Source organism: Amblyomma mixtum, chromosome 1, assembly GCF_055824585.1.
Source record: "Amblyomma mixtum isolate Tamu chromosome 1, ASM5582458v1, whole genome shotgun sequence".
Lineage (NCBI taxonomy): Eukaryota > Metazoa > Arthropoda > Arachnida > Ixodida > Ixodidae > Amblyomma > Amblyomma mixtum.
Genome location: NC_143012.1, coordinates 274397964 through 274526181, shown reverse-complemented (window position 1 = coordinate 274526181; position 128218 = coordinate 274397964). Strand labels below are relative to the sequence as shown.

The 128218-nt window shown below is 47.1% G+C and overlaps 3 protein-coding genes across 4 annotated transcripts; 2 read left to right on the top strand and 1 right to left on the bottom strand.

Moving 5' to 3' along the window:
* The first annotated feature begins 8069 nt into the window (after positions 1–8069).
* asrij (OCIA domain-containing protein asrij) lies at positions 8070–32675 on the top strand. Of its 2 annotated transcripts, none has more exons than XM_089566034.1 (8): positions 8070–8154; positions 8722–8791; positions 9996–10049; positions 13441–13488; positions 16507–16653; positions 25466–25620; positions 27945–28214; positions 32522–32675. In XM_089566034.1, exons 2-8 carry the CDS (start codon positions 8763–8765, stop codon positions 32557–32559), a joined length of 741 nt encoding a protein of 246 aa, XP_089422160.1. In that variant the 5' UTR covers positions 8070–8154; positions 8722–8762; the 3' UTR covers positions 32560–32675. The 2 variants fall into 2 exon arrangements, with proteins under 2 accessions (XP_089422160.1, XP_089422159.1); XM_089566033.1 differs by having other exon boundaries at positions 8074–8154; positions 16521–16653.
* A 746-nt stretch (positions 32676–33421) lies between these two features.
* LOC149371748 (uncharacterized) lies at positions 33422–118705 on the bottom strand. Its single transcript, XM_089581022.1, has 8 exons — positions 118700–118705; positions 117514–117700; positions 84627–84911; positions 84436–84461; positions 62292–62383; positions 50963–51238; positions 50775–50833; positions 33422–33507 (listed from the first exon to the last, which is right to left on the bottom strand). The coding sequence occupies exons 1-8, from the start codon at positions 118703–118705 to the stop codon at positions 33422–33424; spliced, it is 1017 nt and encodes a 338-aa protein (XP_089437148.1).
* A 4455-nt stretch (positions 118706–123160) lies between these two features.
* On the top strand, positions 123161–124069 carry LOC149371747 (uncharacterized). The gene has a single exon (XM_089585232.1). The coding sequence runs from the start codon at positions 123161–123163 to the stop codon at positions 124067–124069; it is 909 nt and encodes a 302-aa protein (XP_089441358.1).
* Positions 124070–128218: the final 4149 nt, after the last annotated feature.

Sequence of the window (128218 nt, the reverse complement as noted above, 5' to 3'; positions counted from 1 at the left end):
CCACCCTCACCCACAAGCGGCGGACGTGGTACGCCCTTTATTACCGCTGGTGTGACGTGGAACGTCATCGAATGGCGAGGGCGGAAGCTCTGTGAGAACCCTCTTATGTTTCCTATGGCATCAACGCTGCCAGAACCGAGGCCCACGTTATGCCGTTAAGAAGACAACGGTACGGAAATGAGGGACTCGTGTTACATTTGAGAGAAGCCAGCAGCCACAGAAACCAAGAAGCATAGGGGATTTTTTTTAATGCGAAAGCATTAGGTGGCTATGTTGCATCATCAAAACTTATCCGCACGATTGTGAAGGTCCAATACAGATAAATGTGCAAACATTTGATTGTGTTAGATAGCGCGTGATGAGATCTTGCTGTGGGGAAAATTTGGTTCATGAGTTGAAATTAGTTAATTAGACGCGAAAATTACACTTGGACGTCAAAATAGCCGTTGACGTCGAAATAGTGTGTGGATGTTTGCTTTCGCATTGCTACAATGCGGTTCGCCGCAGTGATCTGTTTTTTTTTTTTTTATGTGTGCTTTTGATCAATGGAGATGATTAGCGGATATTTTATCGCTTAAATATAATGGATTAGAAAAGCAGAAGAAGAAATAACCACATGTCGCCTCTGGGAACTGAACCCATGACCTCAAAAATATATATATATATATATTGTGACGAAGACGAAGCTGGCAGTGGCGCGGGACGGAGCGCTCGCGCTAGGCCAGCGGCCATTAAATCATCTCATAGCCATCGTTCACCACGTCTCATTCTTCGGCTGGCCGCCACGTAACATTTGGTGTGAGGTGCGGGGTCCCTTCATCGCCATCCTGGTCACGGAGCTTCGGCGTCCTGGGCCTGCCGTGGACGTCGGCCGTGAGTACCTGGTCAGCGCCGCACAGCCGTGCCCCAGCCCGCCCGACCTGAACCGACCTCGACGCTCACCCCAGCCCCGTCCCCTGCCCGGACCACACGACGCGACGACCCAAGACCCCACCGACCCAAGACCCCACCGACCCAAGACCGCACCGACCCAAGAACCCACCGACCCAAGACCCAAACATGACGACACCGCCCCCCTGCCCCCGCCGTTCGGTGCGTCCAGAGACCTCGGCCGTCAGCTCCTGGCACCCTACGGCGCGGATGCTTCGTGGACCGGGACTCATTCTCTCTTTCTCACCGTGGCGGCCAGCACTGCACCATCTTCTACATATTGTTCGATCCTCCACTCAAGACCATCGCCATTTCGCCGTCTGTTCGTCACCGATCGGGACGATCGCTCGGAGGCCCCGGGTAGTGTGACGAAGACGAAGCTGGCAGTGGCGCGGGACGGAGCGCTCGCGCTAGGCCAGCGGCCATTAAATCATCTCATAGCCATCGTTCACCACGTCTCATTCTTCGGCTGGCCGCCACGTAACAATATACACGCACACGGGGTGTTCTAAACTACTGGTAAAGTTTGCCGGGCACTTGTCCCGGTACTTAACATTCTAAGTGCTCAGCGTTTCCTGTACATGCCATGGCAACAGAGCAATTCCTTTCGGTGGTCAGTTTCCACCCACTGTACATTTTGCTGCCAAAAAGATGGTAACTCATGCCGGTAACATTTATAACACATATGCAGCTGCATAATTTGCCGTACCCTAGAACGCTCGGTGGACAATTTCGTGGCCTAACGTTACTGAGGTCAATAAATCGCTTTACCATGCCAACTGCAATTATTCTCAACTGACATCCGCCAATCCCAGTTTAGAGTCGCATCAGTATATTACCTCTGCGCATGAACGGCAGTCTTTCCTTGAGGGAGACAACCGCTCAGCATCGTCGGTGTCGGCTTAAAAGAAGAGCTTGACAGGCGGAATGCCAGGGGAACTTCCACTAACCATTTTCGCGTCGCGTAGCGAAAAGTGCACTGCACCAGCCATTAAAACGTCGTAAATACCCACTTGGTTTCCTTTCGGTCCCTGTGCTCGTTCGTATAGTGGTACAGGCGCGGCCATAAGTAAACGGAGCACGCTATTGCGTTCGAAGTGCAATCACGATTTCTCCATTGGTAATCAAGAAGCGTTGTTTCCCTACAAGACAGCCCACCAACCTCCTCTACCAGCATGCGCGTACCACTGCTTGAAATTTCAATTAGGTGACGCGACAAAAATATTCGAAGACAGTTGCATGCTCCGTTTACTTTTGTGCGCGCCTGTACAGGTGTGCCGCAACGCAGCACAAGAGCGCGGGTTCTATTTTTCGCTGCGGAGGCAATACTTATGATGCAGGCGAAATGATGAAACGCCCTTGAGGTTTCTCTGCACACTAAAGGACCCCAGTTGGCCGAACTTAACCATGTTCTCTACATGACGGGCATCATCTCACAGAGTCGGCGCATTACACTTCTCAAGCAATGTCTGAATGTACGCGTAGGCTCTTTGGCTCAAATGTGGGAGCATGAGCGTTGCGGCCGACCTTTCATATACAAGAGTCGGCATAGTTAACCAGCTGTCAGCGTTCGTGCGGATGAATAAAAAAATTTGCAGTGTACGCATTTCAAAAACGAGCTCGGAAGGATCGCAGGGAAGGATACGTATACTGGGATCCTTCCCTGCGATCCTTCCGAGCTCGTTATTGAAATGCGTTCGCAGCAAATTTGTGTACCCCCACCATGGGGAATGCCACCGCTTCTACCGTGGGGCTCTCCCCATCACGTACAGTTGGGGGAAATGATACGCCAACGCATGCTCTGGGCAATCGGAGCCCTCAGTAGTTCGGATTCACGCTGGCACCGACTGCGCTGCGAACGCACTGCCCTCAACGTCAGCGTGAAATTTCTATAATCTCCACGGGGCGTGAAAGGCGTCTAACTGAGCGGAAGTTTATACAGTGATCAACAGCGAAGACATCACTCTATACGCAGCGGCAGAGTTGCATCTACGCAACTAAGCAGAAACCCCGATTCACTCCGGATGGCACTGGGCTGGCTGCAACCGCACCGGCCGCTGAGGAGGTGGAGTAGGTGTTCTTTGGCGCAACAGCGCCACATGGATACCAATGGCTCTTGAGACGAGCATCTATGAGCATCCAGAAATATAGACGGAGGCCCTGTGTTTGTAGACGTCATGTACCTCGCGGTTGCACGCGGTAAACATGACAACGACGACAAATTGCTACACTGCGTCATCAAAGATGTAAAGCGATGGGCTCTACAGCATGAAGTACTGTTGACGGGGGACTTCAGCGGACATATATCCAGCCCACCGACGGGTACCAGGACCGGAAAGGGGAGCTGCTGAACCGGTGGTCACATAAACTTACCCTTGAAGTAGTCAACCTCCGGGCCGACTGCAAGGGCGAGTACACTTGGTGCGGCCGCAACTGCGTCAGTGTCCCCAAAGTTGGCGGCTCACGTCAGACCGGTACACTTAGACGATGACGGACGCTTCAGCCTGCGGAGCGAGGCTTCCACCTTCCACTTCCACCTGGCGTCAACGTGGAGTGGAGCGACGAGGCCCAGTCCGTCGGTACCTGCCCACCTATGAAGCTGTAGCCGTGCAATTCGAGCAGCTCCGGGTGCCAGAGCAGGCAACGACGTATGACGCATACGTCGATGAACTGAGCCTCACCATGCGCCAACACGAAGTACGCCCCAGCTCGCGGGGCGCCACGCAGCAAAAGCCGTGGTGGAACCAGGGAGTGAAATAAGCGGGGAGAGAAACATAGGGAGTGAAACAAAGGGAGTGAAACATAAGAACATATACATATATACTAAGATAAAAGCTTGGGCGAGTAAGTGGTTGTTCATTCTAAAACAGCGCAATTAAGACACGGACAAAAGGAAGAGACGTACAAACGGGCGCTGACTCACAACTGAAGATTTTATTGCAAAGACACCAACTTATATATGCGGGCGCGCAATAAAACTTAAAGAAGTGCAAAAAGATACAAAAGGAGGGGGAGTGAAATAATCAAAGCACATTTGTCGTCAAAGGTTTCACAGATTAGCAGAAAGATACATCACTTCGTTGTCGGTTCTTTGTGCACTGATGGCACACTGACATGCGTGTCTTTATTGGATGCTATGTTAAATGCCTCAATGAGTTTATCTACCTGCCGGGCTAAGACGTCGCATTGATCGAATTCAGCATCACATTTCTCAGACTCAAGGTGGCATGCGCGACATGTTTTGCAATGGGCGGAGAGGTTTTCTTTTAATCCCATTTTCTTATCATTCTTGTGCTCGCGCAGCCGGTCATTCAGACATTTGCCCGATGTACTTTTTTTTACTGCATTTCAAAGGAATCGAATAGATGACTTCTTTCAAAGAAGGAAAGAAGTCATCTATTCCATTCCGTTTAAATGCAGTAAAAAGTACATCGCGCAGACTGGCAGATGTCTAAATGACCGGCTGCGCGAGCCCATGCCACCCTGAGTCTGGGAAATGTGATGCTGAATTCGATCAGTGCCTAATCTGTGAAACCTTTGACGACAAGTGTGCTTTGATTATTTCACTCCCCCTCCTTTTGTATCTTTTCGCACTTTTTTGAGTTTTATTGCGCGCCCACATATATAAGTTGGTCTTTGCAATAAAATCTTCAGTTGTGAGTCAGCGACCCTTTGTACGTCTCTTCCTTTTGTCCGTGTCTTTTTTGCGCTGTTTTAGAATGAATATACATATATATCTTCATTGAAAGCGCTGCGTGCAATTGTGCAAAGAAAAACCACGCAGTGCAACCAACGGCAGCCACAAGCGATCACGCTTGCGGGTCGCAAGGTAGCGGCGGTTTTTGTCGTACGTGTGGACGCCCGACCGCAAACCACCCCGACATAAACTCAGAGACGAGGTCACGGGTTTGGTTGGGTGCGGGCTTCCTCTCGAATTTTTTTTATTTTATTTCATTTCTTGAGAGTTTTACAATGAAAAGGGGTTAGCTGTCAGCGACCGCCCCAACATTAAACACGACACCTGCATGTAGTGTACAGCCGACCGATGTGCGAATCGCGTGGAAACCACACGGAGAGTCGCCCCGCACCAAGCAGCCCCAGCGGCTGTGTCATGACAAGTGGCACCACGAGCACTGGACACGGCTATTGCCCGTATCGTGGTGCACACAGCACAATACCACGATAACATTCGAGCAGGCCTGGTCAAATGCGTGGGCAAGCAGGCATGAGACCAACTCGCAGAGCTCTTAACCTACATCATATCGGGCGACACTCTGCGATTGGCTCCAAGGCCTCACGTGTCTTGTGCCAAAGAGGGGAGGTGACTGCGGCCTTCGGGGCTACAGGCAGTGTGCTGTACCGCCTCTTCACCCACATTGTGAAGAGATGGTTAGGCGGTTGGGCCAAAGCTAAAAAACTCCTCACGGAATTACAGTCCGGATTCCAACAGGGCTCGAAGACAACCTCTTCACCTTGACCCATTGCGATCGATACACGAGGACTCCTCGGATGTTTCCCAAACGTGGCCAATGCCTAAGATAGCGTCCCGCATGAGTCACTGAGGTCGATAGACATGCCACAGGAGTGGGCAGACTTACTGGGCCGCATATACAACGGCAACACCGTGGTGGCCAGCCTCAACGGCAATAGCTCAGAACCAGTAGCTGTTCGACAAGAACTGAAACAAGACGTCCCCTGTCTCCACTCCTGTACGTGCTGTACGCCTCGAAAATGTAGCAGCTGCTCATAGACTAAAGTATAAGCATCATGCTCATCTTCTCATGGACAGGTCTTCCGGGGTCATGGATGCTCACAGGGCTAGCATAAGCGGATGATGCTGTTGTGCTGTTGGCCGAGAGCGAGGCACAGCTGCAAAGACTACATGTGCAGAACATGTGGCTACACTGGGGCTGACCTTTAACCCTGTCAAATCACCTGTGTTTCGTTTCTCGGGCTTTTCAGGCGATACTCCTGGTGTGCTGCTTCCCAGTAGAGACCCCGTACCTCGAGCCGCAGAATACCTATACCTTGGAGTGCTCCTAAACGTGTAAGGTGTCCTACACGCGGCTCACGAAAAACACCTGAAGATGGCATCGATCCGTGCAGGCAACATGCTTCAACAACAATGCCTTTGGGGTTACAGCCGTTATGTGCTGGTGCGCAAGCTGTGAAAATCAGTTCATGTGCCGGACGTGACTTTCGCAAACGCCACCCTGTGCCTTTCGGCCCCCACAAGAGAGGTCCTCGAACGTGGGCAGCGCTAGGTGGGCCGACTGGTGCTTGGATGCCGCGGTCGAGTTGCTGTGGAGGCGATTCAGGGAGACATGGGGTGGTCGACGTTTGAAGCTCGCGAAGCCCAAAGCCAAATCGCATATGAAGCGCGCCTCCGCTGCGATGGACGACACCAGGTGGCCTCGGAGGCTGTTCCGTATGCATGTATGACTGACACTCAGACACAGTGGTGTGCCCACGGGCAATTCCTGCACCGGAAATATGGCTTCTCGACGCACACCGGAGATAATCCCGCCGAGCGCAAGACTGATGTACGGAATCAAGAACGTCAGCACCTAATGGAGCGCGCCAAATGGCGGGGTGATCTCCACTGAGTCGCTGAAAGACAACAGCGTCGGCAGCACGCTGCCGTTCAAGGCGCGGGCGGGGGCGCTCCGCACCGCCGCCGCTTCGACCGCACTTCCAAGGTAACGTTGGTACAGACGGCAATGTGCAGGGTGTTGCGGGGCCTGTGGGATCGAAGAAGAAACTGCGCAGCACATTCTGCTCCAGTGCACACAACTATCATCCCATCCGAGAGGCGGCACCAGGCTGCCGCAGGCACTGGGACTTGTGCCGGCAGAAGGCGATCAACGCAACGGCGTCATCTCCGCTACGAAAACCCAGCTTCGCATGCGATGGACACTCGTCCGACGCTAGCCCGCCTCCCCTTATCTCAATTATCCTTTTTTTTTACTCCCTTTATTTTCTTAATGTTTCCCTGTGCAAGCGCAGTTGCACCCACCTGATACAAAGGAAACAGCCACACATAATCATCATCATGAGAGAACTTGCGAACCGGTCCCGGTGCGAGAGGATCGTCGGTATCGTAAACACTATAGCATCGTATTACGGTGAACTAGAAGTATATCGATGCCTGTTAGCACAAGCACAGCCAGCATATATGGCCAGCATGTGCGCGGAGGTAGTAGCGCTGCTGGCGCTACGCGAATAATATTTCAGAGAAAGAAGATTATTGTCACGCTGTGGGCATAACAGCAACATTACCCAAAGCGAAACTATTCGCTTGTCTCCAGTTTATCCTCTTGTTTTGGCTCTCCTCTCTGAACCCTGGCCTATCCCCCGTCGTAGGTATGTGCCATGTCACTAAGGCAACAACAGCAGCAGCAATGCGATGCGAGGTGCCCATGACCCTCTTAATACCACGATTAAATATTTATTTGTGTCGATCAGGGTTCTCTCTGTCGAACCTTTGTGAATCATGTGGCAAAACTGAATCACCTGATCACTTTCTCCTCCTGTCGGTGATTTGCTTCTCTGCGAAGAGCTTATCTGGAGATTTCCCTCTCTGGATTAGGGCTTCCTCTTTCTATTCCGGTTCTTCTCTATTTTGGGGAAAGCGCCAGGGGCTATGGCCTAAAACCAGTGTGTGAGTATCTTCATGATTATATCATCAGGGCGATTTTTTCGTTAATTATCTCCTTTCAGTCAAAATTTCACACACGTCGCCCCGATTGCGTCTATATATCACTACTGTTCGAATGTGCAATGCACCCTGGCCAGTCCTCCACTGTGGGTATGTGCAACTCCACGTGAGGCAAACAGCAACAGCAGCAGCATCTGTGGTGATGGTTAACACGAAATTAATGAGGACAAAATGTGTTCTCGAATGAATGACCGTCAAGATAATCCGCCCCGCCTCAAACTACACTTTCAAATTGCCCGCCTTTTAAAACCGTTGTGCTCAGCAATAAGCAACCTTCACACTAGAACCACTAAAACAAATTTAACGAAGCTACTTAATAACCATGGTACGTTATTTTGCATATTCATTTGGAAATTCGTGTTTTGTTACGGGTGAAATTACCAAAACTCACTTCAGAGCGCGTCGATACTTGCTGCTAAAGAAAAATGGCGACTTCCAGTGATATGCTGCCTCCGTCCGAAGTTGCAGCCGGTGGTTACGACCAAGATCGGAGACCTCGGCTGCAAGTGAGGTTTTGAGGGACATTATTGAGATTAAAATGAGAGCCCGCAGTTTAGCTGTCTTTTGTGCTTAACCCATAAGCCCTGCGCAGTTCTGACAAGTCTGGCAAGGAACTTCGATTTGTTTTTCTCTGTGGTCTGTGCAATGTCGGCATTTCTGAAACCTAATCTCTTGACTGTCTTTCTGTTTTAGTAAGCCGCCAAGGTTATAGCCGTTTGCACTTTGGCAAGAAATAAAAAAAAAAAGTTGAGAGTAGTCGCTCAGAATCCTTGCTAACAGCGAGAAAACATTTATTCGCACCCCAACTTAAATTTTCATTGAAACCTGTTTCAAGTGCAGTGTGCTTACACGAACTTCATCGGAGTGCACAGTGTTGCAAATGACGCGCATTTTTCATCAGAAATTGATCACACGAGCCCCGTACCCGCATGATCAGCTGATCTTCCCTGTTCATCGATGCCTGCGTTTCATACAATGCCCTCTTGTTGACACACTGCAACTCAAATTACACCATCCTGTTCGCATTCCGTCAATCGCCGGTAGCTTTACTGCTCCCCTATCTCTATTTTAAGGGCCATGTTTTAACGCCGGAAGAGATCAGAGTCTTCCAAGAATGCAGCCGGGAAAGCTTTATATACCGTGGTGAGTGCCCTGTTCGTATCTCATAAGTTATTGCTTGAACAAATAACTTCGTAGTCATTCACAGTCGACAGTGTGGTAACGGCTTCGCATGTTGTGTGCCAATAGGGGTTTGCAGCTTAAGTGCAGTTATTGCTTATTTTGAAGATTGCATGAGAGACGGGAGAAGTACAGCCTTTTTCAAAAATTTGAGCCCACGGGATTCGCTTCTTCACCACGCCGTGTGGCTCGTCGTGCATCCCCAACGTTCCAAATCTGTCGAACGTAAGAAGAACACTGCTCATCACGCTCCGAAGTTTAGAGAGATATATATAAGTTTTATTTTTCAGCTCAAGGATTCTGCAGGAACCTCTTTACACTCCTTAAATGTAAAAAAATTGGCTCTAAAATTTTGACAAAGGCTGCACAGGTTACGTGCAATGCAGTTCACAAATATGGGAAACGGAAAGAAGCATGCAAACTAAAGTCATTAAGGCACGGTGACTGAATTATGGAAATTTCAGACACACACAAAAAAGTGTACGCAAAGCTGGCTGAGGTGGCACGACAAATTAAGCAAGAGGTGACTAGTAAGGTGAAAGCGTGAATCCTGCTTTTTTTTTTTTTTCAAATTTAACCAGCATTGTATGGTGTACAAGCTTCATTCACTAATGAGCAAGGCTGTGAACTAACATTGACATACAGAAGGTTTTCGAAGCCACTTGAATTCAAAGAAATGCAAATTTTGTCCACGCACATTATAAGTGGTGGATATAAGTTATCCTGTGGGCAGGTTGTGATGATACCACAAGGCCACGCGGCCCACCTACCTCCTAGCCTCCTAGGCTCGGTTGCTTCTGTGCAGGTTTTTCGTCGATTTTTCGCTAATGGTCAACGACGCCGACACCAATGACAACGCCGGATTTTCTGCAACACGAATTCCTTAATGCTGTCACATTTACAGATGCTCTTCAATTGAGATTTCACTGCTCGTTAGAGTTGTAGGTAGTCAAAATTATTTGGAGCACTGTGCTACTGTGTGCCTTGCAGCCACTGCCTTAGCTTTTGCTCATAAAGATCTATTAATTATATCAGATTTTGACATTGCTACGTGTGCATGGTAATTGCCCAGCAGTGGACATAGATAAGCTGATGATGTTGATGACATGTGGACATGCTGTGATGCCAATGGCCACTGACATTACCTCTTTGCATTCTATGCCCTCAGCTCTACCTCTCGGGCTTGCTGCTTCCATCGGAGTCCAGTATGCAGTCAAAGCTGGTACGATGACATTCTCAAAGTGTACCTAATTTTCCTAGTCCAATTGCAAACAAGACTTGTTGCCTTATGCATAGGGACTGGCTGTCAAATTATTGTTTCTCCATTGGCCATCTGCATTGTTGTTCAAGTGATGCCATGAGCAACGCAATTTTTTTTCGCTATCTGGACGTCCAACCACCTTTAATTTAGCGAGCACTTTAGTAATGATTAGATTTGCAGTCTTTTTTTCTTTTTTATGTAGAAATGCATTCATTAGGAATAAAAAGAATGTTGAGAATTCCATTGTGGTTAAGCGTTAATAGAAGACGGTTTTGAATTAGATCGTGTGGAATATAGTCCCCTTATAGAGTTTATATACAAGCCAGTTTGTAAGGGAGCATTAGATTTTAAACTTTGAAAGGAAAAGTAACATGGTGAATCTGCTTCCTCCAGTTTAGTAGAAAGATCAGTTCAGATCTTGGGTTGTGGGCTTAATAGAGGATTTTGGTGGCTTGTAAAATGGTCACAGCACAAAAACGACATCACGAAAGGAAGAACAGGACACACACAACGCTGAATATCAACTCATGAGTTTATTCAAGAAAATGGTCGGTATATACAGAAAACAAAGTATGACACCGCAGGGAAAAGGAGACCGTGTGACTGAGAAGGGGTAGATTTACAATCTGTGGAATAGGTACTCAATTTCTTTCGTGGTTAATGAAACAGATGGGTTTGCGCATGTCGGCCTTAGTTGTCTATGTTCCATAAAACACAACACAATACAAGATGGGTCACCCACATATGGAGCATGGTGCTTCGTGATGTGATAAGCTTCTATAATTTTCCTTATTAGCCAAGATCTACCCTTGTCCAAAATTTGGGAGGTTTGGTACCTCGGCCGACATTCTCCTCCGCTGCAAGTTCGATAGTGGGCCGCCAAGTTCCCAGATACGGCTATACTATCTACATTGTATTGTGTTCTAGTAGACATACATTTAAACACCTGCCTGTCTGGCCGACATAAAAGCCGCCACACATCCAGGGCAAAGAATAGATTACTTCTTTTGAACATGGGACAAAAGGGTTTCGATGATTGGTGTGGCAAGCATTTTTATGAGCCTCCGGTGATCTTGCTGAATTTACAAGCTCGACCATTTTGATGAGTTTGCTAGGAGCAGGAAATAAGACCCTCACTTGTTGCTGATTGTCTATTTTGTTTAGTTGATGGAAAAGGCTGTGAAGATATGGAACCACCGTTGTCTGTTTTTTTTGTCCAGAGCGTCCAGTGAAAGGTTGTAATCGCCTAAGCTTTTAGGTGTCATTTTTCGTTTCAGTTTTTTCTCTGCAGCAATCAAGATTTGAAACCAGCTGTGAGAGAAGCCAGCTGTCGTCAGCCTTGCTATTTGATCTTGAAAGCTAGCGTCTACGCAGTGCCCGTGAGATTTCTGCAAGGCGTTGTACATACGCATGTCTGCTATTGCCCTTTTCACCAGTTTTTACTGTGCAGACTGGTATGCTAAAAGAGGGTTAGTAGCTCTAGGTTCGTACTTCCAGCAGATGTGAGAGGCCTTGAAGAAAAGCTTAAGGTCAAGGAACCTGATGGATGCATTAATTGGTTTCTCTTGAGTCAAAGTTAAAGGAATACAGGTGCAAACAGAAAGTATCCTAGGTGTCTGGAACAGTTTTTAAGGCGGAAGCCTTTAATGTCTCATCGTTGTAAGCAGTAGTTGTCGACAGAAAATGTCACGCTTTTCAATTGGTGGAAACGGTCGTGACGTCACAGTGTGCAAATTTCAAACGGGGCCAATTGTACTTTGGCTAGTAACCATGCGACCAATTGAAGGGATCGTATAGTGATGCTCCAAGTAAGTGGGACTGAGCTTAGTTAATTGCTTAATTACCAATTAGCCTAATTAGCTTTACTAGTCAGGGCATATAAATAAATAAAACCGATTAAGAAATTGGTCGAGCTCAGGAATCGAACCCCGGTCTTCGGCGTGAGAGATGAGCATGCTATCCACTCCGCCATGCCAGCTCGATGGTTTGGAATGAACAAAGGCGCGTCTAGTGAATAGGGTGTCTTCACTCACTCTCATCCTCCTCCATTCCCTTCTGGCGAGGTTTAGGTGTCCACAAATACATTTCCTTTCCTCAAAAACCAATTTACCGACGAGCGAGGCGTAGAACCGAATGGGCGATGGCGTTCTGTGGACTCCTTGGCAGCGTTGCAAGACGCTGTCGCGTTCCACTCTTAGGGGCGAAGCTTAACATCTTAACCACACATCAGTGACCACACTTTAGGTCAAAAAAGTGCCCCCCTGAATTTTGTGAGACAGTTACTGCGTAATTTCCTTTCTTCAAATACAATTTTCATTGTCTTCATTACGGCTCCTCTTTATCTATCTTATTTAACTCCCACTTCCTCCCTTCGTCTACGGTGCGGTTCAGGTGTCCACCGAGATGACAGAGAATTACTGCGCCATTTCCTTTCCTCAAAAAGCGTTGCGTTCAAAGGGCAAGGCATCGCGCCGAACGGGTGGTGGCTGGCGTTCCGTGGACTCCCTGGCAGCGCTACTGTCGCGTTCCACTCCTAAAGGCGAAGCTTAAGCGGCATTAATTAGCAGTTAATTAGTATTCAGACATTAATCAGTAATTAACCATTAATTAGTGATTTGTCATCACTTAGTAATTAGTACTCAATTGTATGTGACGCCACCAGTGCCACAGAAACAGCGAAGGTGGTGCGGAAAACGCTTCCGCCTCTACCCACTTTAGACAGTGGAAGTGCCCCCTGAATTTTTTTGAAGGTCTCAGTGGAGCATTCCAGGAGCAACTAGGAAGTCGTCGACAAACCTAAACACTTTGACTATGCTTGAGTCGTGAAGACTGTTCGCTAAAATTCTGTCACATGTAGCCAGGAATATATCACTAGGAATGGAGGCAGTCGTTGACTTTATGTATATACCTTGCTTTTGAAGGCATTTACTATTTTCCGGCGTGGAAAATGTGGAACGCAGGTACAACGACAATAAATCCAGGAATGATGTCGTTTTCACACTGTGACCACGTTACAATGACCAACCAACTCGCCCATACCTCCACCCTCATTTTGATGCTTGCTTGCTATTAGACCTCGAACAGTAACTTTTGTCTCGTTTATGTCACCAGCAGCATTGGAAAATACCCCTGAAAAATGCTACATTTAAGAATGCCACTTCCTCGCATTTGATTTACTGCCACCTCTCTAAGTCAGTAGAGGAAATAGAGTTTTTACTAGAAACCTAACGGTGTACGTGTTTACAGTGATGTGTAGAAATTTAAGATAATGTTAGGCTGCTCCAAGAGGGGCTCACAAGAGCATTTCTGCAGTCATGCTTTTCTAATGGTTTCATTCTCATCTTCATTGCAGGTTACATGGCACCACATCCCAGGTTTGGGCCCTATTTGAAGATGTTAGGTATTAATTGTTCTTCATCCTGAATTTTCATGAGCACCAGATGAGGCTTGAAATTGTGTGTACTTCTGTGTTGGCGGGAATCAGGCTAACAGTATAACCAAAATATAAGCTCCTTACTTAAAAACTTGCAGTTCAGGTTTTAATAATGACATATGAGTACTCTTAGAGGGCATAATTTATAATGTGTCGATCACATGTGCACCGGGTGTTTTTTATAATCTGTGCAGGTTTCTAATTAAGAGCCGTGAAAGATATGGCAATGCGGCCTCTACAGTTGGATTGTATGGCATGATAGACATTATTATGTTCGTGCTACTAGGTAGTTGCATGGCGGTTAGTTAACTAGTATTGCAACTTCTTTAGCTTTTGTTTTTAGGATACAGAGTATATTGTGGAATGGGAGGGTTTTGATATCACAAGCAAACCCACTTTTTTTTTTTCATTTTTAAACCGGTATTTAGTTCAAGATATCAGGCATGGAAAGATATCCGACATGGAGGCACGCAAAACTAGCTGGCACCAAAACAGACATTCAACATGCGCCAGAAGTGGTATGGCTAGGATTATTCATGCAATGTTGACATATTGGTAGGATTATTTATTCAATAGTGGTAGGATTATTCATTCAATGTTGACATTGTACTGCCACATGCATCCTCTCTCAGTTGCAGCTTTGCTCACACTTTTTCTCTCTCCTGTTCATTGTCAGCCAACTTTCCTGTTGCCATTGCCATCTATCAACATATTTGGTTGTTGAAAACTTGGTTTGCATTTACAGGTTGTACAAATAGTGTTCTCTATTGAAGTGGCGCTGTGGACCAACTGCATCCAATTTTTTTCCTTTGTAAATATCGATTGCATTGTTCTTCTGGACTATGTTGATCTTTGTCCGGCAGAAAAAGATGCATATAATATTGAGAAATTACATTTTAAAAGTTTGTAGAGCTAGGCCTGCCAACTTAGCGCATGAATCAGCAAAAGCTGTTATAGCTTTGGTTTAGCCACGTAGCCCTGCATTCTGCCATGGGACCATCCTCAGATCGGGCATTCTTCCATCCTCGTCATAACTTCCTCTTTCCACAGCAGTCACCATCTGGCCTCTTCGCATAGCAGCCATCTTCCGGTTGCGCAATCCTCCACTCTCGCCAATACCTCTCTCCCCCCTACCCCCTGAAAGTGGAGACGGGGATTTTTCTCAACTTTTACATCAACCATGGCGGGCTGGTGGCAAATGAGTTGAACATAATTCATGAACCATTTGCATTCACTTGCCACGGTGGGCTTGAGGCAGTTCAACCGCTGCCTGCCTCCTGTGGCAGATGGAAAAAAATTGATTCACTAATTAGTTAGGTTCTTACGGCTGATGCTGTAGCTTCCATGATAGAATGCAGGGTTCTGGTTGGTTGGTGTATGGGGTTTAGCGTCCCAAAGCGACTCAGGCTATGAGAGACGCCGAGTGGAGGGCTCCGGAAATTTCGACCACCTGGGGTTCTTTAACATGCACTGACATCGCACAGTACACGGGCCTCTAGAATTTCTCCTCCAAAGAAATTCAACCGCTGCGGCCGGGATTGAACCCGCGTCTTTCGAGTCAGCAGCCGAGCACCATAACCACTGAGCCACTGCGGTGGCTGAATGCAGGGTTCTGTGGCTAAACCAATCCTATAGCAGCTTTCACCAACAAATTTTCCGGCCACTCGGTTCAAACTAATGCTGTCTACACTGAAAAGAACTCAGTGATCACAGTTGTGAAACAAGTGGTATTGTAGCCTAACCTCCAGAGTCGTGATTGAAAATCGGTGTCAACGCGCTGCAGTTTACTTGTGAAATCAGCCAGCAGTGGCAGCATCTGTATTTAATTTCTATCTTCTTTTCTAGCTTATAAAACCTCCATTTTCAGCGAAAGTACCATGTTTATCGTGAGAGTGTGGTAATTAGTTGATGAAAGCCAACTTCAGTTTTTCCTTAGAATCCCAGTAAGAAGCACTCATCCAGTCTCTGCTTCTTTGGTGGAGGTCACTCACAGAAAACTAATATGCGCAAATGAGTGGCATTAGCAGGCGTGCCCTTTTGTATGTGTGCATGTTAGTGATGGTAAAAAGTGATGACCAGAAAGGCACAGCATCCATATTTCACCATCATCATCATCAGCCAGACTGTGCGACTGCAGGGCAAAGGCCCCTCCCAAGTCCCTCCAATTAACCCTGTCCTCTGCCAGTTGTGGCCACCGTATCCCCGCAAACTTCTTAATCTCATCTGCCCACCTAACTTTCTGCCGCCCCCTGCTACGTTTGCCTTCTCTTGGAATCCACTCCGTTACCCTTAAGGACCAGCGGTTATCTTGCATTCACATTACATGCCCTGCCCAAGCCCATTTCTTCCTCTTGATTTCGACTAGGATGTCATTAATCTGCATTTGTAATCAGGGAGTAATTACTCATTGGCATCCACCCGAGCGCAGTCATACGGCTACAAAGGAAAGCCTTCCTTTGTAGCCGTGTGGCTGCGCTCGGATGGATGCCAATGAGTAATTACTCCCTTATTACAAATCTACTCCACCTTGGGGAATTCCCCTAAACATTTGACCAACACAGTTCCCACTTCGAGTTATTGATCAATTCGCTCTCGCCTTACCATAAGCTTGCCGTCCTGGTTAGCTCAATTGGTAGAGCGACTGCTCCGGTGTAGCGGTGGTCCTGGGTTCGAACCCCGGACCAGGACGAATTTTTCTTTAACTACGAAGTTTCTGAGAAAGCTGTATAGCTTTCCTTTGTAGCCGTATGGCTGCGCTCGGGTGGATGCCAATGAGTAATTACTCCCTTATTACAAATCTACTCCACCTTGGGGGATTCCCCTAAACATTTGACCAATCTGCATTTGTTCTCTCACCCATTCCGCCCACTTCAGATCTCTTAACGTAACTGAGTCACCTAATTTACCAACTTGTTCCGATTGCAAGCTTATATTTTGGAGTATCGTATCATGCGACGTCATTTCTCTTGTATTCATGCCTTACAGTTCTGTTCTTACAGGAGCCGGATTTGTAGGATGGATGATAGGAAAATTCTCCTATCGTCGCCAGTGCGAAGAAAAGCTTATGAAGCTTCCAAACAGTGTCATCGGGGAAGCTCTTCGACGAAAGTATGGCATGGCCTCATCTGATGCGTGAGTCATTTGTCTGGCTTTCAAAAATGCATCAAGTTAACAAATCCTCCGGACTTAACTACTTCTGTCATAACAATCATACGAGAAAAATATTGCGCTGGATGCTCATTGTGCATGCTGCAAAATTCTGATTTCAGGTTTCTCCTCTTAATTTATTATTGTTTTAAGTTATAGGTTTCACTCTGAGAGGCAGTACTTTTTAATCTCAAAAACACATATGAATTTCATGACTGTGAACACTTCAGTGCAAATTGCAGTAGCATAAAGACTAAACTATGACACTTTATGATAGAGAGCTGCTGCACAAGAAAAATTCTTCTGTTGGAAAAGTGAATATTTTGATTATTAGCACCCTTGTCATAAAAATAGCATCAATGGCTGAAGTATGCGTGAACATTAGCAGGATAATAGGAAATCTGGGGAAGTATGGCTTTGCAAGCAATTCTTGTGTTGCCATGAAGGAGTGGTGTATATCCAGCACTATAATTTACCAGCTATCATTAAATTAATTTAAATATACACTTGCACCAGAAGTTGTGCCATTCACAGAAGGCTAGGAAGGTGAGCAGCTGCCATACAAGAACAAAAGCATCCTTGAATCAATGCTTTCACCCTGCTGCATTCAGCTGATTAGGACATTTCATATTTGGTACCATACCCCTGCCCATTCAATTGCACTCATATCATTGAATAAAAACGAGCACATAAAATTGCAGCAGAAACATGAGTTCGACCACTTGCATACGGACTGCATAGGATAGTCCTTAGTCTGTTTCCTCTCTCATGGAAAAGCCACTGTCCTTAAGAAGTGTCCATAGCCATTGATTAAAATTAACCTCACTCCTAAATTGTGGTATGAAGGAAGCTGTGTTTAATGGTACATTTGCAACAGCACAGTTCGGAGATGATTTTACACTTGTTTTCCAGTAATGCATGCATTTTTGCCATGAAATGTTTTTAGCTGCCATTCTCAGCCAATACAAGCAAGCATCATCTGAAATTGCAGAAAGCCTGAGGCTCAAAAGTTCCCAACTTTTCAGTCCAGATGTTAGCCAACAGAACTTGCCACACTATAGCCCCAGGTGAAACTTTTACCAGTGCCAAAACAAACAGAGCAGTTTTTTGTTTTTTTTTGATGCTTTAGTCCGTTCAGCCACTGCCACAGGCTGTCGTGATGAGTGTTCTAACTGGTAACCTGTCGCACCATGCATTCTCATGTCGTCTTCCTCAACTTCCGCCCCACTGTCACCTTGCGGTGACATGATACGGGTTTGTGAAGCAGCAGAGAGTAAGGACAGCGCAGGCTCAAATAGAGCATGTTCATTGCTCAGTAGAACATGGTGCACCTGTGTCTGTTTCTTGGTGCTTAGCCACTGATGGTGACAGCCGAGCCTGTCCACTGCTCGACAATGCTCAGTCTTCACGCCCGTAACTAGTGGCAAGTTCAAGTTCACATTCGTCCTTCCTCCGCCCAATTCTGTGCACATGAGTTCTTCCCTGCTACGTTGATCGCATTAAAGTTTTTTCTATCACAAATAGCATCACAGAGAATTCAGTCTTCTTTAGTTGCTGTAGACAGAAAACGTGCACTCTTTTATGGGATCTCGTTAAGCCGACCCAGCTGCAAGGCAAAACCTTGCAAAAAGTTCATTCTGACAATTACTGCTCCAAGCCATCTGCTGTCTCGCAGCATTTTAGGTTCAGCACATGTGTTCGTGTGAAAGGTGAGCCTGTCAGTAACTTTGTGGCATTGGTCAAAGCCTCTCTGAACATTGCAACTTCGGAACTGAGCTTAGCATTATGTTGACAGACCGCATCGTGTGCGGCATCAACGAGACAGCCATGCAGACGAGGCTGCTCGAGAAAGCAGACCTTATGTAGGAAGATGCTGTAAAACTGCACTTGCCATGGAAGCTGCAAAGAAAGATGCCAGTGAGGCAGTGAGCTCAAGCAGAACTGTGCTTCCCACGTGCCAAGTGGCAGCATCTAAGTGGCATGTCACAAGGTACTGCTACAGAGACGAACACATTGTAATCTGCGTGCAAGCACATCAGCTGTACATGCAATTACTGCAGGAAGCAGGGACAAATTGGTTGATTGCCCAACTGGAAAAAAGATTGCACTTCATTGTGAAAGGGAAAGTTTACAGTCACATGCATCCACATCTCCTGCTTGCAAAACATCATGTGGAAGGTGTCAAGTCAACACTGTGCCACCGCGGTGGCTCACTGGTTATGGCGCTCGGCTGCTGACCCGAAAGACGCGAGCTCGATCTCGGCCATGGCGGTCATATTTGATGGAGGCGGAATGCCAGAGGCCCATGTACTGTGCGATGTCAGTGCACATTAAAGAACCCCAGGCGGTTGAAATTTCCGGAGCCCTTCACTACAGTGTCCCTCATAGCCTGAGTCGCTTTGGGTCATTAAACCCCCATAAACCATAAACCAAATCAGCACTGTTGACAGCACTTCTGCTGACGTGTTTGACATTTGGCCAGTTGACACCATCGTGCCTTCGCTACCATTTACCGTCACCATTTGCAGTAAGCTACTGCATATGAAGCTGGACACCGGTGCGAGCGTTTCTGTCATCGAAAAGAGTCGTCTTCTGGAGCTGCTACCAGCGGTATATATCATGCCGTGTGATGTACTCCTGTGAAGCTACTCGGGCAAACTTACACAAGTTCAAGGTAAAGCAGATGTCACAGTGTAGACAGAAAAGCAGTGCTACCTTTGTTCCTGAGTGGGGAATGTTCACTTATACTTCTGGGCCAAAACTGGATTTTTAGAGCTGAGCATTGGCGGTGCTCACGTGGAAGCAGGCATTCATGCTGTTCTTGATACTATAAAGGACCTTGTTCAAGCATTTCCTGAATTGTTTGAACATAGCTTTGGAAATTTCAGAAGTCCAAAAGCACAGTCCATGTTCTGCAACATGCTCTGCCCAAGTTTTTCAAGTCGCACCCCCTGCCCTTTACCCTCAAGGATGGAGTGTCACAAGGCCTTCAGCATCTACAGAGGGAAGGCTTCCTGGAGCCAGTTGCTTCTTCAGCTTGGGCTGCACCAATTGTTGTTCCAGTGGCTAAGAAGCATGGACGCATCTGGATTTTCGGAGATTTCAAGGTTACCATTACTCCAGTGGCTGTTGTTGAAAAGTATCAGATTCCAAGAAATGTTTCACAGTCTTAATAAGATCATCATCATCGCCAAACATAAAGGCCAGACCTCATAGCTCATCTGCGAGGCACACAACATACATAACTACGGTGACACGTGTTAGTCAGCCGTCGGTGGCTCTGATTCCACAAGAGTTTGCCTATCTTAGTCAGTGACTCCATTTGATGGTACCCGATGGTAAAATTTACCCGATGTGCTTGATGCTTCGTATTTTGCTTGCCATGTTTTCTTTATATTGCTGCCTTTTCTGTTGTAGTAAATCGCTTAATTGCTAGCCAGCGCTTGTGTCTGTGTTGTGTCGTGTTGATGAAGACTCCAGAAAGTATGTCACGATCTCCAACACATGGGATTATTCCAGTATTCACGAGTTCCTTTTGGCGTACCATCGGCACCAGCCTTGTTCCAAAGGAAAATTGAGAACCTTTTCCGAGGGCTGGCTCATATTGCTGTATGTTTCACTCAAATCCTCGTCACTGACTTGAATGATTCAGCACACCTTTGCAACCTCACTGCTTTCCTCTCTCGACTTCGTGATAAGTTGAAGTTTGACAAGTGCCATTTTTTCGTCCGACAAGTTGAATGCCTTGGCCACATCTTTAGCAAACAAGGGCTGTCTCCAAGTTTGAGCAGGGTATCTGCCATCTTTCGGGCACCTACACCCCGTGACATCAAGAAACTAAAAAGTGTTTTAGGACTTGTGAACTTCTGCAGGCGTTTTCTACTTAACCTTTCCAGACACATCTATCGTCTGCATCTGCTTATTGTGTACGAGAAGAAATGGATGTGGGGAAAAGAGCAAGAAAGCATTCAGCGCAGTGAAGCAGTTAGTAACATCTGCCTCAGTCCTAGTGCATTTCATCCCAAGAAAACCACTGTTTCTCTGCTGTGATGCCTCTCCGTACGGGATTAGCGCAGTTTTGACACACTGAGAATCTGACAGCCAAGAACAGCCAAGACAGCCCATTTGTCAAGTTGCAGCCAACTTGACTAAGAGATTAGTCTTCGTATTTGGAGTTGAAAAATTGCACTAGTACGTGTGGGGCATTTTTTTCACTGCTTATAAGGTTCATAAGCCACTGCTAGGATTACTGAGTGGTGTCAAATCCATTTTAGTTCAAGCATTATTACCACGACTAGTCAGATGTGCATTGAAACTTTCTCCATAAGCTTGTGTACAAACCTGGTCTGGACTTGGGTCATGCGGATGCCCTCTGTAGGTTGCCGTTACCAGCAAACAGCGGGGCTGTACCTGCACCTGCTCAAATGTTCATGCTTGAACAAGCATACCCAGGACTTTTGTCACCTGCCATTGTGGCACAGACTACAAAAAATGATCAATTCCTGAGTCATGTAGTTCTTGCTGTCCTGCGAGGGGAAACACTTTCACCAGGACCAGAAGGACATCCATCCACAGCAAGGAGCAGTGAACTGAGCCTGAACGAAGGTTGCTTGTTGTGGGGTTCCCAAGTCGTTATCCCAAAATCTTTGCGAGCCAAAGTCCCCATGCTACTTCATGCCGGACATCCTGACATTGAGAAAAGCAGGACAATTGCCAGAAGCCACGACTGGTGGCCAGGAATTGATGGCGACATCACTAAGAGCGTGAAGAGCTGTGCAACCTGCCAAGCTTACCTGTGTGCACCACAATGCATTCAGCATATGCTGTGGCCATTTCCACTGAGACCTTGGTCAAGGCTTCACGTAGATTCTGGAGGCCTGTTCATGGGTCGCATATTCCTAGTCTCTGTTGACGCCTATTCAGAGTGGGTCAAAGTTTCTCCAGTGACGTCAAAGTCAGCGGATGCTGTTAAAAGTGCACTGCGAACAGTATTTGCATAGCATAAACTGCCAGATCTCATTATGTGCAATAATGGACCTGGCTTTGCTAGTGAGCAATACTTGAAATTCTTGAAACGTAGTGGAATACGTTGCTTGCTTGTACCTCCCTACCATCCAGCTTCGAACGGTACAGCAGAGCGCATTGTACACTGTTAAGATTAAGATCAAGAAAAGTGGATCTGGGTCATTCCATATACAGATTTCACGGTTCTTATTTCATTCTAGTACCACACCACATGAAGTCATAGGCAGAGTATCGTGTGAAACACTCATGGGAAGAAGTTCAATGCACCCTTGAATGTTCTTCGTCCAAGTCTACGCATTTCAGTGCTGCTAAGACAGCTTAGGCAGGAGCTACAGACCGATGGGTACCTGTTCTTGCTAAATGTGGGCTACAGCTTACTCGTAAAGAACTTTCATCAGGGGCCGCCGTGATCACCTGCACTTGTCAAAGAGCACTGCAGGTCAGTCAATAGCTATGTCCTCTATTGAAAGAAGTCTCTGAGACAGCCGCTGGACACCTTCTATGACACAGGATATTTACAGCATCCACCAACTGTGCCTGACACCGACTTCGTTGTTTTTGCAGACTCTGGCTCAGCTGTGAGTGCAACTAGTGGCACAGAAGTGACAATGTGATTATGACCGGTGGCACAGAAGAGACTGCTATGAACTTTCCTAAGTCAGCGTTCAGAATGCCTCAGTTGCGAAGAAGCACTAGAAGCCGCAAGCTAGCGCAGTGCTACTCCCCATAATGCTCTTCTTTAACTGTCTAATGGGGAGGACTGTTACAGTTTCATTCTCAGTCTGGTAGTGGTGCCACCTTGTGGCAATGCGATAGAGTTTGCGAAGCAGCCGAGAATAAACATGGCATGGCTGGAGTAGAGCATGTTCGTTACATAGTGGAGCGCGGCACCTCTCTGTCTGTTTCTTGCATAGGTCAGCACACTCATTCATGAGTACACTCATATCATCTCACTCACACTCGCGTCTGTGTGAGTGGATGTGAATGTGAGTGCGAATGAGAGGATGCGGTCATGGCTTGTCGTGAGTGCGAGTGAGTGGAGGTGAGTGTGGGTGGTCGTGAGTGTGAGTGGAGATGAGTGTGAGCACAAGTGAGTGGATGTGAGTGTGAGCAAGTAGATGTGCGTGTCAGTAGAGATGAGTGGACATGAGTGATGAGTGGCTGTGAGTGGTTGTGAGTGGACGTGATTGGCAAGATGTGAGTAGCGGGTGAACGCGACAGCGAAGTTTGTTGCATATATTTCACGATGACAGTATCCGCGTAGCTATTTTCATGTTTACAGCTGAGGAAAGTTAATATTCTTTGCCGAGGGCGCTCGAGGCAGCATAAGGCATAATGCCGGTGTCTTTAGACGACTGAGTGAGGATTCTGCTTGCATGGGAACTGAAATCTTTCGTTGCTGTTCACCCTACTAATTAGCCATTAGCATTGGTGCAGGCCCTTTGTGGGTGTAATTAGCCGCTACTAGTTGTGTCAGATCCTTGGATAAAATTTTTCAGCGCTACTCCTAGCTAATCATTATCTAAGGGGACGCAGAGTCTGCCCATACCTTTTTTCTGTCGGAACTGTTCTACCACTGTTTACAGTGCAGTTCAATTTTTGGCCATGCAGGTTTTTTTTTTTGATGATACTGGGGTCTGAGGACTTATGATGTTTGCATTCCAAGAACTGTTTACTTGCCGGGTCACTTTGAGGCAGTCTCTTCAGGTTCTTTTTTGCAGTTAACAAAAGACATATGCGTCATATTTTTTGTGGTTTAGAGAGAATGAAAATTCCTTTGGAAGCGCATTGTTACATTGATGCCTCAGTGGCGCAGGGACTGCCTTCCTCTGCCGATGTTACACATGAAAGTGAAAACTATTGCTCAATACTATTTTGTACATTATGAAATTCCATCACACTGAAATGAATGTTTTATAATCACTCCTTATCTCTGTGCTCCGTTTTGACCATAGGGGCCTAGGTGACAGGAGTTTGGGGGTGGTGGGGTTGGCATTCAAAAGTGCAGCAAAAATTTTTCAGCTGCTTTCGCATAACTTTTGTAAATATTGAGGTACAGTCTTTGTCAAAAGTAACCAGGCTGCACGTTTTCCTTCTCAGTCATATATTAAAGCTATTATGCCAGCCCTCAAGGACTAAATCTCTGGTATGGTAAGAAGAACCCCTGTTCTCAACTTCAAAGAACTTTTTGATCTTTAGGGAAGCCGAGAGGGCTCTGTTATACGAATGAGAAGCAAACCATGGAGCCTGGTTACTTTTGACAAAGACTGTACATGTTAACATATTTTATCTGCGGCACTTTTTTTCCATCGCAGCATTCATCATTTGCAGATATCAACAACAGTGTTGGCCATGCAGCAGCATGTAATGAAAATGGCATTACAGTGAACTATTGTCATTCTCTGAAAATGGTATTAAATTTCCCATGTGGCAGGAGGGTCACATACACGTTGTAGCCATACTAGTCGTTGCTTGTACACATATACACCAAAACATATTCACCGTGCCTTGCACTGAGAGGATTGAACTAAACTTACAGTGGGAGGACAAACACAAAAACAGCAGTTGTTTTGTGACTGACATGGTGCTTTAGCCTGCTTGGCTCTCAGGTTTTCGTGGTGTAGCAAGTTGCACTTCCAGGTCCCATATTGGCCGCTATGAGTTCGATTTCTGGCTAACATTTCACTCTTTGATTTCAACATCATGGCTTACCATGAAACAATGTTTAGAAACACTGTAGTCCCTGCACAGTGTACTTCTAAAACATCAGTCAGTACTCTAAATTTAATTTTTTTAGATTGCACTTTAGATATCTAGAGTTTTTCAGCTTCCCTTATCTAAGCACCATTCCACTGTGGCCAAACCTTATTTGCAGAGTTTAATGCAGCTTGTTGGCTTTCACAATACGTTATTCATCAATAAACTGGCTAAAGGGTCTGCATCTCTTTTACTGTGGCTGGATTCACTCGCCAGCACAGCATGGCTGGTTTGATAAAGGAGTTCAGGAGACCAAATGTCATGTTTCCTAACTGTTGTCACCCTCTGGAAAGCCAAGCACTTGACCAGGGGCGCACTTGTGTCCATTAATAAACCAAGGGGTCTTGCGTGTGACCCAGGGCCATCTGAAAGTGCCTTAGCAAGGAATTTTCTATTTTCAGTTGAAGTTACTGAACAGTATGTGCGTGCTACGCATCAGGATGATACTCTTTCTTCCCGGGGAGCGAGTGACACAGTGCATTCCGCATGTTCACCTAGCGCTGACCTGAAGCACGCACCGCCTCAAAAGAGAGAAAGTGAAAGTGACAGTGATCTCGAGCTGTGGTCAAGACGTTCGTCGAAGCCTGCCACTGTTCCTTGTGATCTGTGATGTCCCTCATTTGCGCGTGACAGTATGTTAATATGTTGTTCTTTGTGTCCCATATATAGAGGATGAGGCCCAGTTAAGAAATGGGTGGTTATTAAGACAGCTTTTTTTCAGCATCAGGTACTTAAAGATTCCATAGTGCAAGTTCTAATGAAAAGTGGCACGTGACAAAGCTGAAGAGACCCTTTTGCAAGCTTCAAACGTCGATGCATGTCAAGGGGCATCAAAGTAACTGTGAAGGATGAGGTCAGCAGCCAGTGGAATTGGAATTTAGAAGGGGCTACAACCCTATGGCGGCTTTGATGAGAGTGTAACAGAAGTTTGAGCTGGGCTAATGCTTGTTTTGGAACACCTTTGTTTTAATTATTTTCGCAAGTTCTCATTGCTGCCCTTTTGATCGCTTTGCAGTTTTCGTGGAAGTCCTGTGGACCATCTTGGCGAGTTGTCGTCTACAGTCTCTGGTCAGGACAGGTACTTGGGTGACCTGGGTTCGCAAAGTCTAGACCTGCGTAGCTACAATGCACCCCAAGGACTAGATGACAGTCAGAGGCCGTCTCTGGACAGTAAGTACGCAAGCGCAATTTTTTTTGCCGTTAGCATCCTAGATCAGGAGTGAGCAGATTTTGACTTTCATTAACACATTTTCATCTGCATACCACTGCAGTGTAAAAGGTTGCATGCACAGTTCACTAGCGTCTTGATATTTTACTGCCACTGTGTTTATTTTGTGCACTCACTGCTTGGTCATTTTAGTGCCTAACACCCTGTTTCATGAACTGGTTAAAGAATATGCAGTGACCTTGATTTGATGGTTACTTGAAATCTAAATGCAGATCCATTTTCACCTCTCTTTGTCATGTGTATGGATGGCAAATAGCAGCAACCTACCTCTTTCATGTTAACTCATGTGTGCATGTGCATGCATGCATGTTAACTCAGATGAAAAAACAGCTTGTTCATTAATGTAATCGAGCAGTTTCAAATTCAGCCTGTAATATCTGGCCATTTCCAAATCAAGGTGTACTATTTGACTTCTGCAGTGTTGTGAAGGTTTTAATATTTTATACTGCAGCACCCAGTTTTGTAATTTATAGGTTCCAAATAACTTTGCTGTTATTTCTTGGCCAGTCCGCTTGTCAATGGGCATTAAAGGGCAACAATAAGGGAAGTGAGCGGTTCACTACACTGGCAGATTAGCCATTGAAAACTCTACCACCAATGTCTTTTCTGCACATTAAGATGACTCTGTTGCCAGTTAATTCAGCCGCAGGCACACCTCCAGCAATTACACAAGTTGGTGAGCCAATAGCTTTACTATAGATATCTGATCTGAGCATGCTGTTTATGAACTATAGATTCATTGTCAGAAGCAAAAGCAGAAGTCCTGATTGCTGGTCAAATCAAAGTAAATCATGCCTGCATAATTATTTTCATAACACCTTCACAATTTAAGCTATTGCTGCAATATTTTATTTTATGATTATTTTTACCCTTTCAATATTTCTTTTTATTGACTTTGTGAGCATTGAGTTTGCAAACATTGACTTTGTGAAGCATGAAAAAAACATTGATGAAGCATGAATTTTGGTTTTCAAGCAAGAAATGATTTTAGCTCCCATTCTCACAAATTATGGCCAACATCGTCTAGACACCGCAGCGAACCTGATGCTGAACATAAGGGCGAGCACTTTAAAAATATCCTCAAACTTTCATTCCGAACTGTATCCAACAGACAGAAACTTTGGCCCCATGTTGGATTCCAACAAGTGGCAACACTAACAGAATGGGTTCATTTCCCAATGCCTTACACCTCACACCAACCGTCACCGCAGCCTGTTGTGCTGGGTGTTTAACCGGTAGTAACCCCACCCATTACCTCCTCGTGGGAAGCTGCTCTGTCCAGCTCTAGTCCGGGCAAGCAGTAATGGCTTATCACGTGCGCTGATCGTGCGGGCCTGGAGGAGAGCAGAAGCTATCGGAGTTCTGGACAGAGGACCCCACCCACGAGTACCAGTCTCCTGGTCACCCTTTCTAATAAATATTTTTCACCACTGCCACCTCACGCTGTGTATTGGATGCCATCATCTGTGTCATCTGTCATCCATTTGTTCTGTGCCTCGAATGTTTATGAAGGCCATTGAAGAGCAGGCAAGTGCTGTGGTGCTTCAAACTGTGAAAGGGACCTTATGAATGCAGGAAGAAGCATTGAAAGTGATGCTGAGTACAAAAAAAAATGGCTGAGGCTTAGCTAATGTTAAGCCTAGTCAGATGCGAAGCATATTGATGGCTAGGCTTGGTAATACATGGCTTTCCTTGGTTGAATACTTGGTTAATTTAGTACAACCACTAGAAGCCTTTGTCGTGGGGGAAGACAATGGCATGGCTACAGCGGAACGCCGACTAACCCCGAGACGCGCGTTGGGTGAGCGCCTGGATTGCCATGGAAGCCGCGTCCGCCTGCCCGGTGGAGCGATCGTTTCACCTACACCGAGTGTGAACGCGCGTTCGAAATGCGCGGGAGTGTGACGTCACCATACCACGTGATTCACACGGCGTGCAACCACAGCGACGGCACAAGTTGGAGCCCCGTTTCTCTACTGTCGTGACGTCATCGTGTCACGTGGTGTGACGTCATGTATCACGTGATTTGGAGGCGCATAACCACGGTGAAGGGCTGAAGTGGTAGCTAAAGTAGTATGCTTCGCATAAAAAAAGAAGCAGCTGAACTTGGTGGCATCAGCTTCATCGCATGTCCTCATGCTCCTCTACGTTGCCATCCTGTGGCCATTGCCCCCCTTCTTTTGTTTTGCTTTTGTGCCAGATCTCTTGCTCCTTCCCCTTCACCGGCACCTCCTTTTGGTCTTGTTTTTCCTTCTCTTTTGTCCAGACCCAGTAGTTGCCGAGGTGCCAGAAAATCTGCCGCCAGCCAAGTACTCCACAACGTATGAAGAGCTGCGCAGGAGGAACAGGGAAGAGTACGAGAGACGCCTCTCTGCACCGCCGCCTGCTTCGCACCTGCCGCCTCCGGCACTGTCGCAGCCACCTTTGGCTCCTCAGTCACCCACACAGGCTTCTCAGGAGCTGGACGAAAGGCCACACAGGGGTTACCCTTTGAGGCCACCCTCCACTGAGCATGCACCCACAACTGGCAGGCCTGGTGAGTCTGGCCTGGCTGCTTTTGTGGAGCCTCGGCACTTTCCTAGTCTTGTCTCGTTGCAAAGCTGTGCAGCTAACTTCAAGGCTTGTTTTTTAACCAATGCAGTTACGCTCTTCCTTCTTCAAGGAGGCTGTGCGAATTTTGTGGCCCCAAAACAAGCATGTCATTTTAACTTCACGGTGTTATTCACCTAGTCTTGGTCATTTGGGCGTCCCCAGTGCCTGTTAGGGTGCTGAAATTGCACTGTCTGTTTCAGGGTATTCAAGAAGTCAGTGTTTTACCACTGATGTTGTTTTATCTTTGGCAGCAGGAACATGCACATATTGATTTTTCAATTTGCAGTGTACGCAAAGGGAGTAATTTATTGCTTCAGTACTCTGAAAACATAGGAAATATTTTAAATCAGCTGTCTTGCAACAGCCGATACATACGAGTAGGCATTGTCAGATTAAGCTACCAAATTGTGTACAAAACAAGCGTAATGCTGTTCACTGTTTTTTTTTTTTTAAACGTTATGAGAAAGAGGCTTAAAAGAATAGAACCTTCTTTTGGTCCTACTTGTGGTGGCAGTTCTGTGTCTGTGCACTAGAATGGGATGTGAAACGAATATTATATAACCACAGAATTTTTTTGTATCCATCATAAGGAGTAGATGTGCCTTAATATCAGGAGCAGATTGGTACAGCGGAACACAAGATTGCGGTTGAAAGCCTCATAATGATTCGTCGCTCTGAACAGCCATTGAAAACATAACTGGCGTCAAGGTTGTTGTGACAAATAAAGCAGAACATGGTAGATGGTTACTGTACTTCCATGCCTCCACCTTGTTTTCTCGTAGGCAACTAATACAAATGTTGCAAGCGCAGTTTTTCAGGTGCCAGAAATTTGGGAATGTCTGATTTTCAACACCTCTGTGCCACCACTACCATCTCTGTGGATTGAATGTCCCAAACAGTGACCAGAATATTGGATGCGCTACATGTCGCCTCTTAGCTTTTAGGGAAGATCCGTGCAGCCACTAGTGTTGCGCGACATGGCGGAGCAAAAGGCTTTTGCGGACCAGTCTCACTTGGAAGTTGTTCTCCTTTGCTGTTTCTTCTTTCCATCCCACCAAACTTTGTCCCAAGCATTATCTATCAGACCCACACTGCAAATATGCCTTTCACCATAGACATGCACTTACCACATCGCATCTGTTCACCAGTATATGTGACATGCTCACGTGATGGGCCAAATTTCTTCTTTCATGTTTTGGTTTGTTGCACAGCACTCAATATTTGCAAGCTTTATCCACAGCAGCTCACCAGCCTTTGTCGTTTCATTCTTGTAGTCCATAGACTGTGTCAAGTGCAGACACCATTTTTGCTTAAGGGGGGAGCCCGGTCTTGAAAAGAAAATTTTATTAATGTAGTCATAGTTACGAAATTTTCTGGGCACATGTATTTTTGTGTACTTATTCTAGATATGTCATTTAATTTCATGTAATGCAGTTCCTTGAGCATTTACGAAATTTTTATGCAAGTGTTTTGCGAAGAGTTTTGAAGAAAATTTGCTGTGGGAAACTCGCTAAAATGTATGCCATTGGGTTCTCTTAATGCCAAAGAATGCAATAAGGGTAAAATTGTCATCCTGCCTATCATAGAGCTCGAGTTGCAGGGTACTGAAGCTGCCACTTCAGAAACAGCAATACAGACTTTTCTTCTCATTTCTGAAGCGACAACTTGAAAACCCTTTAACTTGAGTTCTGTGATAGCCAGGAAGACAATTTTACCCTTATTGCATTCCTTGGTGTCAAGAGAACCCAATGGCATATATTTCGGCAAGTTTCCCGCAAGAAATTTTCTTCAAAGCTCTTCACAAAATACATGAATAAAAATGACATAAGTGCTCAAGGAATCGCTTTACATGAAATTAAATGTCATATTTAGAATCGGCACACGAAAATACATATTCCTTGAAGATTTCTTAACTGTGACTTCATTTTTAAATTTTTTTCAAGACCAGGCTCCCCCCTTAAAGGCAAGGTGTAGCAGCTTTCCTTGGCTTAATCACTGTGCCAGAGAAATAAGTGTTGCCTGCTGTGATTCTTGACTGCTGACATAGGCGACAGCAGGAAAGAGGAGAGTGATGCATTACAAGCCTGGCTAAGGAAAGTGAGTCTCGCACTGCAGGTATAAATAGCTACTATGGAATTTGGCAGCTGTGGTGCTTCAGTCTCAATTACAGACAGTGCTGTTCCATCACACGCTGTGCTTAAGGTTGACTGCGCTTGCACCAGGGACAGCCAGTTAATTTTGAGGAGCTGCTGTGTGCAGCTGAGGCAGAAAATGCATATTTGATACAACCTCCAATCACAACTTTCAACTTTCGTTCATGGCAGAAGCCTCAAACTGATCTCGCCACACAGGCCGCACTGACAAACTTTACCTCCCATGGTACAGAAACAAGGAGGGGGGTAGGAGAAAAAAGGCACAGTCTTAAGCAAAAGCATGCAAGGAAGCAAAAGGCAGCAAAAGTAGCTTAGAACACAAAAATCCACCAAATAAGTGAAAAGCTCCATTGAAGCAGCGTGGCCCGTCAGTTACTTTTTTTCTTTTTTTGTGTCCTAGTTTTTTTCCTCCCGTAGTTCGAAGTTTCAAGGCCTTTCTCACAAAAAAAAAATGTGAGGAATGGCTGGATGTCAATGAATTTGCAGCTTTGGTTCAGCACAAGATAAAATAAGGGAAATAAGTTCAGTTAACAAAGAGGGTTCAACTTAAGGACAACACAGCGAGCTGTGGAAAGGAAAATGATAGGTGCAACATTAAGAGAGACGGGAAGATGGTAGAGTGGGTCAGGGAACAAATGGGGGTTAATGACATCCTAGTCGAAATCGAGAGGAAGAAAGGGGCTTGGGGAGGGCATGTAATGCGAAGGCATTCAAGGCAAGATAACCAAAGGCCCTTTTGGGTAACTGACTGATTTCCAAAAGAAGGCAAGCGTAGAAAGAAGTTTGCGGGGAGGGGGTGGCTGCCGCTGGCACAGGACAGGGGGAAGTGGAGGGAAAGTGGGCATAGTCAGGCTGTTGATGATGATGATGAAGAAGTTCAGTTCTTCCAGAAGAAGGGCTGACATGTTTAGGGCCAGCAGGTTGCATGTTTCAGACCCCTGTCTACAGTGACAACCCAGCACCTGCTGATATAAGGGCCGGCTTTGCTGCAAAAGCATAGAGGAGCAAGCAGCAACAAATACGGCAGGCTCCCTTCAAGACAAACTTGAAGAAACCATGAAAATTTGTTCTTCTCATCAGAAGTGCCCCAAAAGTGACATGTAAGCCTGCTAGATATGTAAGAATATATGCTACTACATGAAAACAATGAATGAAATGGCTGTGCCTTGAGAAGATGGAATGAGAACATTATTGCAGTATAGATGAAGCAAAGTCATGTCATCCTGCTTGGAAAACAGCAGTTTTTTTTTCGCTCTCTCTCTTTCACAACCACTGCTGTTTGTATTCTTTTTCCTTTTTTTTCCCCCCCACTGGCTACGAATGTTTCAAAGGTTTCCAGGTGGCTAGCCATGGAGTGCATGCTGACAGTCTTTTTCTCCATCTTGCTGTTCTCAATTCTTCTTCATCCCGGCTGTTGCAAGATGTACGAGCAAGTGCACCACGTGTCTTTTCATCCTCCGCAAGCAACGCGTACGCAGCACGGGTATCCGGCCATCCCAGCAAACCAAAAACCTCTCAGAGACGTCTCTGAGAGGTTTTTGGTTTGCTGGGATGTCAGATCTCTGCACCGTGAACATGCTTTTTGCGATGTCACTTCAGTTGAAAATTCGGCTCACATCTACGAGTAGGTGCACTCCGTCCTCCCCGCATGCACATGAAAGCACTTCTGCCAGGAAGCTTCCTTACACCTTTGCGCGAAGGTGCAGGAAAGCACATTTTTCTTTTCTTTTTTTTTTGTTTGTGTGTGTTTGCCTGCTTTCCTCGAGAGTGCCATGTGAACGTTTTCTGCAAGTACCGTTACGCATTGTCGCCATAGTTTGCGGTCAGTGCGAAAGTTTGTCTTAACCGGAGGACTCACAAAGCTGTTCGTCTTAAGTGGTTTTTTTTTTTTAGATAGAATCTATGGGAACTAACCAAATTTTTTTACGTTGTTCGTCAGATGCGGGATTCGTCCTAACCGAGTTCGTCTTAGCGGGAGTTTACTGCTCATTTTTCTAGTCGCTTCCAGACTAAAGGGAAAATAAATGAATTCATAACAGTGTGGCAAAGTGAAGCTTGCAGATCAGTCACCTAAAGTAATGTGTCTTTTTGTCAACAGGCAAGAAGAACAAGTACGGCGACTCATGGGAGGAATAAGCACTTTTCACCTGCCTGAAGTTGCTCCTTTCTAAGTACAAAGAAAAGGGACTTGGAGAGCATCTGGCAATAGTATGCTTTAACCGGGAGTTTAGTAAACATGGATTGTTCATACACTGTGTCTCATGCACTTTCCTTTGTGGAAAGTACTAAATAGCTGTTGTGAACTTAATAGCATTGAATGTACTTTGTTTTGATAGAAGTTGAGAACGCTGCTCCTGGCATGAGGTGGCAAACCCAACTTCAGCCCACAGAGGAATGGTTCAGCCAGCCAAGTAGACCGGTGTGGAAGTCTATCACGAAGTCCAAATGGAGAGCCCCATCACATGAATTACATTGTTTACCTCATCGAAATATAACTCTGCTAAAGTTTTCAGTTACTATAAACCTTTACAGTGAGGTTTAAGGGTGCTGCAATGTTCAAGGCTAGACTGTGGGAGGCTGGAGAGTTGAAGCATGAAGCTCTCACACCCTCTCCCTGCAGCCCCAAACTACCAAAGAACCGTGAAAAGGCCTATGCGTGTCACAAAAACTATGTTGTCACATTTGGTCTGTACATCCACTATTTGATGTCACTTTGCTGTTGGCAGCTGCATTACTAGGTTGGAAGATTAACAAGACAAAACCACATTTAGAGTTTTGTGACCAACCTTATCACTTGTTAACAGATTCTGTGTGGTGACCAGTGTCTGCAAAATGAGCAGTGAAAAGGAGAAAATGCATTGCAAATTTGACAGGCAGACGGGGCACTGACATCTGTAGATGCAGTATTGGCTGTATTGAAGCATGGCAGGCAACGGTTATGCAAAACACACTTTAATTGGTTTCACTTCATTTCTTCTCGGGACAAGCAGATGTAGGCTTAAGGGAAGGCAGGGAACTGCTCGATGATGAGGATGACAAGCATTACTGCAGCTGGAACCAGTGGCACAGACTTGATTGCTCTCCCTGTGTACAGAAAAACATGTGCACACATAGGAGGTGAGGACCAGGCTTTGGTGTGTGTCACTAATGAACAAAAGTACATGTGGACTGCAGTTTGCTCCGTTATGACTAAAACATTGCACACATAACTCCCAAGCATGTTGCCCTGTTCAGGGCTGAATGAATTTCAAGGATTGAATCGCAAGCAAGCAGGGCTGGGCAAGATTCTTGAAAAAAGTGTCTTCGATACCGATACCTGATGCTGTCAAAAATTGTATTTCCGATACCTATACAAGATACTGAACCAAAATTGATTTCCATTACTGGTTTTGGTTCATGTTGTTTAGCGTCCGAAAGTGACTCAGCTATGAGGGACGTAGTGAAAAGCTCCGGAAATTTCGACCATCTGGGGTTCTTTAACGTGCACTGACATCGCACAACACACGGGCCTCTAGAATTTCGCCTCCATCGAAATTCGACCGCCGCGGCTGGGATCGAACCCACGTCTTTTGGGTCAGTAGCTGAGCACTATAACCACTGAGTCAACACGGCGGATCAATTTCAAATGCATATTCTCGATACTGTATCATCAATACTTCGATACACCACTGAGATCACCATAATAAAGCTGGCAGTTTGCTATGTTACAAAATTTATCTTTGGTTTTTGTAATTTTTTTGTTCATTTGATATAGCTTACAAGGGGGGACCCCAAAAAAAACGGATTTTTTCTATAAAAACTTTGTTTATTAACTCTTGCAAAAAATTCCTTCAGTCACCTTCAAAGGTACTCTCCATGAAATGCGATGCACTTATCAAGTCTTTTTTCCCACTGTTTGAAGCATCTCTGGAACTCTTCAACGTTGATATCGTCCAGTGCCCTTTGCGAAGCTCTTTGTACGGCCTCCACATCACCAAAACGCTTCCCTTTTACACTTTTCTTAATTATCGGAATGAGAAAAAAGTAGAACGGGGTAGGTCTGGTGAATATGGAGGGTGGGGAACGACAGTCCATCCCCGAGAGGCCAATTAGTGGGTTACTCGTAAGGCCGTGTGTGCGGGGGCACTGTCGTGATGAAGGAACCAGTCACCTGATCGCCAAAGTTCCGGGCGTTTCCTCCGCACATCCTCTCGCAGACGTCTTAAAACTTCCAAATAAAAGTGCTGGTTAACAGTCTGGCCAAGGGAACAAATTCTTGGTGCACAATTCCCCAAACATCAAAAAAGACAATGATCATTGTCTTCACATTCGACTTCAACTGTCTTGCTTTTTTTGGTCTCGGAGAGTTGGCAGACTTCCACTGGCTTGACGCTTGCTTAGTTTCTGGGTCATACCCGTAATACCAACTCTCATCACCTGTAATGACTTTGGTCAAGAAGTTTGGATCACTTTCAATCTCTTTTTTTAAATCCCGGCTCAAATTCAATCGAATGTTCTTTTGATCCTGTGTGAGAATGCGAGGAACAAATTTAGCGGAAACACGTCTCATTTGCAACTGCTTTGTCAAAATTCGCTGAGACGAGCTGCAACTCACACCTTTCTGAAATTTGGTCGATCGTGGAACGACAATCTTCGTTCATTTCTGCCGGATTTTTTCAACGTTTTCTTCGTTTCGAGACGTTGAAGGACGCCCAGAACGAGCATGGTCTTCAACATTCATCTCACCACGTTTGAAGCGCCCAAACCACTCAAAAACTTGTGTGCTGCTCATAGCATCCTCTTTAAAAGCCTTTTGCAACATTTGGTAAGCTTCTGTTGCTGATTTTTCAAGCAGGAAACAAAACTTCAAACGCACTCTTTCGCAGGCCGAAAGATTTCACAGGCGGAACAAAATCACTGCAAGCGAAACACAACACTACGCTCAAATGATTACCTACAAACTTATGTCGTCTGCACAGCTGTTTCGTGAAGGTCTCTACTAACCCCATCTAGCAGTAAAACTCTCTACTACGTCTACGAATGGCAGCGCGCTCTCAGTTCGGTTTCTTTTGGGTCCCCCCTCGTATGTATTTGAAAAGATCTGAATGAATGCGGCCACCCAGCTGTTGGCACAGCTGGTTTTGTTAAAACTTTAGCATTGGTATGAAGCCAGGGTGACACTGAAACAATTGGTTCCATAAGCAGCCTAGCAAAATCTTTTTATAAAAGGTATTCTTCTTCGTAGAGAACTTCACTACACACGAATGAACGTGTAACTTTTTAGTGTGAAAGCATTATTGGCCTCATAATCTGGAATGCGCGATGTGTGGTGAAGCCTCTAAAGTTAGTCAGTCACATGATGTGGGAAATGGCGAGAAATTAGAGATTTTCAGTGAGGGTGAACTTGGCCAGCCTGCAGAAATAAAATAAATAGTAGTATTGCTGCGACTGGGTTTCGCACCCATGGCGGCACAAACAGATCAGCCTTGCTGGCCACTGCACGAGAGCAATATGCTATCACCACAACCGATCACGTCTCATATTAAACTGCAACATACTTTTGCGCTTTGCATTACACGTCGTCATCTTCGTCAACTGCTGTCTGTGCGCAAGTTGCGAAGGGAAAGGAATCGTGCTTTCAGTCACGTTTTCGCGTATGTGGCCTTGGTGTCCAGCTGCAAAAACCTACCATCGCACAATGTTTCTAGCAATTCTAAACCACGAGCAATTTTTTCTGATGCTCTTCATTTGTTAACGCAGTATTTGCCCCTTGTCTCTGCCTTTGCCCTGTGCTAAAAGGTGTAAGCTCCGTGCACTTGGGAAAACCAACCAGTGATTTCCCTAGCCCTATGTTTGACAGTCATTTGAAACTGAGCATTCTTCATAAAGGTTAGAAGGAAAGTAATCAATAAAAGGGCTGAAAGTTTTATTAGCGAAAACATATCTTGCGAATCTCTGTTATTTAGATGTGTTTTACCCAGCAGTAGTAAGTAACAGCATTTCCCCAAATCACCAGTCCAAAAGAGCTGCGTGATGCAGCCATGTTTTATGCAAAGCAAATGAGAATAGCTTTCTGCAGAAACAGACGAGCATGTTGCCGTGTTGCATTTTATGAAGGTACCTTTTTTTTTTCAGTGGATAAGAGTGAAGCATAGCCTTGTCGACTCAAGGATCCACAAAGGTATAGCTGAACTCAAGTTTCACTAGTGCCTCTTGAGAAATACGGCTTATTTTAGCATTGCTCCTCCAAACGAAAAGAATGCATCCACCGATGCATTTGACTCTGCCAGCACTGGTGACCCCATTGTCCACATGTGGAATAGTGTGTGACCTTTATCGTGCCTTCAAAGTAAACGGCAGTTGTTTTGTAAGCTCCTGAGCATGAAGGCAAAAGTCTTTCATTTCTATTTGCAACCACTGCAACTTGAAACAGGGATGATGGGGAGTTGTTTATATCGCAACGGTGAGCCTGTCTTCGCGTCCCTTCTGTCAGGGGGTGTGCAAGTGCAACATACATCGAATATGTTCTGGAATGAACATATGCATCCAGAGCATCGAATGCTCTGGATTTCATGGCTGTGAATTGTACGGCCTGCCTACCGACTGGTGGTCGCAACACGACAAAGCCAGCGAGCCGCGGTTCCTTTCGTACTTCGTGTACTAGGCGCTCTCTATCCTTGCGCGTCTCGTCTTGGACGTTGAAGATGAGGTTGCTAAGATTAGCCAATGCATTGCTAACAGCCGCCATGACAGTTGTGAATTCCTGCCGCCCTGTAGTTATCGCCTGATCTTCGTCTGTTTGCGGGTTAGTGTTGTTCTACCTTGTTTTTTTGGACTTTTGTTCGTCTATGAGATCGTTTAGTTTGTCTCAGCTCGGCGTTTTCTGCCCTGAGCGTCTGCGAAGCTTAACATCTTAACCACACGTCAGTGGCACAAGCAGCAACACCGCGCTTTCTCCTCACCGCACTTTAGGTCAACAATGTGCCTTCTTTAATTTTTTTCGGGTGCCATAGCGCAGTCTTGTTATACAGCGGCAGCGCAGCGCGATCGCTGCCGGATGACCCGAGACGGCCGGGAAGCCCAGCTGCCTGCGCTGACCTGAGCGACTCCATCAAGGCACCGTCCTTGGATGTCTTGGGACGCTGGGTCTGCTTACGCATGGAAATCAGCGTGGAGTCCTTTATCTTCGATGAGTGGAAAGTTGTCTTCAGGTTATCGAATGTCTATTTCAGCCCACGCCATTGTTGTGGGGTCGTAGCCGCATTGGGTAGTGGTCGCCGTAACGCGGTGGCTTCGGAAAGTTCCCGCGCCGACGGAATCGAGGCTAACCTTTGTCAGGCTTAGCATTCCGCGGCGTGGCTATGATGAAAAATTGCCATAAAACAGCAAGTTTCGTGCCTAACTGCTCGGGACCAGTACCAGCAGGTTCCTCTCAATGTTGGGAAGGTGACAGTAACGGTTTCGGTGAGGTCGCACAAAAAGTGGGGAAAATAGCAGGAGCCGATACGCCGCACGTCTCGTCGCTCCGCGCACTCGAGCCACCCCGACTATTGGCACAGCGGAGAGTGAATCGTGCCCATAGGAGGCAAGATTAAAGCCGGGGTGCGATACTACGGGCTCTGTGGAGGAATTGAATGTCCACAACCACGCGCTGCATTGTCTGCACAGGGAGATGACAGACAATGAGGGACAATGGCATTCCTCTCCACGCAGGTGGAGTAAAGTGTGGCGAGGTGATGAGATCGGGACGCACACTGAAAACCACAATGGCGCGGCTGTGTCTCGGAACTCACAAAGTACAGTTTCCTCGTCTTACGGACTTTCCAGCAGGCCGGGCACAAGGCTTCGCTCCGAATGAACCGTTCCACTCCGAGTGTCAACCGTATAGCGCCACACATTTTCAAAAAGTGGATCCCAAAAATTGTCATGGGTAGGGCGGGAAAGAATGATGAGTTCCACTTGAAAAACGGCGGCACCCAATGACACTTTTACACCACAGACTCCCACAGGACGCAACGATTCGCCGCTCATTCCACAAAACGTTGGCGCTTGTTCACATTGAAACTTAACTTTGCGTCCCAGCAAGCGCTTAAACCCTAGACTCATCACAGAAACTATTGCACCCGTATCGACAAGCGCCTATGTAAGAACACCATCGACAGACACATTTCTTTCGCATTAAAACGTGCTGAGGTTTATAAGCACACAACTGACGTCCAGCGACCTCAACTCCGTCGGTCGCGCTGGCGTTTTCCGGATGAGGAGACGAGGCGTGGTGACGGCCAGCGCATAAGGTGGGTCGGAGGAGGAGTCACGCTGCGGTCCTGTGCCGGAGAAGGAGTCCGAAAGCTGGAATGCCAAAGGACCGCTGCAACAGCCGATTGGGACCACGAGTAGGTTGGCCGCTCAGTGAAGGTCGTGGATCAGTAGCGGGATGGTCGGCAGCGAAGGCAAACCCGATAGATGTTGCCAGGATTGCCACACCGGCAGCAAACTGCCGGCGTACGGACGAAAGTTCGCGCACTGAAGTCGTCAGCTTTGTCTGGATCCAGAGGCAAGACATCTTGCCGTGTATCAGCTTCGTAAATGGTAGGTAGCCGCCCCCTGTAGCGCACACGTTCTTCCTGGTGCGAGCGTGGGGCGTGGCGCGGTCGGGATTTATTGAAGCGTGCAACGCCTCTATCACAATTGCACTTCCATGCGTGTACACCTGTGGCAGAAGTAACCTTTCGCTTTGCACTGTATGGGGTATTCTCTGAGGCTTTGTATATGTATTTACTACAAAGATTAAAATCCAGGTGCAGCATTAAGCCATTTTTAATGTGGATGCATCCACGATAATTTTCAGAAGTATGCGAATAGTTACACGAAAGGTGTTTCAACATTGAGAACATGAAGTATATAATAACTGTGACCGAAAATTACATGTCTGGATGAGTGGAAAATGCCTACAATGGAAAATGCCTACATATGGCTGAATGGCACGCTTTTCTTAAGGCGGTAATATCAGTTAATACAAAGTAGTTTTGAGCCTGGTGGCCAATGAAATGTACTAGTCAGGATACGCAGCGAACCGTATAGCAACCGCAGAGCAGTTTGTGCATGTCGTGCTGTATAATTTTTTTCATGTATGGTGGGCAGCAGGTTGGGTGTGAATGAATTACTTCGTGCAGCCAACACATTACTGTAGCACGTCGAGCTTCTACTATGCTGGAATGATTTGTTGCCTGTCGCAGTTAAAGGGACACTGAGGAGAGCACTATTAATATATTTTTTATAGCAAAATCCGATAGTTTGGCATGTCATGGCTTTGTTGCCACTTGGCCGGCAGCGAAAAATGCATTTATTTCTAAGAGATTTGGATTCGAAGTTGAAAAGGTTTTTCCCGCCGCTGTGATTCAAACTTGGGATTCGGCTATGACGACAGAGGACTAAGTGACGTGAAACATGACGTGACATGACGTGATGCAGACTCCGTGATTTCTGGCGTCCAGCAGTGCGGCCTAGCAGCAGCTGAAAAGAAAGCTACCGCCGGCCGCACGTTGAAGGCATCTATCGGCTATTGCGGCCGTCGCTACAGTTGCTTCGCTTACGTTTGCACCGGCGTTTTGCGAGCGTTACGATGGATCTCGTTCTCGAAGTCGTCAACGAAGTTCTCGCAAATAGACACCTTTAGCATACCGTGTACCTTGATACCGCTAGCGGAATACCGGGAGCCCGCCTAACGCCGGCGAGCAGGCGCTGATTGGTCCCGATGCTTCAGGCGAGCGCGTAGCTGCCCGGCACGTGGCGCCATCTGGCGACGTCAAGGAGATTTGCGCATGCATTGGCTGCGCCTCAGTGATTTGTGCTTCTCGTGTCCTAGCGTTGCTAGAACCATTGGTTCTAGCAACACTGTTTTGTTATATGACGTCATGACGCTTGTACTTGCGAGTTTGGCCTGTGGCGGCGATACCTGTATTTTGGTTCTTGCTCTTTTCTACGTTACAAGAGCTTTGTTGTCAGTATGAGTGGCGTTTTTGTAATCAGGAGCTGGTATTCTGTCGATACAAGCCAACTTCAATTTCTCCTCAGTGTCCCTTTAAGTTTGCGCGACATTCTAAACACGGTCGGTTTGATATTAAGGAAAACGCGTGCTTTCTTCCAGGCCAGTCTTTCACTGGTTTCAGTCAAAATGCACTTCGGGATACACGTCATTCACCATAGGTCTTGCATGTATGACCTAAATTTTAATCCAATTCGTGTAGCAGAGGGCTCGAAATTACTTTCGACCACTTGAGTTTTTTTTTTTTCACATACATAAACCTGAGCACATAAACATTTTTTTCTTGTGACTCAATCGAAGTTTCCGTATTGGCACCTGGACCATATCCGCTTACTCTTGCTCAGTAGTAGTACAGAGGCTAGAAGGTTTTCCTAGTGTCGTGAACGGCCGCCGTTTCAAGGGGCCCCTGTGAAACCGGTTTGGATGCACAGCGTAGGTGACGCTGCAGCTGCCAGGCGTGCGGCTTTTGGCGCGCTATGCAAGCCGCGCCGTTCGCCCAGCCAGTTGGCAAGTGCGCGCGGGCGATTTGTGACATTGAAGGTGATGCCACACATCACGCAATCACATGTGCATCCAAACGCATTCGAAAAAATGCGAGTAAACCTTGCATTTCAGCTGTTAAGTCAGGAGGTACTAAAGGGTATTTTCTTTTACCGGGACCATTTGCAAAGGGACAACGTCGGAAACATCGAACCGACAGAACGGTTTGTAAACCTAATGGAAAGACTAATTTTTATAATGTCATCTAGAATCCCATCAAAAGGCCTTCGTGCTGTTTCAAGAAGTGCACAGTTTTTGAATGAGTTCATTGTTTTTCTCAAGGAATGGGAGGAACATGCTGCACAGTATGGTGGCGGCTTTTTAAGTGCAGGAACTGCCCTTGGGCTGCGTGTAACGCTGCAAAGCACACTGTCGCTTGTAAAATACCTGATCACGTCGCTGCAATACAAGTACCTGTTGACTACAAACCTAAGCCAAGACAGGATGGAGAATGTATTTGGGATTGTGCGCCAGTGCTTCGGTTGCAATGATCATACTGTGGGGCAGTTTTTGATAATTATCAACAACCTTTCTACAGCCTCGCAAAGCCTCCAAAAGGAGCAAACGTACCTGCAGAAGTCGTGACTGCCCTCTTGCAACCATCTGATGTTCCCAAAGAAAAAAATGAACGAATGACTGAACTTGTCGATAATTTACTGGATGGCGGAAACTTGGCTTCTGCTGCAGAGCTGCTCGAGGAGCACAGCAGCCTGAGCGATCATCAGGGCTGTGTAGACAAAAAAAGTGACAGCAGACTAATTTTTTATGTAGCTGGGTATGTTGTAAGAAAAATCCTTAACAGATTTCCTTGCCCCGAATGTGCAACTTGTTTCAGCACTTCGCCTTTGCAAGCCGAGTCAAACAACAATGCCTCACTTACTCGAAATTTTGACCATGGAGGCTTAGTTTATCCATCAAGGCCAATTGAACAGCTCATAGCTAAGCTTGAGGACGCATTTACGGTGTTTTTCAGCCGCAATGAGCTACACGCAGATAGCATGGTCAGCTTTCTGCATTTTCTTCAGGGACGTGAGCTTCAAGGTGTGGGCTGCGCGGAGCATGGACGTCGAATTACGACAGAAGTGGTCAAGTTTTACGCCTTGACTAGGATGCATTTCCTTGTAAAGTCGGTAAACAAAGAGCGCGGCGCGCAGCGAGAAAAGAAAAAGTTGCTGAAAATGAGCTAGGCGCTGTGAGTAGCCTCGCACAGGGCACTTCGCACAAAAAAAGGCATTAGTACATTGTTGTCATGGAACCTTGTGTAATAAAGACGTTCGACCCTGCAATTTGTGCCGCTTCCTTTTCTCATTTCGGTATCATGTACAAAATGCGTTTTTACGCTTCTTTACGGCGCAGTAGGTGAGGCCCGACGTGACGCTTGCATTCGCTCCTGCCACGGCACACTGTCGGTGTTACAGCTAGTCCGTGTCGAATCTAAATGAGAAGAGAACCTATGCCAGTGTTTGCACCGTCTTTAACACTTTAACGCCTTGTCAAAGCAGTGATAGCAACCCACACACGATCAACCGACTGAACCAGCGAGCACTACCCATAGGGGCTTCTTGCGCCCGCCCGCACGCCAGCGGGCGGCAACGCCATCTGCCTTGAGCATAGCAAGTTATTTCAGCTGCGCCGGCCCGGTCGCGACACTAGGAAAACCTTCTAGCCTCTGTAGTAGTAGAACGCCGCCGCCACGGTGTACAGTACGGTCCATTGTTAAAGGGAACATGCGATCACGTGCCCTCCGCGCTTCACGAAGCCCTACCGCCTAGATGCGGCGAGAATGGGCGGCATCAGGCGCATGCGCGGAATGACCAGTCCTCAATGTTACTGTGCATGCGTCTTGTCCCGACGATTCCCACAAGTTCTCGTCGGCAGCGCTCCGCGAAGCGCGGAGGCCACGCGATCACATGTTCCCTTTAACAGTGGACCGTACTGTACATTGAGGGACACATTGATCACCTAAGAGAACTGTCGAAGACCGGAGCACGTTTCTCATTACTCTTACGCTGCAGCGCTGTTGTCAACTTCGAGTAGTAGTTCTGCGACTCGCCGTGATACGACGACGACCGCTTTATGTTTGATGAGAGCCCGAATGCGGCATTACGTACCGCGCGACAAGCATCTCAACGTTAGCGCAGCCCTTTTTCAAAGTAGACGTCAATAATATTCTCGGTCCAAAACGCGCACGGACCTCTACAAATTAGATCCGCAAAAACGGTCACTCCATGCGTTGCCACACGACACATGTGCTATTAATATTGCAGTTTCTTTCATCGCTGTAGCATTTGCATCAGCAGTGTTACGAAAGTGAGCATATACTACATTTCTCTTCTATTGACTATCGTAGCGCACAAGATGTGCACAGTGTCGCGCACTACTGAAGCGGAATGCAGCGGTAGCGATTGCGCTAAAAATTGTGATCGGCGTTTTTATAGGAACTTGCGGTGAGAAATACGCATTCTGTATGACTATAGAGTTTTCATTTTATTTATGCTCCCACATGCATCGGTGAAATCACCAGTGGAATGTAGTTGACCACTATGGGATGATTTACACGCCAGCCTGGCGAAAAGCAAGCCATCCCCGTCAACTACCACGTTTATACAATCTAGTATATTCCAATGCATGGAGCCTGATGCACGGTATACATCACTGGAGTCACACGATCACACGCGTGCTAGCGCATGAAAGATACGCGCACTTTCCCAATTCACACACTCGTGTCATTGTTTCGCCCCAGCTAGCACATACTTCAAACAAATGACGACCTCCTTTAGTATATCGTTTCGCAGTACAGGGGCAAGTGTGCTGTTTTCTCTCAGCGTGGCCCCGGGTTCGAATCTCACTTGCGTCTATTGACTTTGTTATGTATTTATAAGTGTATATTCGGTTAGATCGCGTTCCCGGCACACTTCACAGACTCCAAGGCCCGTTTACACGAAGCAAACAGTATAGTTCCCAGCGTTGTCTTAATCGCAGTTTAAAGCCTCCGTTGGTTTTGAGGAAAGGAAAGTGAGTGGATACCTCAACCGCGCTGTGCGTGGTGGGGGTGTCCACCCAACGCGGTGCGCGGCCGCCTCGTAACCCTTATTTAGCTTATAATATTAAATGGCTTGTGCAAAGCTATTACAGCTTTCGCTGTAAAAATTCGCTTGTGGGCCGCATAAGCGTGGTGCCGCTAAGCGAGCGGAGGGGTTAGTAAGGCGGAAAATTTAAAACGTTTCGGCCGCAGAAAACTGTCGCGCTTATTTACGTGCACGCTTAGACTCTCGACCGCATAGAAAGTGCGCCGTTTAAAAAAAAAGATTGTTTGCGCTGCGCGCCGGAAGCACGAACTGCTTTGAAGCGCCCTAAATTTGACACCGAATCCCGCGTCGATGGCGCGCGGTATGTGCGGTAGTTGACCGAGAGTGCACTAGAGTTGGTGCTGGGGACGTGGATGGAGACGTTTCGGTAGTCATCGCGACGGTACCAAGGTGACGGCCGCAGCTTGTGGTCGCGTGGCAATTAATGGCGACACCCCTCACTGCCACCAAATGTTACGGGGATGTCTCTACAAAGAACTGTGGAGCGCTGGCGAGAACTCAATGAGTTAAGGCTTGAAGAACACTTATGCACACCAACTCTCAGTGCCATGGTCTTCAAGAGCAGAGACAGTCACTTCGACGCCAGGAACCCGATCCTAATTCGATCTATACCTTCAAAGATATTACAACCTATATCAAGACAGGCATCGCCTTTACCTTCGCCCATGTAAAGGCCTGAAGAAGGCGGATGAGCGGCTCCTTCTCCGCCTTCTCACCAATACATTTCTGTGCCCGGCAGCACTAAAACATTTTGACCCCTCCTTTAACGGCAGCTGCCCGCACTGTAGTGCGATGTCTTCTGACACCTATCACATGGTGTGGGCCTGCCCCTCCAACCCGGCTATTGCCCCCATCCCCAACCCAACCCGGGAGGACTGGGAGGCGACCCTGCTCGGCTGCCACGACTTACAGGCCCAACAAGCCCTAGTCGGGCGCGCCCGGGCGGCGGCCACCGCCACTGGGGTCCCATACTAGGGACCTCCACCTACTGTTTGTAAGGATCAACCCCTGATCCAAACATACCTCCTGTCCCTTTTTAATAAATGTTTTCACCACCACCACCCACTGGTGGCATTATGTACAATTTTTTGGCGTTCCAATTACTATCCATATATGTTCGAAACACGGCCCTTCGGTTGCTGTTTAATTAACGCTCCACAGATACAGGCCAAGCGCGCACCGGCAAATGTCCCTAAAAGGAGGCCCTCCGTCCAATATGGTGTCGACTGATTGTCATGAATTCAATTCAATTCAATTCATTCATCGCAGGTGGCTGCCAGGGGCGAGGGGATTAACCACGACGTGATGGTCATCAGTCGACACCATTGCTCTAGAAGGGGGCTTCTTTGAGGGGCATTTGTGGCTGCGTTCTCGAGTTGCATCCGACTAAAGCAGGGGTTTCAGACTCATATTGCTATGCGGGCCGCATTGAAAATTTTTTTTCCCCGCTGGCCGGAAGCCTGAAAATAACAACAAGAGAGGGCACAATGGCAATTTTAGTGCTCTAGCATTCATAGTGGTCATTCCCCGCACTTAGTCGTTGTGTGTTTGTCCGTCCGAAGCCGGTTGTGTGGCAGGTTGCTCACCTGCGCTCCGCATGGTGGGCAACCTACCAAAATATATATTTATGTACATATATGCTTAAAAAAGTCTTTTTTCAAAAAGTCTGATATTTTAATAAAATACCAGTGACTGGTATTTTTTATCCCATTTGTGACATGCGTTGTACGTGACTAGACAGTGTAGCTGTTTTGCGATTGCATGCCACTCTGAATCGTTGCCCTTTCGTGTGGTTTTATTCATTTATTGAATGTGTACATACGGAGGCTACGCATATCATCCACAATGTAGCTTCGCATCGTGTCCCCATTTTTTTTTCTTGCACGCACCGTTTTCGCACGCGTGCACTCCGTATTATTCTGCATCTTGTAAGTTTGACGTGTATGTTTTCTTAGTGTTTTAGGTGACCCCTGATACATAACTTTAGCGCTTTTCCGAATGCATGATTTCGCCCGATTTCAGCTTTCTTATATGCTTCGTCATTGGTGCAGATAGTGATATCATCATATAAATTTAAGAGGCTGCCCGCAGCTCAGTTTCTTCAGACGAAGACCGGTCGCCGGCCGAAACGTCAACTAACAGGCGGTAGCTCAATTAATCGTGAGAGGCTGCTCGGGAAAAGCAACCTGGGTCGCAACATAACCCATGCAACTCGAGTGCCACCGATAGCCTTTCTATTTAAGCCTTTGGAACCATCTTTCAAAGATGGTTCGAAAGGCTTAAATTCCACCTTTGAACTTTGATGCAACAAAAGTATACAATTTCTTCACATAAAAATTTTTTGCCACCTGAGCTGGATGTTCAATCCCAGATCGATAAAGGCACTTCCCCCGTACAGCACTGCTCACTCGAACATAATCTAAAGAGGGGAATGCAAGGAACTTTCTCAATGCTTCTTTGGAAAAAACGTGTCAACACCAAATGAATGGAAGCGTTAAACTCCAAAGTGAGCGTTTACGCATGCCAGGCTTCCTCGCAGATACTATATCAGTGGTTGCAGAAGACATGCAAAAGAAAAAGACCACTGAAAAAACAAGAACGGCATGATCAGAGGATGTCAATGCAGGCGATTCCGTATGTACACAAGCTATCCCACACCCTAAAGAAAATAGCAAGCAGATACAACCTAAATGTGCTCTTCTCCTCCCCAACAAGCTATCAAAAAGTTGACCGATTATGGTACAAAAGAAAAAGGGGATATGTACTAGCAAGTGCCAACTCTGTTTCACATGGTGCACAACTAATGCGGTTTGCAGTATTCCGCTTACCTGCAAAATTGTGCACATAGAACAAAAAGGGTTTTGTTTCAATGAAAGAGGTAAGTATCAACACAATCTGTTTAAAGATGGGAAGAGAGAGCATCTTGCCGTTCATTGCTGGTATTGCAAATTCAAACCCATGTTTCGAGAAACCAAAATTCTCGGGTAAGGAAAACGTCAGGCAGAAAGAAAAATCATAGAGGCATATTATATCAGACTAGCAGGCAGTCAATGCGTCAGCACACTGTCATTAGTGCTGCATGATAATGAAATGATATTTTTGGAAAACTGAGATTGATGTCCATGAGACGAGTTGTTAGACTGTACTTAAGGTGTTAGTTTTTTCAATAAAGTATTAGGTGGAAGTGCAGGGCTTGTCCTGTCGTGCTTGTTCACTATCTTAGTCCCCGTCTTGCTCGGGCCGCGGAAATTCTATTTTGTAAGGAGAACGTCAGGCAGAAAGAGAAATCATAGAGACATATTATATAAGACTAGCAGGCAGTCAATGTGTCAGCACACCGTCATTAGTGCTGCATGATAATGAAATGACATTTTTGGAAAACTGAGATTGATGTCCATGAGACGAGTTGTTAGACTGTATTTAAGGTGTTAGTTTTTTCAATAAAGTATTAGGTGGAAGTGCAGGGCTTGTCCTGTCGTGCTTGTTCACTATCTTAGACCCCGTCTTGCTCGGGCCGCGGAAATTCTATTTTGTAAGGAGAACGTCAGGCAGAAAGAGAAATCATAAGAGACATATTATATAAGACTAGCAGGCAGTCAATGCGTCAGCACACCGTCATTAGTGCTGCATGATAATGAAATGACATTTTTGGAAAACTGAGATTGATGTCCATGAGACGAGTTGTTAGACTGTACTTAAGGTGTTAGTTTTTTCAATAAAGTATTAGGTGGAAGTGCAGGGCTTGTCCTGTCGTGCTTGTTCACTATCTTAGTCCCCGTCTTGCTCGGGCCGCGGAAATTCTATTTTGTAAGGAGAACGTCAGGCAGAAAGAGGAATCATAGAAACATATTATATAAGACTAGCAGGCAGTCAATGTGTCAGCACACCGTCATTAGTGCTGCATGATAATGAAATGACATTTTTGGAAAACTGAGATTGATGTCCATGAGACGAGTTGTTAGACTGTACTTAAGGTGTTAGTTTTTTCAATAAAGTATTAGGTGGAAGTGCAGGGCTTGTCCTGTCGTGCTTGTTCACTATCTTAGTCCCCGTCTTGCTCGGGCCGCGGAAATTCTATTTTGTAAGGAGAACGTCAGGCAGAAAGAGGAATCATAGAAACATATTATATAAGACTAGCAGGCAGTCAATGTGTCAGCACACCGTCATTAGTGCTGCATGATAATGAAATGACATTTTTGGAAAACTGAGATTGATGTCCATGAGACGAGTTGTTAGACTGTACTTAAGGTGTTAGTTTTTTCAATAAAGTATTAGGTGGAAGTGCAGGGCTTGTCCTGTCGTGCTTGTTCACTATCTTAGTCCCCGTCTTGCTCGGGCCGCGGAAATTCTATTTTGTAAGGAGAACGTCAGGCAGAAAGAGAAATCATAGAGACATATTATATAAGACTAGCAGGCAGTCAATGTGTCAGCACACCGTCATTAGTGCTGCATGATAATGAAATGACATTTTTGGAAAACTGAGATTGATGTCCATGAGACGAGTTGTTAGACTGTACTTAAGGTGTTAGTTTTTTCAATAAAATATTAGGTAGAAGTGCAGGGCTTGTCCTGTCGTGCTTGTTCACTATCTTAGACCCCGTCTTGCTCGGGCCGCAGAATTCTTCTATTTTGTTTTCAATGTGGTGGCTTATCTCTGTAATTCTCTCCGCAACAGATTAGGTGAAAGGCTAATTTATTCGAATTCCTTTCTCATGCTGGGACAAATAGCGTGTGCGGCGTCAAGCGAGCAGTTTTTTACAAATAATCCACCCGTTGAAGGTTTCGCTGATTTACAATTAGATGGGAAATAATCAAGCCTGCTCTCGCCGTTTCTTCCTGTGTTTAGGCAGGCTTCTGAACAAAATCGCTGTTTTCTGAGTAACGCCTTGAGTTAATCAACTCTGTCGTCACGTATCTTTACAGTTATGCACTGTACTTGGCATGATGACAGTACATGAAGTGGCGTCGCACGTTGAACTCCTTCGGCACACTCTGGTGGCAGGTTAAACACATCGCCTTGTCCCGCTCGATGAACACGCTTTATTGAACTGATTCCGTGACTTCGAAGCCATTTCTCTTGCTATTGACGAAACCACTGACATTACAGAAGACGCCATCTTCATTAGGCGCGTAGACAAAAATCTCAACGTGACAGAAGAACACTGTGCTGACGTAAAGCCCCTCTGCTGGAGTGGACACTGTTTCGGTGCTTGAAAGAGTTGTTGATCGCACCGGCTTGCAGTGAGAGCGGATGGCGTGTGTGACAACCGACGGTGCTCTGTCAATGTTCAGAAGCAGGAGTTCTCTTGTAGGACGTTTTCGAACGAAGCCTGGAGGGCTCGGAATCACTGGACAGTTTGTGGCGGTGCACTGCTGCTTACACCAAGAAGCACTCTGCAGAAAGACACTGGTATCAAATCTGTCAGATATTATAATAAACTGTAGCGCATCTCCAGCCAAAGACTTTAATTGGAAACCCTACATTTCGGAGCCGGCTCGGCGCCTCCTTCAAGGGTCCCTGGGGACAGTAGCTATCGTCGTTAAGTATGCATGGAGAGGAGCAGGAGGTTGGGTTTGGTGCAGTGAACTTCATTCGTTCAAGAGCGCTGAATCATGGTCAGTTCACTTCTCCGTTACAAGAAGAATAGTGTAATCACAACAAGATTCTATACCACACGGACGTGCTCTCGTTGAGGCGCGGAAATCTGCTTGAGTGGTTTTTTGACCTCAGAGAGGAAATAAGCCAACTCTTGAGCTGTCAAATGAGAAATGACTTCGTTCCCTGACAACACTCATAGCAATGTGGGACCACCTGAACGTCTTGAGCGTAAGACTTAAAATGATGGAAAACAAAAAAAATTATAACTAAAATGAGCTGTACGTTCGTGCATTTCAGGCCAAATAATTCTGGCAGCGCAGGATAACAGAGTGCAAGCAGCACCACATTCTACCTCTCAGGTAGGACACGTGGCCGAAGAATCTTGAGATCTTTTCGCAGATTTCCTCCGCAAGCTCCAAATTTCGGTTTCAAGACATCCGCAGCCTCTCCAAACAGCTCGAAATTTTCTCCGTACCTCTCGCTATGCGAGTCGAGATGTTGAGCCCCAGTTCGCAATGGAGTAATTGAATTTGAAGCAAATACGATATTACGACAGTAGTTTGAAGACGTAGGTTTCCAAGAGTTTTACACTTTTTTAGATCAGAAAATTTGTGTAAGTAGGCGCCACCAAGCGATAAGGATCACTGCCATGTTCGGGAAGCGCATACTTGTGGGAGCACCTTTTAACTTTATTGAAAGTCAGCAAATCTGCTTTGTATTGAAAGATGACAGACGACCAACTCAGTACCTAACGCCTAATACCGACAAACGCCAGATATTGCACCCTTTGACGATGCTAAGATATTCAAACCTCAAGCCAGCAGCATGCTTAGAATTGAAGGGTAATTCCTGCGATTAAAAATTAAAACCTCTTCATGGCAAGGCCAATTATGTTCATAGTTTCTTTGATTTAACTTGCACACCCAAAAAGAAGTGCCATTTTGATTGACCCATCCCCCTCTTTTTTCAATGCAGCCGCATAGCAATATGAGCTTCATAACCATATCATATCTTTTGGCATGTCGCACTCATTTAAACGCGGACAATTCGCCAAGAGGTCACGTCGTGCTAATCTGCCCTTTTGGCGGAATATACTCACATTGAACTGTTGCTTTCGAGGTGCTTTGTGGATCTCCAGGTGACCCCGGGTCCGGGTTCCCCGGGTTCGGGTTTCCCGGGTCTGGCTTTGGTGGGTCTGGATTTGCCGGGTCTGGCTTTGGCGGGTCTGGCTTTGGCGGGTCTGGCTTTGGCGGGTCTGGATTTGCCGGGTCTGGCTTTGGCGGGTCTGGCTTTGGCGGGTCTGGCATTGGCGGGTCTGGCTTTGGCGGGTCTGGCTTTGGCGGGTCTGGCTTTGGCGGGTCTGGCATTGGCGGGTCCGGCTTTGGCGGGTCTGGCTTTGGCGGGTCTGGCTTTGGCGGGTCTGGCATTGGCGGGTTCGGGTTTCCCGGGTCCGGCTTTGGTGGGTCCGGTTGCGAGGCGTCCCCTTTGATTTCGACAGGAGCCGCTTGTGTTATCGTCTTCGAACAAGCCTTCTTCGCTGCTCCAGCTATGCAGACGATTCCCCTGGAAATGGCCACGGAAAAGCACGGCAAAGCTTAGTTCACACGAATACACATACAACGCATAGCAACCCCTTGTAGCCGCACCGACTTCACGTAAAACATGCAAATTTACTTAAAACCGCGTCCCATCCAAAGCGCTTGTTCAGTGTAGATCGAGATCACAAGCTTTTGCATGTAATCACAAAGTGCACAGCAAGTTAGCTTGGCGTGAGGAATTGCGCGGCGGATACATGTGGAGAATCCGCAAGTGAAAAGGCATTCGTCGCAGTGCAGCTGACAAAATCGGTCAGCCCGACTTATCGCTCAATGTCGCTCGGTCTAGGCGATCGGAATAGAGTGCTTCAATATTTAGCTGTGCTGTAGGGTGGCACCGTTTAGATTATGTAAGCACTGCAACGCAGCATTCGGCCGACATGCAAACGTATATACAGGGTCTGTTCTGGAAGTAGTAGGACTGGTTTTTTCCTGGTCAAACGGGCGGACAAGAGGCGGTCTGCGCGTGCAGGATCGTTGAAGGGGGATATTGGGAATGCTGGGGAAATTTGGCAGTCGGCTCTCGGCCGTTTAAGAGAGCAGGTCGCTTGTACTGTGAAGCCCTGTCGAAACGTCTCGTCACGCAGAATCATAGAGCGTTTACTGGATCAGCGATACGCGATCAAATTTTGTTGTAAATCTTGGTAAAACGGGCAAACAGACTAGCGACATGATTAAGGACGCCTACGGTGACGCTTCCATGTGTAGATCAAGTGTTTTTTGAGTGGCACAAGGGGTTCCGAGGAGGTAAGGAAAGAGTGGAAGACGACGACCGCTCCGGACGTCCTTCGGCCAGCAAGAACAACGAAAATGTGTAGCGAGTGAAACATTTACTCAACAGGGATTGCAGGTTGAGTTTCAGAATGATTGCTGATGACTTTGGCATTCGTCAAACCCAAGTTTTTGAGATCGCGACAGAAAACTTAGCCATGGGGAAAGCGTGCGCGAAGTTGGTGCCGGGAGTGTTGTGAGAGAAACAAAAGACCAGCCGGAAAGCGATCTTCCAGGATCTTCTTCATCATGTGAATGAGGACTCGGATTTTTTGCCCAGCACAAGGCAGCAACGCTGTGTCAGCCCCCGTATAGCTCCGACTTGGCCCCACTAGACTTTTTTATATTCCCGAGAATAAAATCGACGCTCAACGGAAACATCACGGATCGGCAGAGGCGGTTCAACAGGCCGTGACGAGGGAGCTAAACAGCATTCCGGTCCAGGCATTCCTGGAGGCGTTCGAAAACTGGAAAACTCATTGGCAGCAGCGTGTAGGTGCGCGAAGGGTGCTACTTTGAAAAAGTCTAATCGTTTGTTCTATTCTCATGAACGAATTTTATTTAAAAAATCAGTCCTACTACTTTCAGAACAGACCATGTAGTGCAGTTTTTGCGCCCACGCGCATGTCGAAAAGTCGCGAACTAAGTTTACCTACTGTCCCTAAATTCTCTTCTCGAACGTGTTTTTTTCGCACTGCAACTAGCCTTTAGAGGGGCCCGATCTTCTTGCTTTCTGCGAGTGACTGAAACTGTGGGTTAAGTTGAGCAGCTGTTTGATGTTCCAACAACCGCTTCTGTAACGTTTGCTCTTTTCTTAAGCGCGACAGCACTACTTAAAACAATTTATGACTTATTTATGTTGCATAAATGCCACCGAAAGCAGAAAATTAGACACCGTCGCTGTAGCCCAATTGGCAGAGCACCGGACGCGGAATTCGGATATCGTGGGTTCGGAACCCACCCGCGGCATGTGGTTGTTTTCTCTTCTGCTTTGTAATCAATTATATTTAGATTAATAATAAAAATATTTACCATATTAATCTCCCATTGATGAACACCACGAATTAAGGACAAAAAAGATCCTCTGTGCTCGTTGGCTTCGGTGACTGCTGGCTTCCGTCATGTACGTCATAACAAGCCCCCCTTCTCTTGTCTGCTCCTTACCACTTATTGTTATTTCGCATATATGCATTTGCTCTTTGTAGTCCACTCATGAGCGCGCAGGTCTGCTTGGTGTGACGGGTTCTTACAACAGGAATGAGTGGGCCACGGTGCTTAGGTTGCAGAGGGCGGTGGGGGTGTATAGTACGTGAAGTTATAAGCAGCTGTAGGCGAAATTTCTGTTGGGGTTCGAATGAACGTCAGGAAGGCTCCTTACTTTTTCAGACAAATGTTTATTACCGAAGTTCAACTGAGTATCATGCGGAGTCGATCTTGCGTGTGCCATACGTCCGCCTTTCCCGCCACGGTTCACAGACTCCCTCTTCTGGTTGTGCGCCCTCGCTGCGCATCGCGCGATGGAAGCTCGCTCGGCAGTGGGCGCGCGCGGCAGCGTAGCCAAAATGACAAGCACTTATCAGTTTCAGCCCCTCCTTCGTGCAGTTCCTCCAGTCGGCCTGCCTTCAGGCCTCGACCTACGGTATGCTGTGTGCTGCCACGGAGAAGACGGCGCAGTCATTCTGCCTCACACAACGGCGCTACGTGGCCCCTCCAGATGCAGGAATCAGCCTCTCTTCCAGCACACGCGAGCTATCGGCCGCATCATCACATCAGTGCCTCATAGCGCCACCACCCGGCGTACCGTATCTACCGCCATCGCCTCTTGGCACGAGGAACTGAGGCCAATGGGACGTCCCCCACCCGAGGATAAAAGGCCACACACCCCTCAACCGCCTTTCATTGGGCTCAGCAGCATAGGAAAAATGACCCCGCACTTACCAGTTCCGCCCCTTCTTCGTGCAGGTAAAGGATTCCTATTCTTTATACGCTTCTCGCACTCGCTACAAGGCGTTGGTTGTGCTTCTGAGCCCTGACTATTGTAATACCATTGCTTGCGATTGTGTTCATGCTGTTAACACATTTCTGTTACTGCTGGCTGGAGATAATGAAGGAAACCCCAGACCTAACACCCGTGCCTCCTCTCCACAAGCATCTTTCGGTGTCATCTCTATGCTGCAAGAACTGGAAACCGGACAAGCCACCCTCTCAATTCAGTCCAAACTAACCGAAAACGACAGAGTGCTTGATGACATACTAGAAAGACTAACAAGATAGAGAGCGATTGCGCTTCCTTGTGCTCTTTGAAAAGTGGTGTCGAAAACGTTCAGGCACTCGCATCTTAAATAGCACGAAAATTGCTAGCCGGTCAGCCAGAATCGACGATTCTGAGATTCGCGCTCGCAGATCAAACCTTGTTTTCTTCGGCCTCAAAGGCAGCGACAAAGAAACCTGGTCGCAGTCCGAAACAGCAGTGCTTGACCTGTGCCACTCGAAACTGAACATCTCTCTCCAACCAAGGGTCAATGAAACGGCGCACAGACTGAAATGACCCATCCGAAGGCCAACCTTTATTTGATCCCTGGTCCGTACATCCCTCACTGAAGTTCAAATTTTCTTTTGTTCAACTTAGTTCTCAGGAAGCCCTGTTCTTTTCTTGTCAACGTGCGCCGCATATTTACACTCATGGGTCTTTCGTTCATCGATCAGCTGGTGATGCTTTTGTTGTTTTTAGCTCAATATAAAATATTGTATACATTCATCATCTCTCTTTAGAACCACACTCTAGTGACTGTGCCGCTGAGACTGTCCCTCTACGCATGTTTATTTTTACACTGATTCTCTGTCTCTGCTTTTTGCCCCGTCTTCAGTTACGTCTTACAACCCGACAATTATTTTCATTAAGAAAGATATCTATCGTTTGTCTTCTCTGGCCCCATTTCTTTTATTTCATATCCTGGGTCATCCAGGAATTTTCAGTAAAGAGTTAGCCGACCAAGCTGCTGGCAGTGCCGGGCAATATGGCAGTTCACACACTTCTACCCTTTCACGTCGTTGCGTGCGTTCCCGTTTACATAGTTCTTCACTTCTTTTATGGCGCATTTTATGGCGCATTTTTTGGCGCGAGAATACTGGCGGCAGTATTTTTCACTGCCGCCACTATTCTCCTTCTAATGGTTCACCTCATAAAAGTAACACAATTCTTAATTATTCACGCTGATTCCTATCTTTCCTCTCATTTCTCTTCCCCACGCTCTGCACAGAGGGCTCCGTGCTCTATAGGCGCTTTAGTCGTGACCTGTGTACTGTGTTTTGACTGTGCCCTTGACTGTGTTGTGACTTTGTTTTTGTCTTGTTTTGATTATGTTTTTAAGGCGGAAGCCTTTAATGCCTCATCGTTGTAAGCAGCAGTTGTCGACAGAAATGTCACGCTTTTCAGTTGGTCGAAACGATCGTGACGTCACAGTGCGCGAATTTCAAACGGGGCCAATTATACTTTGGCTAGTAACCGTGCAACCAATTAAAGGGATCGTATAGTAATGCTCCAAGTCAGTGGGACTGAGTTTAGTTAATTGCTTAATTACCAAATTAGCCTAATTAACCTTTCCAGTCAGGCCACATAAATAAATAAAACCGAGTAGGAAATTGGTCGAGTTCGGGAATCGAACCCCGGTCTCCGGAGTGCGAAACGAGCACGCTAACCACTCCGCCATGCCAGCTCGATGGTTTCGAATGAAAAAAGGCGCGTCTAGTGAATGCCGTGTCTTCGTTCACTCTCATCTTCCTTCCTTCCTTCCCGTTACGGCGAGGTTTAGGTGTCCACCGAGGTATGCGAGACAGATACATTTCCTTCCCTCAAAAACGGATTTACCATCGTGCAAGGCGTAGAGCCTAATGGGCGATGGCGTTCTGGACGCTGTCGCGTTTCACTCTTAGAGGCGAAGCTTAACATCTTAACCACACATCAGTGACACAAGCAGCAACACCGCACTTAAGGCTTTCGCCTCACCGCACTTTAGGTCAACAAAGTGCCCCCCTGAATTTTTACTTCCCTCATTTTCTTTGTGGCCGGCACTCAGTGCTTTGTTATCATCATCATTTATTGACACTTAAAGACCCCTGGGTGGTGGGGCGTTACATAGGGGGGGCAAGAATACAACAGGCCACAATCAGTGCCATATACATATACTGGCAGAATATAAAGAGAAATTGTGCATAAACCCTCCACAGAGAGTGGCCAAAAATATATAAAACGGTAGTAAAACGCAAAGAGTAATCAATGTCAGGTTTTTAAGTGTGACAGCAGCAATTGGCGGAGCATACACGGATCGCGTTCGATGACAATGCACTCGGGTAATGAATTCCATTTTTCGATGGCAACAGGCAGAAATGACTTGTTAAATACGTTAGTGGAGCCGTGCACGCGTAGAATGCTCATGGAGTTGAAGGGACGGCTCGAAGTTCTGAGGGGTGGAAGCAGAACTGAGTCTCGAAGTGAAATGGGCAATTTTCCGCCTGTGCACCAGAGGCTCTATGTCGAGTCAATTTTATATTTGTAGCGCTAGAGCGGGTGTGATAGTCGGATGAAATAAAACGGGCTGCACGGTTTTGAATAGCTTCTAGGGCGTCAAGTAATCTTGGTATGGGTTCCAAATAGGGGAGGCATATTCTAGGTTAGTGCGGACGAAAGTATTGTAAGCTAGTTTTCGGGTAGAACGTGGGGAAGAACCGAGGTGCCGTCTGATAAACCGAGTGATTTGGAAGCATCAGCTGCCAGCTTCGTAACGTGCTCGGACCACATGAGGTTGTTGGTGATATGACTTCCAATATGGAACGACTTGGGAAAGGGTGATTGAGTTTAATGAGTACGCGTAGTTAACGTTAGTGCGCTTGCGTAGTTACCTGCATATATTTGCACTTTGAAACGTTGAGCTGCATTAGCCATGTGGAACACCAGTCTTCAATTCTGCTTGAGTCATTTTGAGAGATTAGCTAGTCTTTTTTAGTGGTTATGCGACGGTACAAGACGCAGTCGTCTGCGAGAAGACGAATGGTCGATGAAATGCCTGTAGGAAGGTAATTTATGAAAATTAGAAACAGAAGTGGACCGAGCACCGAGCCCTGTGGGACGCCGGGCAAAACCTCAGTTGCAGGCGACTGATCATTATCGATAATAGTATATTGACTACGAGCGGTTAGAAAACAACGCATCCATGTTAGAACCAGAGGATCGAGGCATACGCATGAAAGTTTGGCTAGAAGGCGCTGATGGAGTACATGATCAGAAGCTTTTGAGAAGTCCAGGTATATGACATCAGTCTGAAATGACGAATCTAAATTTATGCTGAGATCGGTAGCGAATTAAAAAGAAAGTTGGGTTTCGCATGAATAACCGGATGCGAAACCATGCTGATGGAGGGGGGGGGGGGGGGGGGAAGCAGTTGTAATGTAGATGAGAGGCCACGTGTGAATATATAATGTGCTCTAGTAGCTTGCAGGCAATGCACATTAAAGAAATTGGACGGTAGTTAGAAGGATCGGACCGGTTATCTGCTTTAAAAACCGGAACTACTCGACTCATCTTCCAGACATCTCGAATTGAACCTGTAGCAATCGATTGCTCAAATATTATTTGCAAAAACTGGCTTGAGCTATCCTTAGTGCTTTTCAGTATCTTTGAAGGTATATTATCAGGTCCTGGGGCGCTTGAAACCTTAAGCTTATCTATGAGTTTTGCAATACCGTTGGCAGTGACAGTAACAGGCGGCATCTGAGAAAATGGAAGCTTTTGTAAGGGAAGGATATTTAAGGAAGGTTCATTGGTAAAAACAGAGAAAAAGTATGAGTTCATTACCGCACTGAGTTGGTCTGATGGAACCTCAGAACCATCATTATCAACTAATGAGATATTGCGTGATGACCTGTCACCTGGAGTTAGAAGTTCCCAGAATTTTGGGGGGTTGGAGTGAATGATTCTTACTGAGACCGCGGTGGCTCAGTGGTTATGGTGCTCGGCTGCTGACCCAAAAGACGCGGGTTCGATCCCGGCCGCGGCGGCTAGAATTTATTTGGAGGAAATTCTAGCAGCAGTACACGGGCTGTGCACTGACATCGCACAGCCCGTGTACTGTGCGATGTCAGTGCACGTTAAAGAACCCCAGGTGGTCGAAATTTCCGGAGCCCTTCACTACGGCGTCTCTCATAGCCTAAGTCGCTTTGGGACGTTAAACCCCATAAACCGAACCAAACCTTACTGAGACCATGACTGTAATGTGACTTTCGTTTTCTCATTTTTTTTTTTATTTATTTCGCGGACTGCACGCTGTGCTTTCCCTGTCTGCCTGTGACTGGGACTTTGACTGTGATGTGCTTTTCGTTTCCTCTTTTGCGTTTTTATTATTTCCTGCTCTGATTTTCCCTTTCTCCTTGTTTTTTTTTTCGCTGGAGCATTTACCTCTTTTTAATTTATCTTGAATTGACGTTAAGTCTGACAAAGCGTTGCAGGCCCGGGCACGCTCACTCTTTCTTATCTTTTTTTTTTACCTTTTCTGAGAGGAGCAATGAAAGGGCTTCATCCCAACCTGCCCACCGGATTTTGAGCAAACTGCCCCCAACGTGGCCGGCGACATTTAAATTAATGATTGTTCGCGAGAGGTTGCTCGGAAAGAGCAACCTGGGTTGCCCAAGCCCCACCGGTGGCAGCACCAGTGGCAGAACCATCGCAGGGCAGTGGCTAATCGCTTAACCGCTGCCCTACTGTGCCATGAGTGGTATGAGGACACCCAGGGATTTTTTAATGTGAAGTTGAGATTTACCAATAGCGCATATATGGGCATTAGCCCATTGACGCGTCATACCCCCCCCCCCCCCATTGTTTTGTGTTCCTGAGGACGGTTTTATGCACTGAACACTGAAGCCGTCGCTGGGCTCGTCCGTAACAGAATTGTCTGCATCGAAGCACTAAATGTTGTAAACACTTGTCAGCCGTTGGCAGCTGTTTGGCGAGCCAGCAGTAACGGGCAGACGAAGTCAGTCCTCCTCTGCCCCGAATCCGGCGTGCTGGCGTCTGCCCCTCCCTATAGCGAGGAGCGGTTGCGAACTTATAGGAACTAGTATGCTTGCTCTCTTACGCAGGACATGGGACTCGAGCCGATATAGGGCAGAGAGAAGTATGACACGTGTGAACTAGTGCACAAAGAATATTATAAGAACCTTAGGCATGTCCAGTGTGCGCGGATACTGCAGCGGTACCGTATTCAGGGTAGGTGAATGGACCTGCAGCGAGCGGCGAGGGAGTGAATTTACAGATGGAGCACAGTGAATGAGTGAACGAACTGAACAGAATTCATGGCTAGGAGTTCCAATGTTAGCAGGGACAGTGTGACGCGAGAACTTGGAGGACGTTAGGCGGGCCTTTCGCTACGCTGTGTACAATGCGCCGTACAAGGTATCGAGTGGAGTCGAGGTTGATTAAGCAACACCGAGATTTGAGCTAATTGGTTCAAGTTCATGATGGCAAACGCGAAACTAGCGCTTGTCAGCGTTTCGTCTCCTCATAATGTTGATTCATAATGTTGATAATAGACATGGCTGACAGGTCAGTGAGCCGGCAGTAAGGCAAGAGAGGTAACTCGAGTGCCTTGCACTCGAGTCCGGGCGCTCCAGATTCGGGAGGGCCTGATTTGGCTGCCGCGATTAGCCTGCGACTTCTGTCGTCGGCACGAGCTCCGCGCAATCCCCATCCTGTTTCGTGCGATGTCGCGCGGTTTAACTCGGCTTGGCTCGCGATAGCCCTTAGATGTATCCTCACGCGTGTATGGTCTTTACGAGCGCGGCTCTACTTCCGGGTGCTGGGGAGTAAAAGAGCGATTTACAATGCTGCTCCCTGCTATTGGTTAACTGCGCCTTCCTTCCTTCGGAGCGAGAGCGCAGGCGTGCGGTGAACGGTGGCTGTGCCTTTAGCTTGCTCTGGCCTGAATCCGCGTTATGTGGGCGAAGTGCCATCTAGCACCCATCACTGGTAACCAACACCTTCTGCTGCCCTCCGGACTACGGTGGCCTCTTCATGGAATCTATTACCTACTGGCGAGAAATTTAAGAGGGTAACGTTAAAAATCTAACGAAGACAGAAATTAAATTGAGGACAGCGGAGCGAGCCACGGAAAATAAAATTATAGGAATAACCTAGACGGAAGGTAGATACCAAATTTCTGGTTGCGGGTTGTCTTTGTAATTATCACGACGTGGTATCCGCCTACGACCGCTAAATAATTTATAATTGACTTTCTTCCGGATCTCTGTATCGGTTTCAACAGCCGAGCAATGGCTATGATACAAAGGTTAGTATAGATGACTTGAGGCATGGAAAAAACTTGAGGGGACAAAGGGTATTTCGCAGCATCATTAATGGGCCCCTTCACGGGCTTGGGGTCCTCTTTGTGTATCACTTCGCCCAGGTCCCGCCTATTTATGCGGAATTGCTCATTCTCTACTTTACATTCATAGAAGTCCACATATAACTACTGGTCCAATGGTGTAGCGGTTAGGCAATGCGAGGCACTGCCCCGGCAGGTGGCGTTTCAAGCACAGTCAAGGGTGGGGATTATCCGACCCATGTTAATCTCCACGAGCAACTTCTCGCGACCAATGATTAATTTAACCTGCCATGATACGCAGTCTGCTACCAATCTGGTAGGCGGGTTGTGATGACGTCACAAGGTCACGTGACCTAGATAGCAGGTGGGCCACCTGCATTTTCGCTCACAACGCCGCCCTCGACGACGATGCCAGATTTTCTGCACAACGGAAGCCTTAACGCTAGCGCGTTAAAGAATCGCTCTTTCGTCGTGTTAATTCACTAAAACGCTAAAGCTAGCCCGCTTCAAGAGCCGAATCACAGCTGCTGAAGAAACAGCGATTATATAGCACTTCATTTAGCGGTCGTAGGTGAATCACACGTAGTCACCCATGCATGCGGAGTAGCAGCGCAGGGCCATGTTACCACCGGCCGACCTCTCCTCCTTTCCTGTCATTAAAATTTCTTTCTCTCTCTCTCTGTGACCCATGCATAGTAACGCCTTGCATACCATTACGAAAAAGAAAACATGCAATCAAAAATTGCGTCTATATTTCTAAAAAAGGGCACAGTTCGTCAGGGAACAAACAAGAGTAAATGATACATCAGCTAAAATTAAGAGATTCGAAGAAATGAGATGGCGGTAGCAGGCGCAGGACAGGGTAAATTAGAGATTGCTGCTACATACATCATCATCATCATCAATTTTAAAATGATAATGACGACGCCTCCCATATCTATCCGAAGGGATTGAGCGTAAGCATGGCCGCCGCCGGAGGGCACCCAGCGGATGAGCTCGAGATTGTAGTGAGCGTATTTAGAGAATGGCAGTGAGCCATCGGGAAGCACGAGGCAGACTGTTAATCTTCATGTTAAACTTTCTTATGTCGGCTACCTTGCGCTTATTTATTAACTTCAATAGCTCTGCTAGTCCTATCCTGTCTGTGGAGTTAGACTCGGGTGAGTTCATGCAATGTTAAAGTCACCCGCTGCTAGAATAGTTAGGGGCACGGAGTAGCTACCAGAAGGATGAAAGTGCGAGAAGGTTTAACAAGCAGAGCAACGTCGTCTTGACATCAATTACACTCCCAGGAATGGTTGAGCAATGTGTGGCGGGGTGCAGGGGACAGAACTGTGAATTTGCCAAGATTGAGGGCTGACTAGATGTATTGCCATGGAAAGTAATGGGCAGTATTAGCGGAAAGCAGAGAGAGACAAAAGAGGCAACTCTGCTCCAGTAGCTCAATGGCCCACGCCTTGAGTTTCCCGTCAGTTCATGGAAACCGTGCTAGCGGAACATCCACAGTTACGCTGCACCTCAAATGAAGACATGTTATTTATGGCAAGGGCACAATGAGGGGTCACCTGCTTCTTTATAACCAAGGTCTTGTTCGGTGGGCACGCGTTAAGAGGAAGTTACAAGTTACGCATGACCCAGCGCTCGTTGGAGGCGGTTTGAACTGCTTTATTCGCGAGTTACTCTTTCAGTTATTTGTCCCACTAGCCCCTGTAGATAGACTCTGTGGCCACATCTTTCCAGCAAGTGGCCCCACGCTACAGTCATCGCTAAAGGCTACGGCCACCGTATTGTACGAAGGCTGTACCCCGACCTCTGTGCAACAGTGCGACCTTGTGCAAAGTATAATGCAGAACATGTAGCGCTTACGTTTGCACTCACTTTGCAGCGAACTTCTTGCCTTTAGTAGAAGCATCGGCTGTCCACTTGAACGAGATGTCTGCAACTTGCGCAGTCCCTTCTATGGTAGCGTACTGGCAGCAAAAAAGAAAGTCGGATGGAGGCATTACTAGGGGACGCGTCGTTTTAACAGACGTCTTCTCCCACTACACACAGTGAATACTTTTTACGCAGAGTTTATGCAATGTACACAGAATTATGGCCCTGACAATGTCTTGACATTAAACCAAAGCTTGAAGAATTGTGGACTAGTTGCCGCACGGCACCTAAGTGAAACAATGAGTGCTAAATGCCCACACAAAATGGGCTTGAATCATCACAATGCTGTGCATCCTAATGAGTTCTTTTATTTAGCCGTTTGGTTTTCCCGCGTCATAACTAGCACTACTTAACACTAGTAAGCAACGCAAAAACGAAGGAGATATTAGTAAATATTGTGCAGGTTTAACCTCACCCAATAAGTATCTAAATGACTACGCGTCCCACATTCACCGCCAAACATTCCAGAGCTGATACCACCCAACCACCTCGGAGTTTATCATATTGCCGCGAATCTTTGTAGCGTTTGTTTGTTGTGTTTATTTGTTCATTCTTCAAGGCTGCCGGCAAGCCGCTTTATCGCTTCGTTTGTGACGCAAGACGCGCCTAGACTTATCTCGATCGATCGCATCCAGGCGGAGCCGATTCTACTTTCTGCCAGAACGTTCTAGTAACTTTCCACGCTTTATCTCGAAGTTTCGCTATCAGCTTTAAAAAGAGCACGGCCGACAGCGGCGGGGATTCTGTTCGACGACCGCCGAGCACGCTTATTGCTACGCCACCGCCGAGTGATTCAGTTCTTTACGGGCGCAAGTGAACCCAAATAGAGTTTCGTTTCGAAGACATTCTCACTGTTTTCCTGTTCGCCCGACTGCAGTCACCACTACGCGACAATATCTTAATTTCCCAAATTTATCAACCACAAATCATCGTGCATGTAACATGGTTACGCGACCTATTTGTAATAACTGATTTGGTGTCAAACATAAGATTGATTAAAGTACTAATTAACCTTCTAACTTTGTATTTTGCGCCAGTTACCATACGTCCCGGTTTTCTCATTTCACAGCGCTAGAAAAAAAAAGGCATTCAACAAAGCTAATCCCGAGCCTATGTGCATATAACAAACCAATGCTGTATCAATACGGAAGACAAACTAAAGACCTATTCGTATGCCAAGAGCATTTTTTTTTTCAAACCTACTCTCCGAAGATTTCACAGAATAATTAGGCATGCACTCAACACTCGAAAAATTTTATTTATCTTAATAGTATGCGGGACACTGAAGGCTACATGCCCATGCATGAAGGGCTTCCAGATATATAATGTATAAAAAGAAACGCAACTGTAAAAAAATACACCAACACATGTGGTACACCGGAAGAAAGTTGTTACAACACCTCACTGATATGAGCATGCAACCTTCACTCCAGAAAGGCACACACGCGAAAAAGCACAGGAAATACGAATTCTCCAGCCTCTGTATGCTTGATTTTAGCACCTCCAAGGACAGTAGCGAACAATAAGCAGCAGGCAGACTATTCCAACCATTCATTGAGTTGAGAAAAAAAAAAGCAGAATTTGTACAGTTAGTCTTTGCAAAGTAAGGAGTCGAGAGTGCATGGGAGTGGCGAGTCTCTCCGATACCAAAAAGGCGAGTTTGTGAATAAGTAGGAGGAATAGAAATTTTAGTCAAAGGAATTTTCGTCTTGGCTCGAGAGTGTGACTACCATTGGGTGCCATTAGTTCGGATACCGAATCGGTGCGACCGTACATGGAATAGATGAAACGCACTGCACGTCTGTAAATTTTATCAAGAGTGGCAAGGTGCCACTTGTCACCTACGCCAAGAAATCCAGCATGCCTCTGATAGAGACACAGACGGTTTGCTAAAACAATCATCACCTGCCCATGCCATCAGTGACGCTTCCAAAATTTCTCTGGTCAGGCCGGTGCGCTGGTTATACACAGAAATCGTTTGGTCGAACAGGAGATAGCACAGTGTTTCAGGATCACACCTTTTACAATGGGCAGCTAGCTATCCGTCAGAAGCAATGTTGCTGGCTTTCTCAGTGTGTCCTTGCAGCCGGATGTTCAAGCATCTTCCAGTCTGGACTATGTAGGCATTCCTGTGTTTGAGCAAGGTGCGCTGCCGTGCAAGTTGGTTAAGGAACATACTGAGAAACACACCACTGGCAGACAACGGAAGGGAAACAGGGAAAAAACAAATGCGCTGACTAACCACCTTATTTCGGAAGGCAGCCAATCCGCACCTTTTATACGGATAGAAAGCCGCAGGGAGTGATGCGCACGCGCAAAGATCAGCAAAGTTTCTAGCTCGGAAAGAACCGGCAGATACGCCACCAATTCATTATCGTCACCCACTGCCAATAACGCAGCCCGAAAAAGCTAAAAAAAGGGAAAGGGAAACAGATGCGGGGGAAAATACAAAAACAGTTAGTTAGTTATATGGGGTTTTATGGCGCATAAGCAGCTATGGCTATCATGCGCCAAACACAAAAATACAAAAACAGTGCGTAATCAAACAATTCTAAAATGATGTTAATGAAGCCAACAACCATCACGGCTTAACGAGTGACATTGAAAGAGGTATGAAAACAAAGCAGCGGCAGCCGTGCGAATAAGGTGGCAGGGATAAAAGCGCTAAAACTAATTAAACTTGAAACAGAAGGCATCAGGAAAAGCTTGTTAAATAAGTAAAAAAAACACATGGCTAAAAGATGGCGGGAATAAAAGCGCTTTCTTAAGATTGTGCGCGACCCCACGAATGTTGGGGATGACTGCTATCTTCTCATGCTCTCTTCTTTCTTCTTGTTTTCCCTTGTTTCCAGCTCTGTACTTGTCACTCATCCGAGACTCAGATTTCCGTCTGCGATGCACGCCCTCGGCAACGGATACAATCACATGCTTAGGGTAACCCGCCGCCTCCAAGCGACCCACCTGCGACTGAAGACGTTCTTCAACGGTGTGTTCGCATGACTTGCAGATATCACCCGACAAGAAGGAAATAACCAGCTTTGAGTGCGCAGAGCTGTATGCCTGGGGAGGCTTGTTCGCTTTTGGCTCATACAACCAACGCACGTGATCTTCAAAACGCAGCCGCAAATCTAAAAACTTGATGCTATTCTGCTCGAGCAATTCGGAGGTGCAATTGAGTGGTTTACAACATGCATTTAAGGAGGCTAAAATACGCGAGAAAATAGGGCCAGAACGCGCAAACAGATGTATCTGTAACAATTAAAAAGTCATCAGCGTACCGAAAAACTATTAAAAACCTAAGATCTCTGAAACAGACCAACGGGGCGTGGCGCATCGGGGGAGGGCAGAGGAGAGTGTTCACATAGAGCAGTAGCAGGGTCGCAGCACGGCTGCTTGCGGGGGATCCGTCGAGGTCTTTTTCGGAGAGAGAGAGAGAGAGAGAGTAGACCGTTAGTAGTCAAATATAGCGGATGAGTCGGCGCAAGTAGTCAGTGCCGGCATCTTCTTGGTCCGCGTCCCTAGTCCGGGATGCCGCCAGATCCCGCCGCCTCGCGAGCCGGGCATGCGAGGGTGGCTAGTGCCGTCGCACTCGAGGAGGAAGGCCTCTCTGGGGGGGGGGGGGGTGAGGTGGGAAGTGGGGACCGGGTCGGCAGGCCCACACCAAGTAGGATCAAGGACAGAGCTCGTCACCGTGCGGGCGCAAAGGATTCGTTTTCGGGTCATAGCTAGCAGCCATTGTGGGACACCAGTAAGTGTTTGTCTTTAGCTGTCACAGAATGTGTTCGTCTGCCTTCGAAAGCCCCTTTGCCGGTGGAGGGAACTGGCGGTGCCTGTTTTTGTAATAGTATATAATATCTCGAAACCGCAGAAGTGGTCGGCCAGGCTCATCGGTTGGGGAGGACGCGAAAGTAGGTGCTTGGAGGATAAGTGCTCGGGTAGCCGCATTCGCAGCTTCGTTTCCAGGGAGTCCCTGTGGGGCCGGTGCCCACACGATGCGTCTAGGCGTGGGTTCGACATCTCTAAGAGCGTTGTACAGTATGTGATAGGCTAGAGGACATACCTCGCCTTTGACGTAGCTCTCGCAAGCGAAACGCGAGAATGAAATGACAAACTTGCATTGAGGGTCTGTGACAGCGAACGATAGCGACTTCTTCATCCCGGTGGACATTCTCGGCGCGTAAGGAAATCCCATTGATTTGCAAGTTGTGGTGGACTACGGCTGCCGTATAGTGGCCCGATGGAGTCGGACCTGCGACGTCAGCGTAGAACACCCTGGGTTTGGAACCATGTTGCACATACAGCGCCCGGGCACGCGCCGTTCTCAGGCATTCGTGTGTGTGTGTGTGTGGAGTCATGTTGTGTGGCGCGGGTGGGACCCATAGCATGTGCCGCCACAGCTCCGGGATACGGAGTGGTTTCTCCAGGACACAGGGTATGCTTTTTTTGAGGCGACTGAGTAGACGGCGTCCTGGCCTCGCCTGCTGCAGTCTCGTGTATTGACTCATGTGATGAGCCTCTCGCCACTCCTCGATGACCGGCGCATCGATACACGTGCACTACACACGCGCTTACAGACCTCACTAAATTTTGTCCAATGCGTGCTTTTAGGCCACAGGGAAGCGTAAAGCTGCCCCTGTGCCACGACGGCTTGCGCCAGGCAGCCGGTCGACGAGCGGTAGCCATGACAGTAATTGGCGTCCGCGACAGGACCGGTCAGCCGCGTGTCGGGGCAGAGGCTCCGAAGGGACTCAACGAAAGGGTCAACAGAGGGTTGTGCTAGTGGTTAGATGTCCACTGTTTTCTGAGCACGACGGCAGAGGTCGAGTTTGATTCCTTCTTACAGGATCAGGTGGTGGCTGTGCATAGGCTTTCCCCTCGTAGGAATGGTCCTGCTCCTGTTCTAGTTAGATTTTCAGCCGTCAGCATTCGAGATAAGTGGCTACATGTTTGGTCAAAACTCCGATCCCTCGATCAAAGCAATGAACACTCCAATTTTTTCTTCCCCGAGAGCCTTTCAAAAAGCAACAGAGAACTTTTTGGCCTTCACGCACTGCTGCCAAGGCAAAGACCTATGATTTTGTGTGGGTCAAGAACGGTCACATTTACTTGCGTAAGAAGGAAGGAGGCCCATCCATTCGTGTTAGGCATTTGTCGGATTTATCTGCGTTGACTTAGGCTATCTTAATCGCCTACTTTCGTCTTATGTCTTCTGGTGTGCTTTCATTTCGTGATTTTTCCGCTTTTCGTGACACATTCATTACCAGTGGCGTAGCCAGAAATTTTGTTCGGGGGCAGGGTCATGTTGCAGCGCGGCCTGCTCATACAATTTGTGGAGGGATCAAACCCAAGATTAATAACTGCATTGCCATATTGATAAGGCCACTGTGTATTAGATAACGCTACGCAGTGTCTAGACAAGTGAAATATGTATTTTTTGAATAAAAGAAATGCATTCGTATGTCTTAAAAACCGTGGCAGACATAAATGATACAATTCTTCCATACTTTTGCATATTTAATAAGTAAAGAAAATATCATACGAAGTCTAGAACTATATCGGTCTGAAACCAGCAAATCAGTGCATGCAGCTGATATGAAAAAGGCCATGAAATTAGACACTATAGAGGACAAATATTTTGCTAAATCTTTGTCGTTCAAGAACCTTTACATTTTTGCACCTATGCAACGGCCAGGAAAAAATCTCAACGACGCTGTCCTTCGTTCGAGTGTACTACGCAGCAGCAGCTGTCATCGGTCATGTATTGCGAGTAATTGCACCGAAATTTTAGTCGCAACAACGAGCACATGTATAAACGAGGAGTTCTGCAAAATATGCCTTAGAGGTGCGAAGATAAAATGAAGTATTAGAAATGCGAAGATACAACTTGATAAAGGACAAAAAAGTGTCAATCGAAACAAAGTCACTGCATGTATACACAAAACCTCGCAACATATCTAAATACACGTATGTCTCCACTAAATCTACGTATCTAAGCGAAAGTCACTCTATATAATGCGTCAAACAAGGCAAATAAACATCTTTCACAATCACAGATAGTAAACTTTACACACGGAAAGACAGACGATCCAGGCAAGAACAAAACTATGATAGCTGAAGTCGCGATTTTTACTTGGGCCATGCTGCGGTCGCGACATAGCCATATGGTTAGAATAATAGAGGAACAATATAGAAATTCATACGAAAGTACGTATCTTAACGGCCTGCACGGCGACAATTATTCTGCACCCATAATTACAGAAGGGTATTCCTTTGCTTCAAACAAAAAGTAAAAGCAGTTAGTTGAAAAGAAAAAAAAGGACAAACGAAAGCCACGAATGATGCCGCAAGTTGAAATAACCAATATCCGAGTGTGTATTTTGGGAAACGCCGCATGAGCAGGGCTTTCAATAAGCAAGGTCAATCAAGATGGGCTATTGATGGCCTCAAAATTTTCGCATTCGCATGGTAATTTTGATCATGATGCTAACTGATGCTTGCGTTACGTGACTCCAGGTGCATGGGCTTTGGCACGAAATCCAACCCGAGTTAGCAATGTTTGCGCCAAAATGTCTTTTCTAGTCTGAAAAAGACATTGTAGGTGACAAAATCCAGAATGAATTCTGGCGCCGGTGGTTGTTTTGGTCAGCGGTGCGTGACAGTTCGAAAACATTTCGGGAGGTGTTGGAGCCCCATAAGCCCCATAATATAGGTGACATCAATATTGACCTTCTAAAAACTAAAAAACAATTGGTTGTCGATTACTTAAACACTCTGGCCAATGCCGGCATTGATGCCACAATCAACCTTCCCACGTGGGTTGAAATGTTTGGTACAAAATTTGTAACGTCATGATTTGACCACGTGAACGTTCGCCTTAAATACAATGAATCCATGCATTATAAAGCATTATTATATTAATGAATACAATGCATTATTATTAACATTCAAAGAACGGGCTGCCTTAGCGGTGGCTCAGTGGTTATGGCGCTCGGCTGCTGACCCGAAAGGCGCGGGTTCGATCCCGGCTGCGGCGGTTGAATTTCTTTGGAGGAGAAATTCTAGAGGCCCGTGTACTGTGCGATGTCAGTGCACGTTAAAGAACCCCAGGTGGTCGAAATTTCCGGAGCCCTCCACTACGGCGTCTCTCATAACCTTAGTCGCTTTGGGACGTTAAACCCCATAAACCAAACCAAACAATGAATCCAATTCACTTATCGTAGAACAAAAAATGTCGGATCATTTTTTCGTTGGCTGTCGTGTTTTTTCACAAGCTGGGATAAGGGCTATGAAGCAAGATAAATTGTACACAATCGAGGTCGATGACAGACTTCAACTTGACTCCTCAATGGAATTAAGATTGAGATTGAGATTGTTCGCCGATTATTGCATCGTATACCGCGCCATAAGCCGCCGCGGTGGCTCAGTGGCTATGGTGCTCGGCTGCTGGCCCGAAAGACGCGGGTTCGGTCCCGGCCGCGGCGGCTGAATTTCTTTGGAGGAGAAATTCGAGACCCGTGTACTGTGCGATGTCAGTGCACGTTAAAGAACCCCAGGTGGTCGAAATTTCCGGAGCCCTCCACTACGGCGTCTCTCATAGCCTTAGTCGCTTTGGGACGTTAAACCCCATAAACCAACCATAAACCAACCATACCGCGCCATAACTAACCAAGACGACACGTGCACCCTCGAACAAGACCTAAACGCTATCTCACTTTGGTGTTAAACATGGCCCATGCCTTTAAACACGACTAAATGTAAAGTCATGACATTTTCCCGCCTTCGCAACCAGATTAAGACTACCTACTACCTCAACTCTACACCCGTTGCCTACACATCATCATACAAATATCTTGGCCTGCACATGACACCATCGCTATCATGGATAACACATATTGAAACCATTTGCTCCGAAGCCTCACGCGTTCTCGGCTACATGCGGCGTAGTCTCTCCGACTCATCCTCAGACATTAAAAAGCTAGCATATCACATTCGTCAGACCAAAGCTTGAATACGCATCAGCCATCTGGAACCCGTCGCAATCATACCTCGCCACTAACCTCGAAGCCATTCAAAACCGTGCAGAACGATTTATCACCTCGAACTACTCAAGAAATTTCAGCGTCACCTCAATGAAAAGAGACCTCGACTTGCCGTCCCTCGCATCACGCCGCATCATATCTCGTTTGTGCCTTCTTCACGCATTCTATTATCACCCACGGTCCAGACATGAGCTACTCACAACACCACTACGAAGATCTTCCCGTTTAAGCCACAGCCAGTCTCTAGCACGAATTTCCACCCGCACCCTTGCAATGAGTAGCTCATTTTTCCCTCATGCAATAGTCTTATGGAATTCCTTACCCGAAAACATAGCCGAATGCACAGACAGAAAACAATTCCGTAATAAGCTAAAACTTCAGCCATCCTGAATAGACGGTCCCCTTTGTACTCTTTTGTTACTTAGTTTAGTTGTATTTCTGCGCCTTAGCGTAATTTTGTTTCTCTTCCGCTTGCTTGGTTGCTGTTATTTGACTTAGATGTATGTCTGCATTTTTTACTGTATTTTTTCTTGCTTTTCTTTTTGCTTGCCTTCATTGTATTTTGTATTTTGCTCTTCACATTTTTCCACGTTCAAGATTTTTTTACATCATGTTAATTCGCCTCCCCTTATGTAATGCCCTCGAGCCCTTAAGGAGAAAATAAATGAAATAAATTAAATGAAAAAGTACGACTGGGATCTGTTTGTAACTCACACTTCCGAAAGCTCTATTTACGATTCATTTGTTGAAACTTTCACACAGTTGTTAGAGTCCTGTAAAAAAACTATAACCATAAAACAAAGAAAGGCTGATTGTTCGTGGATTAACAACGACGTTATATCGGCTAATGCAGAAAAGGAAATGGCTTGGGCCCGTTGTAGGCGTTCGCTTACGAACACTGAATTGAGGGCACTGTACAGGTCTGCCCGCAACAGGGCAAATGCATTACTCCGATCAAAAAGACGTCAATATTTCCAGGCAAGGTTCGTGGCGTCGAAAGGGAAGCCAGCTAGGTCCTGGGATGTTGTTAATCGCTTACGTGGCTGTGCACCTAGGAACGTAGCTGATTCCATTGCGCGCAACTTTAAGGCGTTATCTCTGGCACTTGCTGATGAGCTCAATGCTTTTTTTTTTCGGCTGCTGGTCTGGCTGCGCATTCAAAAGTACGCAGTCTACCATCTTGCAGCTTGCTATCGGTGCTTGACTCAGCATTTCTGCCACCTTGCACTCAAGACGACCTACGTTGCATTCTTTCTGGCTTTAGCAGGTGGAAGTCCCCAGGGTGGGACGGCATCTCAGTCGATACGCTTATCAGAAATTTTGAACGAATAAAGCATGTTCTGCTCGCGATTATCAATGGCATAATTTCCACCCAAATAGTGCCTGAGGGCTTGAAGAAGGCGATGGCTTTCCCTATCCATAGGAATGGAGTAAAAAATAAAGTTGAAAATTATCGTGGCATTTCGATCCTACAATGCATTGCGCTTATTTGAGAAAAACACTTTTCGATGGTAATGATCAGTTTTCTTGAAGCTCATGACGTGTTCTGTGGTAATCAGTTCGGGTTTATTAAGGGTCGTGGTACGCAGAACGCGCTTGATGAACTATGTGATTTTCTAAACAGCTCCAGTGAAGAAAATGAATTTGCTTTGCTTTTTTTGGGATGTTTCCAAGGCGTCTGACTCTGTTAATCATGATGTGTTGTCAGATAAACTCCACAGTTATGGGTATAGAGGCCCTTTCTGTCTTTTCTTGTTAATTATCTATACAATCGTTCACAGCTCGTTGTATTAGGTAAATATAGAAGTGGCCTGCAGCAGATTATATCCGGTGTTCCTCAAGGATCTATACTTGCACCTACTTTGTTTAATTTATATGTCAATGATTTGAGCTCTGTCTGCAAATTGAGCCGTTTTTCAATACGCTGATGACACGCTCTTAGTTGCTAGACACAAGGACTCTAAGATAGCATTATCTTTTATTCAACACGACAGCGAGTTAGTTATGGAATGGTTCAGCAACAACTTAATTAATGTTAACAATAAAAGGATGAAATTAGTATTTTTTCGGAATTATTGAAAGGTTTAAAGGGAATTCCTAATTATGTGTCAATTCGTTTGCACAGACCAAACTGTGCTCATTGCAAATGTCCATGAATCATGTCTGCGTGAACGGTCAAATACTTAAGAGTATTCTTCGATTCCGGCATGTCTTGGAATACCTATTTGTGTTTTGTCTGTTCTCAGCTCCGGAAAGTTGCCTTTTTGCAGCAATCTGTAAAGACCCTTTGCCCTATGTATGTACGCAAGCTAATATTATACGCCTTAGCCTACAGTGTTTCACGCTATGGTATTTGCTGCTCTTATTTCTGCACTGTTTTTTTTTTTTTTGCGGAAGAAGGTCAACAGCATACTGAAATCCACCCTTAAATCAGTATTAAATGGTAGGTCACGAGATGAAGATAGTACCGTTTTCGAACTTTCACATATGCCCGACTTTTCTCATCTATTTTCTGAAACATTAGTTTTTAAACACATCTGGACAAATGATTTTGTACATCATAGTTCCTGTTAAAGATCTGCGAAGTCGCGACCGTTTTCTCGTGCCTAGAGTGCGAACCCGTTATGGCGAGCGTCTTCGAAAACATTATGTTCCTTCTGTTCTTAACCACTTACCCAAAGAAATATTTTCTGCTAATTCCGCAAAGATAGTGAAAGCTTGTCCTGTGAAATTACGTTGTTAGTTCCAGTATTCTGTTTTCATGCTATGTTTTCACATGTTTTTGTTTTCTCTCCTATTGTGTGTATTTTTGCGTTTTCTCTTTTCGAATCCATTTTTTTCTTCTCACATCCTTTCTTTTATGAGCTGTTTTGCACTTGTCTGCTCGGTGCATGACTTATATGCCGTCTGCTGCCGGGCACTGCCACTCAAGCCTTCTGAGGCTTTGGCAGCCCCGCAATTGTACTGGAAAGAGGAAATAAAAAATATTTTATTATTGGCAAACTGGTCGAGCAAGGACGAAGCTACGGCTTCGAATTTAAAGAACAGTTCTCGTGAATTGAACAGCAGAGGGCTAGGCGCCGAGAAGCGAGAAATGCAGAACACGCTTGGCGCAAGCAAGAATCCTAACACGAAAGTCGTATGAGAGATGAGGAGTTGGAGAGGCAAATAGAAAATTCAAAATACGAATGGCTTCGCTTTGAAAGGGAATGGGAGGTGTTCTTGAGGCGAGAACCCGCGAGTGCCTCTGAAACGGACTCCAGGTCTGGGTCGGAAAAGAGGGGTGCGGTACATGGAAACAAAATGAACCCTCACAAAGTTATGCCTATTTTCAATGAACAGCGCGATGACCTCGATGCCTCTTTGATGCGTTTTGAGCGTGAGGCACAGAGCTAAGGTTGGTCACGGGACGAACGGTCCACTTATTTGAGCGGCGAGGCGCTGAGCGCTTTAGTCGAATGGCTGCGCCTGATTGTACGAGCTACGACAAGTTAAACCAATAATGCTGCGATTTCAGTTGACGGAGGAAGGATCCAGAGAGAAGTTCATGGGAGCATCGCCCATGAATGGGAAAACGTGCTCCCAGTTTGTGACTCGACTAAGGAACTTCCTCGAGCGCTGGGTAGAGCCTTCCAGCACTAAGAAGGAATATAAGGCTTTATTTGAGCTGATGGTTGAGGACCAGTTCCTTTCAAGCTGCTCGGCACCACTGGAACTCCTTCATAAAAAGAAAAAGAACCCTACCCTTGCCAAGCCTTAGGTGCCAGCGCAGTGGACGAGGAGATTGGGTCCGCCGAAAGAGAGCAGGAAGCAGTTATGATTTGAATTTTCATCGCCTTTCTGGACGCTCATGGCTCGAACATTTTGCACAAAGGATCTAACGGTCCTTTCGACGTACTGCGCTTGCTTATTTGAAATCTCCAAACCTGGTGAGGGGCTTTTTCAAGAACTCCCAGAACTTCCGGCACACTTTTCTCCCTGGCCGCGGCATTTATTTATTTCTCCGACTGAGGACTTTACTGCTACCACGGTAATAGAAAAATAGCAATTGCACAGGCAATGACATGAAGTGGAGTGACAAATCTGTGTTGATTGGAGGCGCGTAGGTAGGAGAAGCATTTTTGCTTTGGGTGCGTGGAGGTGCTCAGGAGCCTCCTGTGGTGGAGTCACCTCCGCGCACCCACCGGCATCTCCCACCTATGAGCCTCCACCCAAAGCCCACCAATCCCCACCCACCAGAAGCCCACGCAGCAGCGGAACGAAAAATCGACGGCGAAATGAAATTAAAAAGAAGGCGACCAATGCAAAAGCAAAATGCACTATTAACAGTGCTAATGGAGACTTGTCGCACCACATCGTATGATCGCCTGCGCAGTTATTGCTTATTTATGTATTTTCCTGGAGGACCAAAGGGCGTCCCTCACCTCAGTTTTCCTCGATGGGAAATCTATCTGCGAGAGAGAGAATTCCGCCTTGTGCGGTAAAACCCGTTGTGGCCCCTTTTCTGAAGAAGAAAAAGTGAAGTACACGCTTCAAGCGAAAATTATATACACAAATTATCATAGTAAAGCAACCATTCGGCTTTCAGAAAAACAAGTTATCAGAGGCAGCACTACTTTGAATAAAAGAACAAATTTTTGCACAACATAAAAAACAAAGCATTAACTCTAGGTATATTCCTCGATTTTAGAAAAGCCTTCAATAGCGCACAGCATGACCAGCATGACATACCCTTAAGAAAACTTCCGCATTATGGTATCCGGGGCATAGCTTGCACCCTCCTTAGGAATTATTTAACTTGCCACTTACAATATACTGTAATAAATTGTGTATGCTCAGGGAATAACGATGTGTCATACGGAGTGCGACAAGCGTCCATCCTCGGGCCGGTATTATTTCTGATTAACATAAATGATATTTTAAACATGCTGGGTGTTTCACATTTGGTTTTGTATGCGAACGACACCGAGGCGGTTATTTTTTTTTTCGGGAATGAATTTAGATACACTGTTTAGGAAGGTGAACAACTGGATGTTTGGTTTAACCTCATGGCTAGAAAGTAACCGCCTGACACTAAACGTAAAGGCAAATTTTATGCGGCTCCGCTCTAAAGGTACAACAACGCATTCAATTCCATTTTTAGAATTTCATGCTGTGGGCATAAAACAATTTCCGACTACATGATTCCTAGGTATTATTTCCATGAAAATCTCTTATGGAATACACACATCGAAGCACTTAAAACTGACATATCTCGAGCATTAGGCATCTTAAACAGACTTAGGTTGTGGGGTTGTAAAGGGGGAGATAATCACGTTCTCCCCTTTTAAGCGCGACTGACACAGTTCAAAACCGCGCGGACCCCACCCCGTGGTCGCGAGCGCTACCGAGCGCACGCCGACCACGGAGGGCCGTGCTCTGCGGGAACAAAGGAACGACACACTGGCTGACACAAACAAGGCATTTATTGCTATAACAACAATAACGCCAGCTAGCAACAAAATACACTGAGGAATCGAGGATGCCCGACTCACCAGCACGGTTACGAGCGAACGTTCGCCCACGCTAGGGCAAAGGGAAGCTCCGAGGCCCGACGGGACGGGGTGACGGGAGCAAGTTCCGACCCCGAGGTGCCCGCGGCGAACGGAGCGGCTCGCGAAACGTCCGCGAGCTTCCCGGTCCCAAGCGTGGGCGAACGTTCGCTTGTAACCGTGCTAGTGAGTCGGACATCCTCGATTCCTCAGTGTATTTTGTTGCTAGCTGGCGTTATTGTTGTTATAGCAATAAATGCCTTGTTTGTGTCAGCCAGTGTATCGTTCCTTTGTTCCCTCAGAGCAAGGCCCGCCGTGGTCGCCGTGCGCTCGGTAGCGTACGCGACCACGGGGTGGGGTCCGCGCGGTTTTAAATTGGGTCAGCCGCGGTTAAACGGGGAGAACGTGTTTAACCCCCCATTATTCAACCCCACAAGGTGCTATGTACAGCTTACTCTAAAACGACAGGTATACTACTCTCTTATACATTCATGTCTTAGCTATTGCTCGCTTGTGTGGCTAGCCACGACGAAAGTAAATTTAGATTCCCTATGGTCGATCCAAAAAAACAGCAATACGTGCTATCGGTAATATGAAGCTGTCCCATAGCTGTGTGCCGATCCTTAAATTGTATGGAATACTCGAACTACTTAAATTCTACAAATACAGACTAAGTCTTGAAGTTTATCGCCAACAGCAGAAAGATAAAATTCCTTTCGAAACAAAATGCCAGGAAAAAAGGAGCGCATACGAGTTAAGAAAGAACATTACAACCAAGCCCCGTGCTCGAAACAACTACAAATATGACCCATTAAGCTATCAGATATAGGATTTAGCAAACCGCTATCCTATCATTCAAGAACAGTTAACCAATATTCGCTAATTAAATAAACTAAACAAAATGTTCAAGGAATTGTTCTTACAGGAAGATCACCACTTTCGAATGACCAACCATTTGTTTTCCTGTGTCAAGTTCAATTATGTTGTATGTATTGTGAGCCTTCTTCATCGTCTTGACCTCCAAGCATCATCTTCTTTCACTTGTACATACCATCGTCTTCTTCTACGCATCATCTTCTTTCACTTGGACGGAAAATCATCATTCCGGGGCTCCGCCGGTGGCTCGTGCCTCGGGTTCGTCGGTAGAATAAACGCCGGACACGGCCGTCTGCCTCAAGCGTCTTGCCGTCTCGGTCTAGCTTGCCTTCACAAGTGGTGGAGGTGAAACTCGATCCCCTTGCTGCCTTCTACCCTGCCTCTCGTTGGAGTTGCAATCCGGTCGCCGTTTCGGCCCTACCACCATCGTCATGTCAACCGAAGAACACCCCGACCCTGCTGGACCCTCTCCATCGACTACACCTGCGCCGCCTCCTCCGACCACGCCCACCAGGCAACGTGATCCGCCTATGTTCGCTGGTCGTTGAGACGAAGACGCGGATGACTGGCTCGACACCTATGAACGCTGAAATGCCTATAACCGGTGGGACAACGCTTTAAAATCCTCAACCTTTCTTTCTACCTCCTTGAGGTTGCCCGAAACTGGTTCATAAATCGCGAACCCCACACTACCAATTGGCCTACCTTCAAACAGCACTTCCGTCAGTATTTTGCCGACCAGGCTGCTCGGACTGAGGTCGCGAAGAAAAAGCTCGCTTCCCGCATTCAAGGTCCGGATGAATCTTATGCGTCTTACATAGAAGACATACTAGCGCTTTGCCGGCGTTTTAGTCCCACCATGCCGGAAAGTGAACGCGTGCACCACATCCTGAAAGGAATCAATTTTTTGGCTTTCAACACCCTACTTGCCCAAAATCCATCAAGTGTTCATTCCATTATTTCCACCTGCCAACGCCTCGACCAGCTGCAATCCTCTCGATTGCAGCCCGGCCTCGCACAGCCCGGCCTCGCTCTGCCCGGCCTTGCTACCACCCAAACCTTTGCTGGCCTCGATCTGCGCACACTGATTCGATCGATCATCCGCGAAGAGCTCCAAGTTCTCGGCCCTTTCTGCCGCCACGGGTGTGATCATCCTCCCGCACCTTCGAATGACACCGGTCTCCGCAACATCATTAAAGAAGAGTTGGCCACAATCTGCCACCCTCCACCGCCATCTGCCGCATCCGACCCACCTGCCCCCTCCCCCCCCCCCCCCCCCCCGAGCTCCAACTTACGCTCAAGTCGCCGCATCATCCCCTCCCTTTATGCTCCCACCCCCACCGGCTCCGACATACAACCACATCAACGCCATGGCGACGCCTCCAACTCCGCCATCTTATTACGCACCTTGGCGTCCATCCCGACCAGTGTGCTACTACTGTGGTATCAGATGCCATATCTCCCGCTTCTGTCGTCGACGCCTTCAGGACGAACGCCGCGGTTACGCACCCTTCGAGAGTGAGCTACCCTCCACTTATTATCAGCGCCAAACTTCTTCCAGCCCTCCTCGCCGCTCCTCTTCGTCACAGATATCCTCGTCTGCACCAAGTGAGGCCTATGTTTCCCGACGCCGGTCTCCATCTCCATATCGCCGCCCAGTGTCCCCACTCCGACCTGCAACCGTTCTCCCTGGCGCCCGTTCGGAAAACTAAGCGATGCAGTTTCCGGAGGTGAAACTGCACTTTGCGAACTCATTAAAAGTCCTCCAGATCGCCCGTCCAATATGATTGCTTTAGCTGAAGGCTTACCGGTCGAAGCTTTGATTGCCACAGGGGCTGCAATTTCTGTTATTCACGCTGATTTGTGCTACCGTTTGCGGAAAGTGACGACTCCATACGATGGGCCTGAACTTCGTGGAGCAAATAATGTTACGCTGCGCCCTTTCGCGAAGTACACTGTGCGCGTTGTTATCGACGGTGTCCGCCATCATAAGTAGTTTGCTGTGCTCTCCCCTTGTGCGCATCTGATGATTTTTGGATGGGATTTCTTGTCTGGAGCTTCAGCTTTAATACCTTGTGGTGCCCGTGTCATCCATATGACAGACAGTGATTTTTCATCTGATTTTTCTGACCGACCTCATCCGCTCATTGCCGCAGCTGATACTGTTTTGCCTCCTCAGAGCGAACAACTCCTTTCCGTTGTTTCTGACCGCATCACAGATGGGGACGTACTCATCACACCATCTCATCGTCATTTTGCACGCGGAATCGCCTTCCCGTCAAGCCTTGTACGGTTCTGGAGCGGCTCCACGATCGTAGCGGCCATGAACACTTCACGTGAATCCCTCGTGTTGCCTAAAGGAACGTCACTCCCATGCGTAGTGGATACCTAGCCTTTGTCCCTGATGGTGCTCACCACCCCTCTGCCTCAACATCCCGTGTCCTCAGACGTCACTCTTACTTCCCTATCCAAGACAATCAATCCGGACCTCACGCCGCATCAACGTCAGGCATTGCTCACCTTGCTTCGCAATCACCAAGCCATTTTTGATGCTACTTCCCCACCGCTGGGACGGACTACTCTTGCCCACCACCGCATCTTCACCGAGGGGAACTCGATAGTACGGCGACGGCCTTATCGGGTTTCTCTCTCCGAATGAAAGGTCATTGAAGAAAATGTGCAGGATATGCTCCACCGAATTATCATTCGTCCCTCAACAAGCCCGCGGTCGTCTCCAGTAGTGTTAGTTAAAAAAAGGACGGATCGGTACGATTTTGTGTTGACTACCGTGCACTCAACAAAATTACCCGCAAAGATGTCTACCCGATGCCACGGATTGATGACGCCCTTGACTCTCTCCAAGGTGCCGAATTATTTCTCGACCTTGGACCTCCGCTCAGGCTACTGGCAAATACCCATGCACGAGGACGACAGAGAAAAAAACCGCTTTCGCCACTCCCGATGGACTTTACGAATTTAATGTTATGCCCTTCGGCCTCTGCAACGCACCAGCCACATTTGTAAGAATGATCGATACTGTCCTTCGTGGCCTGAAGTGGAAAACCTATTTATGTTATTTGGACGACATTGTTATATTTTCTTCAACTTTTAACGACCATCTCACGCGCCTCAATGAAGTTCTCACGTGCCTCGCTTCAGCAGGCCTTCAGCTCAACACCAAGAAGTGCCACTTTGCACACAAAGAAATTACCACTTTGGGGCCTCTAGTTAGCCACGACGGCATTCGTCCAGACCCTGACAAAATCACCGCGGTTCTAAACTTTCCTAGTCCTCAACGTACTGCATATTTGCGCAGTTTTCTTGGCCTGGCGTCCTATTTCCGGCGTTTTATTCGGAATTTCGCAACTATTGCAGCCCCACTTCATGAACTGCTTAAAGCGCGCAGCACTTTCGCGTGGAATGACCAGTGTGACACCGCTTTTAACAACCTCAAGCAAGCCCTGACTTCGGATCCTACCCTTGCCCACTTCAATGACACCGCTCCAACCATCCTGCATACTGATTGATGCCAGTGGTCACGGTCTCGGCGCTGTACTTCTGCAGCGCGACGCAACTTCGCGTGAGAGTGTGATTGCGTACGCCAGCCGGACCCTGACTACAGCTGAGAAAAATTACATAATTACTGAGCAGGAATGTCTTGCAGTCGTCTGGGCAGTTCAAAAATTCCGCCCTTACCTATACGGTCGCCACTTCACAGTTGTGACCGATCACCATGCCCTGTGCTGGTTGTCTTCGCTCAAAAATTTGACCGGCCGCCTTGGCCGAGGGATTCTGCGCCTCCAAGAGTACAACTTCGACATCACTTATAAATCGGGTCGCCAACACCAAGACGCCGACGCCCTTTCTCGCTGCCCACTTTCGGAACCCGCCGGCTGTTTTTCTACGCAACGCCTTTCCTTTTCTGTGCACAGTCGACCCTCTCTCCTTTCGACGCACATCAAAGCAGTTTCTTTCGACGACTCTGACACCAAACACGCTCTCCGCTCGCAGCAACTAGCCGACGCCTACTGTCGCCCCATCATCGACCGCCTTGTCGGCGCTTCGACCTCACCCAATGCTAGGCTCCGCCGACAGCTGCGCAGCTTCAAGGTCGAAGATGGCATCCTCCGCCGCTACGTATATTGCCCTGATGGAACCCGCTGGCTCCCAGTCGTGCCGCGAGTGCTTCGCCGCCATATCTTAGAGGCTCTCCACGATGACCCCACTGCCGGTCACCTAGGTTTTCACAAAACCTACGACCGCATAAAGAGACGTTTCTTTTGGCCTGGCCTGTCCACCAGCGTCGCTAAATACGTCGCTTCCTGCCCCCTGTGCCAGCGTAGCAAACGACCGACTTCTCCACCCGCTGGCCTCCTACAACCCCTTCCCTGTCCTGCCACGCCATTCGAAGTCGTCGGCATCGATTTATATGGTCCCCTGCCTCTCTCCGATCGAGGAAATCATTGGATCATCACAGCTGTCGACCACCTCACGCGCTATGCTGAGACAAGCACCCGTGCCCACTGGCTCAGTTCAGGAGGTCGCAACTTTCTTCTTGCGATATATTGTATTGCGGCATGGTGCTCCTTGGGTGCTCCTAAGCGATCGCGGGAAGACCTTCTTATCGACAGTCGTTGCCGACGTTCTCCACGCCTCATCCACCCTTCACAAGACAACCTCAAGCTACCATCCTCACCCTGTCGGATATGATCTCCATGTACGTGACACCGGATCATCGAAATTGGGACACTATTCTCCCGTTCGTCACATTCGCTTATAATACTGCAGTACAGCGCACAACCGGTTACTCTCCGTTTTTCCTCGTTTACGGCCGCCCTCCCACCACAATTCTCGACAGTTCTTTCTTCTCTACGCCCGAGTATTCCTCAGCGTCCGTGCCTGCCCAGTTCGTCTCCCATGTGGCCAGATGCCGTCACCTTGCTCGCCTCAACACTGAAGCCTGCCAGGAAGATCGCAAGAGTCGATACGATTCTACTCATTGTGTGGTCCATTTCCGTCCTGGTGACGAAGTTCTCCTTTACACACCACTGCGCACCCCTCGCCTTAGTGACAAATTTCACCACCGCTCCCTTGGTCCCTATACGGTCATCAACCAGACTTCTCCAGTCAATTACTCAGTCACACCTGTTGTTCCCCCAGCCGATCGACGCCACTGCGGTACTGAAATTGTCCATGTTTCCCGTCTGAAGCCGTTTGTGCGCCGCGGTACATCGGTTCCAAACAGCGGCCAGGATGGCCGCTTCCGACCCCCCGGGAAGATTGTGTGAGCCTTCTTCATCGTCTTGACCTCCATGCATCATCTTGCACTTGTACATACCATCGTCATCTTCTACGCATCATCTTCTTTCACTTGGACGGAAAATCATCATCCCGGGGCTCCGCCGGTGGCTCGTGCCTCGGGTTCGTCGGTAGAATAAACGCCGGACACGGCCGTCTGCCTCAAGCATCTTGCCGTCTCGGTCTAGCTTGTCTTCACAGTATTTATGTTAAATACCTTCTGTAATCCATGATTTCAAACAGCATTGTATGCCTGATATTGTTTTTGTGTCTGTAGTGATTTTCGCCCTGCAAAAATAAAAAGAAAAGATTTCTTCTCAGCTTTGCTCAGTTTTTAAAGTGGTATTTATGTTGTTTTGATCTTTGCTTGAGCGTCGGCCGCTGTTTGCCCTGGGAGGCGTGATTTCGTAAGGCAGTTTCTTGTCTTTTGTCGGATCCCCCAAGAGAATAGTCGCGTATAATTGTCCTGAATAAATAAATATATGAAATATATAAAAATAGGTTGCTTATAGATTTCCGGAAAGGCTTTATTTAATTCCATCAAACATGACTGCTTACTACAAAATTAGGGGGGTTGCTTTAGGTTCAGTTCAGAGCTATCTTAGAAATAGATATCAGTGCACAGCAGTAAACCAGGCGAGATCTGATATTGGTATTATTACTTGTGGGATTCCACAAGGGACCATACTCGGGCCATAATTATTCCTTCTCTTCAATTAGGATATTGTAAACTTACCTCTAATTCCAGAAATAATTTTATAAGCTGATGACAATAACATATTTTTCGCAGTATCAGCTTTTATAAACCTTGAGCGACAAACGAACTGTTGGCTAGGTAAACTATTGGTATGGCTTAGCACAAATCAGTTAGCACTGAACACGAAAAAACTAAATACGGCCTCTTTCAACCAAAAATAAAGTGTTCAAGACATTTTTATTGACTTGAAGGATGAGTAAATTGAGCACTTTAAGTCAAACTAGTTCCTTGAAGTAGTTTCTAGGAGCACTTAAACTGGCCCAGACATGCAGCAAAAAAATCCGTACTGATAACTCAAGAATGATCGCAGTCATCTATATAATAAAAAGCTCTGTTACTATTCTGGCTAAAGAAAATATTATTTGCGCTTTTATTCACTCACGTTTACACTACTCTGAGCTTGTATGGGGCACAACTAAGAAAACAAATCTAGAGAAACTACGTGTATTACAAAAAAAAGTCTTATGCGAAATAGCTAATGTACCGCGCATAGCACTGTGTGCATTTTTAAAAAACACAGGACCCTTGTTATCACGGATATCAGGTATATGGAGCTAGCAATAGTTCTATACTCTCAAATGAGGCAGAATCCTTCGACGTTCTCAGAGAAATGTTTAAAAAAAACACCTATATAACCTGCAACATTCCTCATATAACAAAAAAAACGCGCATAAATCATGGAACACAAATATTTTCGCGTCAGAACCCCGATTTCTCGAAAAATAACGACACCGTCATGAACATTATTATAAACCATGGTTCAGTGCAAGTATTTAATACAAACATAAACACCTACCTTCTGTCGACGCAACCTTGGTCAATTTTTTTGGGATGTGCTAAGTATACACTCAAATTATATGCTCTGCATGAAAATGTCTTTTATACTGCTATTTTTGTTTTTGTATTCACTATTTCACAACATGTCATTTTTTATAGATAAGTGCACCTTGCTGTATTTATTTTTTTTATTTGTCTTACTGTTCTATTAAAAATTGTTTCATGGTGATGATACTAATACTGATTACGATACAATGCTGTTGAGTGCTGTGTGTGGGGAGGGGGCCGACACTCAGACAGGCATTCTTTTTTTTCCTCTTTGTCTGCCTCCTAGAAAAACATTGCCTGAATAATGTGCTTTGACTTTGCCTGTGAGGCTTACACAGTGGGGTAATTTGAAAACTCCTGCTCAAAACCATCGAACCCTGGCAAGCCGAATACCATGCCGGGGGACGGCTTGTACCCATATGAGGAAAGCGGTGGGCGCCCTGCCAGCAGTATAGGAGTCGAACCCATCGCCTCCCGAAGCAGAAGATGGGTGCTCCACCAACGGCCACGGCTAAGAGGGAGTTAGTTACATGTAATATTTATGAGCAAGCTGCAGACAATCTTTGCAGATTTGCGACGGCAGATAAACAGACCCAGCAACAACGATTGCTACCTCATTTTTTATTTCCGCCGTGGTCATTTCTAACATTCGTTATAAGCGTTATTGCTACGTGTTTAACAGACTTAACAGACACCATGCACTCGCTAAGGTCAGCACTTACTATTGCGACGTGCACACAACATTCGTGCCTTCCGCTTACCTCGTTTTCAGCGCCGGTTGCGCCACCTGCACCGCCGGCACCAGCGCCAGCACCAGCGCCGGCACCAGCGCCACCTGCACCACCGGCACCAGCGCCACCTGCACCGCCGGCACCAGCGCCACCTGCACCACCGGCACCAGCGCCACCTGCACCGCCGGCACCAGCGTCAGCGCCAGCACCAGCGCCGGCACCAGCGCCAGCGCCGGCACCAGCGCCACCTGCACCGCCGGCACCAGCGCCAGCGCCGGCACCAGCGCCACCTGCACCGCCGGCACCAGCGCCAGCGCCGGCACCAGCGCCACCTGCACCGCCGGCACCAGCGCCAGCACCAGCGCCGGCACCACCGTCGGCGCATTTTTCCGCTTTCACGGGATCCATCACTGTGAACATTCCTTTCAGCATGGCGGTCCCGGTGTCGTCGTAGACCCCGACGTACGCTTCAGTAAATTTGTTGGTGGCATCTCCCGCGAGCTTTACTGCGCAGAAAAAGAATTTTATTTGTAAATGAGCACTCTAACTCTTAACTGTTGCAGATATGCATTCCACCGAGTGCCCTTGAAAGCTTGAAAGCCCCCCCCCCCTTTTTTTTGAGGCTGTTATCTCCTCCTTCGCCTGTTCCGCTGCTCCCTCTTATCTAATCTTCCAGTCTTAAGTGGATAAAGGGGCTATATTACAGCCTGACTGAACTGCAGCCGCCCATCAGCATCGCAAACATAATATATTCATGCAAACATAAATATAACACCCTATTAACCATGTCATGATGTTCTCAGAGAACAGAAAACAAAATACGTATAGGAATATATCTCTAATCAAACACGCCACCATACAGATATACAGAAATGAGGAAGCACAATTGTGTTTCAATGGAGAGGCAGGTATCCTTGACTTCATATGTAATGCAAGAAAAATGGAAAGGGCTACCTACACGTAAGAAATTATCGAAAGGCGACAGTCACCCTCGCGACCGGCATAAAAGCGGGCAGTGCAGTAGAGATCGAAAAACACATATTACGTAAAAATAAATTTAATCAAACAGTACGAAGAAAAGGAAGTAGTGTGATAGAACTATCTCACATAATTATATTATGGAATCTTTGTGCATAAACACAGACTTACACTGGCAATATGGTGCGCTACTTAAATAAACTAATCATATTTTTTCTTGTTAACATTGCGATGTCATTATACAGCAAGCCACAGTGGTTTAAAGGGACACTGAAGGGAAATAACATACTAAGTAAGACGCCGAGATTATTCCTCGGGAACACTCCCTTAATCATCAAATACTTCTAGCTCCCGTTGTTGGCGCGCCACCTTGACGCTGGAACGGAGAGAGAAGACGGCGCCGGACCGAAGAAGAACTTGGCGCCGAACCGAAAGCGAATTGATTGCAAAACATTTCATTCGCCGGAAAGAGCTTGATAAGAGGGCGCGTTAAATGGTCGAGAGTACGCAGCCCTCGACCACTTTGTCAGCCCACGCCACCGCCAAAACTTGCGTTCTGGGGTCAGAGCTAGCCAGCACGGTCTCCCACCGCTCGAGAGAAGGAGCGGTAACTAGATCAACCGGAGGTGGCTCTATTTTGCAGTCCCACAGGACGTGATCGTAGGTGGCTCGTTGGCCACAGTGGTGACAGTTTGGATTTTAAAGGTCTGGATAAATCTGCTCGAGGAGTGATGGGGAGCGTATCGATCTCGTACGCCAAGTAACTTCTTGTTATTTAGTCAGGCTTTTGTCCGGAGGGGGGAAAATTCTCCTCTAGTTTAAAATGATTGGTGAGATCATGATATGTGATCATGGAGTCCTTCGTGAAATTCAGGGAGCCAGACTCATCCACTGCCTGGGACCCATATCAATTCGGAATAATTTGGTGAGAATTTGGTTGCGTTAAGGATTCTAGGGTAGGTGTTGGTAATTTACCCTTTTGCGAAATTATTGATACCGATTTTGGAGTCGCTGAGGATGCTGTCTTGAGCATGCGCTAGGGCGAAAGCTATAGCCGCCTCTTCTGCCGTTTCAGAGGATTTCGTTGCCGAGAATATGCGGTCACCATTCTAGTTCACAGCCACGATTGCAAAGGCATTCGTATGTTTGCATTCTGCCGCATCTACATAAAGTATTCCAGCGCATTGTCCGTATTTATTATGTAAGGCTTTGGCTCGTGCTTGTCTTCTACCCTCATGGGGCAAGGGGTGCATGTTTTGGGGGAGTGGTTTGATTAGTAGGGCCGTCCTATAGTCGTGGGGTAAGTCTACTTTAGCATCTTTATTCGTAGGTTGAAAGTTAATTCCAAGCCTGGTAATAATACTCCTGCCAGTTCTGGAATTGGCTAATCTGGCTGTTTGAGCCATTAAATGGGCTTCTTTCAGTTCATTGTAGGTGTTAAGTATTCCTAACCTCATAAGCCTTTCGATTGAGGCATTTAGTGGGAGTCCTAACGCAACTTTGTAGGCCTGCCGTATCATGCTATCCAATTTGTCCTTTTCTGCTTTCGCAAATTTGAGATAAGGGGTGTCATAGAGTATCCTGCTTAGCGCAAACGCCTGCAATAGTCGACATAAGTCTATTTCCCTCATCCCTTATCTTCGATTAGCTATGCGGTGGATTAATCGCACCATCGCCTCTACGGTGCATGTTAACTTAGTGAGTGTGTCAGTATTCTTCCCATTTGTTTGTAAATACAACCACAGTATTCTCATGGTTTGTACCTCTTCGACAGATCGTCTATTAACATAGACGTTTATTTGAGGGGGGAAGTCGTAGTACGCCCTACCTCTTTGTTTACGACGGATCACGAAAAGTTCAGATTTTTGCTCTGAACAAGTGAGGCCGGATTCCCATGCGCATGTCTCAATGATGTCCGCTGCTTCTTGGAGTGTGTCTTCTATGTAGCCTTCGCATCCTTTGGTTACCCAAAGTGTGATGTCATCTGTATAGAATGTGTAATGTAGGTCTGGTATTCGTGCCAATTTGGGGGGAGTTTTGATGAGGGAGAGGTTAAAAAGGAAAGGGGACAGGACGGAGTCATGTGGTGTTTCTATACTTCCTAGTGTGATTGGGGCAGACTCTATTGTTCCGACCGTTATTACTGCTGTTCTGTTAGTGAGGAAGGATCGGATGTAGTTGTACGTCCTTTCTCCGGGGTTGATTTCTGACAAGTTTGCCAAAATGGCTTTGTGGGTGACGTTGTCGAAAGCTTTAATAAGGTCTAAACCCAATATTGCTTTCGTTCCTAATCCCTCGTCAGCTTCAGTTATGTCCTTGTTAAGCTGCAAGAGTATGTCCTGGGTAGATAGTTGGGCCCTGAATCCTAACATTGTTTTAGGTAGGAGGTTCATGTCCTCCGCACAGTTTTGGATCCTGCTGAGGATGACATGCTCCATGAGTTTGCCTAGGCATGATGTTAATGAAATTGGGCGTAGATTCTCAGTGCTGAGTTTCTTACCCCGCTTTAGGAATAAAAGTGATTTTCACGTGTTTTCACTCTTCTGGTATGTTGCCTGCATGCCAGTATATGTTCATAAGGTCTGTAACTGCCGCGATCGACGTTGTGTCTAAGTTCCTGAGAGTCTTATTTGTTACTTTGTCTGGTCCTGCTGCAGATGTTGTCCGCAGTTTTCCAATTGCGTACCAGAATTCTGCGCCTGTGATGTCTGCGTCTAAATTTGGATTAGAAGCCCCCAGTAGCCTGGTTGTATGGTACCATCATCCGTGTTTAGATAACGTTCTGCTAGCTGTTTGATTAGGTCTTCAGTTGTACCCTCATATTTATGTATGAGTCTGTACAGTTGACTTTGTTACATGTGACGTGTTCGTCCTGGGTCAAGCTTAGAAGTCTTAGAAGATGCCATGTCTTCTTATTTCTGAGCTGTCCGTTGACGCTTTCACATATTTGGCTCCATTGTTGTGTTTGGAGAGTAAGTGTATGTTCCTCGATTCGCTTCTCGATTTCAGCGATCTTTTTGCGTAGTCGCTTGTTGTGTTTTTGCTTCTTCTAGCGTTTTTGGAGGCCTTTTTGTGCCTGCTACAGGTGTAAGAGTTTTGAGTCTGCAATCTGCTCCTCTTTCTTAACTGGCACCACAACGCTAGCGGAGCTGATATCCTCATTCAGGGAGATAACCCAGTCGCTAAGGTTAGAGATCTCCTTTGGAGCTGTTTTGTTGCGAAGTTCGCGAACTTCGCGAAACATTTGGCTTACTCAACTGCTGCGCGCCACTGTGGCCACGTGGCGAAGACTTCAAACAGCCATAACTACAGGCGGGGTTTTGAAAAATATACTCAAACGCAGATCATATTGTCACCGAAAAAATATAGCAAGAAGCAGGAGAGCACAACCGTTGACTGGGACGAGGATCGCAGAGCAGCCGCGCTCATTCGAGGCAAAGAAGACGCTTGGCCACGCGCCAAGATATAAGGTCCGGTCACGAGGTGGCGCCGGCAGAGTGTCGGCACTGTGGCATTGCCCGCCTCCCTTCCAAGAGGCATCGACTCGCTGCCGCACGTGCGGGGAAAAAATGGGGAATACAGGCACGTTAATGGCGCGAGTGTTTTCGGCACCGTGGGTGGACCCTGGAAAGGGACTAATGGTGTAATATGGCTGCATTCTCGCCACATGGACCACTGCGGGCGTCGGCTGTAAAGAGGAGCGGAACTTTTCCTTGTGGGAGCACCTCCTATAATTTACCTCGCTGAGGTGGCGTAGCATGTAACGGCCAAGAAGCTTCTCAGGGCGCCCTCGGAGTCTAACAGGCCTCCACACCCACATTGGTCGCCGGGCAGGTAAATTTTCTCGCTGTGGCGGAGGTTGTAGCGCCGGGCGTCGTGTTCTTTTTGGCCCCGGATTTGCTGTCGAGCAAGGTGGCGAGCGGCTTCTGTGTCACCAACAGTTGGCCACCGCCCACGACAGAAGAGAGAGCAGGATCCTGAAGAAGCATAGTGTCCAGCATGGTCAAGGCTTGAACGTCATGTAAGCAGTATGCGATCTCAGTTCACATGGCCATCGTTGACATACATCTAAATCATATCGGTAGTGGTCTTGTTAAGCCGCTCAGTTAGTCCATTTGAGGATGGTGGGCTGTTTTTCGATGGCTAGTGCCACTGAGTCGAAGTACCTCGCTCGTAAGTGCCGACGTAAATGTGGTTTTCCTGTCTGTTAATAAGACTGTAGGGTGCAGTGCTTGGGGTGCCCCCCCCCCCTTCCCCCAAGCCGGAGTGGATTAAGGCAGCGGACTCCCTCGACTGAGGGGACCACGGCGGCGGCGGCGAAGGCCAAAGACCGGCGAAGGCCGAAGTCGGCGAGGGCTGGCGACTGCCGCAGCAGCGGCGGAAACGGTGGAAGCAGCGGCGACGGTGGCGGCGTCGGATAGCCGAGTATACCCTCGAGTCGCCGGACGACGGAGTGGTGCCGCGCAAGGTCAAGCTGTTGCTGTTAATTGAAAGACGGCTGTGTCCTCGACAGAGGTCTTGCGTTTTGGACATCCGGCGGGGAAGTACGAGGACGTTCGTTCACCTTCTGGTAGACTGCGGGAAATTCATTTCCCGCAGTGTTTGATTACTCAGCCTCTACCTCTTCCCATCGACCGAGTTGCGAGAGAGCGGGACAGCCCGGCACTGCCCTGCCGTGGGTGGTACCACCAGCGTCCACATCTGTCCATCCGATTGGACATCTTTCTTCGAACTTTATTCCCCAGTCAGGGATCTCGGGAATCCGAACCCTATTTAACTCGGGTGTGAGTGTGGTCGAGAGACTCCCGTAGACTCCCGTGGTCGAAGAAGCTCCCTTCCACTGAGAGTCACTCTCACTTGCTCTGTTTGTAAATGATGTAAATAGCCTGTATAAAGTGTTTCCTTGTTTTTTTCCTCGTAACCCCGTCTCCGTCCATCCTCGTCCCTTCTCCGGCCCGACCACGCTACCTAATCCTAATAACTGGTGGCAGCGGTGGGATAGAAGCTGCGTCCCAACAACTGAATTGCTCGAGATGTCCACGTGAAGTCACCGGCTCCAACGGACCCCGGCAGCTTCGTGACTGACGGCATCAGCTACGCTTCTGCTGGCCGAGACGTGGACACGTCAGGTCACCGGCTCCAACGGACCCCGGCAGTTACGGGACTGACGGCGTCAGCTGTATCTAGGCAGGGTGAGTGCCCGATGTTTGCCATTCGTTTCGCCAGACCGCACTAGCACAGGCAGATGTTAGTAGTAGGTTTTGTGTTTTCTAGGAAATGAAATTTTGCCAGTTTTGAGTTTTGTTCGCTTCAAGCTGAGGCTTGTGTTTTAGCTGGGATTAGCGGCACGAGGTGTGTTCCGCGATGGAGAAGTTCAAGATAGAGGACCTCCTTGGAATTTTGGAAGAACCAGGCTTATCAGTGGACCCCACTAAAATGAGAGAGGCGATTTTGGATGTTATGCAGGCGGAGGAGGTGCCAGTCGAGGAGGCAGACGACACGTGGGAGACGATTGTAGAACGAAAAGCAGAGCAAGAAACGCGAAGGCTTCTCCAGGAGAAAGAGAAGCGAGAGGAGGAAGGAAAGCTTCGCGGGAATGGGCGTAGCTGTGCGTTACCGGATAGCGACGTTGAAGCACCAAGCCGGAGCGCCGCGTTTAAAAAGTGATGCCACATGGATATTTGCTGCAACCCAGAAAGGTGAAGGCGCAGAGCCGAAATATCGACAGCAGGAGAGCGAACCATGGGGTTCAGCGGAAATCACGGGAGCGAACGGTTGTTCAGGTGAGCCGTCGCCTGGCACTCTAGGCAAAGCGCAAGTGGCTTCGCTGCGCGGCGAGAAAAATCGCGAACTCGACGGGCCTCTGAAAATCTCTACATTGAGTTTTGATGCTGCGGCGAGGGCCGGCATCTTAACGCATGATTGCACCGCGATAACTCGAGATGCTCGCAACAGATCCAGACACACTAAGGCAGTTCCCAAAAAGCGGTGGCGTGCAAATAAAAGCAAGGTGAACGGTTGCGCTGAAACTAAAAAGGTGCGGTTCATAAAGCCCGCGAGTTTGAGGACCGGCCAACCCTGTAACTTTTCAAAATTGCCACCGCGGCGCTCAAAAGATCGCGAGCGTTGCATAAAAGCCCGGCCTACTAATCATGCGCAGTCTGGGTGTAAGCCACATGCCCTATTGAGGGACCGCAGCAGGGATTATAAGGCATGTGACGGGGGCGGCGTCCTAAGGAGAAGGGTACAAGGTCCGCCACACAAAAGTCAAAAGGGCGCCGCAGAGCGCGCGCAGGTCGGTGGGGGACACCAGAAAACCTAGAGAAGAGGAAGCGCCCCTCTCGCTTTAAGCTTCCCAAGCGCTACCCAGGCTTCGGAAGTGCGTCGAGCGGAGACGGAACTAATCAGCCCCGCGAGTTTTTGGAAACCTTAGCTGATAGCCCGGCCGTCCGACCGCGTCCGCGCAGGGCGCGTCTGAAGAATAGAGACCAGGGGTCCCTTGAATCGCAAGACACTTTTCAGGCTTATTACCGGACTAATGCTTTTTGTGTTTACTGTTCGCTTTTCGTTTTAGTCAAATGTAAAGAGAAAGGGGAAAGCAAGCAAAGTTTGAGCTTTGCCTGTGTGGAATTTTTTTCTCTTCGTGAATTTTTCTCTCTAGTGATGTAACTTTGACGACGCTTGTATTTTATGTAACCTTTGTATGGCGCAGTTCCTTGAGGCGGGAAGTTTATTTGTAAGATATGGCCTCACCCGCGCGTCTGCCTTGCTGTGTTTGGCTACTTTGCTTGCACGGCATCACTTGGTTCAGATTTGATGCCAATTGCCTTGCAGCATGCACTTGTACATAGGTTTAGCTGCGCTGCGAATTGTGAGAGTGCCCGCTGACGCGCGGATGTACTATCAGCGTCAAATGAAATGCGAACAAAAGACCTGAAACGCGAGCACAAAAAATCAAGCATATTATAGGCTGGAGGTGAAGTACAGGCGTGGGCTATTAACATTTCAGAAGAGCGGTCTTTTCGGCTTCGATGGGAAAATCAACTGCTCATGTATTTTGCCTCCCTAGTATAATATCTGCGATTTGTGCCGTTCGCGTTTCAATTGGCTTGTTCGCGTTTCAATTGACGCTGACAGTACCGCGAAGTAACTCATGGGTCAATGTGGCGGAGTCCCTCGCGTGGGCGCTACGAGATTACTTCGAATTTGAATTTTGTTAGGTCTGTTTCGTGGCTTGGCACGCAAACATTACCTGCGCTGATTATTGTGTGCTAGTGTCCACTGACACGCAAGCACGAGCGAGGCCACTTTTGGCCATCATAGTTTAGGTAGCTGGCGTGAGCTCCCAGAGATGCTCAATTTTTCTGCCGCATTGACTTTTGCAGGACGTTATTACTTCGACAGTGTTCGTTGTGCGGTTTTGCCGGGTAGGGTTACCTGCAGAATATGTTATACGCTAGTGTACGCTGACGCAGAAGCACGAGCGAAGCCTCTCTTGGCCATTGTAGCTAAGGAAGCTCGCGAGAGCTCGCGTAGGGATACTGCTTTGCAAAGCGGAAAGTTGGGCAAGTTGGATAACGTTCATGATGTAAAAAATAGCGCACAGGGAACACAAGGGACGGAAAGTAAACGACGCAGACAAGCGCTAACTCGCAACTAAGGTTTATTGCTGACGCGCGCAATATAAGGTAGTCACTTTAAAAACATAAAACAAAAACAACCACAAACAGTCCCTCCTCGAAAGACCAAGTCAGAGGAAAAAATTGAAATTGAAGCATCAGGCGCCACTCGTCGCTGTGGAAGATCAGTTAAAAAACCGTTATCAAAAAGGAATTCAATGCAACGCTGAGGCTAAAAAATCGATTTCACGACGAAATCGACTCAGTTGCGAGTTAGAGCTTGTCTGCGTCGTTTACTTTCTGTCCCTTGTGTTCTCTGTGCGCTATTTTTTACATCATGAAAATACTGCTTTGTTTGGCCGTATGAGGTTGCGCAGTACGTTTCTTTTGCGAGTTTTGTTGTGCAAGTTTCGCAAGTTTACGACAGGTGTCGCACAGTCTGCTACCATGCAGAACCAACGGAAAGGCGCACATGGACAGTTGTGGTAGTTGCGAATAGGAAGCAACTTTAGGGAAAAATTTAAAGCCTCTGTCTGACCTCTCGGTTGATTCTTCCCTGCCCGGGTAACATTCCAGAATCATTTCAACCTTTGCGACCGATTGTAGACCAATTCTGATTTTTCTTCTGTCTTGAAGGTTATGCATTATGGCAACACTTTGAAGAGGTCCGAACCCCTGAACCTTCTGTCGGCTACGCACTTCGGGTTCACTGGGGGAAAATTTTTTGTTTCAGGTTTTGCTTAGAGGGATGGCTAGGCGTAATCAATTTTGCTTTGGGTTTGGTCTGGCGGGACGAGTGGGTTTCAGACAGCACTTGCTTTTGTCGTGTGTGGCTTGGCGTTGGTTGTTCCATTTGGCTCGCCTTCCAGAGAAATTCCGAGAGCTGGGCATCGACAGCCGATGAATAGAGGTCTGGAGGACTGCAGAACGAGAGCCCCTTCTCGCACGTCCAGTCAGCCGAGCTGCGTAGGAGTGGCTCATCTTCCGGACGCATTGTCTGGTGGCGGGGGTGCTGTAGTGCTTGGGATGCCCCCCCTCCCCCCAAGCCGGAGTGGATTAAGGCAGCGGACTCCCTCGACCGGGGTGACCACGGCGGCGGCGGCGAAGGTCAAAGACCGGCGAAAGCCGAAGTCGGCGAGGGCTGGCGACTGCCGCAGCAGCGGCGGAAACGGCGAAGCAGCGGCGACGGTGGCGGCGTCAGATGGCCTAGTCTACCCTCGGGTCACCGGACGACGGTTAATTGAAAGACGGCTGTGTCCTCGACAGAGGTCTTGTGCTTTGGACATCCGGCGGGGAAGTACGAGGACGTTCGTTCACCTGCTGGTAGACTGCGGGAAATTCATTTCCCGCAGTGTTTGATTACTCAGCCCCTACCTCTTCCGATCGACCGAGCTGCGAGAGAGCTGGACAGCCCAGCACCGCCCCTGCCGGGGGTGGTGCCACCAGTGTCCACATCTGTCCATCCGATTGGACATCGTTCTTCAAACTTTATTCCCCACGCAGGGATCTGGGGAGTCCGAACCCTATTTAACTCGGCTGTGAGTGTGGCCGAGAGACTCCCGTAGACTCCCGTTGGCGAAGAAGCTCCCTTCCACTGAGAGTCACTCTCAGTTGCTCTGTTTGTAAATGATGTAAATAGCCTGTATAAAGTGTTTCCTTGTTTTCTCCTCATAACCCCGTCTCCGTCCATCCTCGTCCCTTCTCCGGCCCGACCAGCACGCTACCTAATCCTAATAAGGGGCACCCTGACGAAGCACAATGTGGTGAATGAAGAAATCCGCAACTTCGGCTGCGGGCCACGAGGAAGGGCTTTGGTCTCACAGTATCGGCTGGGACAGCCATTGGCAACCACAGTATACCAGTTACCCATGGAAGACGCCGGAAAGGGGTCGAGTAAGCCCATGCCAGTCTGTTGAAATGGGAGTTGCGGGGAATCTGCAGAAACCCGGCTAGTTTAGTTGGCGGAATCTTCCGGCGCTCACACTCACGGCAGTTTCGTAAGTAGCGTTGAACAACAGCAGCAGGCCAGTAGTACTTTTGACGTATCCGCGCCAACATGCGGGAAAACCCGAGGTGACCAGAAGAAAGGCCGCACGCAGAACTTCGTCATGAAGCGTTGCAGGTACTGCTAGCAGATAGACAGTTACCGTGGGGCCGTAATTCTTCTTGTAGAGGACACAATCGCGCAAAAAAGAAAACGACGACAGTCCGCGCTTGAAGAGTCAAGGTGGAGATGGAGCGGTTCCTTCGAGGTAATCAGTGAGGGGTAGCAGTTCGGAGTCGAACCTCTGTTGGCGGGCGAGGGTGGACGTGGTGACAGCACCGAGAAAAGCATAATTGTCGTCATACCCGTCCTTGTGGCGGGGATTAGGAGCGCGGGATAGACAATCACCCTCGCTGTTTCTGGCCGGACTTGTGCCCAATGTTAACATCAAATTTTTGTGACCCAAGGCTCCATCAAGCAAGCCGCCCCGATTTATCTTTCAGGTTCAGCCAACACAGTGAATGATGATTGCTCACGACCCGAAACGGACGGCCATACAAGTACGGACGAAATTTTGTGACTGCCCATACCCCAACGAGGCACTCCTTTTCCGTGGTGGAACAATTGACTTCGGAACGGGACAAAGTGCGACTGGCGTAAGCAATCACGCGTTCTATACCATCCTGCCAATGAACAAAGACCGCCCCGAGGCCAAAGTTACTGGCATCTGTGTGCGGTTCCGTGTCGGCCTCCTCGTCGAAGTGGCCAAGTACAGGCGCACATTGAAGACGGGGCTTGAGTTCCGGGAAGGCTTTTTCCTGGTCCTAGCCCCAGAAGAACGGTTAGGCGTCTTTTCTCTGGAGGGTCAGGGGCTCAGGGAGCTTGGAGAAATTGTGAACAAACCGCCGATAGTTCGCGCAGAGGCCCAGAAAACGACGCACGCGCCGTTTATCTGTTGGCTTGGGGAACGCAGCTACGGCGGCTGTCTTTTATAGGTCTGGGCTAACGCCTCGAGCGCTGACAATTCGGCCAAGAAACTTGAGCTCATTAAACACAAAGTGACATTTTTTCGGGCGAGAGAGAGGCCGGCGGAATGGATTGCCTCGACAACAGCGCGCAAACGTTTCAGATGCGCATCCGACAAATGTCGCAAGAAGCAGAGCACAGCCGCACTCAATCGAGACGAAGAAGACGGTTCGGTCCAAGGAGGCGCCGGCGGAGTGTCAGCAGTATGGAAATATTCATTTCATCACCCACATGGCAGATCAATGGTCAGAATATAAGCATTGCTTACACAGTAAAAAGCGCGTGTACCCAAGCGCATCCGTACGGCTACAAAGGAGAGCTATACAACTATAAAAGGAACTTCGTAGCTGAGGAAAGTACTTGAAGCAACTGCCCAGGACAGTCGGTGCCCTTGTTCGAACTCTGGATCTTTAACTACCAGGTTTCTGTGCAAACTGTGTAGTTATTTATTTTATTTCAGTAATACTGCCAGCCTCTGAACAAAGGCCCTTGGCAGGAGTGGGTGCCACATAAAACACACGTTGACAGCAAGTTGAAAGTTAACAAATTCTCTTTTGTAGCCGTGCGACTGCACTTGGGTAAATGCCAAAGGCAATTACTCCCTTATTACGAATTTACTCCACCTTAGGGGATTCTTCTAAGCTCTTGCACAGCTTTTATTGATTACGAAAACATTTATTGTACGAGGGTAATCCCAAAATTAAGGTCTACAGTTCTTTTATAAATCGAAAGAAATGTTCATTTTAAGCCATTTACAAATCACCTAAAAGGCAGACCATTTTTCTACTCTTCCACATAATCACCGTTGCGGTCTATGCATTTTTGCAGACGCTGGGGCAGTTTTTGTGTGCCCATATCATACCAGCTCGCCGCCATGCCATTGAGGAAGCGTTTGACCGGCAGACTGACTTTGCCGGCAGAGTGTGTTCGCTTGAATTTTCGCGGCTTGGGCGAAGAGGAGTGCCGCTGCTCACGTGATTGTTGTTTGGTCTCAGGTGTGAAGTGGAATGCCCAGGTTTCGTCATCCGTAGCAATGGAATCCAAAAAGGTCTCCTTTTCACCTTTATAATGCCGAAGAAATTAGCGGGAGGAGTCAACGCGTTGTCGTTGATGCTTGTCTGTGAGCATTCGCGGAGCCCATCTTGCGCACACCTTCCGATATTTCAACTTTGCTGTCAAAATCCTATGAATAGTGCTTCCAGAAACGCCAGGAGCCAAAATTCAGAGTTCGTTGAGTGGGATTCTCCGGTTTTGCCGCATCATTTCTTCGATCTCCACGACTGTCTCTTCAGAAATTGACTGTCTCCCGCTTCTTTCTTCCTCGTGAATTTCTGTACGGCCAACTGCGAACTCTTTACACCACTTGTGGACGTTTTTAACATCCGTGCACGACTCTCCATACACTTCCGTCAGCTGGCGGTGATTTTCGATTGGTGTAACGACTTTTGCGTTCAAAAATCGAATAACTGCGTGAACTTCGCACCTGGCGGTAGTGACCAACTGTAGCTCCATTTCAAATGGCTGCCGTGCCAAGACTGGCAGTCCCTTTCGTGCTGAGTCATGGCTTGTTTGGAAGACGGGGAACAATGAACACAGCAGTATGGCGAGCAGCCACGCAAATAGTTTCCCTGCGGCCGCAGCCCTTTGGAGACCTTACTTTTGGGATTACCCTCGTAGCATATCTCCTCATCGAGAGTAGATGGAAGTATCCAAAATCATTTAAGGAAGGGCGTAGCGCATCTTGGCCTGTTCACAGGTGGCAGAATTAGCCCATCTGTATTACTAGGTCTATGGGCTGCTGAACATGAGCTTCCTCTGCCCTCTCCTCTTCTGCAAGTTAATCATGGCCCCCTTCGAGCTTTCGCATCTTTTCTTAATTGGGCAGCGCTCTCAACTTCCTTCGCCGCTTTTGGCACTGTTTACATGCCGCCGCGTGGTGGTGGTGGTGAAAAGCGTTTATTTAGTAATTTACAGAGAGGTGCTCGGGGAGAGGCCCCTAATGGGTCTCACCCCTTACAATACTAGGCGGAGTCCCTCATTCCGGGATCCCGTTGGTCGAGACCGCTACACAAGTCCGCCGAACCAGGGCCTGTTGGGCCGATAGTTCCTGGCAGCTGAGCAGGGCCGCCTCCCAGTCCTCTCGGGTAGGGGAAGGGGTGATTGGGGGGAGAGAAGGATTTTTTCTGCATGCCCAAACCATGTGGAAGGTGTCGGCCACCTCCCCACAGAATGAGCAGCGGCCGTCAAAAGAAGGATTAAAGTGCTTGAGAACCGCCGGGCACAGCAGGGTGTTTGTAAAGAGCCTGAGAAGAATTCGTTCGCCAGCTTTACCCAGTCCTTTCATAGGAACTGGGTATCGCCGGTGTTCGGCACGATAGTGCTCAGTAATTTCTTTAAAAGAAAGGAGAGGGCTGTGATCTGGGTTAAGCTCCTCCCAAGGGACGCCTGGTGCCCGGTGAGTGAGTGCGCGGGCTGCCTCATGGGCTGCTTCGTTACCTGGCATGCCTTGGTGGCCGGGGACCCATATTTATTTATTTATTTATTTATTTATACAGAATACCCCTAAAGGCCCTCGAGAGGGTATTACATAGGGGGGGGGGGGGGGGCACAGGCAATTGAACAGAATAAAAGAAAGACCACAAATATAAAACAAACAACAAAAGCACAAATAAGACACACTGGATGAAATAAGTAAGCAAAAGAATCAATCAAAAGCACAAATAAGACACTTTGCATGACATATCAAAAGAATGGCAGCGCGGTAAAGAACGAAGATTACTGCATTATTAAAATTATACAAACAGAACACTAATACAATGAATCTTTTTAGTCACAAACCCTGCAAAAAAGGAAGCCATGAACAAATAAAATAACAATGTATGCGAAGAGTTAAGCAGTAGTTATTGAAGATATAAGTTTAAAATATTTATCAGGATCAGTGGTGGTTGCGATATGTGAAGGCAGAGTGTTCCAGTCAGATATTGTGCGTGGTAAGAATGAATGCGCATAGATAAATGTTCTGCACGTGAAACGTCTAACTTTAAAGGGATGATCGCGGCGGTCAAAAATCGAAGTAGGCAAAGAAAAAAAGTCGTTATGCAGTGATGGATGATGATAAAGTTTATGAAAAAGTGACAGTCGTGCAATTTTACGGCGGAGACATAAATCCTGGAGACCTGCGCGTTTCTTTAAGGCTGTGACGCTGGTGTTACGTGAATAATCGGAGTAAATAAAACGAACGGCGCGGTTCTGCAATGATTCAATGTTATTTATTAGGTAAGATTGGTAAGGGTCCCAAATAGCCGAGGCATATTCAATTTTAGGTCGAATTAGAGTGGTATAGGCATGAGCACGGAGGTGAGGAGGAGCATGCTTTAGGTTATGTTTTAGGAGACCTAATGACCGATTAGCAGATGCAAGCATAAGGTTAATATGGTGGTTCCATGCTAAGTTTGAATGAAGGTGAAGTCCTAAGTACTTATACGTGGTGACTAGCTCGAGTGAGGTATTATTTAAGGAGTATGCTGTTTGAATTCGAGACATTCGGTTAGTAAAAGACATCAATTTAGTTTTTGAGTGATTAAGTTGCATAAGCCAGGTTGAGCACCATGCTGTTACTGAATCCAGGTCAGATTGAAGGGATTGGCAATCGGTGTTAGAATAAATTTTGCGATAAATTACACAATCATCAGCAAAAAGTCTGATATGGGAAGAAATGGAATCCGGTAAATCGTTGATAAATATTAGGAAAAGTAAGGGGCCAAGCACACTGCCTTGTGGGACGCCAGAGTGTACTTGGCTGAAAGACGAATTGTGGTTATTGACAGTTGTAAATTGAGACCTGGAAAAGAGAAAATCTTTAACCCATGCAATGACAAGAGGGTTAATATTAAGCAGTGCTAGTTTCATTAATAACCGGTTGTGTGGTACTCTGTCGAAAGCTTTAGAAAAATCAAGAAATATGGAGTCTACTTGAATGCCAGCATCAATCGATGAATGTATGTCTTGAATGAATCCGGCAAGTTGCGTTTCGCAAGAGTAGCCTTTGCGGAACCCATGTTGATATTTAAAGATAATGTTATGTTCTTCAAGATAGTTAATTACCTGCGAGTGAATTACGTGTTCAAGAAGTTTGCAAACAGTGCTAGTTAATGAAATGGGTCGGTAATTTAGTGGTGAGGAACGATCGCCAGACTTGAAAATTGGCACAACTTTAGCTAGGCGCCAGTCCAGCGGAATCACGCCTGATGATAGAGATTGTGAAAAAATAGCGGACAAGATGCGATGAATACCATCAGATGAATTTTTGAGTATTTTGTTATTAAAGCCAAGGTGATCTGATGCTGATGTTGTTTTAAGCTTCCCTAGTAAGGATAAGATACCGGTCTCACTGATAAATATTTCGGACATTGATGTATTAGAAGTGCTGACAGAAATAGAAGGTAGAGGGAGATCTTCACGGGTAAAAACGGATGTGAATGCGTTATTGAAAAGTTCGGCGCATTCGGCCACTGGAACACTGCTGCCTTCCGCGTTAGTAAGAGTAATGTCAGGATGATTAGCGGGGTTTATTATCTGCCAGAACTTCCGTGGATTGTTTGTTAGCATTGCCGGTAGATCGTGTGTGAAGAAGTGCCTACGTGCAGATATCAACTCAGACTGATATTCCTTATCACATAGTTTGTACCGTTGCCAAGATTCGGAGTGTCTGTTCTTGTCGGCTTGTCTGTAAAGGCGCTTTTTCTTGTTATTAAGGCGACGTAGATGCCTATTAAACCAAGGCGCTGTGTTAGTGCAAGGGATACTGATGATTGAGCGATGACTTGGATCGCCGTCGCGAGTACTGCGGTGTAAAATTTGGTGAGCGAGTGGAGTGATCCAACCGAACTCAAAGTTACGACAGGCTCCGCGAGAGTCTGTGAGGATGAATTTAGAGTCGGGATGGGAGGCTGCGAGGGCGATCGCCACCTCCTCCGCATGCGTTGAGTTGGGCGCTCTGAACGAGAGGCCGTCCACCTGTTTTCCCTCGTGTATGACTGCAGCCGTGTACCATTCCCCCCTGGAGCGGTAGGGGCCTGCAATGTCGACGTAGAAGACTTGTTTCTTTGAGCCATAGTGGCGGTGCAGGGCATTCGCCCGCGCCTGGCGCCGGCCATTATGGTCCTCCTTGTTCATCTTAGTCGGAAGGGGTCGAACGTAGAGGGCGCTTCTCCGCAGTCCTGGCACTCGAACCGCCGATTTATTTATTTATTTATTTATTTATTTATTTATTTATTTGTTTGTTTGTTTGTTTGTTTGTTTGTTTGTTTGCTTGCTTGCTTGCTTGCTTGCTTGCTTGCTTGCTTGCTTGCTTGCTTGTTTGTTTGTTTGTTTGTTTGTTTGTTTGTTTGTTTGTTTGTTTGTTTTTGTGCATGGCAGTGCGCTGGACGTGTTTCGTCGCTTTCGCATTTTGACTCGCTATATTGTTCGTTCGCTTTCCAGTGCCCGGTTCTAGACGAGGGTTGTCTGAGTCGTAGAGCCCCCCGCAGGTTCCGGCTCCGAGGTGTCGAACTCCGTTATGAAGGAAACTGTACAGGAGGTTTATTTTTACATAATTACAGTCGAGATAGGAGTTTCCCAGTCACAAAACAACATCCCGTTAAATACGCTTCGTATTCCCCAGGTCCCTGACGGGGGAATAAAGTTCGATGAACCATGTCCAATCAGGTGGGTAGTTGTGGACACTGGTGGTACCGCCCAGGGCAGGGGCCATGCTCATGCTTTCTCGCAGCCCGGTCGATGAAAAGGGGTAGATTGAGTCATCGAACACTGATATGTCGATTTCCCCTATGCGGCAAGTCTTCTGTTCGGTGCCTCCGTGGGTAAGGAATTTCACGCAGTCTACCAACAGGTGAATCAACGACCTCGTACTCCCCCGCCGGATGTCCGAAACACAAGACCTCTGTCGAGGTCGCTGCCGTTTTTCAATTTTTCAATTAACATCACCAGCTTGACCATTCAACATCATCACTCCGTCCGGCGACCCGAGGGCAGACTCGGCCACTTGACGCCGCTGCCGCGACCGCCAGCCCTCGCCGCTTCGTGATGACTCATGTCTGCTAGGAATTCTTTCCAGGTCCGTCCTCACCGACCTCAACAGTCCTTAGCAAACATTCGCAACCCAGAACGAACAGGCGAAAGTTGAGGGCCAAGATTTAGAATCCATAGAGCATGGGGATACGAGTTGGAACGCATAGCGCGAGACACTGCGAAGTTGGGCGAGTGGTCTGGCGTATTGCTGAAACGACGCTTCTCTGTTTCCGCCGCGGATGATTTGAATCATTCGGCCACGTTAAAGGATATTTACGACCACGTGTCCATGCTGATTTCACGGGTCACATGACCAGCGCCGTCCACGTGACCAGTCTCTCTTTTTACATTATCTTGCTATATCATCGAGAAGAAGAACTGCAAAGCATGGTCAGCGACTTAAGTCAGGCAGAGCAGAACGGTGGTTTTAAACATTAACATGCAGAAAACAAAAGTAATGTTCCACAGTCTCAGAAGGGAACAGCAGTGTACAATTGGTGGCGAGGTGCTCGAAGGGTAACGGAATACGTCTACTTAAGGCAGTTAGTGACTGCATACCCGAGTCACGAGTATGAAATGACTAGAAGAATGAGAATGGGGTGGAGCGCATTTTGCAGGTTCTCTAGAATCATGAATGGCAGTTTATCAGTATTCCTCAAGAGAAAAGTTCGTTATTCACTTATGGGGAAGAAACGTGGAGGCTAATAAAAAGGGATCAACCTCAACGCAGCGAGCTATGAAAAGGAAAATGACAGTGATAGAAAGGGGGTCGGGCAGGGCATGGAATGCGAAGGCAAGATAACCGATGATCGTTAACAGTAATGGACTGGATTTTAAGGTGAGGCAAGCGTAGCAGGGGGCGGCAGAAAGTTAGGTGGGCGGATGAAATTAAGAAGTTTGCGGGGACTGTGGCCGCAGCTGGCAAAGGACATGGCTAATTGGGAGAGGCATTTGCCATGCAGTGGGCGTAGTCAGACTGATGATGTTTTTTTTTTCTCGGGGGGGGGGGGGGGGGGGGGGTATTACCTCTACCATTGTCCTGAGCCCGCCCCAGCTTTTTTGATTATTTCCAACACCGGCACCAAACAATCTATGGATTCTGCAGGAAACCTGTCCAGGTTTCTAAAGCCATTACTTTGTAGCTGCTATAGGAGACGATGAATATCTCTGAATGTAAATGTTGCACAACTGGGCTTCTTCGTTGCACCTATGTTGCACATATGGGTGGTGCATGGCAGAAAGGAGGGCTGCTCGCAGGCGGTTCTTTTAAGTTCGAGTACTTTTAAAAAATTCGGTAAAAATTTTCGGCAAATGAGGGACGACGGCGCCTGTGCGAGTATTGAAAACTCAAATTTCTCATCGGTCTCATATAAAATGTTTTAGGGTTAACTAATGCGTATAATAGAGCCTTGTAGCGTTGTTACGTAGACGCCACTCTCATTTTTGTCATCCCCTAGGGGGCGTCCAAGGTAGAGAGATGGCAGGAAAACGGGGATTCTTGACATCACAAAAAAAAAGTGAACAAGGGTGTAGGGGAAGGCTTAGCGAGCCAACGTTTCGACAAGAGGACTTGCCTCCGCCTGGCTCAGACGAAGACAAGTCTTCTTGTAGAAACGTTGGTTGGCAGACTGATTTGTGCTCGTACCTGTGGTACCATCTTCACCCTGCCCAGCGCACGTCTTCATAGCTAAACCTGTGCGGTAAGAAATCTTATTCTGCCTGAAAAAATTATGCCAAACTGCATCAAAAGTGAGGCTGAACAGAGTCCCGAATCGGTTCTGAACGGTTCTTCAGCATCGTTCCTTTTCGGGGTCGGTTCCAAGATTGCGAAAAAAACATGAGTTAGATTCGGTTCTGGTTCCGGGTGGAAATACGCGTTCAGGCACGGTTATATTTCGACACCATGGCTAGCACAATCTATAATCCATCCTAGACAGTACTGCGCTGCTACTGCAAAGAACTTTATGCTTGCATCTATTTCCGATGACGAGGGCGACATTTTTTTTTCTGCTCTAGAAGATTGGTGTGCTGCTGAGAAAATCGCAAATGAGAGCCCGAAAGCCATTGCATATTCAAACAGCCCACGAAAAATTAGAAAAGTGACGTCATTTCTGTGACGCATTTTCAAAGGAGCACTCCGACAAGGAGAAAAAAAAGGTCAGGAGGGAGCGTGGCGTCGCGCGGCCAGCCTTCGCAAGCCAAGTGCCCATGAAGCAGGTGCAGGTAAATTACACGTCGCGACTCATGTACGCTTCTTTGAGCACTATTCCAAAGAAAAAAGCACGCATCCAAAATTTTGCTGTCCACTCTTTTAATGCGAGACTGGTCGCAATCTTGGCTGGGCTGCCCGTGCAGCTATCCTGTTATTTCGACGCCAGTTGCCCATTGACAGCTGGATAGCGCTCCTTGCGAAAGTTTATAAATACTGTTACGTAGTACGCGTAACGTAGTGCACGTACGTAGTGTCTATGGACAGCCTATAGACAAATGCTTAATACACACAGACTAAAGGCCAAAAGACACAGGTCTATGGGCAGTCTATAGGCGATCTATAGACTTATGGCCATGCACTTCCTGTAGATTTCTCTCTATAGACAAAAGTCTATTGATCCAGTAGACGGGGCTATAGACAGTCTATAGGCCTGTCTACTGTCTGCAGACATTTGTTGCCTGGCAATAGATTTGTTGCCTGGCAATTTTATAGACGGTTGTCTATAAACAGTCTATAGATATTTGTCTCTAAGCCTTCAGCAGACCGTTATCTATAGACAATCTACAATCGCTAAAAAAGGTCACCACACGGCTTTCACAAATGATATGACGATCAATAAACTTACAAACTTAGTTTATTTCCAAGCTGTCCAGGCTGGGTATATGCAATACATGCACTACATTATACAATTAAAAACTGAAAGTATCGCATGGTCCGGCTAGTATCCACAGAGCATTCTTACGGCCTGTTGTCTGCAGTCAACCATTTGGGCATGTTGACCTGTAGAGCGCGAAGCAAAAAGTAATATACGGGTACTAAATAAAATTCTACTCCATCTCTACACTTGTGCTCTACAACGCAAGGCATATCTTGGCTATCCCATTCTAGAAAAGTAATATTAAACACTTTGGTTTGGTTTTATGGGGTTTAACGACGCAAGTTAACTAAGGTGATGAGGGACGCTTAGTGAAGGGCTCCGGAAATTTCGACCACCTGGCGTTCTTAACCGTGCACTGACATCGCATAGTATACAGGCCTACGGCATTTTGCTTCCGTCAAAATGCGACCCCAGCGGCCGGGATCGAACTTTCGGGTCAGCAGCCGAGCACCATAACCGATGAGCCACCGCGGCGGCCAAACGTATCTACAAACGCTTGACAACGCTTGATTCATGCAACGCTTCAAATAGCATGATAGGATATAATATTTTGCAGAGTATCTTTTTTTTTGAGCGTTCTTGTTTTGCACAAACTAATAAAGGTAAAGAATGTATCCGCGCTGCCCCCCTTCTCTTGATGCTTCGTGCAACAATCTGACTGAAACGGAACCAACGACGGAAGAGCAACTATCTCAGTGTTACGGTTATCAAATCAGGGAATGCCGGTATCTTTGATGGTGGGAAGAGAGCTGCGGTGGTTACACTTGCTTTATTACTGAAAACTCCTCTGTAGCTATTAAGATGTGGTTCCAGCGAGAGCAGAAGTGAAAGATGACGGTTTGAAATGGTGTAATGCACGTGTGCCTTCCACAGGCACGGCCACTGCAAACCTCTGATTAATTTTGGTTTCTTTTTCTTCAACAGCGCTTTATGGCACCCAAGGGACGTCACACCCTTTCTGTTAGATTTTTTTCTATGGGAACAGCTGATGGGGTGTCATTATGTGGCCTTCGTAAGGCCTCTGAACGCTTGCCCTTGATGCAAGGCGCTTTAGTGTTCCTTCAATGTCGTCGCAAGCGTTATTGCCATGAGAGGTGGTGAAAAAGTTCCACTCAGCTGGGAGATCAAAATCATCTTCATGGCAGCGCACGTTAACAGAGTTCTTTCTTTTCTTATATTGGGATGAGGCATCACGGGAGTAAAGTTTTTTCCCTGCCGGTAAATCTCCAACTTCATCGATACCTGACTCTGAAACGTTCACAGAGCAGCTGTATTGTGTTCGAGACAGTCTGAAATGACCACAAAATATTTTACTGAAATTGTCGCTGTGACCCGATATTTTTTTTTTTTTTTTCAGGCCGGCCCACAAACAGGCTTCTTTGCCGACACGGAGCTCCTGAAGCACTCTTTACTATTTGCTTCAGCGCGCCTCCCGGCCAGCGTGTGACTCTCGTGAGCTGGCGAAAGCCTGCCAAGCAGTGCAGTGACAGCTCGGGGCAACCAAGGCTTGAAGCGCGACCATGCGGCTATTTTTTCCTCTCTTAAAACAAAAAAAGCCTCCGATAAAATTCACTGAGTAAAATTACAATGAAACTGACTATCAATCAGGCCACACTTCATATTTTTACTAGAAACGCCTCTGTACGAAATTTATGGCTGAAAACGTGGCACAACATACTTTGTCTAAGTTCGACATTTTTATTTTGAAACGTAGTGCATTGCAACATAGCTTAAACTGTTTAATCAGATTGTACACGTTATGCAGAGCCGCCGAAAAATATTTTGTTGCTCATGAATGTCGCAAAAGCGCTCTTAATAGCAAAATCGAAGCTTCTTGGGGTAAAATAATGAATTAAAACAACACAAAAACATTGTCCTAAAAATTTCTTGCTGTGCGACAAAAACCACAATGCAAATGCATTATCTGCAAAAGGTTACCCGGCGGAAAAGTAAAATATGTGATTTTTGTAAATACTTTAGTAAAACCAACTTTCGCATTCGCCTGAAAAATTCAAAGAGCTATCACATGACTATGAAATCGTTTCTCCATAGTTATTAAGGGTAGGTAATTTAGATGGTTCAATAAAGAGCCACAAGTTTTATGGAAAAATCGGAGGAGGTCGAGCGCAAACTCTGGTTCGTTTGGCATGGAATGATTCTCCACCATCACACTATCGGCATTCGTCCACTGACGCTTACGTATAACTTTCACAAACGTCGCGTGCTCCAGTATATGGCTTTACAAAACATCTTTGGTCAAATGTCCATGACGCGGGCCAGCGTCTACACGCAACGAGCGATGCACACCTCTCAGTGAGCAGTATGCACTTCACGGTCCGGTTGTTTCAGATAGAGGAAGAAAAAATGAACCTAGATGCCTACTTTGATGACTTTAGATTATTTACTTAATTAATTACAGGCCAAAAGGTCGCAACTGCGTTGAAATTGCGCGGACGTCCATATAGCCACGGGAACGGTATGACGTCACATACACCGGAAGTCGTCATGGCATAGTGTCCTCGGCTTTCGCCTCTCAACACTTTAATTGCCAAAGTGTCCTCGCAATTTTCCAACTCCGAGTGCAAGTGCGCGTTCGGGAAGCGCCAAATAAATCGATCTCACACGCCGCAAACTAAAGCGTACTTCCGTTTCGGCCATCGTTCTAGGGAAAGCGATATTTCTGGCCACGCCTTTACCTTGTAGCACGAAAGAGCCAACAGAAAGCTCGCGAGGAGCGGTTTACCGTCACGGGCTCCTCACCGACTGCCTTTTCCGCGCGTTAGGAACATAGCTGCACACTGGTAAGCGGCATAGCTGCACACTGGCAAAACGCCGCTTACAAACAAGGATAGGAAGTTTGTCACTGCACAAATAATCTGTTCTACACTCACAGCTCTGCTTACAGTGGTTTAGGAGACCAAATAGATAAAACATCGTCATATGTAGACTTACCATGAGCGACCGATTAAGTTGGATATCGTTAGGAACGTAATCCATGTGAGAACATGCCGATGACACCAACACATCCGCGCACACAATTCCTTACAGCCCGAATGATTTTCCTCCGTCTCGGCGTAAAACGTTAAAAAAAAAAAAGTTTCACCGGTGTATCTTTACAATTCGCGGGCTAGCGGTATGTAGCTTCTGGTATCCAAGGCCCGAATGGGCAATTTCTTTATAAGCTTAAATTCTCCACTCACATTTTAAAACGCAATGTTTTCACGAAAACAAACCCAGACCTTACTGTCTCCCACTGATTAGTACGCGGCACACTTTTCGAATAATTAAAAAGCAGCATATCATAAAGTCTCTTTTTTGTGTCTGTTCACAAAACTGGTATTAGCGACATCAGTGTGCATCGGCTCCGAAGCAGCGGGTATATGAGGTGGAACGCAAAAATACCGGCTTTTCTGATTGTTGCGTCGCAGCACTTTTACACGTGAGCGCAAACGGCAAAGGTATAAATGGCAGATGTTAATCGCGAACAGAAAAATGCTCTTTGAGACTCTTCTAACGGTGTTTCTAAGAGACAGGCAGGTCCCTAAGTTCTCGCTCCTGTCTTTCCTCCTTTATTTTCAGGGACGTTTAATGAGAAATGTGCAATCGCCGATGAAATGTTTCTTTGTTGAGTGCGTTGAACAGTGACTGTCGAGAGATGGAATGGAATTGTCTCGAGCGAATCCTTTAAGAGAGAGCGGGTTCATTGGATACAGCACAGTTTGCAGGTAGCACGGTGGTTTGGGCCAGTTGCTTGCTATCCATAATGCAGGAAAAGCTCAATAAAACGCACACCGAATACCAGGAACAAACAACGCTGGACTGGTCTTCTGTGTGAGTTTTATGAGGCAATTCTTTTCTGCCTCACTTCATGAATGGCTGTCTTTCCTCGCTTTACCTGTTAGGATTAAATATTCGTTATTTGTGTGTACAATTACGTCACGATATAACGAAAAGGAGCCTTTCAAGGCTTCTGAAAGCATATACAGGAGGGCGTTGTATTGTCCACACACAATATTTTATATAGCAAATGAGGTGGAGGACTCTAGCCACGCACAGTTGCGGTCATCCGCCGCCGAGCTCCCCTCTGCACGTAGTGCTGAATCCTCATCTTATTCTACACGTGAACGTTTCAGAAAGCAGAATAGAGCGTACTCAGAGGTGAGACACAGACTGTGGCGCTAGATCCTTGCAGCTTCGATAAAAACCCACATTTCGCGCGCAATGAAAAATTTGTGTCAACATATTTCAATAGGTGCCACAAAGCTGAACGACTGGGCTAATCATGGTGGCTAGCATATGGCAGATTTTTTTCATTACATATGACAGAATCGTTTGTTGTATGCTTTCAACCACTAGCCGAGCAGACGTTCAGATTTTACAAGGGATCAAGTCACTTATCCTTTTGCTTACGTAGAAGCCAGTGAACGCTATCGTTCCAGGAATGCGAAACCTTTGTCTCAAGTGAATGTGCTATGATCGCCCAATGATAATGTTTTGTGTAGGTCAAAGAACAGTGTTTTGACCAACACTGTTCCAACTTCGAGTTCCATCAGTCAAGCCAAAGTTCGAAACAAGCCCGGACCAAGCCAAAGACCGGAACGTAAGCGACGGTGTTGCCTATGTGAAGACCAGTGTCGATCGCAGTCTTCCTAATAAGCCGCATCTTCAGAAGATTTCTAGTATCCTGAAGGACAACGACCTCGTCGTGCTGCAGACTGACAAAGAGGGTGGATTTGCTATCATGCCGGATGGTTTATTTCGTGGCAAGGCTTCGACTGCATTTCAAAAGAACTTCGAACAGGTGGCGTTTCAAGTTCGAAAGTAAAAAAGTCAAGCTCTTCATATCCTGGAGGATTTGCATCTGGAAGGCACAAAAAAGCTGGCGCAGGAAGAAAAATGAAGGTCTCTAGAAGTTTTCTTCACCGTGAAGACCCACAATCCTGGTTTTCCGCTGCGTGTCATCGTATCGGAAAAGGGGACATGGCAACTTCTTGTCAGTCGTTACCTTCAGACTCACCTTGGCGCCCTAGTGGGCGATGACCCTTTCCTTGTGCGCAGTCCGTGCGACGTGCTGAAGCGCCTTGAGATTTCTTCCCTCAAGAACTATACTGGGATCTCTACCGACATCGAAGAACTGTTTTATTCGGTTCCACACCAAGAACTCTTAAGGCTGTCAGGAAAATGATCCAGTCCACTGGCGAAGTCCGCTTCCAAAATGCAGGAGTAAGCGTTGACAGTTTCATTTCTTTCTTGGAATTTTACCTGAACTTGACCGCTGTTTCGTGCGAAGGAAAATTCTTTGTTCAGAAGAAGGGGATTGGTTCTTCTGTAGCACCTGTCCTTTGTGATATCTTTCTCTTCGTCGTAGGCGCTGACATCAGGTGCCACCTTGTAGTTCCTCACATAGTTTCTATGCACAGGTATGTCGATGTCTTCTTGGTTATTCTTAAGGAAATGTCCGGGCATGAGCTAGACGCTGCAGTCGAGACGACTATGTTCATGTTCGCAAACCACAGCCAGGATCTGAGTTTAACCAAAGAGGTCCCAACTAGTGGGGAACTCCACTTCTTGGATATTAGGCTGTGGTTTCCTAAAGAAGCCCTGTACTGAATGTATAATCCGCGTTCAAAAAAAAAATGATTGCGGCCATTTGACAGCGGTCATTCAAAGCTCTTGAAGCGAGCGATTTTTTCGAATTCCCTGTAAGCGGCATTCAACAAATCTTGCCCCCATAAGGTCTCGCCAAGTTTTAGCGCTCAAGTTCATCGACTAAAAGAAGTAGGATACCCACCATGTATGATTTATTCTGTGTGCGAAACCTTGCTGCAGAAATTTAAGAAACGTCCTCTTATCACATATCCGGTTTCGCACAACCGTGTGGCTGTAATACCGTATATCCAAAAGGTTTCGCGTCATATTAAGAGATTAGCCAGCAGACATAACGCTCAGGTCGTATTCTCAGCCCCTTGCTAGCTTTCGAAACTTCGTGCCATGAACAACAGAGAAAAACGACTGGCTTGTACAATGAAACACCAGAAAAAGTTCGCCCAGTGCAGGACTCGTGTTGTTTACCAGATTCCTCTAAGCTTCGTGCTCTTTTATATTGGACAGAAAGGTCGTTGTTTCAGTGAGCGCGCTAGCGAACAGCGCCGAAATGTACGCAATAATGAAGGAAGCTTCCTAATGGACCACTGCAAAGTGTCCAAAAATTGTCGTCCTGTGTTCAAAAAAACTATTTTCTTGAAGAGTGGAAGGGACAGGATTGAGAGGGAGATCGTGGAGGCCGATTATAAGGAGTAAGCAGATGCGCTAGCAAGCCATCCACTATTCTTAGTAATGACGAGGTCTCTTTTCTAGAAGGATTTTGTAGGTCTTAGGTGGTTCTTGGTTTCTGTCGTTTCTCGTTCTTCCCTTTGGCGTCCAGTTGCAATTCTTTTTGACGATGTGGCCTTGTTCATGCGGATTTCTTTTCGTTTTTAGGCCATTGTCGCGACTTTGGTCTTAACACTTCATTTTTTCTTGTTGGTCATCTGATATCACTCTTTACACGGTTACTATTTATCGTTTTCTGTTGTTAAAGGTTTTTCCTTAATCACACTTATCGCTTTTTTTTTTTTGTCTTTGACGAAGACTTTAATATTAATACCTCATTTTTCGCATCCTTTCCACGTTCTTTGTTGGCCATCTGCTATCAGTCCTCAGGTGGCTGCTATTCATTGTTTTTGGTTGTTAAAGGATTTTCCTTGATCATTCTTTTAGCCTTTTATGTTTTTGACGTAGACTTTGATCTTAACACTTCATTTAGCATCTTTTTTTCCACGTTCCTCGTTAGTCATCGGATATCACTCCTCATACGATTATTGTTTTTTCGTTTAATGATTCTTCCTTGGTCGTGCTTGTTTTGCTTACCATGCTGGTGTAATACAGTTAGTTTTTTGCTATTTTTTATTGTCGTTGTTTTCTGGGGGGTTTTTTTCCTCCCGGATGGCCACGACAAAAAGGGGCACGGTGGTTTTTTCTCGTGCTTCTCGTATGGTGTGTTTATCTGATGTACGGAGCGCATTGGCTCCATGATCCTGCGTTATATGGGTGCTTGCACGCGTGACACGGCTCGGTTGGCCTGCCGAAAAAGGCGGGTTTGATGCAAAGTAAAATTCAGTTGCTAGTAACGCGCCGGTCTCGTCATTTTCTGTGCCTCTTTTGTCTTCGTCTGTCGCGCCGTCTTCTTTTGCAAGTCACGTTGGTCGGTCGGCCTGCTGGCGCTTTAACTACACCGTATAGCATGAAAATCTGTTGCAGACGCTCTCTCTCGCCTTCCCTTACCGATCGCACCATGCAGTGGCCGGCCAAGTGAATTCGACGCAAGTGACGACGATTTCGTGTGCCTGCTGTCCCCAGCTGTCACTTTACAAGAGCTACAAGAGAGCAACCATCAGCGACGCGACTGTTGCACAAGCCACGCAATTTACATCTGCGACATGGCCTGACAAGAAATCCCCGCTTCAAAATCTCAGGCCATACTTTTATCGATGCTGCAGGGCGTAGAGTGTATACCGCGGTGACAGAGCCGTCGTTCCCGAAAGTTTGCGACAGTGCCTCGTGGACTTCGCGCGTGAGTCACACCCCGGAATATGCCGCACGAAGAGCCGACTACGATAGCTCTACTCGTGGCCGCTAATGGACGAGCACGTTGAAGGACTGGTATGGGCTTGCGCCGTCGTGCTGCTTCAAAAGGGCGCGAAGTGGTTGGAGTTGCAGACTGTGAACATGAATTTGTAGAGCTGAAGATATGACTCACTGCATAGCCCATAGCACATTTTTGATCCCAACAAGCGATGCATCATCTATTGTGATGCATCATTTTAACTGTTTTGCGCCATCATCAAACAGCCAGATGAAGACGGTCTCGCAAACTTCTAAAGCATGAAACTATGCCAGCATAGAACAAGAGTGTCTTGCGATTTTAGACTTTATTGATCGGTGGCATTGCTACTCGCGTGGCATGCCTTCCTCTGTAAAGGCAGACCGAGCTGCACTTCAGTGGCTGAAGGCCATCAAAAATTCTCCCGTCCGTTTACTTAAATGGGCGCCGAAATTGTCTGTTTTACATCAATATCAAACACGTGAAAGGCAGCAGCAACGCCGAGGCAGACACACTGTCTTGAGCTCCGATGATCCAAGTTCTCGAAATGTGACAGCTTCAAATCGATCGTGCTGCTCAGCATGAAAGGAAATACGCAATAGCCAGCGATATCGCTATCGTTACAGACGAAGGGAGAGGGAAAGTTCTTTCCCCGAGCGCTTCGACTGACTGTTCATGAGAGAGCTCACAAGTATTTCGGACACACTAGCCCAAAGAAGACGTTGAGCATACTTCCCCCAATACTACTGGCCTGGCATATCAAAGACGTTACAGTCTTCATTCAGCACTGTGAAACTTGCCAAAAATGCAATAAGTCAAAAACCAGAAAGTATGCCTCCCTTGGGTTCCTACATCCGGCTGAACAACCTTTCAATCTTTTAGCCACGGATACAGTCGGCGACTTCCCTGCGTGCGGTCCACCCACGAAATTTATCCGCCTGGCAGTCGACCACGCTGCTCGCTACGGTTGGGCGTTTGCTCACAAGAACGAAACAAGCGACACCTACATTGAGTACTTGCGGAACATCTTGCTCCTGGAAAGTCTTGGAAGCTCCTTTTGAGCTGAGGACCAGGATTTGTAGCCAGCAGATTTAAGCAGTTTCTCAAGTACAACCATATTCATCAGTTAACATTATCGGAGCACCCTGAATGCAGCAGAAGGAATAAACGGACAAAATAAACCGTATCAATACGTTTAAAATGTAAAATCAGCGATCGACTCTAAACATCGTGGGCCCAACTTCTCCCTGAAGTCATCGAGAGCCCACATAAGGCCACCCGATACCCTTCCTCATTTCTCATATACGGCATCCCATCATACCAGCGCTGGACGCCCGAAAGGAAGCTGTCAGAACCCCATGGCTTATCACCAGAAGAACAAGATCCTTTATCACAAGTTTCGGTGTGGGTTTATTGAGGTTTAACGTCCCAAAGCGACTGAGGTTATAAGGCACGCCGTAGTAAAGGGCTCCGGAGTTTCCTATCACCTGGGTTCCTTAACGTGCACTGACATCGCACAGCAAACGGACCTCTAGAATTTCGCCTCCATCGAAATTCGACCGCCGTGACCAGAATCGAACCAGTGTCTTTCGGGTCAGCAGCCGAGCGCCGTAACAACTGAGCCACCGTAGCGGCCGCTTCGCAAGTTCCGTCCACTGCACCTTCGAGATGGCGAGGCTGTGCTTTACGAGACTTCATAGCACCCCAACAAAGGACGCTTAAGCTCTTGAAGAAACCTACCTAGGTTTACTAAAAGTACCCAGCGTGAACTACGATATAGACTATTCTGTGCTTCCGCTTGTCAAGGCCAGTGACATTGTGCATGTCAGTAAACTGAGCCGTTAATATCGATTCAGTGACCGCGCCACAGTGAGCTAGAAGAGGTCAACGCAACGACCGAAGGGCTCGCGCCTTACAAGCGTCGACCGAAGCGGTGGCGCTGTTGTTGGCCTCTTTTTGAAGGCGAGAGGTCTGGGCATGCCAGCCAATGCTTCTCACTGGAGTGTTTTGGTTGTGGCTGATCAACCAAATGATCGGGCAGGCTTTTGCATAGGGTACTTGACAATAGATCATATTCGTACTATTAATAAGTTGATAGAGAAATGCGCAGAAGATAACTAACCCCTATATACAGCGTTCTTTGATTACGAGAAAGCGTTTGACTCAGTGGAAAGCTCAGCAGTCAGGCAGGCATTGCGGAATCAGGGTGTAAAAGAGCCTTCTGACAATACTGGAAGATATCTATAACTACTGCACAGCTACCACAGCCCTCCATAAAGTCAGCAATGAAATTCCAGTAAGGAAGGGTGTCAGTCTGCGAGACTCGATCTCGCCCATTCTCTTCACCGCCTATTTTACACGAGGTATTCCGAGGCATGGATTGGGAACAGCTGGAGGTAAGGGTTAATTGAGAATACCTAAGTAACCTGCGATTTGCTGACGACACTGCCTTGCTAAGTCACTCAGGAGATGAACTGCGAAGCATGATAAAGATGTTAGACAGGCGGAGTAGAACGGTGGGTCTAAAAAATTAACATGCAGAAAACCAAAGTAATGTCCAACAATCTCGCAAGAGAACAGCAGTCCACAATTGTTAGCGGGGTGTTGGAAGTGTTAAGGGAATACGTCTACTTAGGGCACGTAGTGGCCGCTGGTCCGAATCATGGGAGGGAAAAAGAAACATTGACCTCATGTTACTGGTCCACGGTTTTTAGTAAAACAAATCTGAACGGTGTGTACAATGAATTTATTTAGATATTCGTGCGCATATGCACAAAATTATCAAGCCGTCAATATACGGAAATCGTGGATTAGCAAGTAACCTATCAAGACAATAAGAATTATATACCGCCTGTATCATTATTTCCTCCAAGCGCGCTCGGAAGGCACACTTATAGTTTTTAAAAAGTTGAGAAATCAATTAAACTCTGAGCTTAGGCGATCGAAAATTAGTTATTGTCAACACCTTTTTGTTCATATCAACAAAGAACGACCTGGTGCCACATGAAAATTTTTAAATAATATACTTGGTCGTGATGGTAATTCTTGTGTTCCAAAAACAATGACTCAATGGTTGTGAGCTTGGGGGCTATGAATTAAAAGATCACGTAAACAATTATTTTGTTAATGTTAAAGACGCTAACGATTAGTGCTGGTGTAAAGATATAACCAAACTTTTCCGCGTAATCTCCCCGTCTGCTTAACCCGGTTCTCAGTCAGTAAGGGGACTACGGTAGTTACGCTGACTAGCACGAGTGGCAGGCGCCCCTGTGGACGCCAGCCGTAACGCGTCTTAGTAGATTTTACGTTACATTTTAGATGATAGACACGACTGTCACCACTTCGCGCACTTGAGTGTGCGTTCCCAGACACCCTTAGAGCGTGTGGGCGTAGCGGTCTCGGAAACAAAGGAGATGCCCTCGACTCAGCGGGGCAAGTTCAGCGAAGACCAGCTACCAAGTGACATGAGGTTTGGTCGTTTGGTGCCCAGCTTTCGCCGGTCGCAAGTCAGAGAATGGGTCGGAGCCAAAGGTTCACAAACAAAACAAACTTTATACAGCAAAGGGACGATACAGAGGATTTCACAATAACTCGTACGAGCACATAAAAAGTGATTAACAAAACAATGCAACTCGTGCAAAGTTACACTCGAGAGAGATTACAATACAAATGAATCATTGCACCTAAAGTGCACTAACACAAGAGAGAGGGAAACAAACGAAAAACAATTTGTTCACCGGGCACTGCGACATCCCACGACCAGAGGTTCACGATGGTGCCGTCCCGCAGACTGGCGCGCGCTGCCTCGTTGGACCTTGGCTGGGCGAGTGGTGTTGTACCGGGAGTCGAGCGGGTGCGCTTCGCTGGAGCTGAAACGGCGGCTCGGGCTGACCGACAGCGGTAAACGCCCTTCATATATAGGCCGGCTCAGCGGCAGTTTGTTCTTCGCGCCAAGGCAGGCGCGCACATACACACAGTATCGGTTGTGCAATCTCCTTGTCGCGCCGGGCGCGCGGCCCCATTGGTCAGGCGCTGAGACTGGCTTCGAGTTGCTTCGAGATTTTTCTGGTGCGGCGCCGTCGCCGACGCGCGAGTGAAGAGGGGGAGGGCATCTCTTAACACACGCAAGCCTACGCCCACTCCGTCAGCACAGAGCAGAAACGACTCCGCCATTCCAGAAGGTTCGGTGCCATGGGCTGACGCAATTCCTTGGCGCCGTGTCGGCGAGCGGTGATGGAAAGGGGAGCAGCACACACAAGGCTATGCGATCTCCGGGGCTTCCTTCCCCCCTTTTTCTAACGACCGAGCGTCCGCGTGGCACTGTTCTTGTTTCTTTTGTTTTTAGAAATGCGCCGAATTTTGAGACGACAAAGCGAGAAAATGTTTCAATCTTACAGCATCTACCCGTGGTGATGACATCGACCCACAATTTCTTTTGAGCAGGCCTTTGTTGCAACGTGCGAACGGAGAATATACATGTCTGAAAGTTGTCACGGTTGCAGTAGTGCTAACGCCGACAGAGGCGCATACAGAATCAGCATTGCGCTTCGATCTGGGAGCAAACCGGTGGACGTTTTAGGGCGTCTGGGCACATACAAGCGCTAATTAAATTATCTTTACCACTTTCACCAATAAGGCACTCGAAAAATGGTTGCTGTGGCCACCAGATGCACACCAGTATGCAAGTGGCTCCGGGTTGTCAATGGCATTATCGCGTCGCAACACCTCGATCGCATGATTTGCTTTCACCAATAAGGCACTCGAAAGGTGGTTGCTGTGGCCACCAGATGCACACCAGTATGCAAGTGGCTCCGGGTTGTCTATGGCATTATCGCGTCGCAACAGCTCGAGCGCATGATTTGTACTACCTCATATCGTTATTCCGCGCTGGAACGTTAGTAGTCAATGTTTCGAGCTTACTCTCATACTCCATGGGCTTGCCGGTTTCGGTGGCGGTGATCTTGAACTTGGTGGCGTCCGGCATAGCGGCCTCCTCGTGGGTGGCGCTCCCGGCTAGCGTCGCCCCCTTGGCGCAGTCGAAAGCGTTCGGCGCGCTCTGTGCTCCTTGAAGACATAACAGGAGCAGCACCTTTGGAAGGACGGTCCCCTGCGACCGTGAGGAGAAGTCGTCAAGCGCCAGTTCCGGTGCCACGCTCTTCAACAGTCGCTTGCTATCCGAGCTAGGCGATGGAAAGCTCAGCACGAGTCCGCGCTGGCCTTGGCGACACTGTGCACCTTGCGTCAAGTGTACGAAATATACGTGACAGATGTATTATAGGAAACCTCTTGCCACTCGTGAAATCTACGGATTGTTTTGCTCAAATGTTCTTTGAAGTTCATATTCCCATTTATTCTCCTGCAACGAAAATGTATGCCCTCCAGGCTATCGAAATGCCTTTTTTTTTCCTTCGTGGCAAAGGTGCAGCCTGAGATGTTCACGTAATATTTCAACCCATCATGCCTTGGAATAACTACCCGCCTGGATCCCATCGAAATGCAGCGTTTACCTCCGACGTAGTAGTCTCTTGCCAGCGCACATTTACGATGACAGGAATACAGCTTCAAGCGTTACTCGTTCTCACGTCCGAACAATATTCATGGTAAATAGCGGGGGCCCGAAAGTGAAGAATCTCTCTCAAGTCTCACCCTCTTCCGGTGCGAAAAAGTGACAGAGTGAAAACTATTCTGATAACAGTGATAGCAAAGTGACGGTGCCGCCTGTTCCCCTCTCCATATGTCCCTCATAGCTGAGGTTAGCCTGAGCAACAATAACTTTTATCAGCAGATGAAAGCTTACACTGCAATGGAGTGTCCCGCAGAAGTTCCCTCATGCGGCTTCCGCTGTGATCCGAACGTTTAGAAGATCACGGTCACATGTCGGTGCCGTCAATGTTTCCTACCCAATTAAAGGTTTTGAGATGCTCTTGCCTTCCATGTTCTTTCCTGCCCGACGAAAAGCAGCTTCGAGACACGCACACGAAGACGCAATATGCCGTGTGGCAGGCACAGCTCCCAGTGACGTCCGTGCCCTGTCATCCCATAGGGCGACAGGGCGCGTTTCTCACGCCTCTGGGCACCGACTAACAGCGCGTACCGCGTCGCTTACCTTCATCGCGGTCGACGAACAGGAGGCGTTCAACGCCCCTGTTGGGGACCATAGAAGCACTCGGGTCCGAGCTGTTTGGCTGCCGCGCGAGGAGTACAAGCTTTGTTTTTCTTTACGTCCACAAACTGCATGGAACGAATCGTATAGACAGAAAGCCACCCACTTCTTGATGATGATAACGATGATGATCTGATGGCCGTGCCCTTTGTGCAAGGGCTGCCCTCTCTTGGGCCTTTTTCTCTCGTTAGGGCATGCACGTCGTTAGCGCGGTAGGGCAGAAACACTGAAAAACCGCGCGAAACGAGTTGCACTCAAACACGCCGACTGCCCCGAGGGTTTTTGCATATCGCTCCTTTGCAGAGTCGTCAACATCGAGACTCCAACGTTGGTACTGGTATAATGATAATGCCGCCATTACCAGCAGTCTCCATTCGCCAGCACGGCAAAAGTCACGCGGAGGTTTGTAGATTTCGGTTCAAAATGCGCTTTTTGCTTGCGCATGCCTGGCAGAGGTTTCCACAACATGAGATGTCGATTTCGCTGTATCATCTTTCATCTTGAAATATCGTATTTGTCGTTCCCAAGGGCACAACAATTCTCAAGCAGAGTATTCTTTCAGTGTTATAGGAAGCTCTGAAGCAAAAAAAAAAAACGGTGACGAGTGTGTAAACGCGAACGTTTTACCGTTAGTTGCTGTGTGAGAGCAAATATTTTTTGTAGCATTCTGATTTAAACGACTAGCTCCCCTCCGATGCTCGAATGCATGTGCAGCGACACGCGTCGTCTTGTGGCCAATACCCCTTCCGCATAGTCTCGCCGGCTTTCTTATCATACATACACTGGCCGCAGCAGCCACAGAGTTTCTAAATATAAGAGAAAGCTGGCGCCACCGTCTATGCGAGTTTCTTTAAGAGCACTTCATCCGCCTCGGGAATGCTGGGAAGACGAGGTTTCGTGTTTGGCTTGGCTAGTGCTAGACCGAAAATGTGGATTGTACCCCGAAATTGGTAGTTGCGCCGCGGTGCTCTACTCTGTGCGTAGATTAAGATATTTCAATACTGCGTTTTTCACTTCAGTGGATTTAACGTAGTGAAAGTTTGGTGTTGGCTGGTGCTGAAACCTTCACAGCATTCCTTGGAGGTTTGCCTCGCGAAGAGCCGTATTTTTACGGTTGAATCCAAGTTTTATGCCGAACAATAGCCAAGCCAAGTAAGAAACTTCGTCTTCCCGGCATTCCTGCGTCGGTCCATGGTATAAGAAATGAGCGCCGGTGGCGCTCCCGACCAACCATAAACGCGTCGTGCGGTTTCTGTCGCGCAGCATCTTGGCGCGGCGCCAAGGTCTGTGCTGCGGACGGCGTCGACGCCGACGGCGGTAAGGCACTGAAATACATTATTTTATTTAAAGATGCGATTTAGGGGTGGTGAAGATACTACAAGCGCATGGAGTGGCTAAGGCAGGGCAGGAACTATCAACAGCTCAAGCAGGAGACGTACGCGGGCCATAAACGATGACGAAGAAGCGCGCGGCTAGCGCCTCGCCTTCCTTACCAGCGTTTATAGACATACTTTAGTATCGAAACTCCTCGGCACGTCCATGAGGAGCAGCCGGCTCGGTGCTGTTCGTGCCACCGCGTCGCTGCGGTCGAGGGCTGAGCTATCGGAGCAAACGTTGTCTGCTAGCACGCAATGTTGCGCTTGCGCAGGGGTTCTGAATTCTCTTGTGGAATGTTTGTTTTACGACCCTCTTCGACAACCAGGCATAATTTTCATTAAGCATGGTTGTTTTATCGCGTGTATAAGAGGTTGAGCCGGGTTGGTTTGATTTTTTTTTTTTTTTTGCTAATTCTGCACACGTCCCGCACCCACTCTTGTTGACACACATCAAAGACTTGTGCCTGCCGTGTTCGCCATGCTAGCATTTGCCGACAAATGTGCTCATGAACTGGCGTGCAACGGCTCGAATTAAGGCGTGTTGGGGAATAATTTGAAAGTCACTTGCTCGCCATGCACGTAACGCTTCCAGCCACCGTAGACCCGTGCACACGTATTCTGATGACGTTCTGTATTTTTTTTAAGTGTGCTCAGCGTTCCATTCTTCTTGTTTACGCTGTTGCTCATGATGCAACATTCCTCAAAGTATTGCGTCACGATACGCGATCATCACTGCAACATTTGGCAAGGTGGCTGAGACGCCGACACGATGCCCACCCGCTACAAAGGGAATAGTCAAAAATTAGAGACCACTGCGGTGACCCGAATTAGGAGAATCCGAAGGCATTGACGCCTCCTCGGCACTCGTCGCCACTCTTTACCTATCTTTATCATTTTCTTTTCGTGTGTTAGTTTAACTGCTGAATTAGCTTAATTATCTTATGATTTAATCAAAGATCGATTTAGGTACTCTGATTATACCTTCTTTTATCTCAATCAACCATTTTGGTTTTTCAAATTTGGCACAAATCGACCGTAGCGCATTGCTGCACCTGCATAGGATAAAGACTTCTGAGGCCTTTTGGAGTTCTTCATGCCTCTTCTTTGTTTGTGTATGGTGACTGTGCGTGCTTTTCAACCAATCAGCTGGAGTCTCGTCTTTTCATGCCAAATATTAGCCGTGTCGACAGCGCCTAGGCAGGGAGGAGATTGGTTAGACTCCACAATGCCGTGCGCGGTGCCTGTGTAGTAGCCAGGCGTCCCTGGACAGTCATCCTGACTATTCTTGTGCCTTATCGGCACTCATTTCTGACTGAAGGCCTTCGTCGTCTCAACTTCTAAAATTTCGAGATGGTGGGAGACGTGCCTCGACTGAATTGGTGACAGCAGTTCTTCTAAAAGCTCTTTTTCGACATATCTCGAAGCTGTCTCAATTACATCGTCGAGGACTTCCTCGCAAATTAATTCATCTGCATGCAATGACGACAGCTCCACCACCTCTTTCAATGGGCAAACAGTCTCAGGGTACCTCAGCTGGATGGTGCGAGAAACAGGCTTCACATCCAGGCAAATGGGTTTTTCGTCTGTAAAGCGAGGAAGATAAAATGGCATTACTTTCTGTGTTTATGAATTAAAAGCAAGCTAATAAAAATACGATCATGATATGAATCATGATAGGATCATGATAGGACCATGATAGGGATACGTTCATGATAGGAATAGGAAGTCACAGAAAAGCCGTTTATCCCCCCCGCGCACGCACCACCGCGCACCTTCATTCCTTCTTTTCCCAGACTGCAGTAGACTGGAATGGCCTGCCTGCCGATGCCGCACTCCACACCAGCCCCGTCCATTTTAAAAAAGCCATTGAAAATGTTCTGTTTTAAACCCCATGTCGTTCATTCCTGATTCATTTTGTGTATTGTTTCCCCTCATGTAATACCCCTGTTCAGGGGCATTTGAGGTGTACAAGAAATAAATAAATAAATAAATTTTCTCTCTGATAAAATTTACGGCCAGCACTGCATAAATGTGGTTATGAAAAACAAAAAAAAGCTCATTGAAAGGAGCTGGCTTTGCTCACTTGACAGCAGTTTCACCAGATTTTCCCCATTCTTGGGGCTGGTTTATGCGGAACGGCTCCTCGTAGTTGTTTATCAAAAGAAAGCACACAGGAAACAGCATGCTTGTAGTGTACCTGAATGCCGGCCTTGCAAGTGCCTTTGCCACTGCTTATTGTAAGCTGTTGCTTCGGAGGGCGTGGCCATGAATGGTGAAGAAAATGTGGCACCATTTATATCGGCACATTTGTTTTCAGAATTTTGCACGGAATCCTAACCTTTGGTGAACTAGGTATTACACTGTAGTTAATCACGGATCGATGTTGATGTGGCTAAATACGGTTTCTAAAAAGGGAGCAGTTAAAATTCAAAATGTTTGCTTGCACATGGATGAGCATATGAGCAATGGCTCTGCAATTAAATTTGGGTATGCGTGTGCGCTGCAATCGACATTAAAATAAATATACCAACCGCTTATCTCAGTCGTCGTGATTAACCAAACTATAGCATATTTTCTGTTACCGTAAGCTAGCAGCTGATAGGCGCATTTCATGCGTGTTTTCATTTTTCTCTTCAGCATCGCGTATCGCCTTGAGGGGACTTTATTTTGTGTTCAAATAAAAATTATTTTCATTATTATTCAGCGAAAAACATAAGCAATCCTAACTATGTGACCAACAAAATTGCATGCACCAAACTGCTCAGCCGTCCAAAAAAATTAAGTATTTTAATGAACGTCCTCCGGCCGCATTTGATGCTTGTTATGTTATCTAAAATAGGGTCATGATTTGCATTGTCAAACGCCTCCTTGAGATCGAAGCGACGATTGGGTTTGTCTGCTTCGTCCGAATGAACGACTTCGCCGACATCCTGCTACCGCCCGTCCGCGAAGAAAGCTCGGCGCTAGAAGACGACGACGAGGCCGGCAGGCCGGCCTGCTGCGGTGGGCTGCCCACCGCGTCTCGACAATGCCTGGTATTCCGCGGCCATGCTCGCCGCGGCGCAAGACGCGATCAGCGTCCGTCGAGCCACAAGCAAGGCTGGCACCGAGCTCTCCTCCCACAACCCGAGCGACCACGGGGCCTGTGCTCGTGTACCAGGTTGAGAAGCCGGTGCGCAGCGAGCCCAGCCGCGAACCGGTGCTCGTGTACCAGGTTGCACAGCCTGCCCGCGGCGCGCCCAGCCACGAGCCCGTGCTTGTGTACCAGTACCCGGCCGTCCCCAGTCCGACTCAGCCGCTGAGGCGAGCAGCGACCAGCAGTAAGTCCTCTGGTCGAGCCTCTTCGGCATCACCTCGAAGGCCTTCAGCCGAGCCTGAGGAGCCTCAGTCATGCTGCATTATGGACCGCATCCAGAAGAAGTACCAGGAGTCGTCCAGCCAGCTCGACGGCCAGCACCTGTACATCGTGCTTTGCTTCCAGTCGGCCGTCGCCACGCTGCTGTTCCTGCTGTTCCTCTGCGTGCCGGTCGCCATGATCACGGTGGGGGCGCTCAACTTGTCTAACTGCCGGCTAAGCTACGGCATACCGCTCTGCCTGACTGTCGCCGGGTGCGCCTACCTGCTCATACCGCTCCTCAGCGCCGCGCTCGACTGGAACGCCAGCAACAGCTACTGTCCCATCATGATCTCCGTGTTGGTGATGGTCGCCATGGGAGCCTCAGTCGCGGGATCCGTCATCGTGTTCACGGGCATGTGGCCTTCCGGGAAACCTGACGACCCGCGCTATTGCCATCCGGCGGTCTACTATTTCTCTTTCGTCATGTGGTCCACCTTCGTCATCTTTATACCGGTCATGCTCGTGGTGTCCGTCGTCGTGTTCCGCAAGTACGGCAACCACAACGTCCACGCGGCCACGATGCCGCCTTCTAGGGAGTGACATCGGTCGCTTTATTTTCATAAAGTATGCGTATTTTGTTTCTTTTTATGTCTGCTTACTTACGCGTTTTGGCTGCGATATCAACAGCAAAGAATGTAGCAGTTATTGGAGTGTATAGCCAAGCGTATAGCAGAAGTTCAGATGCAGCTATCCGCCAACAGAGGGAACTGAATCCACGCCACCATTTCGTTGGCAGTTCAGCAAGACATCAATTTGCTTACTCAGCAGTGGGCTTGTCGGTGGCATGAACTCCTGGGATCTACTGCTGCGTGTGAAGCACGTTCAAGAATTTGGGTTGTTTGGTTTGATGAGTTTCATGGCACATAGGCAACTAAGGCCATCATGCGCCAAGCTCAAGGTATAAGGAAATTGTTTTGTGCAAAGTTTTATAGGAATATTAAAACCATCGTCGGTGTAGAGCGCCTATAACATTGAAGTATTACCTAGTGATGGCAGAGGAAATTTTATAAATGGCTAATAGAAAAAGTTAAAGAAGGTCAGATAGCCTCAGCAGCCATCCTTGGCTGGGCAAGGATGTTGAGCCTCCCAACCAGCCAAATAACAACCTGAAATTTCTTCTCGGGACTGAGAAGGTGGCTGACGTGCATAAAAAAAAAAGCGAGGCAGTGCTTCTCTTAGACAAAAAGACAAGACATGTCAGCAGTTGCATTGTCACCCAAGAGTAATATTGGGCGTAAAAGAATGTGGTGATTATAAAACTGTAAAATACTTTTTCCTTAGTTTTCCGACTTGCGTAAATGAGAGTAAAATGTGATTTACTGTTCATTCTTCTCCGCCTTCTCCGCACTTTTCACAAAAGGTTTCTCTTGTTCTACCAGTATAAAGTTATGAATAAGGTGTGTGTCTTATGCGAAGCCGGCAGAGAATTACTTCCTTGAAACGTTTCTGATGTCTGCAAGACTTCCTTTCACCTAAAATTGCCTTTATTAAGTGTAGTTTGTTATTCATTGTTTCAAGCTAACTGCCGTTTTTTCCTTAATTTACGGTGTACTAAGCATGCAAACATTAAAAGGTATGTTTGCTTTGTTCATTTGCTTCCAACGGGCTTGAGCAGCTCACAAATCTGCTCTCTCGTTGCCTTTTATTCCTATATGACTTGGTACCCAGCAGAGTTTTGTTTTGACCTTGAGCTATGGCTGTTATGCTGTGTACAATGTCGTCAAGCAGCGGAGTGAGTGCATGTCTAGAGTAAAGGCTGTAAGTACATTTAGCGAATATGTGTATATAATGCTACTTGCGAGGTTCTCGTTTACTAATTTTTGTACGGCTACAGAGATGGCGTGACATTCGGCAGGGAAAATGGATCCACACTGCCGAAGCCTTACCATTTTATTTCAATCTCCTTATACCACAGCGTTTCCACCATAAACGTCTGTTTTTGAACCATCTGTGGGAAAAGCTTTAAAAGTACTGTACTTTTCGTCGAGTGCAAGAAATTCTTGTATTATAAGTTGTTGTGGAGTTTATTTTTACGGAACTGTGTTAGAGTGAAATCGAAGATTGCAGCCATATTGTACCATGGAGGCAGTAGATCTCGTCTTTGCGCAGTACCAGGTAATGTGTTTAGTACGCCAAGATCCTGACACATCTCTTCAAATCGCAAGATCAGTGGCGTGGTAGCTTGCGGTTTGTTGTTAAACGGTGTTCTAGATGGGCACTGAGTGGCTATAGGGTAACATAGATGTTTCTGCAGCGACCGTACTTTTAGAACTTACGAGCATGTGAGCATGGCTCTTCTGTCGGTAAGCGATGGTTCGTTGGTTGGTACATAAAGGCTGTTTACGGGTGACGTCCTGTATGCACTAATGGAAAGACGCAAACGTGAATTACCTACTGAATCCAGTGGTTCAAGATACGATGGTCTCGCTGACCCATAAACTATACATCATAATCTAAGGTAGAGCGTACTACAGAGCGATAAACTTGTAAAAGGCATGTCCTATCGGAACCCCAGTGTTTTCGGGAGAGTATTTCAAGTATGTTCAAAGATCGAGAGGCTTTCTTTTTGAGAGCGTTAGTGTGAGGTAGGAATGTTAGTTTTTCTCAAAAGTATGCCTAGAAATTTTCTTTCATTTTTTACAGTTAGTTCGGTTTTGTTTAGATGCAAGGCGGGGTCGGATTCTAGGCCTCGTTTCAGTGAGAACAGAACACCCACTTCAAAAGGGTGGAAATTTGGGCTGGTTGGTGCATGATCTGAGGCTAGAAACAGCGCTAACGGGGACGAAGCATAGATGTTCCTGCATGTGTCCCTCTCTCTGCTTCGTCCCCGTTAGCGCTGTTTTTAGCCTCAGAACACCCACTGTTTTCTCTGTGGAAAACTGGAATCCATTTTTGTGTGCCCATGTCTCTAGTTTGTTTACTGTCAACTGTATTTGTCTCTCACATGTTTCTACGTTGGAGGATGTGCGGGCTATTTGAAGGTCGTTGACATAGACTGAATACATAATGTACGTCGGGATTATTTTGCTTATGGAATTTATTTTTACAACAAAGAGTGTTGTGCTCAAAATACACCCCTGAGGAACCCTGTTCTCTTAAGCGAATTTCCTGGTAAGAGTTGATCCCAGGTGTAATTGAAATGAGCGGTTCAACAGGAAATCATTTAGGCAGTTTAACATCCTGCCGTGGATGACAAGTTCTACAAGATCGCGAAGAATCCCGAACCTCCATGTTGTGGCGTGTGCCTTGTTCAGGTCGAAAAAGGCAGCAGTAGTCTTGTTTGTGTATAAAAGCTTCACGCACAGTATTTTAAAGGCGAACTAGATGGCCGGTTGTTGAGGCGTTTTTTTTTTTTTTTTTTAGCTTTGGCGATATCGTGTCTTCCTTCCTGACAGCCTTCCGTATTGGAATTGTATTGCTGGCTTTAAGGGGGACTACTGTGGCTGTGCAGCCGTTGAATGTATCAAGTATTTTTACATAAAGCTCATCTACACTCTGATTGGGCAGTGCCTTCAAGACTGCTCAAGTTTCGGCTAAGTCAAATGCTTTCTCGTAATTTATGACGGCTATATATATATATATGGGCTGGCTATATTCTGCGCACTTCTCTATCACCGTATACACTGTCGTATCCCTAATACATATTTTTACGGTACAACCGAGCTCGCTCGTAATAAGCGATCATTCGTTAACTGTACCCGTTATATTGTGACGAAGACGAAGCTGGCAGTGGCGCGGGACGGAGCGCTCGCGCTAGGCCAGCGGCCATTAAATCATCTCTCGTTCATGGTTCACCACGCCTCATTCTTCGGCTGGCCGCCACGTTACAATATGTGGGCTCTACTGCAGCTAGCAGAACAAAAATGGGGTGGAGGGCATTCTGCAGGCACTCTCAGATCATTAGCAGCGGTCTACGAGTATATCCCGCAACAGGAAAGTATACAGGGTGTTTCATCCAAGACTTGACACAATTTTTAAAACTGGCCTTTTGAGTTAGAAGAGCGCTCTTTTCGGCATAGCATTGTCATCGGTGTAATAGATAAGAATGCAGCTAAGGCGTGGTAACTAGCAGGCTGGTTAACAAATACTGAATAGCTAACTTTTTAACTATTACCGGCAAGCTCCTTAAATACTGAGAGGCGTGTAGCGCACCATAAGTAAATTCCATATCAGTTTTTAGAAATTTGAAAATGCGGTTGCCCCCGGCGCTGTGGACAACAAATTCTGGCTACATCGCTTCAAAATACATGTGCTTTCGAGAAGCTTGCAGGCAAATCAATCCTTCCAGCGCACGTAACTGGTCGAAATAGACAAAATTTGTTGGGCCATAGCACCGAGGGAACCACGTTTTCTAAGTTCTAAAAATTGATATGGATATTACTTACGGGGAGCTAGCTACACGCCTTTCATTATCTAAGGAGCCTAGTCCTAATAATTAAAAAGTTAACTATTCAATATTAGTTAACCAGCTTGATGGTTAGCGCGTCTTCGCTGTATTCTGATGTATTGTACAGCTGACAACGCTATGCAAAAAAAAAGTGATCTTCTAACTCAAAAAGTCTAGTTTTAAAACTGTGTAAAGTCTTAGGTGTAGCATCCTATATAACAGCTGTATCTTATCGGTACTCACCTACGGGGCAGAAACGTTGAGACTAGCGAAAAGTGTTCAACTTAAACTGAGAACAACAC

Excerpts from the sequence above, each read along its gene's own strand:
- asrij (XM_089566033.1), top strand. The coding sequence starts at position 8,074 with ATGGCGACTTCCAGTGATATGCTGCCTCCGTCCGAAGTTGCAGCCGGT. Across the intron at positions 10,050-13,440 it reads CCAGTATGCAGTCAAAGCTG|GTTACATGGCACCACATCCC; the intron begins GTACGATGACAT and ends TCTTCATTGCAG. Across the intron at positions 28,215-32,521 it reads ACCCACAACTGGCAGGCCTG|GCAAGAAGAACAAGTACGGC; the intron begins GTGAGTCTGGCC and ends TTTTGTCAACAG.
- LOC149371748 (XM_089581022.1), bottom strand. Across the intron at positions 84,912-117,513 it reads CAAGCCCATGGAGTATGAGA|TAAAGCTCGCGGGAGATGCC; the intron begins GTAAGCTCGAAA and ends TTTTCTGCGCAG. Across the intron at positions 33,508-50,774 it reads CTCGAAAGCAACAGTTCAAT|GGAGAGCAATCAAGTCTGTG; the intron begins GTGAGTATATTC and ends TTCTGTACACAG.
- LOC149371747 (XM_089585232.1), top strand. The coding sequence starts at position 123,161 with ATGCCTGGTATTCCGCGGCCATGCTCGCCGCGGCGCAAGACGCGATCA.